A 133,005-nucleotide genomic window follows, 5' to 3' on the forward strand; every position below is an offset into this window, starting at 1 on the left:
ACCTAGCTTTAGGTAATAGTTGGAAAGCTCCTGGTCCCTGAACAGCCAGCAGATGCCCCTCGAAAGCATGGTCTGCTGGGAAGATTGAATGATGTAAAGCATACTGTCTCCAGTGTTGCTTGATTTATATCAGTTTATTTTTATTCAAACGAAACTAAACTAACAGCTGCTGTGTACTTTTGTTTATGTGCTATACGTCAAATGTTATTGTCCCTAAGGTACTTATGTGAAAAGATTTAGCAGTCATTTTCTTAAATACCGATGCCTACCCAAATTTGGATTTTTCCGCCACTGAACAAAATGACAAGCACACGATTGCTATACTTGGAGCAATCTTTCACAGCTGCTTTAGTTTTTCAGTGATCCTATTAAACTGACGGCATATTGCCTGTGGGGTCTACAGTGTTATAATACTGCTCTAAGAGACATTGATTTGTATGCTAGGATCAAACAGAATAGGGATGCATTGGGGAGAAGAATTTCATAGGTCATATTGTTTTTACCTGAGTAAAATTGAATTTAGACATTGTGACCTTTGCAGAACACCTGGTTATTTTAATTGCTGATATGTGGGCGAACGTTGACATTGGGGCTTTGAAAGTATGAAATCTTCAGTCTCCTCTGTTTTGAAAACGCATCCTGAGTCATGTTTTTTCTTAAACTGAACAGAGTAGCTGTGCATTAAATATGCCAGCACATCTGCTTGAGCAAGTGGACCGAAATGGTGTGAATTGTTAATGCCTTGCTGCTTTGGTTCACGGCTTGTGATTGATCATTTGTAACTATATCTACTCCTTGTTCCATGAAATCAAGTATGGAGTAATGGGTTCATCAGACTTTGGGGTTAAATTGAGAGTGAAGAGGTACTGTGTGTGGAAATAAGAGTTGCCATGTTCAGGGCTGGCCTTGTAACAGAATGGAATCTACAGGCGATATTCAAAACCACTTCACTCATCATACGCTGATTCTGAATAGGGCCCATTTGCAGGAGCCATTTGGTAGTTTTCCGGTACTCTTTATGCCTCTTTCTACTTCCACCACTATGCACGTCATTTTTCCATACATCCCAGTAGTACATTGGTAGAACAGGTCTGCATACACAACTCATTTATTTAAATAACTTGGTTTATACAAGTAGAAATAAGCTGGGGTTCTACTGTGTCTTGCCTTTCTCCTCAACAAAAATAATAGTGTGTGTATCTTTGAAAATACAAGTGTTTTGTGAACTCACTTCCTTGACCATCTTAAATATTTGATACTTAGTAATAATATAAAATAACTTAATTGAATTGATATATGTACAACTTTATGGTTAGTTAAACAAATACTGAGAATTAACTATATTTTATGTGCTTATGGCCAATACCTATACATAGTAATTGAATATATACAGGCTGCTTTTTCAAACTTTAAAGTACTATACAAAAATGTAAGGTCTTATCTTAGAATTAGTTTAGAAAAATACAATACATGGAACTTAATAAATAAAACCAACAAAAACTAGAAGTAAAGGCCATTAGAAATATCAGTATATAATTGTTTGCTGTAATAACTGATACCTTTTTTACATTATTATTTTTTATTTTTATTACTATTGAGAAAAGCTTAACCCAAATGGTGTTAACTGAGGCACCACTTAACTTTTGACCCAGTAGGAAAAGATGTAACAGAAAACTTAGTAAAACTTAGGAACAAAATCAAATATACAAAGCACTTACATATATAAGTAACATCAAAAGCAAGCTAATTTTAAAATGTTTCTTCTTTTTTTTTAAGGTTTTATTTTTAAGTAATCCCTACACCCAAAGTGGGGCTCAAACTTACAACCCCAAGGTCAAGAGTCTCATGCTCCACCAACTGAGGCAGCCAGGCACCCCAAAATATTTCAAAATTCTACTGTTACATTGTAAACTAACAACTAATACAAATCTAAAAAAAAAGTAGCTGGATTATTTTTCCTTTTTCTTTCTTACTTTTTCTTTTTTTCTTAAGTCTAAAAGCAGGAGTAAATACTTGGCATACACATACTTAATTCAGACTGCCCTAGGAATCAGATAATGTGGGTAAAGCTATTTTGGTCTCCTTTGATGCAAATGCTAAATTCATATATTACATTTAAATATTTTACTTAGAATATATATGTAATAAAAATTTATATATATATGAAAATTTTATATTTTTAAATGTGATAAGCTAAAAAGTCTTAGTAGTTTCAGCAATTATAATGGAGAGTTCCTTTTTGACATTAATTTTCCCCGTTTATTTCACAAAAGTAGAATCCTCTATAATTAGCATTTTTACATATTTTGTCTACTATTCCATCTCTTCTGAAAACTCCTATGGGGAAGAAAGCCAATCTATACTGAGTCATATTCTTTTACATGGAGAGCTTTGTTAAAAAATTGTTTTATAACAGTAACAATTAAGCTATTTGTTTTCATTGGTAATTATACTTACATTTTTAATAATGAACCTCTAGGATCACTGACACGTCATTAAAGTCAGGGTAAGATTTTCGGTTCAAAGACTGAGAAATACTGAAGCAAGTTTAGTCCAACAAAACCTGGAAATGATGATCATATCTTCAATAGAAAAGACAGTCTATGTTTTAAAGACTTCAAAAGGGAATTTCTGACAGATTTTAAGGTGTCTCTGAGCTGATTAGACTGCTTTGTGAATGTTCATATCACATAATTCTGCATTCACATATTTAATAAAAGATGACAGTGATCCAATTATAATGGGAGTTCTCCCATTGCCACCAAAACAACCCTTTTTTAAAAAAATCAAGCCGTTAAAAATTCTTTAAAAAAATTTTTTTTTATTATGTTAGTCACCATACAGTACATCCCTGGTTTTTGATGTAAAGTTCGATGCTTCATTAGTTGTGTATAACACCCAGTGCACCATACAATACGTGCCCTCCTTACTACCCATCACCAGCCTATCCCATTCCCCCACTCACCTCCCCTCCGAAGCTTAATATTTTCTATAGATCAATAGTAGAAATACAAATCAGTGATTACTTTCTGCTTTTGTTCAACCAACAAGAATGGCCCAAGTCTGATGCCTGGAGGTCACTGGGAGTCACTGAGGACCATGTATAAGGCACCTTGGAACCAAGGCAAAGTCACAGGGTACACAGTCCTAAGGGAAATCTGAAGACTTCTCTTGAGAGACATCTTTACTACACAAAAGGGCTCTTAACTAGCTACCTTTGTATATTCTAATGCATCTTAAAGAGATTTAAGGGTTGATTCATAACCACCAGCACTTGGCATCCCTCTGCAGCAAGAGGCCTGAAGTTTTACATTTCATAAAATATGAGAAATAAAGGTAAATAGGACTAGGACCCAAGGATTGAAAAGAGACAATGTAGTTAATTTTAAAGAAATTAGGGGTGCCTCGGTGGCTCAGTCAGTTAAGCAGTTAAGCGTCTGCCTTTGGTTCAGGTCATGATCCTGGAGTGCTGGGATTGAGCCCCACGTGGGGCTCCCTACCCAGCAGGGAGTCTGCTCCTCCTTCTCCCTCTCCCCTGCTGTGCTCTCTCTCAATTAAATAAATAAAATCTTTTTAAAAAAATTTAAAGAAATTATTGCACCCATAGTTTGATCTTGATTCCCTGAAAAGTTCTAGAAGAGATTATAAGATGAATGGCTCGTGAATTCTTAGAAAAATAAACAGTAATCACTAGGACCCATATGGAGTAACTCATATATTAAATAAGCTCATATATTAAATAAATATTTAAGGAACAGAGAGGGAGATTCTTGGGGTAAACAGGGAGACTCTTGGGGAAATTCTTTACATGGGACTTGACATCTCTAACATCAGCATATAACTATTATTTCTTCCAATGGGAAATAGATCCCAATAGACTACAGTTCTACCATCTATTATCCTTAAGCAAGGACCTACTGCTAAATCTGTATGTCTCTTCCCAGATAAATAGGTATATCTGCAACAAAGCAAGAGAACATACAATGTCTGCAAACCTCCTGTTTAGGTCCTCTATTTAGAATTCATGATTGTTCTTCTTTGATGTTTCTATTTAAAAATGATAGAGAAGTGGGGCACCTGGGTGGCTCAGTCAGTTAAGTGTCTGTTTTCGGCTCAGGTCATGATCCCAGGGTCTTGGCATCAAGCCCCATGTCGGGCACGGTGCTCAGTGCGGAGTCTGCTTCTCCCTCTGCCCCTGCCTCCCCCCACTCATACTCTCTCTCTCTTTCTCTCTCAATCACTCTCTCTCAAATAAAAATAAAAAATCTTTAAAAGAAATGATACAGAAGTACATCACTTAGCATCCAAAACAAGGCAAGAGAAAGTTAAGAGTGGATGCTGCCTTGGATCCCAATTTCTTTCCTGGAGAAAGTAATAAAAGGAATCAGAATGAACACACACACACACACACACACACACACACACAAACACACAGTCGATCCTGTACGGGGCTTGACTGAAGGCTGCAGGCTATATGTATACTCTTCTAAGTCACCTACTCTTAGCTAAGAAAGCGATAGCACTTACAAACCCCAAATTATCTGGACCATTGCAGAATTCCACATTTAGCAGAACAGAAGCAGTAGTGATAGCAATAAAAGAGTAGTCCTAGGCATTTTTAGGGCATAAAGAAAGAGAGGGAAGCATTTGACTAGACAACTTCTCAGTGTCCTGAATTTTCCACTCACATCAAAGTCATCTAAGGGGGCACCTGGGTGGCTCAGTCGATTGAGCATCTGACTCTTGATTTCAGCTCAGGTTGTGATCTCAGGGTCATGAAATTGAGCCCCGTGTGGGGTTCCACACTTGGTGTGGAGTCTGCTTGGGATTCTCTCTCTTCCCTCCCTCTGTCCCTCCCCCTGCTCATGCATGCTCCCTCTCTCTCTAAAATAAATAAATAAACAAACAAACAAACAAATAAATAAATAAATCTTTTTTTTTAAAAAGGCATCTATGTACAATGCTTCCAGACAAGGGCAGCATCCCAAATTTTATACTATTTTATGATTTAGCCCTGAGTTAAACATGGGAATACAAACAAGACTACAAAATCTCTGTCCTCATGGAGCTTAGAGTCTAGAGGACAGACAGATATTAAATAAATAATTCCCCATGCAGTTTTATGAATCACAATTGAGACAATTAGTATATACAGGGTGGTGTTAGTATAACAGACAAGGGAGGAAAGTAACACAGGAGCAAGGCAATGTCAGGAAAGCATTTCAGAAGCAGAAATATTTAAAATAAAACCTTGAGATGAGTAGGCAGTAGCTTGCAAGGAGGATAGCGTGAGAGAGAATCCAAGTAGAGAAAACATTATATGGTAAAGTACTGGGGCATGAAGAGGAATAAAGTGTTTGAGGAACAGAAATGAAAAAATAAGGTGACGTGAATGCAGAGATGAAGGAGCCAGTAGTACTAAGTGAAGATGGAGAAATTGGGTAGAGACCAAATCATAAAGGTGCTTCAGGCCATGAGTTCAGTATGAGAAGTTATGATAAGTTAAATTGCTTTTTTTTTTTTTTTTTTTACAGATTTTAAGTACTCTCTACACCCAACATGGGGGTTGAACTTACAACTCCGAGATCAAGAGTCACATGCTCTACTGACTGAGCCAGACAGGCACCCCCTAAAATCATTTTTAAAAATAGTGTTACTAGAGTGATACAATTAGAAGACTTGTGTCTAAGTTAGAGATAGGTAAGCTTATAGATTCATAACTACGTGAGCAGCCATATCCATGGAAGATTACTATAAATCTGAGGCAGGAACTCTATTAACACGCTAGAGATCTCTGTCCCTAATCATGGCGTAGTCAACATTTTTTAAAAACATTTTTATCAATAACTTAGTGTTAAAATTGGTATTCAGACCATATTTGTAAGGGAAAACAAAGATGGAAGAAACTGTTAATCCCTAGGTGACAGATTAAATATCCAAAAGATCTTGCAAGGCTAAAACTACTTAATAAAAACCTGGTAAGTAAAAATTTCGTAGGAATCAATGTATTATGTTCTGTTCACATACCTATAAAATCAGTAGTACAAGTACAGGATAAAGAAGATGTGGCTTAAAAGCAAATTGTGAGCAAAACCTTGGAGGCTTTAGTTGTCTTTAAATTCAATTTAGATCAATTATCTGATGTATCTAATAGAAATAGTAATGCAATTGTAAATTATATAATTATCTGGAAAAAAAAATCAGGGGACATGAGACAGCTTTACTTGTCACTGATTGACCTGGGAAAATATATTCTAATAAATTATGAACATTTATGTTCTAAATGTCAGAAACCCAAATTATGGCTTCACCTACAGAAAGGTGGTAGATTTATTGTAAAAAGAACACTTCATCTTCCTCAGTTAAGATAGAAAAACAACTGAAAGTATTACACATCTAAGAAACAGATTTGTTAAAGGAATGGAGGAAAAAGTAAACTGGTTTTAGTAGGCTCCACACCATGGGGCTTAAACTCATGACCCTGAGATCAAGAGTTACATAATCTACCATTTGAGCCAGTCAGGTGCCCCTAAAGTGGTTTTAAAATATGCTTCAATCTTATGATCAGAATAAAGCAGTGTATGCATGAAAATAAATAAAAGAAGACAGTTTTATTTTGCTGGAGGAAGCAAGAGATCTCCTAGACTAAAAGTAACTATCTGATATACACATACATTTTTATTTTATTTATTTATTTGTTTGAGAGAGGAAGAGACAGAGAGTGCAAGAGGGGGTTGGGGCAGAAGGAATCTCAAGCAGAATCTCAAGCCGACTCCACACTGAGTAGAGCCCTACCCTGGGGCTCAAACCCATGACCTTGAGATCATGACCCCAGCCTAAATCATGAGTTGGGTTGCTTAACCAACTGAGTCACTCAGGTGCCCCAGAACATACATTGTGAACAGATATGAAAAAGAGGAACTGAAATCCTGAAGGCAGATATGAGGGTATCCAAGTCTAACTACTCTTAAAGAGGTTATTATAAAAGGGGGAAATATTGTAATTATTATAAAATCACAAACAGTAACTGGAGGCCAGTGAAACCTACCACAGAAATAAAGATCTCGGAGACTAAACTCAGAGCTATCCCCAAAGGAGGAAGAATCAGCAAATACTGTGAAGAGGTAAAATTTATATTACAGATAAATTAATAGTAAGAGCAATTCAAGAATCTCTTTTGAGGATGAGACAATTATCCAAAGAGGGCTCATGAAATCTGAATAAACTGGAGAGGGGAATACTAGGAAGATTAATATCAAATACTCAAAAAAAGTATTCAGTGAACCTCCCAAATTTCTGGGTCTAAGATTAAGAAAAGGCAAAGGGAAGACAAATTATATTACAGAAGATCCAGGTACAGCAATAATAGATCAAGAAGTCAGATCTAAATTAGATGTTAGACTGTGGGAAAATACATCCTGGGTAGGATTATTTAACTCAAGGAGGTGAAAATGGGTAGGACTGGTTCGAACAAAGGATATTGACAAACTTGGAACTTATTGACTTCATATCTCTCACTATGTGAGACCCTGCAAGAAAAAGATCTACAGGAATATGTTAGAAAAACACAAGGATGAACCAAATAGCAAAGGGAAAGTAAAAGAAAAGAAAGACGTGCACAGCAGTGAGCAATGCAGCCCGAGCCTGTTAGAGAAGGGAACCTTTCTGAAAGGAATGAGCACAATAGAGACAAATCCTAAATACCGTAGAAAGAGGGAAGAGTAGGAGCATTCAAAAACTGAGGAAAGACCCTGTCTACAGGAGGACATGATATTGTGCTGGTCCTCACTGAACATTAAGACCATGAGGCTCAGAAACATAAACAGCCACTTCAACTCTAATGGGAACCAATGTGAAGATGAGGGGGAAGCTGTGTTCACAAAGTAGGTTCTTTAGCGTAAATGATTCCAGAGCCAGAGGCCATGACAGCAGCTACTGTGACCCAGGACTGAAATTATTGCTCCCAAGGCAAGAAGGATGCTTTACCACTAGAGAGGGCCTACCCTCAGTTCAGTATGGGGTTCAGAAACATGGGACTCAGAGGGAAAAGAATATTTAGATGTTTGGGATACTTTACAAAGGCAAATAACAGCATCTCAAACAAGTCCTGGGGCTGCCATCAATGTAAATTCCCCAAAGCTGCAAGAATGCAAGAGCATTCTCTTTGAGAATGATAATAACAGCAATGATGATACAATATTATAATATGCTGGGGCACCTGCCTGGCTCAGTTGGTGGAGCATATGACTCTTGATCTCAGGATTGTGAGTCTGAGTCCCACAGTGAGTGCAGAGATTACTTAAAAGTAAAATCTTTTAAAAAAATGTTACATAATGCTTACCAAGGCTTAATTATTCTAAGGACAACAAGCTATTAAGGTAATTAATTTCATCCCTATTTTATAAAGGAAGAAACTAACCCCTTAGAGAAACTAATTAACCTGTCTCAGGTCATACAATAGATGGTGTAACTAGAATTTGAACTCTGGTTCCAAAATCAGAGCACTTAACCAATACTTTATGCATCCTCTTTTTAGAGAAGAGACAATGTTACTGATCAATTTTTTCCTCAAGATATAAATCATAATACTATAATTAATGCCCTGATGGGAGACTGCTTCCCAACGTGTTATGTCATATGTCACACACCCTGCCCAACAGCATGAATCAACCGGTATCGTGGAAAAACTGAAATGAAGAATGTTTTCTCTTGCCTTCCTTCACTTAGTTTCTGTGACGGTCTTTGGCAACAGTCACATGGGTCTGGATCATGCCAAACATAGCGTCCTAGGAACATCATTTTGCTTGGAATGGCCACATTGGCAATTGGGGATTGGCTTCTGTTCTGAATGTACCGGATATAGAGCTGATGTTGTGATCATCTTTCAGTTTAACTGGAATTAGGGCACATGAGAAAGTTGGTGTAGATTCAATTCAACTTCTCAGTCCTAAGGGATAACACCCACTGTGGGAGCCCAGAAGGTAGCTGATGGAGGAATTCCAGTTCAAACTAGGCATCCTGAAGTCATCTGGCTGACACTGGGAAGAATAAAAATTAAGGGCTTTAATTTCTTCGAATTTTATCTTGAGGAGTTGGAACTTTTATTGGATTTTAACTCACAAAGGTAAGATTATTTGATTTTGGATTTTGGATTTTCATTTCTTTGGAATTTTATTCTCTGAATTTAATTTCTTCACAAAAATTTCATAATGGACAAGAGTTAACATTCAAGTTCAGGGTATGTTTTTGGAATTTTGTGAGTGAAATGCGTTGATCCTGTCATTTGTTCTCATTGCATTGTAGAGTCTCTGAAGAACGTGTCAGAAAATAAATAGCTACTTTGGACGGTGCCACTACGTATAATTTGGGGTGGGAAATGGAATAGGAAGTGAACATTCAGTGTTCAGTAGCATGGCCTTGGAGCCAATATAATTATATTCCAAGTCATTTCAGAGTCCTCTAGTGTAAATTTCATACTACCCACCAGGATCTAGAAGGGTCCACACAGGATTGGGGTTTGGTTACTGGAATAAGAGACTAAGGATCTCCTTCCTCATGAGAGAGAGTGACTCCTCTGGTTCACCATTAATGGAATAACTAAGCCAAAAAGCTAAGAGAACAAAAAGTTAGGAAATGTTAGGGGGAGTGAGGGTGTTATGAAACAAATCTACCAAAATCTGACACTATCTACATGTGTTCTGCCACTGTTATGTGCTTCTATTATACCGAACAGCTCAACAGGGAATGATGTCAGTACAGTATAGAAATTTGGTTGGTGAATATGTGCTTTTTCCTAGGCAAAGGAGGCCAACAGAGAAGGAGAAGAATTCTATCCTTTGGCAGGAAAGAAAAAAGACTTTAGCTTGGCTGCAGCCCTGGGGTTCCTTGTAGGACTCTGTGGAAGTTTTGCTTCCTCCTGTACCTTCGTTAAAGGAAGCCCCACTGGCTCAAACCTCCAGTTGATTTCCATCTGCATTGTCTCATCCTCTGTTGTTTGGTGCAGTTTTAATATCTTCTGCAGCAGCACTCTGAGATACCTAGCCAGGCTGTTGACAGTATCTCCTAAATTCATGATTATTATTGAAGTTAGTATTCTGATTTTAAAGGTGCATTGATTTTGAATGATCTTCCTCAACCCTATTATTTTCATAGCCTTGTGATTTTCATGGGAGCGATTTTGCAGAATGCATTTTTTTGTATTAGTTCTAGCAGAAATGCTGTACTAGCATGTTGACCACATATAGGAATATGACATTTTTACACAGTGGGTAGTTCTCTTCTAACCTAGAAGGAATAGACCTTTGTGGGAGCCGTAACTAAAGAACTTTTCATAACTTTGTAGGAGCCATAACTGAAAAACTTAACAATATAAATTTCTTTGTTAAAATCGTCTATGGTTCAGTTGTCCCTGGGTGGCTCAGTCGGTTAAGTGTCTGCCTTTGGCTCAGGTCATGATCCCAGGGTCCTGGGTTCGAGCTCCGTGTCAGGCTCCCTGCTCAGCGGGGAGTCTGCTTCTCCCTCTGCTTCTGTCTCTCCCCAGCTTGTGCTCTCTCTCTCAAATAAATAAATAACATTTTGAAAAAAAAACTTCTATGGTTTAGAAATCTAAAAACATACACAATTTTTAAATCCCATGGGTTTTTAAGGGTTTCACTAGACTTGATAAAGTAAAAGTTTAGTGTCATGCCAATTGGGCTCACTTCTCACAGGACAGGAAGAAAACCTTCAAAGCATATCTATTTCTAAAAAAAGAAGAAATTGTGTATCTTTTACTTATTAGTCCTTGGTACAATTACACTTCTAATCTGTCCTTATAAATAAAAATTAATTGCTATGATCTTAACATTAGACACGATTTTCTGATCTGACATAAAACAAGCAAACAACAAGAGTCATCAAATGAGAGTATTAGTGATTATTTAAATTAAAAGGTAACTTTCACATAACACTTGACCTTTTCCAATTTGAAGTTCAGAAGACCATCAAATATAAAAGTTTAGGGACTTCAATCATTTGATGCACAAATTATACTAACAAACAAAGAAAATAGAAATGCAAAAATTTAATGTTAAGTGACTAGGGTGCTACAGACTGGAAGTTCCTCCAACAGGATTAGCTTCTTTGAGTCTGTTAAGTCTAGTGAACTTGTTGTGCTTCCACATGTTAGTAGTTGCACAGGCTAATTTCAGAGGGCGTAAGCTTTTATAAGTATGCAAAAACACAGGGCAAGGCACGCATTAAAATGTGATAATAGCACACTTCTGGGACACGTGAAGCATGAGACACGAATCTGAATGCCTCTGGCATCCATGAAGCATCACACCTCAGAGTCAGAGCTTTTATGTTTTGATAGGTAATTCTGTTATACCACATTTGGGAGGGGAAAAAAATCAACATTCTAAATATAAATCTTTCCCTTTAACCAGAGTTCCTTATAGTTTCAATTCTAACGACTTATTCAAATACAATATTTAAATTCCCGGTGAGCTGGAAATAATTCAAAGCTAGATAGGGTCTTAAGAAAATGTGTTAGCTATTTATTTTATTAATGCACGTTTAAGAGTGATTATATAATATTGTTGATCATAAAGATCATTTTAGCCAGTGTGATTGGGGGGGGGACAGCAAGAAAAAAGAAATAAACTTCAATAATGATATCCTCTGTATCCTCTCCCCCCAAAAGACCATAAGAAAGTGTTCCCTGTGTTACATATGTCTTATAGGTAAATAACTAGCTAGATAATGGGTGTGTCTACAGAAGTTTTGAAATCTTCATATTAAAAACTCCTAATAAAATGAAAAATAATTATCATACCTAACACAAACACTAAAAATGACCAAGAAAAAATTGATTTCCTTTCTAAATACACAAACACACATATAATCCTTGGCAGAAAAAAAATTTAAGAGTTATAACAATAAGTATCAAAATAGAATAGTAGTCACTCAATAGTATTAAGATGATAAAGCCAGTAAAGGTTTGTTTTTATATAGTACAAGCAAAGATATTAGAAACAAATGTAAGTGCTCAGTGTAGCCATATCCTTAAAAAACGTAAAGCTTTCTGGATCTAGCCTTGCAGTTTAAGTATGCCACTTAATATTTTGCCCTCTTCAGGCATATGGAGTTAAGGCTTAAATGAAGTGATAGGATATAACAGTAGTACATTTAGTAGTGCTAACAGTAACACTACTAAAGTAATAGAAATTACTACTAAAGCAATAAAAAGTAAATTTTAAAAAGTAAAAATTAAATAATAGCAATTGCTACTAATAGTAATTTAATAGCAGTACAAATATGGAATTCATGGTATTTTTGCTTTTAGAGACTAGCAAATCAGTACTTTTAGAAATACAGATGGAGGGGTGCCTGGGTGGCTCAGTCGTTAAGCCTCTGCCTTCGGCTCAGGGCGTGGTCCCGGTGTTCTGGGATCGAGCCCCACATCAGGCCTCTCCGCTGGGAGCCTGCTTCTTCCTCTCCCACTCCTCCTGCTTGTGTTCCCTCTCTCACTGGCTGTCTCTCTCTGTCAAATAAATAAATAAAATCTTTAAAAAAATTCAGTTTCAATTCTTACTTTCTCAGCAAAAGTAGATGGCAAATGACTAGCATGTCGTATTTTTTTTCAAAGTTCTCTAACCCCGTTAATTCTTAATGCCACAGAGCCAAGTAAACACTTTGAAATAAGAATTTTAGGTAAATTGGGGTGCCTGGGTGGCGCAGTCGTTAAGCGTCTGCCTTTGGCTCAGGACGTGATCCCGGCGTTCCCGGATTGAGCCCCACATCAGGCTCCTACGCTGGGAGCCTGATTCTTCCTCTCCCACTCCCCCTGCTTGTGTTCCCTCTCTCGCTGGCTCTCTCTCTCTGTCAAATAAATAAAATATTAAAAAAAAAAATACAGATGGAGGTCTCATATTTTGACAAAGACATACAATGAAATTATTTTAGAACACATTTCATAACTTTTGAAAACCTCTAGAAGTTAACCAAAACAATTAAAAAATTTCTATCTGAGAACACATCAGTATGATTTCTCAGTTTTCTCTTCTGAAAGCTGTATACCATAGAAAATACCTATTAATTACGAAAATTTATCAATTGCTTTTGTTTATTAAGTGACGGCTTACTCAAGTTAAAATACTGATTTTTTTTTTTAAATCTAAACTTGAGCTGTGCTGTAGGCTGAATGTTTATGTCCCCCCAAAATTCAAATGTTGAAACCTAATGTGATGGTATTTGGAGGTAACTGGGTCATAAGGGTGGAGCCCTCGTGAATGGAATTAGTGTCCTTACACAAGAGACCCCAGAGAGCACCCTTGCCCTTTCTACCAATAAGGACACAGTCAGAAGATAGCAGTCTATGAATCAGTTAAGGGGCTCTCAACAGACAATGAATCTGCCAGGGCCTTGATCTTGAACTTGGACTTCACAACTATAAGAAATAAGTGTTTGTTGTTCAAGCCACCCAGCCTATGGTATTTTTGTGATAGAAGACCAAATGGACCAGGGTGCCTGGGTGGCTCAGTCGTTAAGCGTCTGCCTTCAGCTCAGGGTGTGATCCCGGCATTTTGGGATCAAGCCCTGCATCAGGCTCCCCCGCTGGGAGCCTGCTTCTTCCTCTCCCACTCCCCCTGCTTGTGTCCCCTCTCTCTCTGGCTGTCTCTCTCTGTCAAATAAATAAATAAAATCTTAAAAAAAAAAAAAAAGAAGACCAAATGGACCAACACATGCTGAAATAAAGGTTTCTCAAAACTTAATCCCTTTCATAATTTCCTTTTGTGTACGAATGACATATTTAGACATGTTAAAACTACACTTTTATTATAGCTGTTTTCCTTTTAAATATACAAAGTAAAAACAAAATTATGTAATGCCTTTTGAAATGTTATCATAGAGTTAATAAAATCTTTGTCACTTACCTTTTGAAATATCTTTAATTGTTCTGCCATACAAATCATAAAGATATCTGGCTGGCGTATTTAGGTTCATTCTCATTGTGCAAGTATCTAAAACCTACCCAGGGGGGAAAGAAACCTATAAGTAATTTATTACAGTAAGCTCTGTCTAAATCAAATAAACATTTAAAGTCCTTTCTATATTACATGGCTATAAAAATTATACTGTAAAATAAAACTTGATTTAGAAAATGTTTCTAATATATGAAAAGAAAAAAAAGGAGTTGAAATCACTAGATCACAATTTTACTTTAAAAACACACAAACATGGGTGCCTGGCTGGCTCAGTCAGTGGAGCATGCAACTCTTGATCTCAGGGTCAGGAGGTCAAGCCCCACATTGGGTATAGAGCTTAGTTAAAAAAATAAATAAATAAAAATAAACTAAAAACACACAAACAACTATTAATAAAAAAAGAGAAAAGAGGGGCGCCTGGGTGGCTCAGTCATTAGGTGTCTGCCTTTGGCTCAGGTCATGATCCCAGGGTCCTGGGATCGAGCCCTGCATCCAGCTCCCTGCTCAGTGGGAAGCCTGCTTCTCCCTCTCACACTCCTCTTGCTTGTGTTCCCTCTCTCACGGTCTCTCCTTTCAAATAAATAAATAAAATCTTAAAAAAAAGAGAGAAAAGAGACACAATAAATATTAAAAAGTGGTTACACTGTATTTAATAATGCTAGAACTATGGGAAAATTTTGTTATTCTTGTTATTTTTTATATTTTTCATTAATTTACAATGGGAGCATGTTACTTTTAAATTTGGTCTTAATTAACAAAATAAATGGAAAGATATACCATATTAATGGAATGGAAGAATTAATATTGTTAAAATGCCCATTCTACCCAAAGCAATCTATAGAGTCAATGCAATCCTTATCAGAATACCAACAGTATTTTTCACAGAACTAGAACAAATAATTGTAAAATTTGTACGGAACCACAAAAGACCTGGAATAGCCAAAGCAGTCTTGAGAAGGAAGAACAAAGCTGGAGGTATCACACTCCCAGATTTCGAACTATATCACAAAGCTTTAATAACCAAAATAGTATGGTACTGGTGCAAAAACAGATGCATAGACTAATGGAACAGAGTTGAGAACCCAGAAATAATCCCACACTTATATGGTCAATTTATGACAAAGGAGGCAAGAATATACAATGGGGAAAAGACTGTCTCTTCAATAAATGTATTGGGGAAACTGGACAGCTACATGCAAAAGAATGAAACTGGACCACTTTCTTATACCATACACAAAAATAAACTCAAAATGGAGTAAAGACCTAAATATAAGACCTGAAGCCATAAAACTCCCAAAAGAAAACAGAGACATTAACCTCTTGGACATCATCCTTTGCAAAATTTTTCTAGATATGTCTCCTCAGATAAGGGAAACAAAGGAAAAACAAACAACTGGGACTACATCAAACTAAAAAGCTTTTGTACAGTGAAGGAACCATCAACAAAATGAAAAGGCAACCTATCAAATGAGAAAAGGTCTTTGCAAAGGATATTTCCAATAACAGGCTAATATCCAAAATATATAAAGAATTCATACAAGGGAACACCCCCAAAAAACAAATAATCCAATTAAAATGGTCAGAGGACCCAAACAGATGTTTTTCCCAAGAAGATCTATAGATGCCCACAGACACATGAAAAGATGCTCAACATCACTAATCATCAGGGAAATGCAAATCAAAACCACAGGAGATATCACCTAATAGCAGTAAGAATGAATAGTATCGAAAAGACAAGACATAACAAGTGTTGGCAGGGATGTGGGGGAGAAAGGAACCTTTGCATGTTCATGGAAATGTAAGCTGGTGCAAATGTAAATTGGAAAACAGTATGGAGATTTCTCAAAAAACTAGAAATATAAGTACCATACAATCCAGTAATTCCACTTCTGAGTATCTACCCAAGGAAAATGAAAACATGAATTTGAAAAGATATATGCACCCCTATGTTTATTGCAACATTATTCACAAGCCAAGATACAGAAGCAACCCAAGTGTCCAATGATAGTTGAATGGATAAAGATGTGGTATGTATATATAATGAAATACTACTCAGCCATAAACAAAGAGTGAAATCTTGCCATTCCTTACAACATGGATGGACCTAATGCGTATTATGCTAAACAAAATAAGTCAGACAGACAAAGACAAATATCATATAATTTCACTTACATGTGGAATCTAGAATACAAAACAAATAACAAACAATAATAACAAAGAGAAACACATTTATGAATACAGAGAACAAACTAGGGGTTGCCCAAGGGGAGAGAGGTGGGCAGATGGGCGAAATAGGTGAAGGAGACTAAGGGGTACAAATTTCCAGTTATAAAATAAGTAAGTCACAGGAATGAAAAGTACAGCATAGGGAATATAGTTAATACTATTATAATAACACTGTATGGTGACAGATGGCAACTATGCTTATTGTGGTAAGCATTTTGTAATGTATATAATTGTCGAATCACTATATTGTACACCTGAAGCAAATATGTCAGCTATACTTTAATTAAAAATAAAAATAAATAAATTAGGTAGTAAGGTACTTTCTTTGGGTTTTAAATTCTTTCCAAGTGTCCTAAAATCAATTACAAATATAGTCTGATCACAGTTCACCTTGATAACTTATGTTGTTTGGGTACTAAAAAAGTGGAATTAATAAACCACATTTCAAGGTTTCCCATGAGCCTGAATCTCAAGAACTTCTTCTAATGGTTTCTAATATGGTAGAGTTTTCTCAGTATTTTACTTTATTTTATTTTTTTAAAGATTTATTGATTTATTTTAGAGAGATAGAGAGTGACGGGGGAGAAGCAGAGAGGGAGACAGGATCCTAAGCAGGCCCCACGCCCAGCATGGAGCCCAACATGGGGCTCCAACCCATGACCCTGAGATCACGACCTCAGCTGAAATTAAGAGTGAGATATTCAATCAACTGAGCCACCCAGGTGCCCCTGTTTTCTCAATATTTTAATATCTTGATCTGTCTTGATATAGCCCTTGAAACAATACAGACCTTTTCAACATCAGTGAAGACTTAAACATGCATCAGTTAGAGGGAAAGTTCTATTCACAGCATGAAAAAAGTTAAAGTAACAAAGGGTGCTGGAGAGTATCAAGTAACTTCATGCAAGTTTTATTAGATTTTTGAAAGTGACTCCCAAAACATGAATCACTATATCCATTTACAGGTATATAATACGGGCGCCTGGGTGGCTTAGTTGGTAGGACATGCGACTCTTAATCTTGGAATTGTGAGTTCAAGACCCACATTGCGTGTAGAGATTACTTAAAATCTTGAAGGGTGCTGGGGTGGCTCAGTCAGTTAAGCATCCAACTCTTGATCTTAGCCCAGGTCTTGATCTCAGAGTTGTGAGTTCAATCCCCATGTTGGGCTCCATGCTGGGCATGGAGACTTAAATAAAATAAAATAAAATAAAATAAATAAAAATCTTTTTAAAAAGTATATAACACATTCCAAATCCGAATTGAAAATACTTTGTCTTCCATTTTCACTATTAATGGCTATAATGTACTACTGCTTTTACATAACTTAGAACCGTTGAAGGATGATACGCATTACATGATTACATAGTACAAAAAACATCTTTCCATTGCTGTTACCACCCTGCCTCCAGTTCTGCCCAATTTTATCCTTAAAGATTTATTTACTTATTTTTAGAGAGAAAGAGAAAGAGAGAGAGCGTTCATGAGTGAGGGGAGGAGCAAAGAGAGAGAGAGAATCTCAAGCAGACCAGAGAGGGGGAAGGCCTACACGGGTATGGATCCCATGATCCTGAGATCATGACCTGAGCCAAAATCAAGAGTCTGATGCTTAACCGACTGAGCCACCCTCACGCCCCTATCCTTACTTTAAAATTGGAAGCTGTAATCCTAGTCCTAACCCAACCAACTCATTTTCTTTGTGACAACGAACATATTTAAAGGGCTTCATGAGTATATAAAGACAAAGTTGTACTTTTCTTTCAGTCTGGAGAACAACTTTCAAATATTGTGACTAATTTGTTTTATCTAGTTGCTGTATCAAGTGATGTGTGTTGCATTTAAAAGGCAAATATCTAATTGACTAATTTAATTTGACAAATTGGCCTTTACTGGATTACATCAGAGGTTCTCAGCCTTTATTCTACCCCTACACATGATCAATAATGTTTTCATGAGCCACGTAGTCCCACAGGCATTCACAGGATTCTGTGCGTTTCTTACATGCTAGCTGCAATCCAGTTTTGGGCAATTTCTCAGAAACTATGTATTGCTGCTCTCTTTCTCAAAATCAGGAAGACATATCTGTTTATGACTAAGAATGAAGTTACCAGAATAGTCTTGGACCCTCTAATTTATGAGGGAAATACTCACAGTACCAATGCTTTACCTAAATAACAACGTTCTTGCAATGTATTTCAGAAGTGACTATAAACTGTCATGTGGAGCAAATCCATTGACCTCCAATCTGCCTATTGTAGGGTATCAGTGCAGGAGTTCAATTCCTGACCAACGGCATGTGTTCTCACAAGTCAGACACAATACTCCCTTGGAATATCTAAGTTGGAATAGCCCCATGGCTGGGACTGGTCCTTGTCACCCAATAAAATAAGGCAATAATGCTGGTGACTCTAAATGTCACTCTTCCTGCCTTCCTTCCCACTCTTTTGGGTCAATTTCTTTAGTGATTACTACACATAAGTTCACGTAGGATTCCCATCCATGGGCTGAAATCTTTACTAAAAATGCTTATAAAGCAATATTCAAAATATAAGAGAGAAGTTATCAGAAAAAATTGGAGTTTTGTCTGTGACTTTAGACAGAAAGGGGAGTGGAATGTACTTGCTGACATTGGCATGGGATCCACCCTTGTGTTTTTAAAAATACTTTATTGACACTGTTTGTCTCTGAGTAGCAAAATTCTCCTATTGGTCACCTTATCCCATGTGACTTTGTCTCTAAGGATTATCGATTTACCACCACCACTCTCCTTGACAGAAATATTAACAGGAGACAATTCAGTACGCATTCTTCCTTAGCCAGTCATCTCTCAATGTTATTAAGAATCTACACTTCGTCCCATAGAGCCTTCTCCTTTGGGTCCCCAAATTCTTGATCTTTCCATTTTTTATGTTTAGTTCTCAATTTCTTAATATTACAACTTTATTATTTAAAAATTCAATGAAGCCCTTTGGAACAAATTATATTCTCTAGTTACTGGTGAAGGTTCAAATATCTAAATATCCTCCTTCAAAGTTATAATTTACCAATTAAATGAAGTAAAATGTGAGCTATTTAAAGACAGTCCCATTTATTTCAGCTAAAATTTCAATGATTTTAAAAATTATTTCAAATATTGCTGCCTTTGTGTTTAAAAAAATCAGTCAAGTAAAATTACACAGCTTTCTAACTCTAAGATCCCTCTTTTCATTGTGACAAAATATCAGTAAAAGTGTTTGTGCAAGCCAAATTTTAAGAATTAAATGAGTTTAAAAAACCGGCATTAGAAAATCAGATACTAGAAATTAATAATGCATTAGCAACACTGTCATTCTCTCATACTTTCAGGATGAAAGATCCTTGCAGTGTTTAAGCAATGCCAACCTTCAGGAATCATTTTCTCAGAGTAAATTATTACTGGTATGAATTAGTATTAATATAAATTCCTGTCAAAAACCCTGAAATGAAAACCTCTACTTGTAAACAAAAACCCTCTACTTGTAAGGTCATTCTTATAATTCACAATTGAAAATATTTAACAGTGTCATCTTGCTGTAATAGTAAGGTTAATTAAAATACCATTTTCACTCATCTGTAACTGCTAAGTTTGTTAAAATATTATTTTTACAAATTCACATTTTGTAAATTTCTTACAGCATGGGTTGTAGAGAACCCTTTTGATACTGAAATTTAAAACCATCATGCTGTAAAACCAGACTCTGTGACAATCAGCTGGAAAAAGATTTTCTACAAACTCTTTTTAGTTTAATCTGTTTATACTTCTGGGAGTGACCTCCACCCATGGGCATATCTGGTGCAAAGACTGCAGTTTCTGGAATGGCCAACATGGAGTTTGTGTGATTACACAGTCTAGAGCCTCTGGGTTTGGCTTACCACTACCTCAGTCCAGGTGAGAGAATTCAACATCACCCCTGGCCAAGTGAGCCAAATCAACAAGCTATTAGATCCAACAAAGCCCTTCTCCTCTAAGATATGTTTTTATGTTAACATCCAGACACATGGGACAGAGACGCGCCGGCCCTGGAAGTGAGGGCTGGGACGCCGGGTGTGGGGCGCACATCCCGGGACGCTGCAGGGTTGAGCAGCACCAACAGTAACAGAGTTAAAGTGGCCAGAACATCAGTGGAGAACGGGCCGCAATCCCTCAGTTCTGAGACAGAGGCTGAGATTCGGCCACTGCTGCTCTGACTGTCAGAAGAGGCAGAGCAAACTGCCAGGGAAAGCCGCCAGAGGACAAAAGCCTGGAAATACCAGCTCACAGTGTGCCCATCCCCATTCCCCTCGCAGGAGACACGGAGACTCTACCCAAACAGGGTTGCCTGAGTATCAGCGCGGCAGGCCCCTCCCCCAGAACACAGAAGGCAGGCTGAAAAATCAAGAAGCCCACATCCTGGGGCGCCTGGGTGGTGCAGTCATTAAGCGCCTGTCTTCGGCTCAGGGTGTGATCCCGGGGTTCCGGAAACGAGTCCCTCATTGGGCTCCTCCGCTGGGAGCCTGCTTCTCCCTCTCCCACTCCCCTGCTTGTGTTCCCTCTCTTGCTGGCTGTCTATCTATCACATAAATCAATAAAATCTTAAAAAAAAAAAAGAAGAAGAAGCCCACATCCCTAAGATCCCTATAAAACAAGGGCGCCCGGCCTAGGTCCCGGTCAATAATTTGGGCTCTGGACAACACCGCAACCTCTCCTCATCAGAATGACGAGAAGGAGAAGTCCCCCCACCAGCAAAGAAAAGACAGTGAGTCTGTGGCCTCAGCCACAGAACTAATGGATATGGATATAACCAAATTATCAGAAATGGAAATCAGAGTAACAATGGTCAAGATGATGTGTAGACTTGAAAAAAGTATTAATGAAAATGTTAATGAGAATATAGAATCTCTAAGGGCGGAAATGAGAGCGAATCTGGCAGAAATTAAAAATTCTATGAGCCAAATGCAGCAAAACTAGAGGCTCTGACGGCCAGGGTCACTGAGGCAGAAGAACATATTAGCGAATTGGAGGATGGGTTAGTAGAAGAAAAAGCTAAAATAGAATCTGGACTTAAAAAAATCCACGCCCACGAATGTAGGTTACGGGAGATTACTGATTCAATGAAACGTTCCAATGTCAGAATCATCAGCATCCCCGAGGGGGTGGAGAAAAACAGAGGTCTAGAAGAGATATTTGAACAAATTGTAGCTGAAAACTTCCCTAATCTAGCAAGGGAAACAAGCATTCATGTCCAGGAGGCAGAGAGGACCCCTCCCAAGCTCAACCATGACAAACCTACGCCACATCAAGTCATAGTGCATTTCACAAATATTAGATCCAAGGATACAGTATTGAAAGTGGCCAGGGCAAAGAAATTTCTCACATACCAAGGCAAAGTTATCAAAATTACATCAGACCTGTCTACACAGACCTGGAATGAGAGAAAGGGTTGGGGGGGCATTTTTAAAGCTCTTTCAGAAAAAAACATGCAGCTAAGGATCCTTTATCCAGCAAGGCTGTCATTCAGAATGGATGGAGAAATAAAGACCTTCCAGAATCGCCAGTCATTGGCCAATTTCGTAACAATGAAACCAGCCCTACAGGAGATATTACGGGGGGTTCTATAAAGGTAAAAAGGCTCCAAGAGTGATACAGAACAGAAGGTCACAATCTATAGAAACAAAGACTTTACTGGCAACATGGCATCATTAAAATCATATCTCTCAATAATCAGTCTCAATGTAAATGGCCTAAATGCTCCCATAAAAATGCCACAGAGTTGCAGATTAGATAAAAAGACATGACCCATTCATTTGCTGTCTACAAGAGACACATTTTGAACCTAAAGATACATTCAGACTGAAAGTAAAGGGATGGAATACCATCTTTCACACCAATGGACCTCAAAAGAAAGCTGGGGTAGCAATTCTCATATCAGACAGATTGGATTTTAAACTAAAGACTACAGTTAGAGATACAGAAGGGCACTATATTATTCTTAAAGGATGTATCCAACAAGTGGATATGACAATTATAAATATCTATGCCCCCAACAGGGGAGCAGCAAGATACACAAGCCAACTCTTAACCAGAATAAAGAGACATATAAATAAAAATACATTAATAGTAGGGGACCTCAACACTACACTATCAGCAATAGACAGAGCACCAGAGCAGAAAACCAACATAGAGGGGCGCCTGGGTGGCACAGCGGTTAAAGCGTCTGCCTTCGGCTCAGGGCGTGATCCCGGCGTTACGGGATCGAGCCCCACGTCAGGCTCCTCCACTATGAGCCTGCTTCTTCCTCTCCCACTCCCCCTGCTTGTGTTCCCTCTCTCGCTGGCTGTCTCTATCTCTGTCGAATAAAATAAATAAAATCTTTAAAAAAAAAAAAAAAAAGAAAACCAACATAGAAACAAGAGCTTTGAATGCCATACTCGACAAGTTGGACCTCATAGATATATATAGAACACTACACCCCAGAACCAAAGAATACTCATTCTATTCTAATGCCCATGGAACATTCTCAAGAATAGACCATGTTCTGGGTCACAAAACAGGTCTCAACTGATACCAAAAGATTGAAATTATTCCCTGCATATTCTCAGACCACAACACTCTGAAACTGGAATTCAATCACAAGGAAAAATTTGGAAGAAACTCAAGCACTTGGAGACTAAGAACCATCCTGCTCAGGAATGATTCGATAAACCAGGAAATCAAAAATCAATTTAAACAATTTATGAAGACCAATGAGAATGAAAACACAACGGTCCAAAGCCTATGGGATACTGCAAAGGCAGTCCTAAGGGGGAAATACATAGCCATCCAAGCCTCACTCAGAAGAAAAGAAAAATCTAAAATGCAGTTTTTATATTCTCACCTCAAGAAGCTGGAACAGCAACAGAGGGACAGACCTAATCCACTCACCAGGAAGCAGTTGACCAAGATTAGAGCAGAAATCAATCAAGCAGAAACCAGAAGTACAGTAGAGCAGATCAACAGGACTAGAAGCTGGTTCTTTGAGAGAATCAATAAAATTGACAGACCACTGGCAACACTTATCCAAAAGAAAAGAGAAAGGACCCAGATTATTAAAATTATGAATGAAAAAGGAGAGGTCACGATGAACACCATTGAAATTGGAAGGATTATTAGAAATTCTTATCAACAGCTATATGCCAATAAACTAAGCAATCTGGAAGAGATGGAATCCTTCCTGGAAACCTATAAACTACCAAGATTGAAACAGGAAGAAATTGATTTCTTAAACAGGCCAATTAATTATGAAGAAATTGAGTCAGTGATAAACAACCTTCCAAATAACAAAACTCCAGGCCCGGATGGTTTTCCTGGGGAATTCTACCAAACATTCAAAGAAGAAATAATACCTATTCTCCTAAAGCTATTTCAAAAAATAGAAACAGAAGGAAAGCTACCAAACTCATTCTATGAGGCCAATATTACCTTGATCCCCAAACCAGGCAAAGACCCCCTCAAAAAGGAGAATTACAGACCGATCTCCCTAATGAATATGGACGCCAAAATCCTCAACAAGATACTTGCTAATAGAATCCAACAGTACATTAAAAGGATTATCCATCACGATCAACTGGGATTCATACCTGGGATGCAAGCGTGGTTCAATATTTGCAAATCAATCAGCGTGATACATCATATCAACAAGAAAAGACTCAGGAACCATATGATCCTCTCAATCGATGCCGAAAAAGCATTTGACAAAATACAGCATCCTTTCCTGATTAAAACCCTTCAGAGTGTAGGAATAGAAGGTACATTTCTCAATCTCATAAAAGCCATCTATGAAAAGCCTACTGCAAATATTATTCTCAATGGAGAAAAGCTGGAAGCCTTTCCCTTAAGATCAGGAACACAACAAGGATGCCCACTCTCGCCACTATTATTCAACATAGTACTAGAAGTCCTTGCAACAGCAATCAGACAACAAAAAGGGATCAAAGGTATTCAAATCGGCAAAGAAGAAGTCAAAATGTCTCTCTTCGCAGATGACATGATACTCTCTATGGAAAACCCAAAAGAAGCCACTCCCAAACTATTAGAAGTTATAGAGCAATTCAGTAACGTGGCGGGATACAAAATCAATGCTCAGAAATCAGTTGCATTTCTGTACACGAATAACGAGACCGAAGAAAGAGAAATTAGGGAATCCATCCCATTTACAATAGCACCAAAAACCATACGTTACCTTGGAATTAACTTAACCAGAGACGTAAAGGACCTATATTCTAGAAACCATAAATCACTCTTGAAAGACATTGAGGAAAACACAAAAAGATGGAAAGATATTCCATGCTCATGGATTGGAAGAATTAACATAGTTAAAATGTCCATGCTACCCAGAGCAATCTACACTTTCAATGCTATCCCGATCAAAATACTGAGGACATTTTTCAAAGAACTGGAACAAATAGTCCTTAAATTTGTATGGAACCAGAAAAGGCCCCGAATCTCCAAGGAACTGTTGAAAAGGAAAAACAAAGCTGGGGCATCACAATGCCGGATTTCGAGCTGTACTACAAAGCTGTGATCACAAAGACAGCATGGTACTGGCACAAAAACAGACACATAGACCAATGCAACAGAATAGAGAGCCCAGAAATGGACCCTCAGCTCTTTGGGCAACTAATATTTGATAAAGCAGGAAAAAACATCCGGTGGGAAAAAGACAGTCTCTTCAATAAATGGTGCTGGGAAAATTGGACAGGTACATGCAAAAGAATGAAACTTGACCACTATCTCACACCATACACAAAGATAAACTCCAAATGGATGAAAGACCTCGATGTGAGACAGGAATCCATCAAAATTCTAGAGGAGAACATAGGCAGCAACCTATACGACATCGGCCAAAGCAACCTTTTTCATGATACAACCCCAAAGGCAAGAGAAACAAAAGATAAAATGAATTTATGGGACTTCATCAAGATTAAAAGTTTCTGCACAGCCAAGGAAACAGTCAGAAAAACTAAGAGGCAGCCCACGGAATGGGAGAATATATTTGCAAATGACACTACAGATAAAGGACTGGTATCCAAAATCTACAAAGAACTTCTCAAACTCAATACACGAGAAACAAATAAACAAATCAAAAAATGGGCAGAAGATATGAACAGACACTTTTCCAATGAAGACATACAAATGGCTAACAGACACATGAAAAAATGTTCAAAATCATTAGCCATCAAGGAAATTCAAATCAAAACCACACTGAGATACCACCTTACGCCAGTTAGAATGGCAAAAATAGACAAGGCAAGAGACAACAATTGTTGGAGAGGATGTGGAGAAAGGGGATCCCTTCTACATTGTTGGTGGGAATGCAAGTTGGTACAGCCACTCTGGAACACAGTGTGGAGGTCCCTTAAGAAGTTAAAAATTGAGCTACCCTATGATCCAGCCATTGCACTACTGGGTGTTTACCCCAAAGATACAGACGTAGTGAAGAGAAGGGCCATATGCACCCTAATGTTCATAGCAGCGATGTCCACAATAGCTAAATCATGGAAGGAGCCGAGATGCCCTTCAACAGATGACTGGATTAAGAAGTTGTGGTCCATATATACAATGGAATATTACTCAGCTATCAGAAAGAACGAGTTCTCAACATTTGCTACAACATGGACGGCACGGAGGAGATAATGTTAAGTGAAATAAGTCAAGCAGAGAAAGACAACTATCATATGATTTCTCTCATCTATGGAACATAAGAACTAGGATGATTGGTAGGGGAAGAAAGGGATAAAGAAAGGGGGGGTAATCAGAAGGGGGAATGAAACATGAGAGACTATGGACTATGAGAAACAAACTGAGGGCCTCAGAGGGGAGGGGGGTGGGGGAATGGGATAGGCTGGTGATGGGTAGTAAGGAGGGCACGAATTGCATGGTGCACTGGGTGTTATACACAATTAATGAATCATTGAGCCTTACATCGGAAACCGGGGATGTACTGTATGGTGACTAACATAATAAAATAAATAATCATTAAAAAAAAAAAAGAAATGCTATTCCCAGTGTTCTGTTCAGTCTAGACATTTACATTTAATTTTCAAATAATTTATCTTTTTTTTTAGAAACAAAGACAATATCCAATAATCCTTTAAGATATTATTACCTCAATTTTACAGGTAAGGTCATTGAAGCACAGACCAATCTATTCAAGGTCGTATAAAAGGGACGAGAATCTTGCAAGATCATCTGACTTCAAGTCTAGTGTTCTTGCCACTAAATAATAATGCATTTCTCAAGTCTTTCCTAATAGATGTCTGAAAGCTTCAAAAACTAATGGTCTAAAAGGTAAACCCCTGAAATAGTACCTGTGTAAAAGACATGATTTAGAGTTTACTACAAATGCCTGTTTCATTTGACAAATTATCTCCTTTTGTTTCCACGACATTATTTGTTCTTATGATACCACGATTTGATTTCCTTTATAACACCACTGTCAATAAATACCTTATTTACTTCTTTATATATTTATTGTCTTTGCTCCTTCTACCTCATTAAGCTCCATGAGATCTTGCTCTTGTTCATGCCATAATCTTAAGATTGGGACAATGCCTGGTACACTATAGGGACTCAATAAATATCATGATTAAATGAATGAATGGTCTTTCTTTAACTATTCTTCAGCCTCTTTAGATGGAGAACTACTTTTTTTTTTTTTTTTTTTTTTACCTCTCATGTACTCTCTCAGCTGTAGCCAGGGAGATATTCTCTCTGTCCACTTTTACCCATGTAGCAAACAACTCAAGGTGATAAAGACAGTTTTTATAACACTTCTGAGATAATACTCTATGCGAATTAAAATTTATCTGGTTTCTTTGCAGCTATGACAGAAAGACCTTAACCAAACTCCCCAAGGTCAGATGTAATTCCATAAATAGAAGTTTTGGGTTCAAGTGTTAATACAGTGCTTATATCCTAATAGTGCCTGGATCATATATTAAGTAATGCATCCAGGAAGGTTAAGGGTAGCAGTCCATCATCAAACATAGTACTTTTCAATAAAATAATTGATTAGTTATACTAAGGAAGGTTCTGCTACCAAATGAGTTGAAAAAATTGTTTATCTTCAATTTTGGATTTTGGAATTGCATGTAAGAGATTATGGAGTTGTAGCACTAACTTGGGAATTCTGAGTAGTAAATACAATACACTTAAAGCATAGAGCTCAGGCATGACATGCAGAAAGTATCCAAATTATCAGGACAGTTATAAGTTTGCAGGCCCCTTCACTAAACAAGTGTATCCTCTCTCTATATATGCAATTGAACGGTTCGTGAATATGTCAAGGATTTAGATGATTCTCAATGATTTTGTAATTTACAGTATAAAGAGGTGCTGTCACATGCATGCTCTTGATTTTCTTATTAGCTAAGGACAGTTTTTGGAGGATCCATCTCTTGCAACATTCTTTAAATCTACTCTTTATATACTAAAGATACTCTACATACTTATTTACAGGTTTTAAACATTTGTGATAGGGAAATAAATAAAATATACACCTAAGTTTTATCCTCACTTCTAAAAATAGGTAAAAGAATCAGGTGGTGGGACGCCTAAATGGCTCAGTCAGTTAAGCACCCAACTCTTCATTTTGGCTCAGGTCATGATCTCAGAGTTGTGAGACTGAGCCCTGCATTGCTCAGCATGGAGCCTGCTTGGGATTCTCTCTCCCTTTCCCTCTGCCCTTCCCTCCCCACTCCACCCCCCTGCAAAGAATCATGTGCTATTTCAGAAGAAAGTGAGTTTTTATCCTCTATCTAATATCATATTCTCGTTTTTGAATATATGCAGCTAAGTGGGAGATAAAATGGACTGACAAATAATCTTGCCTAATCCAAATACTATTCAAACAATACAATAACAAGGAATTTGGGAAAACCCACCCTAATTGCTATAGTAGTTGCTCAAATTAAGTAATGCTCACCCCATAGGTGATCATCACAAAGCCCAATATTAGCTTTAGTGGACTAAAGCAGTCCTCGATACAGCCAGAACTATAGCATTGTCTTGAGATCTAGCAGCAAGAACAGCAAGATGTGATTTGAGGTGGGTAGTGGGTTATTTCTTGAAACTTGTGCTTTTAACACAACCATTTAAAAATCAACAAATTCAGGAAACACATAATGGAACAAAATATAATGCATGAATCCAGGTTCATTAAACTAATGCATTTTTTTTTTAAAGCCACCAGAACGGAAGTGGCTTTTTTTTTTAAAATATTTTATTTATTTATTTGACAGCCAGCGAGAGAGGGAACACAAGCAGGGGGAGTGGGAGAGGAAGAAGCAGGCTCCTAGCGGAGGAGGATCGACCCATAACGCCGGGATCACGCCCTGAGCCGAAGGCAGACGCTTAACCGCTGTGCCACCCAGGTGCCCCTAAACTAATGCATTTTTTGAAAAACAAAATATGGCAGAACATTTCATTATTGACGCAGATAGGAGAAAAATTGTTATGCTACTATTTAGAATGTGTCTTGTGTGTCGTGGAATTGAAATATTGAAATAAAATATTGAAAAATCAATAATTAAAATGATGAGAATCCATCATTTCACTGACATTTACTTCTACATGAAAAGATGGCCTATTTTAAATGTGCTCACACATATTCTTGTCAATCACAAGCTGTCGCAGCAAATTATTTCTTTTGTAGATCACATGGCAGTTAGCGGAAAATCTCTAGGTTTAAATTTAGATCTTAGGTGTAGTATCAAGAAGACTTCATGGATTTTTTTTTTCTGTGACTACATCTTCGCAATACAGTATATTATTAGAGATGTAAAATCTTATTCATAGTACTCAGTTTCATTTCTGGTTAACAAAACTCAGGACTGAAATGAATCACTGTAAATGACAGCTCTAAAAGCCAAATAGAATAGAATATACAGAAAAGAATGAAAATATAAAACTAAAAAAAATTTTAGGGGCGCCTGGGTGGCACAGCGGTTAAGCATCTGCCTTCGGCTCAGGGCGTGATCCCGGCCTTATGGGATCAAGCCCTACATCAGGCTCCTCCGCTATGAGCCTGCTTCTTCCCCTCCCACTCCCCCTGCTGTGTTCCCTCTCTCGCTAGCTGTTTCTATCTCTGTCAAATAAATAAATAAAATATTAAAAAAAATTTTTTTAAACAATCAGAACTCCGTACAATGGAATTTGGACCTAATGAGTTAGGTCCAAACAGTTTTTTTCTCTCATCTTCTTTAAGACATTTAAGCAATTGCAGGGCACATCTTATGCTAGGTTGGCACTGCCTACAGCTTCTAGCAGTTATAAAGGAGCTAACCTCTTATAAACCCCATGAATCTGAGGTAAGAATTTTCACTGTGCCACCATTAAAGAAGATTCAGGAAATGGTGAATAAAACCTAAAGTGCATGCCCAAGGATCTGAAAACTTTTAAAATTCCTCTTCAAACAATTCATTAACTACATCTTTACAATTCTAGCAGAATCATTAATAGATTTCAGAATCTTCAAATGCCAGAATTATATGACCTAATCAGACAGTTGATCTTCATCAACAGTCTTTATAAAAAGATTCTATTTTTCCCATACATAATCTTCTGCTTAGGCATTTAACTTCAAAATGTAAGAATTATTCTAATACTGCATTTCAACAGGGAATGCTTCATGTCAGTCTTGACCTTGGCTTGACCTCTGTAAGAATGCTTTGTGTTTCGAGGTATGTGATGAATAGCTCTCTGGCTTTCTATTAAATCCAGTGGCACTGACTGTCAACAGTGGTCCTCAAAAGGCGTAGTAAAGTAGTTAAAAATCAGAAATGTTCCTTAGGTCCTTTTCTACCCTAGTAAATCTGGAAATAGTTCTGAGGCAATTTTCACTACCTACACTGCTTTTCCAAAGGATAAGAAAACAATGAAGTATGAAAATATAATTGCCAAAATACACATAGACTCATTTGGCCTTCCTGTAGCAGATATAGTGTAAATTTTCCTTTGGAAGACCCATTGGATTTACATTGTTGAAGAGGGTTCTCAGTTTTAAGGATTTATAATTCATTTACTCAGTTTAAGCTCCTTAAAGACCAGGACTTCTATCCCTGAGCCAGGACTGCATACATAGTAGATACTTAATAAAATACTTTTTAGTTTACATTTAGATCGAATTGAATTAAACTGAATTTAATATCAGAGATGAAAGAATAGACAAAAAAGAAGTCAGACTATAAGCCCCTTTTTTCATCTCTCTCTGAACTGGCCTAGTACCTGGCACATAGTAGGCTCTCAATGAACATTTGCTGAACGAATGAAAATCTTTATATTAAAGTAATGACCAATTACTTACTCTAATGTCTGTTGCTTAATTGCATATAAAATATTCATGTTCATGTAGAAAGATACAATAGCAACACCCAATTCTGCCAGCTGTTTTCCCCTTATTTACCTTTAGAATGCCTCCTTACTCTAAATTTATCTACCACCTTCGAAGCTATTCATACTTGTCTTTATTTTTATGGTACACTCATAGTAAATTGGCAAATTATTAATTACCTATAAAACACATGCAAGAAAGGTAATTTTAACCTGATCTGAAAAGGTACATGTGAATATGTGGGATATATATATATATATATATATATGAAATCTCCCCACACTTCTCTCAAAATATTTAATTCAAGTTAAAGACTATACTATGTATAGATAATATTTATTTACATTTATATTCTTAAGGATCTGGAAGAAGCCAAATATCAGTCTTCAGGCTTATAGGCTTAACTTAGACAAGTGGCTTTTTCCCCATTATACTTATCCTAGGTCTTTTGAATGGACATGTGATATGCTAGTCTGTGTCCAAGCTCACCTACAACTTCTTTTCTCAAAAGACAAGGCACATCTGCCACCTACTCTACTCCATGTCCCAGCAACAACTGTTGAGCAGCATAAAGATTGATTATCAGTCAAAAACCATTGCACAACACCAGATTTTGGTGGGTTAAGCTTGCTGATCCAGCAAGAGATGGTGTGAAATTTTCAGGAGTGTGTGCCAACATTTTGGTGCTACAAGAACAGCAGTGCATGTCACAGTGAAACACAGCCAAAGATATGCAGACAAAGCAGAGAAGTTTTTTGTTCTGGACTTGGCTTTAAAAAGGATAAAAGAGAAAACAAAAAGTAGGAGGAAATTAGTTTGTACATTTAAAAATCATCCACCAAGCCAGTCATGTGTGTAACACTTATTTTAGGCATACATGTCCAGAAAAATTTCTAGGAAGTTAACTATAAATAAGTTTTATACATCTCTTCTACAATACCATTATCATATGAAAGGCAATATTTCTTATTAATAAAAATAATCAAGGATTTTAAGGAAGCATTCATTACATATACATTTAAATATAAAATAGTCACAGAAACATTTACCCACAAAGATGCATGTGTTTATAGAAGATGATTTATACAAATGATTCAATGAATACAAGATAAAAGCAGCCATAGTTTAAACTTAAATAAAGATTTGAAAAATAGAGTCTATACTCTCGCATAGGTAATTTTTGGTGAGTATTGTAGCAACAAATTTCTTTACCTTGAACCAAATTACCTTGAACTTTCTACTGAATTCAGGAAATTATTTCCTGATGATCAAGAATTTTCAAAGAGATAGAAATCCTAGTATCATCTTATATAATGACATTAATAGAGGAAGAATTTTCATCACCTAATCTGTAATGAACTCCATAATTACTTCTCTTCCATGTATGCAATTACTGTCTAGACTTGTCCTTGGTTCACCAGCTTTGTAGCAGTTGCAGAAAAAAAATACTTCTAATAAGGAATTAAAAGTATAGGGGAATACAGCAGTTAGATACACTGAATTTTTATGCCAAAGTTCTTATGTCATTTAAATGTGATTACCATATATAGCACTTGATAACAGACTATGGTATGACATGCTTGTAAGAATAGTACTTTTATTTCATTCTTAAAATGCATTCTTTCCTACTGAAGAAAGAAAAATGTTTGTTTTATTTTAGAAAATCACATTTCTGAAATGTTATAAACAAAGGACTTTTAAAAGAAAGACCTTACCAGCAAATATGTCTAAAATACATATGTTTATATTTTGTGTATATATTATTATCTATACATATACATATAAATTACATATATATGTATATATATACACACACACACACATACACACATTTCAAGATTTAAAAAGTCAAGCTGCAGGGGCGCCTGAGTGGCACAGCAGTTAAGCGTCTGCCTTCGGCTCAGGGCGTGATCCCGGTGATCTGGGATCGAGCCCCACATCAGGCTCTTCCACTATGAGCCTGCTTCTTCCTCTCCCACTGCCCCTGCTTGTGTTCCCTCTCTCGCTGGCTGTCTCTATCTCTGTCGAATAAATAAATAAAATCTTTAAAAAAAAAAAAAAAGTCAAGCTGTAGCATTTACTTTATGAAAAATTTTGTTAGGAAAATCTCATGTATGTAAGAATTATATGCTCATTCTGACCACATTTTCATAGTTATGTTAATGCTTTCTGAAAAAAGACCAAGAGTGTAAATGAATAAATGCTACTTGAAACCTTGAACTATTTTCTGAGAGAATAAATCTAATGAATTATGTCTGTTGGGTGTCAAAGGAACTGAACAGTAAATTCAATAATCTCTGATTTAGTTTATTATATTTTCACCATTTAACCTCCCGTAGGCTCCCTAATGTCTATTCAGATCTATATTAAATTAAGCACCAATGCTAATGAAGGGCAATAAACGTGGCTGTCAGTGGTTTTTCTTTCATTAAGCACGTTATCCTCTTACTGAGCTGTAAATGCGTAAACATTAGTTTTGTTAAACCATGCAAAAAAGACAGGATGAAAATCATTCTTTAACTGCACCCCTTAAGCAATTTACTGTGGGTGGGCGTAGGGTATTTTTTTTTTCTTTTTTACCTTTAATTTTTTTGAATGGATCTAAAAAGGGCTCTCCTGTTGAAACATAAACGTCGGCTTCACAGGGTGTATCTTCAGGTTTGAGGGCTTCACTGCCGTCTGCCAAGAACACTCCTCGAGCGGCCATGTTCAGATTCGCTTTTCTGTGCACTCCTCCAGCAACTAGAAGAAAGCAAGCAAGAGGTAAGAGAAAGTGATTTAGGCCAAAGAAAGTAACACGTTGCCATGAAACAAAAGGTGCTAACAATGAAAACACACCCATTGAGTCACTGGCCAAGTTAAGTAACTCAAGTAACTCCACCAATATATTTTCTAGCCCTTGAAAATAAAAAATAAAAGGTAAAGCAGACTATTTAATGATTGTCCAATTTTAGTCCTTACGCTGTCAGTTTAACAACTCCACAAGATATAAAGCTAGTATCTGTTTAATTCAATAAACCATTTATATATTCATAAAAAAGAAAGGAATAAAATACCTGTGAGATCTACGTATATATAAACAATTTGCAGATTCATTACTAAAAAGAAAATTTTAACACAATAAATATCATCTTTTTCATTTCTTAAATTATAAAAGGGTAAGGGAAGAAATAAAGCACTGAAAACCTTTGAACACTATTTACCAAGGTGATGGTTGGTACTGTAACTTTGGCAAAGACTGTTCTAGATCCATTTTTGTAAGCTGTTACTGTAATCACTCTGGGATGAAGTTTGTGTCTTTGATACAATCTATGCCAATTCTGGGCTGGCTGAAATTTTAAAGAAGAGAACTCTGCAACTCTGAAGGAAAAAAAAACCCACAAAATTGGTGCATGTTAATTAGTAAAATCATTTAAATAAATATTATCTTAGACATTTTTTATAGATATAAGCCCTAAAGATTGTTCCCAAGCATTCCTCAAAAAAACTTTTTATAGGCTAAGATTGTCCATATCTACTTAATAAATATTTTTAAAAATTTAACATAGGATAAGTGTTATAACTGTTCATGTAAAACACCTATCTTAGAATAAATGATTTTTATCAATGAACTTATAAGACACCACAACACTCATTTAAAAAAATTATATGCATACAAGCTATGTTCTGTGAGAAAACAAAAAACAGAAGAGAGTCCTAACACCATGAAATAGTAAATGGCTAAGATCTTCCCTTAAGTTTTTATGTTTACAAAAGTTCTTTGATTTTTAAAAAAGATTTGAAATTCAAATAGCTTCTTACTCTAAGTTTCTTATTATAAAGTTAGTTGTAACTGCATTCATCTCAGATTTGTTTGCAGGTAGAAAGGGAAGATTTCTAAGTTTTGTCTTCATTCAAAATCAGTTTCGGGGGCGCCTGGGTGGTGCAGTCCTTAAGCGTCTGCCTTCTGCTCAGGGCGTGATCCCAGCGTTCTGGGATCGAGCCCCACATCAGGCCTCTCCGCTGGGAGCCTGCTTCTTCCTCTCCCACTCCTCCTGCTTGTGTTCCCTCTCTCGCTGGCTGTCTCTCTCTGTCAAATAAATAAATAAAATCTTAAAAAAAAAAATCAATTTCAATTCTTATTTTCTCAGCAAAAGTAGATGGCAAATGACTAGCATGTTGTATTTTTTTTTCAAAGTTCTCTAACTAACCCTGTTAATTCTTAATGCCACAGAAGCCAAGTAAACACTTTGAAATAAGAATTTTAGGTAAATTGGGGTGCCTGGGTGGTGCAGTCGTTAAGCGTCTGCCTTCGGCTCAGGGCGTGATCCCAGCGTTCCTGGATTGAGCCCCACATCAGGCTCCTCCGCTGGGAGCCTGCTTCTTCCTCTTCCACTCCCCCTCCTTGTGTTCTCTCTCTCGCTGGCTGTCTGTCTCTGTCAAATAAATAAAATCTTAAAAAAAAGAAAAGAATTTTAGGTTAATTAAAATCACAATATACTCACCTAATCAAACATAGGAAAATAATGGGAGTATCAGTTTCTTGGTTTGATTTTTGCTTTTGCCAACATTTTCTTCTATCCATAAATTCTTAGGTTAACAGTTTATGATAACAATCTTGATGTGAAAATATATACACAAAATGGTTTTATAAGTTCATTTCAATTTGATTTTATTACAAAATATTGATTACATATCAAAAGTATGCATTTCTATTTTAAATAAATGTCTGGTAAAAAGATATTTTGTAGTTCTAGCCTGATTCTCCTTCAAGCATTTTTTTCTGAGTTTCATATTATCCACATTGAAGTGCACCTCATGTTTTCCACAAGTGTAATTAGCAACATTCTACTCAGGTGCTTTCAAAGAAAAAAAATAAACAAAACAAAAACAGAAACAAAATCCTAGAGATGTGTTACATTTTAATGTCTGAAATAGTAAATTGAATCATTATAAATTTTGCTCAAAGGAAAAAGTTTCAGCAGCCGCTTAAAAGAACAGAGAATAGCTTTGATTACCTCAGTTGACCCACTGGAGCACTGACAGGTCTGTTTCTCTTGGATGCTGATATAAAACAAGAATTGTTTTTACTGTTTGATTTGTAGCTATATGGGTCTGATATTTCATCATGGCTATGATCTGATGCTGTTTGATGTGTGGCGCAATCTTGAAGTCCTGACCCTTCTGATACTGCCGCTGAATGCAAAAGTCTGTTGGGGCCAAACTGAGGCTGCAAATATTCTTCAGTAGTTTTAATAACTGTTTTTGCCTGGGATGACATAAACTCTCTGAAAGAAGCAATCCATGGAAGAATACAGTGAATTGATTTCTAATTACTTATTAACAACTACACCATAACTGGTTGTGTGCTATATGCTAGACAAAATACTACACACTTAGCCATTATTTTGTTTAATCCCTGGGAAGTGGGTACTATTTGTATCCCCATTTTACAGATTTAAGAAATTGTGGTTCAGAGAGGCCAATTATCGGTAAGCTGACGGCATGGGAAACTGAACCTAAGCCTGTACTAAAATTAAGCCCACATTCATAACCATTAAATTGAATTGCTTTACTCTAATAAAGAAGAAAGCCTGTGTAATGTTTGAAACAACCTAAGAAAAATTTTTAAATTCTTAGGTTCATTTATTAAAAACTAGCACTCTGCTCAGTATCAGTAAATATAAAAGTTAAAGAGATGTGGTTTTTACCCATAAGAAACCTTCAAACTCTCTCTTAATAAAGAGAGAATATATGTTAAGTAAGCCACTTAGAACTATGGGTACATATTAACTATAAATACAAAACAAATTCCTTGAAGGAAAGTTACATTGTCTGGAATAAAGTTGATAAAGGCTTCATAACAGACTGGGATTAGGGTGACCAACTCATCCTGGTTTGCTCAGGACTGCCCTGGCATTGGCACTGAAAGTCACACACCCCTGGAACTCCCTCAGTCCCTCAGTCTCAGACAAATTGGGATGGCTGATCACCCTACTTGGTAGTTAAGCTGGAGGAGTAGCATTCAGATGAACTATGATGTTTGAACAGAGGACCATATGACCTGTGACAATATGTAAATCTATGTAAATACCAAGTTAGGAAGCTGGAATATATAGAGAATTTGCTGCTATGGTAAAATGAAATGAAACAAGCTTTAACATATTTAAGAATATTGAGCTATGTGATGATTAGGCATAGAGGATAGTAAGCTTCCATGTATTATTTAGGTATTCCATGTATTTGTATTTTTATACAAACCAAATCTGTTTCTGTCCAATTTACTAGTTCCTCAATAGTTCTTAGACATAATGTAATATAACCCTACCCACCCATGCAATTATAAAACAGCATATGCTTAGCATGGAAAGCTTGGCACATACAGCCCCTCCCCCAATTTTTCTGCTCCACCAATGTCATGGTAGTCACAAATATTTCTTCCGGCCTGTCTTCTCTATGTTCACAAATGTGTAAAATGGGTGATTATATTTTCTGAAAGAATGGAAGGCAGTCATGTGTCACAGGGAAAATTGGTGTGGGTGTGTGGATGAGAGTTGACACAGTGGCTCAATAAAGCTAAATAAAACACTGGGATCCAGGGGCACCTGGGTGGCTCAGTCGTTAAGCGTCTGCCTTTGGCCCAGGGCGTGATCCCGGGGTCCTGGGATCGAGTCCCACATCAGGCTCCTCTGCTAGGAGCCTGCTTCTTCCTCTCCCACTCCCCCTGCTTGTGTTCCTTCTCTCGCTGGCTGCCTCTCTGTCAAATAAATAAATAAAATCTTTAAAAAAAAAAAAAAAACACTGGGATCCAAGCAGTTGTATTTGTTGTTATCACATGTTTCTATCCAAGTCTGTCCTGAATTGACCATAGCTCTAGGGAGAGGAGTGGTCTTTCCTTCACTCTGAGGATCTACCCACGTTCAGAACTTTGGCAAACAGCCTTCTGAATTGATCATTGGACTTTAGCTCTGGCAGAGGCGTGACCTCCCTTCAGACCACCTGAGCTACCTCAGATTTTGACAGCAATGGTGAGTGGTGGCATGTGGCAGCGGTCATCTTTCAGTGGCAGTGTTTCTGCAGCAACAGCAATGGAACTGCAAATGGTCACCAACCTCTTCAACTTACAGGAAACAGGTAGGAGGAAGGATATGCAGATCTCATAATAAACAGTTCCCAGTGCCCATAAAGAGTCACTTGGAAAGCAAATTCTCATGTAAAGAAAGAAAAGGAATTCTCTCGATAATGCAGATTGGGTGTCTTTTTTTAATTTTTATTTATTTTATTTTTATTTTATTTATTAATTTTTTTTTAAAAAAGATTTTATTTATTTATGTGACAGAGGGACAGCCAGCGAGAGAGGGAACACAGCAGGGGAGAGGGAGAGGAAGAAGCAGGCTCCAGGCCAAGGAGCCCGATGTGGGACTCAATCCCGGAACGCCAGGATCACGCCCTGAGCCGAAGGCAGACGCTTAACGACTGCGCTACCCAGGCGCCCCGGGTGTCTTTTTTTTAAAAAAAAGATTTTATTTATTTATTTATTTTAAAAAATTTTTAAACATTTTATTTATTTGAGAAAGAGAGGGAGAGAGAGAGAGGGAGCATGAGTGGGGGGAGGGGCAGAGAGAGAAGCAGACTCCCCTGCTGAGCAGGGAGCCAGACACGGGGCTGGATCCCAGGACCCTGGGATCATGACCTGAGCTGAAGGCAGAACACTTAACCGACTAAGCCACCCATTGCCCTGATTTTATTTTTTTTTAAGTACTCTCTATACCCAATGTGGGGCTTGAACTCATAGCCCTGAGATGAAGAGTCACATGCTCTTCTGACTGAGCCAGCGAGGTGCCCTGTGTCTTTGCTTTTTAATGAACACATTTTGTTTATTGTCAAATATTTTTTATAAATACACTAATGATTTTATATAATAATCCATTATCATACCACCAGAAAGTGAAAGTTTCAAAGTTTCAGCTGTATTGATGAGAGGGCAAAAGGCAAGCTGAGGGCAACACTGGAGATGACACCCCACAAAAACCACCCCCATAGGGTGGGATATGTATAACATCCCTCAGGCACTAGTGATGGCCTAAGAACAAAGGCAGGGAGAAACAAATTGTCAACCGATAAAGATCGCAGTCATGCAGGACAGGAAACTCCACTATTGTTTGTAACCGTCTTAATGTTTTACTTGCAAGAAAAACTATTGTAATAACAGCCAGACCTACAAGAAAAACACAGTCATTATTAATAACAGCCAGACCTGCAAGAACCTATAGACTCAATTTCCTGGAGCCCTACCGTCACCTTCACCTCCATAGGATAGAAAATCCTATACAGTCAGTCACTTACAATCACGGTGCAGCTCTTTCTGCTCTACGGGTCCTGTCCCAGTGCTCTAATAAAAACATCTCTTCACACCATAAAATCTTGGCACCAAGAATTCTTTCTTGACCATTTTGCTTGATGACGCTGCATCATGTGTCATACATTTAATTCAGTATCTTGCCTTTTTTTACTTAAATACTGTCTTATAACCATTTTGCAGGTTGCTATGTGATCTTTACAGATTTTACTAAAATGCAAAATTTTATCAAGTAATTTTACTTACATCTTGGCTTCTTCAATCTAGTCATGTAAAAGTTATTTACTGTTTTTGTCTGCTGGCATAGCTTCCCCGTCTTTTGGTAAGAGCACTGGCATCCCTTAGGGAAATTCACATCCTTTTCCCTCCCAACTCCACATGATTCTGGTAGGGTTAGGACAATAAATAATATGAGATTTAGCTGGTAAATGGTTAAAAGAATTAAACTAAATTATATGATTTTACCATATTTATTTATCGTCAGCTTTTCTCTAGTAATTTATATCAAAAAGGGGGAGAAAAGGTAGTTCTTCATGTGAAAAAGTCACGTTTGGCCCACCATCTGTAGTCTTCAGTTTTGATTTGTTTTATCAATGTTGATGACAGGTTTGCACTAGTTCTTACACACTATTAAACTCTTCTTTCTTATAACAGTTGATGTGTTGCCTAGTCTTTGGGCGTGAGAAGATAATCACTGAACCATTTGGCAAAGCTAACTTGTCCTACAAAGGGAATTAAACCCATACACATGGTTTGTTAAATTAATGCTGGAAATGAGGGTGTTAGGATCATTCAGCTCAAACACATTTGGGTTTCAGGTGACTGAGCTTGTTACTAGTATACACAGAAACTTAAAAAAGAAAATAAAACCATTCCAGCAGGGCACAAAGAGAATTAGAGACCATTCATTGCTCTTCAGAATATACTAGTGACTTAAAACAACTCCTGTAGAAGTGATTATTATAATAGCATTGTATGGGAACAGATGGTGGCTACACTTGAGGTGAGCATAACATAATGTATAAACTTATGCAATCACTATGTTGTACACCTGCAGCTAACATAACATTATGTGTTAACTATACTCAACTTAACAAAAAAAACAAGGACCCCTGTCTGGCTCAATGACTCTTGATCCCCAGATCATGAGTTCAAGCCCCATGTTGGGCATCAAGCTTACTTAAAAATTACAAAACAACAACAAAAACTACCACTCTAGTAGAGTGCCACATTTTTTGACTCCACAACCTCATCTATCCTTCTGTGCCTAACTGCTTCCTCTTCTTACATCGTTATTGCCTAACCTACCTCTGTTCCTCTCCTCACTCCTCATGGGTTCTGCTAATTCCTCTATGTATCTCCTCATTCCTGTACCACACTACTTTCTGGAGACTCTCTATGGCTCACATTCAGTGCTCCCAAAAGTTTAACTGCATCACTACCCAGTTTAGAACACCCTGTTGGATAGAATTCTTAAGCTAGGCAATCTTGTAAACCACTGGCAAGCCTCTGGATGGGAAAATACTCGTCAGTGGCCCAAAAACTAAAGACAGGAGAGCAGGATGATAAGATGCAGAGGGGTTCGAGTAACATGGACTCTCAGATCCATGCCAAAAGAGGAAAACATACTTGGCAGGGGACTTGCATGCCCTGTCTCCTATACCAAGACAAGCACAGACACTGTATCGTGTGATTGGAGAGGTGGGCAAAGGAAGTAGACCTACACTAGCAGCAGTGAACCAGTGGTGCTCTTTAGCTAAATAGAACTCTAAAATGTAGACTGTATTTAAGTCACCATAATTGTAGTCTCCTTATTTGTCTTCCTTTCTCTCATTCTCCTCACCTTTTTTCTTTGAAAGATCCTTTTGCCTCCTCTGCAAAAATTTCTTAGAAATCCCATGACATTCAGATTTATTAAAGTGAACTTCCTTCCACCTCTAGATTTATATACATCTTCACATAGCTATCTTCCCCCCAAGTTTTTGTCTTCTAACAATTGTACTCTATATTCACATAGTTATCTCCTTCACCAAGACAGTCTTTGTCTTTTAATTGAGAATTTCGCCTATAATCTCACAATTTGTTTTCTATTTTTCCTATGTATTCTATGTTCCTTTTCATTCCTTTCTTGTTTTCTCTCAGATTAAATAACATAATTTTTATTATTTCATTTTCCTTTCTGTTAGGTTGAATGCCCTACATTATTTAAGCTTACTTTTAATGGAAACACTAGATATTACAATATGAATCCTTGTCTTATTAAAGATTAATATAAAATACTAATTAATTACTTTCCAGACAACGCAAGAACCTTAGAACATATCATACCCTTTTATTGCTGCTTCCTTGGGCTGGTGGTCTATACTTCCTTATTCCATTTTTCATGGATGGGTGTATCTATCTTTCATGGGTCCTGATTGTATGCAGGGAACTCAGCTCCAAAGTTCTGCCTTGCATGGACTTGAGGCTTTGCACCCTTTCCTCCCTCTGCTTCTTATAAATAATAATAACATAAAATTTACATTATCATTTCTTTTAAAATATAGATTTTTGTTTCAACTGCTTTTTTAAATAAAATTTGATAAGCTGAATGGTGGTTTCCTTGGACTTTGTTTTTCTCAAATGATACTGAATCTAGTTTTATACAGGGTCACTTTTATTTATTGACTTATCTTTAGTCTCTATGGATTGGTGTAGGAATACCATGTGGTATTCCTACACCAATGTTTTAGGAAATGATCCTTTATCATAAAAAATAACCTTACTTTGTCCTCACTTACTATTGAGGCTATCTACCACATTCTGGAATCTGAGCTAATTTTATAACACAGATTTTCTTTTTAACATTTCTTTGTCAGTCTTATTAATCTTGTCCTGGAAGTCTATGTTGTGTCTCTACTATAAATCTTTCATTATACCTATAAACAATTCACATATATGCAAATTTCAAATTGTTCCTTCTTTGGTAAGATTTCTATGCTACCCTTGTGTTTTGTTGTTGTTGTTTTTTAAAGATTTTATTTATTGATTTAACACAGAGAGAGCACAAGCAGGGAGAGCTATAGGCAGAGGGAAAGGGCGAAGCAGGCTCCCTGCTCAGCAGGGAGCCCGATGCTGGGCTCTATCCTAGGACCCTGGGATCATGACCAGAGCTGAGGGTAGACGCTTAACTGACTGAGCCACCCAGGTGCCCCTCTATGCTACCCTTGTATATAGGAATGAATTTCCTTCCTGTGCATTCACATTTGCCCTGGTAGATTTGATAGCTGGAATCACTATACTTCATTGATTATGTCCTCCATTTAAAATGCTAAAATGCTAGACCTCAATTCCTGTCAAATATTCCAATTCATCTTTGTATTATTTACTCTTTTACCACTGGTAAAAAGCATTTTTTTCCCAGCCTAAAACCTAATTTCTACTATATTAGATTGGTACAAGAATATTAATCACACTACTTGAAAGATATAACTTCTTAAAAAATATCTATCTTTTATCTATCTATCATCTATCTATCTCAATTAGTTTCCTGTTGTTGGGCAAAAAATTACCACAAATTTAGTGGCTTACAACAATACCTATTTATTATTACATAGTTTCCCTGGATCAAGAGTCTGGGCAAAGCTTAGCAGGACTCTCTGCTCAGGATCTCACAAAACTGAAACCAAGGTGTCAGTGGGGCTACAATCTCATCTGATGCTCATAGTCTTTTTCCAAGGTTATTCAGGTTTTGCCAGAATTTTGTTCCTTATAGCTGTAGAATTCATAGTGATAATCATCTTCCTTGATGGTAATAGAAACTCACCTTTCTGACTTTTCTGTTTCTGATCTCTAAATTCTCATTTAAGAGCTGATCTGATTCAACTAGGATAATTTCCCATTTAACTCAAAGACAAGAAATTCTGTACTTTAACTACAACTGCAAAAAATCTCTTTTACCTTATTATGTAACCTCATCATAGGAGTGACATCCTATCACATTCACAATCCTACCCACACTCAAGGGGAGGGAATTACACCATCCATATACACCAGGAAGTGGGAATCTTGGAGGCCATGTTAAATTTCTGTTTACCACACTAGCTATATAATTATGCAGTTTTCATTATCCATTTTTTATACCAAATTTAGATTCTGATTTTCTATTTTCTGGAAAATTTAAATACAAGTACTTAAGATTGAATTTTGTCATCATTCAGTACTGAGGATATTTAAAGAGTATGCCACAGATTTTGATAACAAATCCTGAGAGGAACTAAAAAAATGCTTTGAGAAATGGCATTTGTATTAGAATAAATTACTTCCTAAAGAGTATTTTAAAGGAGGAAAGGAGGAAATATTCACTTGGATGTAAATGTTCTGGTATGTTTCCTTTAAACAACATCAGCAACATTACTTCTGAATTAGTTTATTTTCAGTTATTGGAAAACATTATTTCTTTTAGCAGTTGAATAATTCTTTAAAAATTAAGTCATAAAAAAGAACAAAAAATGTGATGAGATGTGTCTACATATATTAAACTATGTATATTTTTAAGGATTTTATGTGTGCTTAGATGAAGATGAAATAAAACATGGCAAATTTAACCTTAAAGTAGTATGGATAAAAACCATCGGTTAATTAAAAATTGCAACACTTTAGGTAAATGAATCTTTTTTTAAAAAAAGATTTTATTTACTTATTTGAGAGCTGAGGAAAGAGAGAGAGAGAGAGCGCATGCACACACACAAGGTCAGGGAGGGAGCAGGAAGGGGCAAATGGAGAGGGAGAAGCAGATGCCCTGTTGTGCAGGGGAACCCAACACGGGGCTCACTCCCAGAACCCCGAGACCATAACCTGAGTTGAAGGCAGACACTTAACCGACTGAGCCACCCAGGAGCCCTGGTAAATGAATCTTTTAAACAATTTCTTTACATGATATAATGGATATGGTTAAGTTACAGAACTACAAAGCTCAAAGGTGTATTAGTAGATTAAGCCTTTATCCTTTTCTCAAACACTACTATACCTCATCTACATGTCAGCTTTTTAGCATAATCAAAAAGATTGTCAAGGATAGATCTTATACATTGTGGAATTTATAGCCCCCTTGACATTCTAGGCTACTATTTAATTATTCTTTACTTTTTATAATTTTTGTTAAATCTGGTTTACAATTTCTACCTCACAAGTAACAACAAAGTAAAGATCTGAGGTCCAAAAGTCTAAGAAAATATGCTCAGAGAGGAGTATAGAAAATGATAGACCATGATAAGATTTAAGGGTATAACTCTAGTTTTGACAAGAGCAATTTTTCTTCCCATTTCTCTGCTTTAATTGCATTAGTGTGTCTTAGTGGCTTTTTATAGAAATTTGAGGAAAACTAATAAAATCATACTTGTCAATCTCCTATTCAAGGACTTCTACCAGTTGGTGCTGCTTATTGGTCCTCTGTAATATCCTTCAGCTATAATTACGCCACATTGCCTTCATTAGTTCTTCCCAGTCTTCTGTCAATGGGTTTCACTCAGCTGATCTCTACCGATTAGTGTACATCTTTCAATAAGCAGGTATTTAATCAATATTAATCTAAACTCAGTGCTTACATTTTCTATAACTCCTTCTATAATAACAATAATTGTATAGTGGAAGAGAGAAATGTTATACAAATAGTCAACGTATATAAATTTACAATTACTAACTGTGATTAGTACCATGAAGGAAAGTCCTGGTTACTATGAGGGAGAAATTCAGGGGTTAGGGGAATAGAGAAGGCCTCAACAAAGCTGCTCAAACTGACAAGACACATGAGAAGAGTTTAACCCTACTAAATCCTTGTCATTCCTTATTCTAAATTATCCCCCAGGTCCTGTATGAACTGGTATACTAGTTTGCATATTGAAATGTTTGCTTTGTGATTTGTTCTGTGATTTCACATGATTTCATATCCCACTCTGCGAGGGTAAGATCTCTGTTTTGTATCTTTTACATGTCTACTAGAACTCAACCAATGACTGATATGCAGGACTTATTCTTTGATAATTATGACATCATGCCAAAATGTGTCACAAAAATGCCACTTATAAACACAATTTTAGAAGTAAAATATAATAAAGCCAAGGCCAAGAGTTCTGTCAGGTAACATTATTTATTCAATAGTTATTCCAATGATTTTTCCTTAAAAGAATAGCTTCAGTTATAGTTAGCGATTCATCCTCTTTATATGCCCACAGTAGTTATCCCCTGATCAGCTCCAGGGGGCAAATCCTCAGTGTCTAACACCAACGATGGTAATTATATTTCCCTTGTCCCTTGCAGGTTAAGTAATCAGCTTGTGATCCAATTTTGGCCAATGAGACATAAGGGAAAGTCGTCTGGGGAAAGATTTTTTGCCCTAATAAAAAGAAATATAGGACTACCTGACTGGCTCAGTCAGTAGAGTATGTGACTCTTGATATGGAGGTTGTGAGTTTAAGCCCCATATCGGGTGTAGAGATTACTTTAAAAAAATCTTAAAAAAAAAAAAGAGAGGGAGAGATAAGTGATCAAATATCCATTTTCTTTAGTTGGACACTGTTGAGTGAACATGTAAAGAGACATCCTGCAAGTAGGAGGAGTCATACCCAAGGATCTAGCCAATATTCTGAGGATGACAGAGCCAAAGATCCAAAGAGCCAGTCTCCTTGAAAACACTGCTGAAGCACTGAATTTAACCCTAGAATTGCTCTGCATCTGAGGTTCTTGTTATGTAAGATAATGACTTCTTCCTCATTTTCCTCATTTTTAAAGTCACTTTCAGTTGAGTTTTCTGTTACTTTGTGTTAATAGTAGCCTAACATACAATCAGCTCTTGAATCACACTGGCTTTACTTCTTGTTTTATTAAAAATCTTTACTGATTTTATAATGGGCTACAGTATAAACTAAAATGATATATTTTTTTAAAGATTTTATTTATTTATTCGACAGAGATAGAGACAGCCAGTGAGAGAGGGAACACAAGCAGGGGGAGTGGGAGAGGAAGAAGCAGGCTCATAGCAGAGGAGCCTGATGTGGGGCTCGATCCCAGAACGCTGGGATCACGCCCTGAGCCGAAGGCAGACGCTTAACCGCTGTGCCACCCAGTCGCCCCTAAAATGATATTTTCTAAACATTTTACTTTTACTTAATCAAGAACATTTCACCAGAAACTTCAGCATAAGCATGAAAATGACATAAGAGTTTTTTATTTCCCTGCTCTTTGAAACACGGAGCATCCTTCGTGAATTTAGATTTCTATGGCAAAAATCTGCATGTGGCTAATAATTCTGTTCATAAGTAGGAAGTGTGGCTACTTTGCCAATAATGGCTTAATAACAAACACACAGGTCTAAGTCATCACATAGTTTAGATATGAATTCAATAGCAGGATAATGACAGTTGCCAAGGATTTGTACTTGCTGTTGCTTCATACCAGTGTTGGCTGTCAAAATGTCTCTTTTTCTTATACAGAAGCCATAGATTTTTTATGGATAGCAATTACTTACAATATATAATGAAGTACATCAAATCTAACGACCATTCTTTAGCCCCTCATTACTTGGTAGTCTCTTTGTTAAATGTAGTCAACCATTTTCATCTAAAATATTTATTTATACTGTATATTTGACAAGCATATCTTTCTTGCTCTATATTCTTATGGAATTTAAACCTTCATGAAGAGTTATGTTTTTTTTAATATTATCATTTGTAAAAATTATTTTTATCCTTGTACTGTATGGTGACTAACATAATATAATAAAAAATCATTAAAAAATTATTTTTATCCTATTACCATTTTAATGGTAATTAAACTCTCTAATTGGAATAAATACAAATAAGAAAATGTAAACATAAAGGAAAATGACCCTAAGTACATTCAATAATAAATCACCAGCTTAAAATACTGAAATGCAACTGATAAAAGAAATAACCCCACAGATGTTTGGTGAATGTAATCTGTTATAAAATCTCTGGAGTACATAAAGCACAAAAATTTCATTAAACTTCATCATAACCTTTTTCCAACTTGATGAAATGAATAACTAAAGATATAAATAACTTTCTACAATTACTAGATAAAATGTGATTTAAACAACATAGAAAGTAAATAATGGAAGTGATAATAAAAGTGACCAATTCCCCCCAGATTTTATTTCCAACAGCAGAAGAAATTATATTTCTAGCTTGGCCTAGAAATTTAGGTAAGGGTATCCCAATTGCAGAGCAATTTCCAGTTATTTTATAACGCTATGCCAAATTTTTATTTGCAACCTGAGGATTGCATAATAAACAATTTATTATGTTCAAACTACATATATACCCTATAAGAGATAGTCAATGTTTGTTAAATTAAACCTGTTTACTTTTACAGAAGGAAATTCTAGACAAGAAGAGCAATTTCTCTGGCTAAAGGACCCATCTGAGTATAGGGTCATCCCACCCGAAGGAAGAGAAGAATATTTTTGCTTATGCAAAAGTACGAAGGAATAAAAACAAGGTACTCTTAAATCTAAAACTGGAGGAGGTTATAGATACCATATACAACATTTCCAAAGGAAATGTAAATCTTCAAAAGGAAAAAATATAGTCTTTTGGCATTTTAAAAGGAAATAATATATTAATCTTTAGATCTGTAGAGATTTTATTTTTGAAAAAAATTTGAAAAAAGTTATGAACTACACCAAGTGTAATTTCTTGAGAATGAAGGTAGAGCATTGAAGGTTTCCTTGCTTCTTTCACTGCTGCTGTCTTCCCTCACTTCCTTCTGTTGCCTACTCCATGCTGGGAATGGACAGCTCATCTCTGGAATGATGAAATTGCTAAACTTAAACTGCCCCTGGAAAAGGAAATATGATCAAATTTTTCTATTTAAAAAATAATCAAAGATTCATTCCAATTAAAAATATCCAAGATCCAGGGCACCTGGCTGGCTCAGTCAGGACAGCATGAGACTCTTGATCTCGGGCTTGAGAGTTCAAGCCCCATGTTAGGCACAGAGATTACCTAAAAAAAAAAGAAGTTAAAAAAAATATCCAAGATAGGGGCGCCTGGGTGGTGCAGTCGTTAAGTGTCTGCCTTCGGCTCAGGGCGTGATCCCAGCGTTCTGGGATCGAGCCCCACATCGGGCTCCTCCGCTGGAAGCCTGCTTCTTCCTCTCCCACTCCCCCTGCTTGTGTTCCCTCTCTCGCTGGCTGTCTCTGTCAAATAAATAAATAAAATCTTTAAAAAAAATATCCAAGATAACTAAAATGACATAAAAAAGTGAATGAATGGGTTAGGTGCTATTAGTCTCCTTGAAAGCAAGATTTGTCTATGAAAAAGCAACCAGTATAATATATAACAAAAAATTGTTGGTAATTCACTTTTAAAAATGATTCACATTCTTATTTAATGTACTAAAAATAATTTCTCCTACAGGGAACTGAAAGAGTTGGCAACACACTCAGCTGCAAGCAGGATTAAAAAATACTATAACTTTCTATTATAAAAATCATGAAATTACATCCTTAGATGTAAATCATTAAAATCATTAAAATATTTTATGCGTGGGGTAGAAAGAGATACTAATTTTTTACAACATTCTCTTAATTTTAAAATGCAATTGCAATTTTGAAATCTTCTACTCAGCATTTGGAAATACCTTCTATAAATATAACAGAACTGTCCATAGATACCTGTTATCAATAAATAATTAATCCTGCCATCCATGTCTCAAAGGCTGGTGCCCTGGGAATACATCAGACTACAGCTAAGCAGGAAAATTTTCTTATTGTGCTGCTTTCCTGGAAGTAGCCATAGGAATTAGGCTAGATATTTCCAGTCATGTGACCTCCTAGCGGCAGGTCATAAAATGGGAGGATCAGACCTTCCTTGGCACAATATGTTGAACTTATTTACACTTCTGGTGATTAGTTTTCTTGCTGGGGGAAGGATCCTGGCACAGTAGTTTTCACTGTTACAAACAAATACAACAGAGTGACAAAGGAAAAACATTGAAAGAACACAAGAGAGGGGAGAAGAGTGGATAACGTGAACACAATATAGAATAAATTAATAGCATCGGGTAATAATATGAGAATAAAGTGACCAGTCACTGTATGGCTTTCAATGAATGGATTTAATACATGTGGGCATATTTTGTAAAAAGTACAGTGTGTTTAGTGAAAAGAAACATAATCTCTTGTGATATATGTAAAGGAACAACAAATTGACTATATTTTAATAATTATTTCTCATAAAAAGATCACAAAGACATTGGAAGAAAGGTGGCAAGGAAAACAAGAATGAGACAAGAGAAGTTTTAACCTCAATCTGGGAAAATGTCTTTACTCATAGAGAAAATTGCCTCTCTCTGATAATCATATTAATGCCAACAGATCTTAGATTACCATTAGCCTTTATGAACTTGACACCCTTCGGGTTGAAACTCATCATTTTCTTTTTCATGAAAGTAAAAGATCTCTGGGCATTGTCTTTGACTTTCCATTCGATTACCAAGAAAAAAACCTACTTTATTTTCTAGGTACATCATAATCAAAGTTGATGGTAACAGGTAATAGTGACAAAAAAGGAGTCAGGATTCAGACAACGAAATATGAGTAGCACATTGAAATAAACTATAAAAAAACAGGCAGTAGGAAGGTGTCACATGAAAAGAAAGACTGACATTAAGAAAAGGACAAATAAAGCCAGAGTTAAAATGAGTCAGAATCAAAGAAAGAAAATGAGAAGAAAACAGAAAGAAACTGTATAAATGAAAGTATAGTTAACTCTAACAAAAAAATAAAGAATCTAAAAATACACAAAAGATAGTTGGAATAAAAAGTGCATGTAGTACTGTTTTAAAAAGGAAAATTGGTAAAAATAAATTCTAAAGGGAATAAAAAACGTGTAAAGAGACACTATATTAGAAATGGCATTTGTAGAAAGGAATACTTAAAAATCCAATTTAGAAATTATTTCCCATTGTCTTATTGGAAAGAACCCTCTTAATGAATAACTTACATCTCTACCGTGTAACTATACTGGGTAATGATGTTCTAAAAAATTACCTAGGCATATAGCTAGTACACTGTGTAAATAAACTCAGATACTGCTAATATGGACTCAGAGGTCAGAGGAATAAAGCAAAACAAAAATTAGCTAAAAGTCTAGATTTCACTTTCACCTAAATTTACCAACACACACACAAAAACAGTTTAAAGATATAAATGTAACCTGGCATTTTTATAAGAGATTAACATAATTTGTAATTTATGAATATTTTCTTTTGCTCTTATAGTATATGTTTTCTATTTAATGTTAAGACTATGACTCTTGGTTTCAGCTCAGGTCATGATCTCAGGGTTGTGAGACTGAGCCCTGCATCAGGCTCTGTGCTGGGCATGGAGCCTACTTGGGATTCTTTCCCTCTCCCTGTGGTCCTCACCTACCACATCCACCCCTCCCGGTGTGCTCTCTAAAATAAATAAATAAATCTTTAAAACACACGCACACACACCTGGCAGATACTTTTTCATTTTTTCACTTTTCTTTTTTAAGATTTTATTTATTTGACAGAGAGAGAGAGAGAGCCAGTGAGAGAGGGAACACAAGCAGAGGGAGTGGGAGAGGAAGAAGCAGGCTCCCAGCGGAGGAGCCTGATATGGGGCTCGATCCCAGAACGCCGGGATCACGCCCCAAGACAAAGGCAGCCGCTTAACGACTGAGTCACCCAGGCGCCCCAACTTCTACATATTTTAAAGATAACTGAGTTCAAAATATCTGATTAGCCCAATACCCCCTTTCCCATATACTTATGAGAACATATCCAATTATCTTGAAAAAGGCAATTAAAATTACTATTAATAATCTTAATACTAGGACATGTTATAATTCATTTGATAATTATACTTCCCACAAAGATGCTGTCAACATAAACTGTGAAACTGCAGATCCATCCTGTTTGCAAGTATCAGAGACAATATGCTCACTATTCTGTTGTACTTAAATGTTGTATTGCAGTTTTTCTTAACAAGTAATACGTGACATGAAACATGTCTGCTTTTATACTTCATAACTTCCATTCTGATGTCTAACATTAAGAAATTATATTTATGTATCACACATGTCAGAAAATAATTTAAATAAACTAAGAAAAATAGTAACAACCATGCCTTTCATTTCACATGCAAAATATAAATCTTTTATTCATAGATATCAAAGAACCATCTGCAATCAGAAATGCAAACCATTTATATTTTCTGATTTATGTAGCTAACATTAACTATCTTATCTAAGTGTTCTTGTTTGTATTTTCAGAAATTTGTTATGAATCAAAATATTAAGTCATAAAATTAAGAAAAACCAAGAGACTACCTTTTAAGATTGACTCATGAGTTTTAAAAATTCATTATTTCTAGGGGCACCTGGGTGGCTCAGTCGGTTAAGCATCTACCTTTGGCTCAGGTCATGATCCCAGGGGCATGGGATGGAGCCCCGAATGGAGCCCCACGTTGCATCAGGCTTCCCGCTCTGCTGGGAGCCTACTTCTCCCTCTCCCTCTGCCATTCCCCCTGCTTGTGCTCTCTGGTTCTATCTCGCAGTCAAATAAATAAATAAAATCTTTTAAAAAAATTCATTATTTCTATTCTTTATTCTGATTTTTATAACAAGGAAAAAAATGTAATTATTTTGATTTTAAAAACATACACTGGAAAATGTACCATTTAAACCAGGCTGAAGTTTACATTATTTATTGCTATTTTTCTTCAAAAAAAATGCATTAGAATAAATATTTTTCTAAGCTTCAAAATAAATACAGTACATGGTTCTGGCATATTTATTTATTTATTTTTTTGAAAAGGTGCTCTGAATCTTAGACAACATAAATACTAGGCAGTGTGGTGGTTGCCATAGTAACAAATAAATAGGAGCATAAAAATTTTTCAAATGTATACACTTTTTTCATAAATATGCATATTTTATAGGCAAAAGATTATTCAACTCTTGCTTTACCTTCCCTTTTAGAGAGAGAAACATCTAATTCTTTAGAAATAGAAGATTATCATGCAGCAATAGAGCAGGCTCAAAAAAGTTTTAAAATGCAATATGGGAAATCTTAAGGTTTTTATGTCAATTTTCCAAAATGAAGACAGGAAAAAAAACTCCTTTCACCTTAGATTACTTTAATGGTCAGTTCTTTAGGTAAGAATAAAATTGCATAAACTTCTTTTCCTCCCAAGCATGAAATTCCCTTTTATTTTGCATAAATTTATTATTGCCATGCATTAAATGTTGCACTTGACCATGGAAAGCTGAAAGCTCTGTTGATCACAAAGAAGCCCAAGAAGTTTAATACTAACCCATGATCTACTACTTAAATAAATGTTCTGAAAATATTTATTCCAATGTGCTAAATTGGAGTTCAAAGAGTTCTTTCCTTTCTCTTCTCCCTTCATTAAAATACAATCTTCCTGTTTACAGATATCCTAGTAGTCACAAAAAAGATATGGATAAAGGGCTCTGAGTTTTATTTTTAGAGCTAAAAAGGACTTACCATACATTTTATAGGGTTGGAGAGGGGCTGTTTGATAAGCCATGATGTCAAGTTTGAAATCTATTGAAAGTTATTGAAAGTCACTGTTCTGTTACCAAAACAGAACAGGAAGATTGCTCAATTGTTCCTGGAACACAAATCCTTCAAATCCAATTACATTAATTTGGACTTCCAATTTGTTTCAATAACAACTATCATGTAACATTCTCCTAGAGTGAGAATTCAAAATTTTAAAAGATCACCATCTAGGCAGAGTCCCAAATAAGAGATGATAAAGCAGTGTTGTAGGGCTTACCTTGTGCTCACTCCTTGATGGAGAAGCCATGCACTGTAATGGCGAAGGACAACTGAACTAGCCTGTAAGAGGAACATCCTCATCAAGCAATAGATATAATCCCACTTACTCTTACTGAAGAGAAATCAAGTTTTTTCTTTGCAGAGATAGTAAATTAAAACTTTAAGAAGTCCAAAAAATGAATTAAGATATTAGTCAAATATTTATGACTATTGGAATAGAATAAGTTATACAGATGATGTGACTAGTGCAAAAGAAAAAAAAAATCATCTTGTCAGTCGTCTTTCCTCCCAATCTTTTCAACTATGTCCCTCTCCTTCTACTATCTTAAAACGGTGGGAAAATATCCCTGGAGACTGGAAAAGGGAAAACATATCCACCTTTAAAACAAGGGGAACGTGATTTGGCAATTAGCTTAGTTTAACCTGGAAACATGCGATAACAAATTAATCAATTAGTAACACCTAGAAGGGCATAAAATACTGGAAAACAAACAACATAATATCTCAAAGGCCAAATATGCCAAATGAACTTAGTATCTTTTTTTCCTGATAGAATGGACAGATCATACTATCAAGTAAGAAGTGAATACTGTTGTCTATTTCAGGGTTGTAAGCCTTTTTAGTCTATTCTCCAATTCAGGATAAGGAAAAATGGTTACGAAGAAATGAATGTAAAAACTGTCTTCATTGCTAAACCAATGGCTATTGACATACTTCCTCTCTCCTGAGGATCTGTTTCAGAACTCCTTATTGATGACTAGTCAAGAATCTTGACCTCTTTTATGTTTAGCTCCACCATATCAGATCCCTGAGATGTCTCAAAATTTAAAAGTTTATTTCCTTAGTTTTCTTTCCAATTTATTGACCCTCCTTTTCCCTAGGGATCTTAAATGGCTTATTGCTTCAACTAAGTGATGCTGCACTGGGACAAGATATAAATCCATTTTAGGTAGAAATTTTGAGAAGGAAAGAGGGAATGCTTTGTGAATAAAATTAAAAGGATTTTCTATGACTAGAGAAAGTGGTGAGTGATGGAATGGTATTTAAATAGAAGTGCTCATAAAAACATTCAAAACTTGAAAAGTGTGAAGAATAGCTGTTATTTGGTTAGAAAAAGGGAGAGAGATGAAGAAGATTAAGTGTGTGGAGTCAAGATATGAACCCAATTTTCAAGGAGAGAAGTCTCTGTGTCATATGACCAACCAACTAATTACACAAGTGGATCAGAAGCATAACTATGGTGGAAAGAGGCACCAATTGAAAAAGGAAGTAAAAAATCTGGTCTCTACTACAGAATCAGAATCATAGTCAACTGCTATGTTGAACTAAGCTGCCTATTGTACCAGGAGAATTGTTGTTCCTCATTATGTAATTGTTGTTCCTCATTATGTAATTATGTAATTATGTATGTTTTCTCAGCTTCTGTTACTATTTACATTTATATACCTTAGGAAGAAAAAAAATTTGGTCCCTGAATTGTTTATTTGGCCTTAACTATTTTTCTAACCTTAAATCCATGTAAACAATCAATCAGAGATGTTCCCAAGTTAGAGAGGAAAGAGTGTGCCTCGGACATCATCTGTGCAGGGTAATCAAGAAGGAAATGGGGTGGGGCGCTTGGTGTCTCAGTCGGTTGAGCGTTGGACTCTTGATTTTGGTTTGGGGCATGGTTTTGGGGTCTGGGACTGAGCCCCATCTCAAACTCAGCGGGGAGTGCTTGAAGATTTTTTCCCCTCTCCTTCTGCCCCTCCCTGCTCTCTAAAATAAATAAATTAAAAAAAAAAAAAAAGAAGTTAACGGGGGCAAGTAACCTTCCTCTCTTCCACTCTCCCAACACAAAGCAGTCACATCTCTCTCTTCCACTCTCACCTTATAATATTCCAGAATGTTTCTACGTTATGAAAAAGTTTTGCCAGATAAAACTGACTTCATTTTATTACTAACAAATACTGAGGACAGAGGGGATTACTTATATTTACTAAGCCAGGACTATAATCAATAATTTATTCTAACAGTTGAAGAAAAAATAAAGGAAGTAATCATGTAGATTCAGAAAACATGAAGGCAGTGCACTGGAATGGAAAGACCTCTGGAACTAACCCAAGAAATTCTAGAGTTGTGATCTTAGTTTTGGGCCAGACCTGGGGTAAATCCTTAACTTTCTCGGGTCCATTTTCTCTAAAAAACGACAAGGAAGAATGATAGCAGAGGGGAACTCTAAAGTTCTTCTATCTGTACAGTTTTAGCCATTTAGTAGAAGAGCTTTCAATATGGGAGCTAAGGCAGTGTGACAGAAAATGCAAAAGATGTGGACTCAGCTAACTTGAGTTTGAATCTTACCTCTGTCCCTCATCAGTCTTATTTCCTTATGTGTATGACAATAGCATCTGCCTTACATGTCTTATGGAATTTTATACAGATCAAGTGAGGAAATACATAATGTGTGAAAGTCCTTGTTAATAATAAACATTAGACCTCATTTTTGTATTTAGTTCGGCATCTTTTTTTTTTTTTTTAAAGATTTAATTTATGTGACAGAGAGATAGCCAGTGAGAGAGGGAACACAGCAGGGGAGTGGGAGAGGAAGAAGCAGGTTCCCAGAGGAAGAGCCCGATGTGGGACTCGATCCCAGAATGCCGGGATCACGCCCTGAGCCGAAGGTAGACGCTTAACGACTGCGCTACCCAGGCGCCCCTAGTTCTGCATCTTGCACTAAGAAAGAAATTTTAGAAAAGGCAGAATGTGTTCCAAAGGCTCCTTTTTATCAGAGAAGATGAAATATTTATAATTTACAATTTAGGAGTGTCTGTTTCCTCAGCTATTGATTTGCTGAGCGTCACAGTTGGACGGCCCAGGTTCCTAGGAACTCAGGTATCATAGGAAAAATATGTAAGATATCTAAACCAATTAGAACTGGAGACTTTGGTCCAAAGTCAAATAGCTATGTTCGTTGGTAGTATGTTAGAAGTAGAAAGAAAGGGGGAAAAAGTAGAAAGGAAAAGGAGAATTGGCTGTGCTGTAGAAATAATCAAACTGAAGTCTAGACTAACACTAAGATAAGGAATATGAGCAGAAAGCATTTGAGGGCATTGGGAATCAATATTCTGATTCTATAAAGTGTACTAGTTGGACCTGTCTTATAGATGAAGGAAGTCCCTGTAGAAAAAATAAACTGGGAGGTCGTCAGACAAAAAGAATAACACATTTGGAAAGCTTAGCCAGTAAAAAATATTATGAAATTGGGCTATGTAAGGATCTCAACCTTTTTTACTGATAATTTGCTTTTATCATTATGCTATCTGAATTTTCACTGAGTAAATATGTAATGAATTTCAGATGTCTCTCCTCAAATTTCCAGAACACAAAAAGTTCATTTGTGAAGGCTTGGCACTTTTAGTTGATATATATAAAATGGGAAAATACATATACATGCTTATATACACATTATATATACATACTATATAAATATATACAATCAAATATAAAATAAGGAGAATGAGTTATAAGATGCATGTAAAAACTCATTAATATTGATTTATAATCATATTATCATATAGATTATGACCTTCATAAATAAAGATGGCTCCAGGAAGGCATGGCTCTCTAAGAGATGTATGTCATGGAGCAAACCACAGCAAAAAGGTAAAAAAAAAAACCAAAACAGGACTGAAGCAAGACACAGTATTGTTAGTGCAATGAAATTCAACTCCATTCATTACGTATTGATAAACAACTAAAACCTATGATTAGAGATATATCAAAATATAAATTAATTTATGGTGGTAAAATTAATCCAAATATGTTTCTAATCATTTCAAATGGTGTAAGCATGCCAGTTCCCCTTGTACTAAAGATTATTAACTAGTTTCTGGACCAATCTTTGCTCCAAAGTCCAAGGCTGGGAACCAAGTAATAATAGCATGTTAGTCTTAACAACAGCTGAAGCAAGACGCTGGGGAAACAGCATTTACCATGGACTGGGGCCAAAGAATTTTTACGGGGGACCTAGAAAAATCTTCTTTTACATCTTGTTACACTTTCTTATCTTACTTCTTTTGCAGGATTACCTGACTTTAACCTAGGACTAACATAAGATCTATTTCTAAGTAGATCCTTCACTGTATTGATATATCTGAATATTGTATATATGCATATCAACAAATTCACTATCTCATTCTTTTAAAGGTTTTATTTTAAAGTAATCTCTACACCCAACATGGGGATCAAACTCACAACCCTGAGATCAAGAGTCACATGCTCCATCAACTGAGCCAGCTGGGCACCAACACCATCTCATTTTTTAAATTAGATTTTTTAAATGCTGAATTTAAATGATATGTGTACATTGTACTATGGAATAATATTTCCTTTTCTTGTATTGAAATAAGAAAAGTGATTTAGATTACACCAAATCAAAATAAAAACTAAAAATTAAGTTAATATTCATAGAGACTAACACTGCAGATCAGTTTTTATACTACAAAAACAAAAATCATATAGTCTTTCAAATTAATATATCTGTCTTTCTTTAATGCTCCTGCTTCACCTGCAGCACATCAGACAAGGTAATAATTTATGATAATCATATGAAAATATGCAATTCATATTCATCACCTCTCATTCCTCATCACTTTAGATGATCAGTAATGCAGAGTGAAAATGCTGTCAGATTTCTAATTGCTTTGTAATGCGCTTGAAACAGGGAAATCATTAAAGGCAAACAATCTGTCATTTGTCTGTTACTTTATCACACAAAAAAACTCATTAAAGAAATTACTAATGAACTACAAAAGACTGTACTCATGGTGCTTCTACAGTAGATTAACAAGTATTACTATGAATTGCTTAAAATATTTTAAAAATATAATATTTTGTGGAAATTCATCAGAAAACATCTATCTTCAGTATATATTTTAAGCCGTGTGGTTTCATTATTTTGGCATCTAATCCATCATTGCAGAAGTCTCTTTAGCATATAAGATATGTTTTTCATCAGTCTCTAATTAATTCAACTGAAAGGTTGCAAGAAGAAGCTGAAATGCTAACTGTGTTTATTACTAGTAAACTGACACAAGTAAAAAAATAGTACTATAGTAACCCTAGTGCTAAGTAAAGAATATATTTCAAAATTTGATTTTTACCCTCATATCTCCATGGATTTTGAACTGTTGAAGTTGCGATGTTTCATTCATCTTAATGCTATCATTATACAAAAATTATATTCAACTATTAAAATTGACCATAACATTATTAAACTCTACATAAAATTAACTAATTTGAAATTTTGAAGATATTAACCAATACTAAAATGTTTCATAATATTATATCACATAATTTTGGAGGGGAAAACAAATCATTTCTTTAAATGATCACATCAAATTTTATGTCTTTATCAGTGCTACCTTTCAATATGAGATACTTAGTATTAAAAAAATCTGTAGGGACACCTGGGTTGCTCAGTCAGTTAAACGTCTGCCTTTGGCTCAGGTCATGATCCCAGGGTCCTGGGATCCAGTCCTGCATCAGGCTCCTTGCTCAGCAAAGAGCCTTCTTCTCCCTCTGTCTGCTGATCCCCCTGCCTGTACTCTCTTTCTCTCTCTCTCTGACAAATAAATAAATAAAATCTTCTTAAAAAAGAATTAAAAAATCTATAATAATGACACTAATCTAGTTTTAAAAAGAAAGAGGTACATAAACAAAAAACCTAGTAATGTTTTGTTAGGCATACAGTCCAGTTGCATTTTATTTTTGAAAAAAATATGAGAGTGATCATGTTTTTCATTATGGTAATGATGAACTGAATCATGAATGTATTTCCTACAACAAAACATAAGAATCTTAGTATTAAAGTCAAACTTTAAAAAAATATGTAGATCTATTCATATCTATTGGAATATACACAAATTTAAAAACCTAAATGCAATGGCATGTTCAGATGGGTGCCATGGTTGAATACAAGAGTTAAATTCCAAGGTAACTTCAAAAGGTTCCATAACACTCTGGAAACATCTTCATTATACTCTCTAATTGACGTAAACAGACTTCATACCAACTGTTTAATACATTTTAACCCACAAATTAACACCCCTTGATCATTCAGATTAACCTTTCTTCTGTGAATCAATTACATGACTAAAATAAACTTAAAAAATTCAGTTTTAAAAAACTAAAATGGAGAAGAATGCTTTAAAAAAAGGATATAAATGCATATTACTACATGGTTGAAACAGATCATCACAAGGTTCAAATTTCAAGGTAATTGGAAAGCTCACAGAAAAGCCAGAGTGGTCATAAGAAAAAAGCTTTAGAAAGGGGTAAAGAAGTGAATGGGGGAAGGGATGCCAGGGTGGCTCAGTCAGTTAAGCATCTGCCTTTGGCTGAGGTCATGATCCCTGGATCCTGGGTGGCTCAGGTCATGATACCGGGATCCTGAGATTGAGCCCTGGGACAGGCTCTCTGCTAAGTGGGGAGTATGCTTCTCCCTCTGCCCGCCCCCACCTTGTGCGCGAGTGTGCGCACGCTCTCTCTCTCTCTCTCTCTAATAAGTACATAAAATAAAATTTTAAAAGCTTTTAAAAAAAGACGTGAATGGGGCAAATAAGTTTGGTATTTATTATGATTACTAAAGAGAAACAGAAAATGGATTGTAGATGGTATCTTTAATAGGTTCATGGAAAGATTAAAACATCAGACGTGAAGAAGGTAGTAAGACAGGAACAAAAATTCTAGGTAAGATAAAGACCTCTAAAAGGTATGAAACAAGGTTGAAAGAACACTGACACAACTGAAGTTAAAAAACAAGAAAAACACAGTAACAGGTGTGTTGTCAGCAAAAGTATTTACCTCTTTGTCTCTCCTGCTTAGTGCACTGCCTTGCTCAAATTCATGAATTTTCACTGATGATTACCACTGAAAAGACAAAAGAGAGAATAGATCAAATGAAGACAAAGAGTGAGGGGAAAAACGCAAAAATGAAAAACCATTTCAATTTTTTTTAAAAGATTTTATTTATTTATTTGAGAGAGAGAGGAGGAGCAGTGGGGGGGGGGGCAGAGGGATACTCCCCCACTGATGGATGCAGGGCTCCTTCCCAGGACTCCAGGATCCTGACCTGAGTCAAAGGCAGACAAACACTTAACTGACTGGGCCAACCTTTTCAAGGTGCCCCTAAAACACCATTTCTAAAAAACGAGGTAGGATTGTTCAATAGGGCTGATTCTCAATACCATCTAAAGCTTTATGACAATATGCCAAAGGGGGAAAAAAAAAAAAGAGGAGTTTCTCTAATTCTAACCGTTCATCTGTCCCTTCCATTAAAACTTAATACTTCAATATTTAAAGCTTAATACTTCCATGCATCTCTGGATTAGCCTCATTTTGAGTCAAGGATTTCAGTCATTCAGGTAATCTGCCTTATTCTATTCACGTAACTATAAATTAGTAAGTGTCACAGCACCTGCATTTCCTCTGGCATAGCACTTCCTACAGCTACTTCAGTTGCTTCTTTGTCTGTTTATACAGATAAACTCTAAGCTTTTACAAGGGCTACAACAAACTGTCTTATGTCTCTTATAACAAACTGTGGGACACATGGTAGACACTCAATAAGTGGTTTGTTGATTGAATGAATAAGTGAGTGACAGCTCTATCTGTACTCTGTGTGTATATGTGTGTTTATCTCATCAGTAGCTAATTCTTGATGGTTTTCCTATCTTCCCAGCAGATTTTAAGTTGCTGTAGGGGCAACCATCTAATTTCAGAACATAACCATAGTATTTTGTGGTACTTAAAAATAAATACAGTTTAGTTTACTAATATGAAAATCTTAAAAACTCAGAAATAAGTAAGATCGAGAAAACTGAAGAAGAGTTGGCAATGAAACCAGTAGAAAGAGCCAAGTAAATATAAATATAATGCTAGGATAAAAACAGCAGAACTACACTGTATATATTGCAAATATTATCCATCAATAAGAAGCACAATTTACTAATATGATCTCAAATTAAGAATTTATTAATGTGTGGTAGACATTAATTAATGGGCAGACAAGTACTGAAGTGATAAATTGAGTAAAAATTGATTTTTGCCATTACTACAACCAAGGGTCTTAAACCCCTGCTATATCTATACTCTATAACCATATTTACATCTACATCTATATTCACATTTAACTCAACTTGATCAATCACCTTGATTATTTTTTGGTCAATCATCTTGAAATTAAATATCTATCTTGTTTATGTTAAATGTTGATGACATGGGAATTAAGAGGTTTTTGCCCATGCTTCTAATTTATCCACAAACTATATAATTCAATAAACATTTGGGTTTGGGGGTCATTTTTCCAACTCAATAGTTTGTAGCATTCATTTGCTCTGTTCGGAAATTCCTAAAATATAGCTATGAATTCTTAATGTTCTAATAGTCAAAACTCAGCAACAAATATTTCACTACTAATAATAATAACAACAAAAGCTAATCTTTCCTGAATATTTACTACTTTAGGCATTATTATCTCGTTGAATTCTCACAACAAACCTAGAGGGAGATACTATTATTACTCCTTTTTTACAGAGAAAGAAACCAAGACATAGAGATTAGTTAACTTAAAATGTTCATATAACCAGTAAGAGACATAGTCTGGATTCAAACTTATGCAGTCTGACTTTAGACTTCATGCTCTTTTTTTTTTTTTTTTAAAGTAGGCTTCACACCCAGTGTGGAGCCTGAGGCAGGGCCCAAACTCACAACCCTGAGATCAAGACCTGAGCTGAGATCAAGACTCAGATGCTTAACTGACTAAGCCACCTACGTGCCCTTAGACTTCATGCTCTTAACCATTATGCTAACATAGTTTATATTTCTGCTATGTTAGTTTCACATAAAATGGATAAATTACCTTCTTAAAATAAGATAGTGAGAACTTCAGAGATGTGGCACAATAGCTGGTGCTTAGTTTTTTGAGAGGTGTCCCTGCCCTTACAAGAGCTTATAGAATTAGGGAATCAGAACATACATCCAAAATGTATAATAGTACCCTGTGGGATAGGACATACAGGACTGGCTATGAAAGTTGAGAGGAGGAACTAATTTTTAGGGATTGAGTCAGCATAAAAGGTTTGATGGAAGAGACGGGTCTGAAAAGAGGGATAAAATTAATAGGTGGAGCAAAGAGCAAAGATGGAATAAGAAAGGAGAACTGCCTGAACAAAACTATGGAAGAAATACCAAGAAAAGATCCCATTGTTTAAATGTTTCACATATGGAAGTAATAGGTGATGAGGCTGGAAAACCAAGGATCATATTTGGGAGGTAAGTGAATGCCAGGTTAAAGAGTTAGGATTTTATCCTCTATTTTATTTATTTACTTACTTTTTGAAGGAAGCTTTACACCCAATGTGGGGCTTGAACTCATGACCCTGAGATCAAGAGTCACATGCTTTACTGATTGAGCCAGCTAGGCACCCCAAGACATTATCCTTTAGACACAGCCTGTTCAATACAGCAGTCACTAGTTAGATGTGGCTATGGAGCACTTAAGATGTGGCAAGTCCAAACTGAGGTGAGCTGTACAGGTAAATTACACAGCAGTCTTTAAAGATTTAGTATGGGGGCGCCTGGGTGGCTCAGTCGTTAAGCGTCTGCCTTTGGCTCACGGTGTGATCCCAGAGTTCTGGGATCGAGCCCCACATCATGCTTCTCTGCTTGGAGCCTGTTTCTTCCTCTCCCACTCCCCCTGCTGTGTTCCCTCTCTCACTGGCTGTCTCTCTCTCTGTCGAATATGAATAAATAAAAAATCTTAAAAAAAAAAAGATTTAGTATGAAAAAAACAATGTAAAATGCCTCATTAATAATTTCTACATTAATTATATTTTGAAATGATCATACTCTGAATATATTGGATTAAATAAAATATATTATTAAAATTCACCAGTTTCTTTTTACTTTCCTAATATGGCTACTGGGAAATTTAAAAGCAAAAATGTGGTTTGTATTTGTGGCTTAATCATATTTCTATTGGACAATAATGCTCTAGAAAATGAAAAATGAAGACAAGTGAGCAGGAATTCATGTAAAAAGTATTTTAAGAAGTTTATTCTGGTGTAAATAAATTCAGATTGTAAGACAACTAATCTGGTTTTTCAATAAGCCAATGGCAGGAAAAGAAAAAACAAAACCAAGATAGTAGTAAAGTGGGATTGCTATAGCTTAAAAGATACTAAAGAGACAGAACAATCAAATGCAATGTGCAGCCTTTGTTTGGATCATGATTCAAGCAAGCCAACCATAAAAAGACATTTCTGAGACAACTAAGGAAATGTAAACAGAGACTAGATATTGTCAATGAATTATTGATCATTTCAGCAGAATAATGACATTATGGAGATGAAAGAAAAAGTTGCAAACTAAAGTATGCTTTATTGATGTGAGCTAAAGTATGTTGAGATGAAATGACTGAACACTTGGGAACTGCTGGGGGAAAAGGTGTACCTCTTACTATCTAAACCTAAATGCATACACACATACACACACACATACACACACACACACACACACACACACACACAAATATGAAAAAAAATGAATTGAGAAAATTGGGGTACTGTGATCAGACTTTTCAGAATTTGGCTAAAAAAAGGGAATAAAAGAGAAAACATAATCCCCTAAGGGATCATAAAAGTAATGTGCTTTTGCTGTAAAAACTGAAGATTTGAGCATAACTATCCATGAGGAAGAACTAAGCTGTGGAAAGGTGGGTATTTGAGGTCTAAAAAGTTCAAGGGGGTGTCATTCTGTATAGGAAGGTATTCAGAACAGCACTTAAGTCTGTCACTTAACACATTTCCTTAGGGCCACACAGAAGGTATGAAGGTATGTCGGAACCAGGACTAAAATCAGATCCTCTGACTTAGCTTAATGCTCTTTGTTAGTAATTTTAAACATGACAAAATCCTATGGAGAACCCAATTTATAATTTTTGCTTTAGATTTTCTTTCTCATGTCATTCAGTTATTCTTTATACCATCATTAAATAAGTGACCATATTAAAATATTTTATTTAATGTACTTAGGTTTATCTTGACTGCTTCTCAAACTGAGGTTTGGTAGAAGAAAGATAAAAAAGAAGGAAAGCAAATTTAAGTAGTAATAGCAACAGAACTATCTTAACATCTCCAAGTGAAATTTAAATCATGCTGCCAAAACACAAGATGCCATTTCACCTCTGGGAACAATGCAAGGAAGAGAGGTCAATGTGAGGCAAGTAGTACAGACAAGAGACAATAAAAGGGAACAACAGAAGGAAAGGGAGAGGCAAGAAGGAAAAAACTAACAAAAAACCTAACAGTGCCCATTTGCAGGGTCCAGCAACTGCCCCAAAGCAGAGTGGTTTATTCTTTTTCCGTAAGCTTGAAAGATAGCCTGGCTACCCTGCTAAGATGCACGCTTACTAAGAGTCCTGTTCTGCTGCTATACAATTAGCTATTTGGCCTTGACACTTGGTTTGCTTCATCTACCAAATGGGAATATTAACACCTACCTTACTAGCTTCACTGGGTTGAAGTGAAAGTGAAGCGAGATAGTAAGTATGAAAGGACTTTGAAAAGTTATCAGTTGCTAAGATCATCTACAAGAAATAATTAACTCGCACATCTTTTCCAGAAAAAAAAACTGTTAAAACTGAAAACAAAAATTCAATCGGTTAGGTTTTCTCTTAATTTTCGAATGAGAACATTCGAAGGGAAGTGTAGAGACAAGAGCGGGATTAGATCTCCTCATCCTTCACAAGCCCCAACCCCAGCACTCCCCCACCCTCCTCACCTGCCAGAGAACGGTCAGCAACCACGAAAGGGCTGGGAACAGCGCCGGGTGGGGTAAGCGAAGGAAGCTTTGGGGAAAGCGGAGGAAGCAAGCCCGGGGCGAAGGGGAGTGGTGGTGCTCGCTGAGGGAGAGGAGAGACGCCACAGTCTCGGAGTTGGGACTAGAGGGAGTTAGAATGAGGCGAAGAACACCTTTTTCCACAGCTCGGGCACTTACCGCTTAGAACTCCTTGGAAGCGAAGACTGGTTACCATAGCGACCGCATCCGGGAGGGCGGAGCGCTCCTTGCCAGCGGTGCCTCGGCCACAAGGGCCCGACTAGAAATGTGGTCGGGACAGGGCAATGACTTCCGGTGGAAGGAGAAATCGGTTCCGGGTTTTGGCCGAGTGCGGGAGAGGTGTAGGTGATAAAGACTGTATGAAGTTTGGTAAGTTTGTTATCGAGTAAAGCCAGGAGAGGGTAGCCGCCTGTGGCTGGGCGGTGCAGCCGAAATGAATACAGTGGATTCCCAAGTCTCAATTTTGAGCCCTGCCCCCCCCCCCCCCCCCCCCCGCGTCTCTTGAAGTTCACAGCTGTGGGAAGAGGTTGCTTTTTTTCTGGGACTCCTGGCGAGGTCTCTTCTGTAATCTAGAGGGCTGGAGTATCCTGTGAGCAGTTTCAGGAGCTCTTTCTTTGTAAGCGCCAGTAACCGAGGGACTCATGCTGTCTACCTGCCTGAGCTGACTGTTCCCCGCATTATTCTTTTAAGATAATCTGGAAGAAATGTGAACTGGAAACATTAAGAGGGAATGCTCTCAAATTCATTTGAATTCTTTTTTGTTTTGTTTTGCTTTCAACATTTTAAAAAAATTTTGTAAACATTTATTAAATTCCTCTATTGTGTTTAGTGAGTATTTAATATATGCGGCTTTTACCCGAGACTAGCAGAAATACCTTCTTAGAGGTCATCCACCGCTCGCGTTCATTTTCGAATTCTGTTTTCTTAAGGCTGTTGTAATTCATTAATTTAAGGTATAAGCGTATATCATGAAACGTGTAACAGATTTCCCATACTTGTCTGTATACTTGTACATGAAATTCTTAGGGTGTTTTAAATGAAAATACATGCTTCATCAGGTTTGCATTATAATCCTGATTACTCCGCTACATATTAAAGAATTTAGGAAAGTACTTGCTTATTTCTTCGATCCTGCAAATTGTAATGAATTGTCATCGATATTTTTATTCAGCTGATCTGAGAAGGTCCACTTCTTGTTCAATGGATGATGGCATTTGAGCAGATACCCAAAAAGGATTGGTACAGCATTCTGGGGGCAGACCCATCTGCAAGTGTGTCAGACCTAAAACAAAAGTATCAAAAACTCGTATTAATGGTAAGTCTTTTCTTGCGGATTTAAATCATGGGGGGGAAACAATTTTTTTATGTGACCATAAATTTAGGTTTCTTATAAGCTGAATGTATAATATGAAAGCAAGAATTAACGTGTTAATGTGGTTTAACTGAAAGTTTCAGTGATATTGTAAAAGAAAAAAATTTTTTTTAAATTTTGAGGTGGGAAAACATTCTGGTTTGGAGCAGGGGATCTTAGTCATGCTGACTGAGTTAGAATCTTGATTCTACCACTAACTGTGGGAACTTGGGACAAATTACTTTCCCCCGTATGTGCGTCAGAGAGAATTAAATGAAATAGTCAAGTAAAATGCTTAGAAGTATGTTACTTAATAAGCAGTGTTAGTATCCAGTAGCCACTACCTACATGTGTCTATTGAGCACTTGAAATGTGGATAGTCCAAAATGAAATTTATTATAAATGTAAAATACATTTGAAGACTTAGTACAAAAAGAGAATATAAAATAATCAAACTTTATGTTGATTACATATTGAGGTGATAATATTTTGGGTTTATTGGCTATTTTGCATATTTTGTGCATAACGTATTTGCATATATTTGCATATAGTATAATTATGTTATCAAAATGGAATTAATTTGCTTTTCATTTTTTTAACATAGCATATGTGGCTTGCATTTATAGTTTGTGTTATGTTTTTATTGAATGGTGCCAATTTAGGCCATTTATACACTTTTGCACCTGACTCCATTCTTTGGTGAAATGAGTTGTGGTATTTAGTATCTTTCTGAACTGTTACTTTAATTTTTTTCAACCTGCATTGTGATGTGTCTGAAGCCAATATCAGTAACTCTATAATGGTCTCCAGTTAACCCAGTTTACAAAAGGGGTAGAGGACCAATACTTATATAGCCTTAGTTGTTTCTGTAGTTTTTGTCAAATAGATCTGAGATTTTGCCAAAACTGTTAGTGTTTATTATGAGAGATGTACTGTCAGGAGTGTATTTATATCCCTTCTTTAGGTAATAAGTTGACTAAATGATATTAAGATTTCTTTTATCTCAGAATTTTTAGGATTTCTCTCAGTAAAGTCAAGTAGATTTGATTGAAAGTTTTTTCCTAATACTGATCATCCTTGTGCCTCATTTAAACTGAGAGATGAGGCTGGAGAAGTAGACTGGGTCTAGATCATGCAGGCCTTGTAGGCCATGTTGACCTTTAATTTGACAAGGAGAAGCCATTTACACTTAATATGGTAGCATCTGTCAAGCACCGAAGTGAATCAATCATTTTGCATACCCTTCTGTAACATATCAGAGAGTTCCATTTGCTCTAGATCTTCACCAACGTTTGATGCTATTTGTCTCTTTCATCTCTTGGGGGTTTCTCAATTTTGCCACCATTGACATTTTGGACAGGATAATTCTTTGTTATTTGGGGCTGTCCTGTGCCTTGTAGGATGTTTAGCAACATTCTGGGTACCTATAACAACTAAAAATGTTTTCTGGGGGTCAAAATTGCCAACTTCCCCATCCCATTGAGAACCACTGCACAATTCTATATTTATAGTGATCTCTCAAGTGGCTTTATTTTGTATTTCTCTGATTGATGGTTTTAAGCACTTTAAAATGTTATTATTAGTCATTTGTATAATTATATTTCTGAAGTATCTTTTTAAAAATTTAAGTACATTCTTGATCTTGTGTATACATTGTGTATATTTTCTCCTAGTCTATGGCTTGCCAGCTCATTTTCTTAGTGGTGTTTTTTGATAAGCAGAAGATTTTTGTTTTGGTGAAATACAATTTATTACATGTTTGTTTTTTGGTTAGTGCTTTCTGTGTCTTTAAGAAGGTCATGAAAATATCGTCTTTTTCTATAAGCTTATAGTTTGCTTTTACCTTTAGACCTGTTTTTTTTTTTGTGTGTGTGTATGGTGTGAGGGGGGAGGTCATGCTTTTTTTCCCCTCAATGTGGATATCCAGCTGTTCACTTATTGCAAAGATTTTCTTCTCTGCATTGTATTGTCAATGTCTTGGAAGTGGGGGTCTATTTCTAGATTCTATTTTGTTTGGTATATTTGTTCTTTTACTAATACCTCCATCTTGATTACTGTAGTCTGTTTCAAAGTCATGTGAAGTTAAGTTCTCTAATTTTATCCTTCTTTTCAAGTTTAATTATTTTAATTATTTTAATTTGCTTGCATGTCCATAGAAATTTAGAATCAGCTTCTGAATTTCCTTTTAAAGAAATCCTGCCTGAATTTTAATTGTGTCTGTATTGAATATATATTCATTTGGCAGAGTGGACATTTAACAATATTGTGTCTTCTAATCCATGAATATACTATGTCACTGCATTACATAAGTTATCTTTAATTTCTTTCAGAAATATTTTAGAACTTTCAGTGTAGTACTGCACATTGTATTTATTTCTAGTTTTTTTGTGGTTTTGGTTCTGTTGTAAATGGTATTCTTCAAAATTTTCTTTTCTTTTTTTTTTTTTTTAAGATTTTATTTGAGAGAGAAAGAGCTAGAGAGAGAGCATGAGCAGCGGGGAGAGGAAGAAGCAGGCTCTCCACGGAGCAGGGAGCCCGATGTGGGGCTCGATCCCAGGACCCTGGGATCATGACCTGAGCCGAAGGCAGACACTTAACCGACTGAGCCACCCAGGCACCCCTAAAATTTTATTTTCTACTTATTGAATGATGGCATATAGAACTATAGTTTATTTATTTTTATTTTATTTGTTTGAGAGGGAGTGCACGCACACGCACAAGGTGGGAAAGAGCAGAGGAGAGGAGAGAAAGAATCTCAAGCAGACTCCCTGCTGAGTGTGGAGCGTGTCCCACTGTGGGGCTTGATCCTAGGATCGTGAGATCATGACCTGAGCCAAAAAATCAAGTCAGCTGCTTAACCAACTGAGACACCCAGGTGCCCCAGAAGTATAGATTTTTTTTATATACTGATCTCACATCCCACAATCTTGCTAAATTTGCTTTTTAGTTGTCTCAAAGTTGTCTTTGTAGATTCCTTAGAATTTTCTACCAATGCAGTTATGCCACTTGCACGTAAAGAGAGCTTTAATTCTTTCTGTACTCCATATGCCTTATATTTATTTTTCTTGCCTTAATGCACTAGTTATGTACTTCTATTATAGTGTTCAGTTGAAGTGGTGAGAGGAAATATCCTTGTGTTGTTCCTGATTTTAGAGAGGTAACCTACGGTATTTTACCATTAAGTATATTATTAGCTATATGTTTTTTTAGATGCCACTTGTCAGGTTGGGGATATTCTTCCTATTCCTAGTCTGCTAAGAGTATCTGTCATGAATGAGTATTGAACCTCGTTGGTTTTTGTGTTTTTTTTTTTTCATTTATTGAAGTCTATATTATTAATTTTCCTCCTCTAATCTATACGTGCTAAGTTATATCGATGTTTCTTATGTTAAACCTATTTTGCATTCCTAAGATAAACAAATGTCATTTGTGCATGAAGTATTATGCTTTTTATATGTTGCAGGATTCCAGTTGCTGTTATTTTGATAAGGATTTTTATGTCTAGACTCATATATATTCGTGTAGTTTTCTTGTATGTCTGTTGTCTAAATTTAGTATCACGGTTATGCTGGCCCCATACAATAATGGGGGAGTGATTCCCATTTTCTCTCATTTCTGGAAGAGTTTGTGTAAGACTGCTATTTCTTTTTTTTAAAATTTAATTGAAGTTTAGTTGACATACAGTGTTATATACTAGTTTCAGATGTACAACATCATGATTAGAAAATTCTATACATTATACAGTTGCTTACCACTGTAAGTGTAGTTACCATCTGGCATCATATAATGTTACCATAGTATTATTAACTATACTCCCTACACTGTATTTCTCATTTCCTTGACTTACTTATTTTATAACTGGAAGTTTGTGCCTCTTAATCCCTTTCATCAATTGTGCCCATCACCCCTATTCCTCTTTCCTCTGGTAACAGTTTGTTTTGTGTATTTGAATCAGTTTCTGTTTTGTTCATTTTCTAGAACATATAAGTGAAATCATATGGTATTTGTCTCTGACTTATTTCACTTAGCATAATACCCTCTAGGTCCATCTATGTTGTTGAGAATTGCAATCTTTCATTCTTTTTTTATGATTGGTAATATTCCATTATTTATACACCATATTTTCTTTATCCATTTGTCCATTGATGGACACTTAGGTTGCTTCCATATTTTGGTTATTGTAAATAATGCTGCAGTAAACATAGGGGTGCATATATCTTTTCAAATTAGTGTTTTCATTTTTAGGGGGTAAATATTTTAAGAATTTATCCATTTCATTTAAGAAGTCAAAATTATTATAATGTTCATACTGTCTCCTTATTATCCTCCTATTATGAAGGATTTGTAGTTATATATTTATTTTCATTCTTTATATTGGTAATTTGTGTTTTCTATGTCTTTTCTCCTGATCAGTCTTGCTAGAGGTTTAGACATTTTTTAAATCTTGGCCAAGAACCATCTTCTGCTTTGTTGATTTTGTATTGTTTGTCCATTTCTCTTTACTTGATTTCTGCTTTTAATTTTATTATATCCTTTCTTCTACTTGCTTTTCTTTTTCTAGCTTATTAATGTAGAGAATTACATCATTGATTGTACACCTGTCTTCTTTTCTTACATAGGTTTTTAAAGCTATAAATTTCTCCTAAGCCTGAAGTACTCCTTTAGCTTCATTACATAAATTTTGATATGTTTATTTTTATTATCATTCAGCTAAAGATATTTTAAAATTTCTCCTGTAATAGTTTTCTTTGATCTGTGGATTACTAAGAGGTATATTGTTTAATTTCTAAAATTGGAAAATCCTCAAGTATCTTTTTATTATTGATGTCTAATTTAATTCTGTTGTGGTTAGAGTGTACTTGGTATGATTCCATGCCTTTTAAATTAACTAAAACTTTTTTTTATGGCCTACCTTATTGTCTATCTTGTGAATGTTCCCATGCACTTGAAAAATGGGTGTTCTGCCATTATTGAGAATGGTGTTCCATAAGTGTCTATTAGGTCAAGTTGATACTGTTGTTGAAATACTCTATATCCTTACTGATTTTTTGCCCATTTGTTTTATCAGTGTCTGAGAGAAGGACATTTACATCTCTAACCACGATGGTGGGTTTGTCTACTTTTCCATTAATTTTTGTTTCACTTATTTAAGATCTTCATTATTTTTAGGTGCCTGTGTATTTAAGATGTATCTCTTCATGAATTTGAACCTTCTGATATTATAAAATTCCCTTTTCTGTATTTCATAGTATTCTTTCTAAAGTCCTACTTATTTTTTTTAATGTTTTTTTATTATATTATGTTAGTCACCATACAGTACATCCCTGGTTTCTGATGTAAAGTTCGATGATTCATTAGTTGCGTATAACACCCAGTGCACCATGCAATACGTGCCCTCCCTACTACCCATCACCGGTCTATCCCATTCCCCCATCCCCCCGCCCCCCCCGAAGCCCTCAGTTTGTTTCTCAGAGTCCATAGTTAAAGTCCTACTTTGATATTAATATAGCCATACTAGCTTTCTTACACTTAGGGTTTGTATGATTTATCTTTTCCCATCCTTTGACTTTGTATCTTTTATGTTTTAAGTGTGTTTTGTTGATATAGAGAGTAGTTGGGGCCTTAAAAAAAATTCCAGCCTCTGTCAATCTCTGCCTTTTTACTAAGGGTGTTTAGTCCATTTAGGCAAAATGATTACCACTGTATAGTTCACATCCATCACCTCACATACCTTTAACTGTGGGTTAAGAACTTTTAAGATGGATGGACTCCCCTAGCAACTTTCAAGTATATCGTTGTTACTAAATTCACCATGCTGTGTACTAGATCCTCAGAACTTACTCATCTTATAACTGCAAGTGTGTATTCTCTGACCCAACATCTCATTTTCCCCACCCAATATTTCATTTATATTTGATGTAATTATTGATAGTGTTTGGGTTTAAATCTGTAATTTTCTCTTTTCCCCCTTTGGATTTGTCCTGTCTGCTTTTTGTTCCTCTGTTTTGCCTTTCTTACCATCTTTTGGGTAAATCAAGTATTTTGTATTATTCTGTGTTATTTCCTTTGTTGAATTTTTAGTTAATGCTTCTCTATGTGTTTTTAGTGATTTTTCTAGAGATTAAATGTAATAATTTTTAAGTTATCACAGTTTAACTTCAAAAAATATTATTACTCCACAGTGTGAGAACATTACAATAGCACACTTCATTTACTATCCTCCTTCCCCATTGTTCTTATTTTTAAAGACAAGATATGCTATAAACTCTGTAGTATAATGCTATTTTAAGTATTTCTATTCAGTATTCTTTTTTTTTTTAAAGATTTTATTTATTTATTTGATAGAGAGAGACAGCCAGCGAGAGAGGGAACACAAGCAGGGGGAGTGGGAGAGGAAGAAGCAGGCTCCTAGCAGAGGAGCCTGATGTGGGGCTCGATCCCAGAACGCTAGGATCACGCCCTGAGCCAAAGGCAGTCACTTAACAACTGTGCCACCCAGGCACCCCTCTATTCAGTATTCTTTTAAAGAGATTTATTGGTATGTATGTATCATATTTATTTTTTTCTGACATTTCTATGTGGTATTACTTTTTTTCCATCTATGGAATTTTTTGCCTTCATTTTGGAAAGATTTTTTTTTTCCCACTGGCTGGAGAACTAGACTGACAAGAGGTGGCTTTTTTTTTCTTTTTTTCTTTTAAAAGCTTGTTTTAAATTGTTTCTGATGAGAATTCAGGTATAATTCATTTCCTTGTTCCCTTCTTTTTAATGTATCTTTTTTTCCCTCTGGTTGTATTCAAGATTTTCTCTTTAACTTTGGGTTTTCATGGTTTCTCTGTCATGTGCCTAAAATGTGGGGGTTTTTTGTGTTTATCTTTCCTAGGGTTAACTGAGTTTCTTGGATTTGTGGTTGATACCTTTCTTTTGCTGCTTTTGGAATATTTTCAGCCATTATGTCTTCACATTTTTTTCCTGCTTTTATCAAGATTGCCTGTGATACCTGTAATGGTAAAAAACACAGTCCTATGTTTTTCCTTTACTCACACACAATTCTTCTGTCACCAGATGTGTGGATTTTGCACACATCAAGCAATTTCCTGCAACACCGGCAGGATTTCCCATTATTCTCTTCAATTCTGACATTACCTGGCAATAGCTCATATCCCACAAAGTTAAGGTCTTATGCCCACAAGACTGCCCTCACTCAAGATGCCAGTCACAAGTCCCAGGTTGTCACCTGTACTTCTGATTGACAGAACTTCTGACTGAACCCCTTATAAATTAGGGTTCCCAGACCCCTTCCTTGAGTTTGATAATTTGCTAGAATGGCTCACAGAATTCAGAGAAATAATTATGTTTACCAGTTTATTGTATAATAAAGGATATGATAAAGGGTGCAGACGAACAACTAGATGAAGAGGTACATAGTACAGGAGCTTCTGTCCTAGTAGAGTTGGGGTATGCTACCCTCCTGGCCTACAGATGTGTGTGTTCACCAACCCAGATGCTTTCTGAACCCTGTGCTATTGGAAATTTTATGTAGGCTTCATCAGGTTGGCATGATTGATTATTAACTCCGTTTCCACTCCTTTTTCCTTCTCTGGAGAATGGAGGGTGGGCCTGAAAGTTCCAAGCTTCAAATTATGGCTCATACTTTCTGGTGAGCAGCCCCCATCCAGGAGGCCACCAAGTCACCCTGTTAGAATAAAAGACACTCCAATAACCTAGGGGGATTCCAAAAGATTTAAGAATTCAATGCCAGAAACTGGAGGCAGAGACTTGTGTATATATTTTCTATTATTTCACAATATCCATGTTGCTAAAACCGATGGTCAATACTTAGTCTTTATTTTGATGTATTACTGAGATGACCATTTATCCTACTTTTCCCAGAGTAGTTGAGGTTTATGCTTGTTGTCCTGGCATAATTAATAACTCCCTTTTTCATTTTCTGAAGTGTCAGAGTTTAAATTGTAAATTTAAAGAGATTTTTTTGTAGTTGTATATGGTTGTGTCAGTTAGTACCACAATTAACATATGGAACATTTCCAAAATGCTAAAAAGTTTCTTTTTGCCTTTGATCCCCTGATGGCTGATGATTCTGGTGCACAGGTGAGTGTGGCACCACTGAACTGTGTTATAGTGTCTACAAATGTGAGGAACTGAAGTCCCAGAGAAGGAGGGTTAAAGTGAGAAAAGGGGGGAAAAAAAAGACACTTAAAAGGAAGAATGATTGGCCCATCTGTCTCCAGATAAGCTTTGCTGTACTGGCTCCTTGTAGAGGAGAAAACTTTCTAGACCAATCTCAGTTAAAAAACAACAACAACAACAACAACAACAACAACAACAACAACAACAATTTCTTCTCCTAACTTGGTTTCCTCCTAAGCCACATAGAGCTGAAGGCTTCTGAGCAAAGTTGATGTGGATAGCTGGGTAAATTGCTTTGGGATAGAGAGGTAGGGCTACTAGGTACTTTTGGTAAGCTGTGGAGGAAGCTTTGGAAAGGGGGAAAGACACTCTTCCTGGGCATTCCAAGGATGGGACCTCTTCCTCCAGTCAGACACCACTTTGTTAGGTGATAAATTTAAACTGTCAACCCTACTTATATAACAGCAGCTTTTGACACAGTTTATCACATATTCTTCTTCTTCTTTTTTTTTAGTTTGACAGAGAGAGACAGCCAGTGAGAGAGGGAACACAGGCAGGGGGAGTAGGAGAGGAAGAAGCAGGCTCCCAGCGGAGCAGCCTGATGTGGGGCTCGATCCCAGGACTCTGGGATCACGCCCTGAGCCGAAGGCAGACGCTTAACGACTGAGCCACCCAGGCGCCCCTATCACATACTCTTCTTTGATATATTTTCTTCACTTATCTTCTAGAACATGATATTTTCCTAATTCACCTCCTACTAATTCATCTCTGGAAAGTAGGAGGTACTCAAAATAATATTTGTTCAATGAGTGAACTGTATGAATGTAGTCTTCTTTATATTTTAATTTCTCCGTTGATTTTAATTTTGTATTTGTAATTTCTAGCAACTCTGCCTATTTACTGAGTTTCCTTTTGTGTGTGTGTGTGTGTGTGTGTGTGTGGCCTCCTGTTATTGTTTGAGGAATAAAATATCTTTCTAAGGTTAATAAAGTTCTCTTAAGTTTTCTTCTTCGACTCTGTTTTTTTTTTCTCTTCTTTTTGTTATAGAGGTCCTTTTCCCTATATTTGGTTATCGTTGGTCATCTGTTCATCTTTAAGAATGAAATGTTCTACTTTCCACTGCTTCATTATTAGTGTATAGGAACACAAGAGATTTCTGTACATTAATTTTGTATCCTGCGACTTTATTGAATTCATTTATCAGTTCTAGGAGTTTTTTGGTGGGGTCTTTAGGGTTTTCTATTTGTAGTATCATGTCATCTACAAACAGTGAGAGTATTACTACTTCTTTACCAATTTGGATGTGTTTTGTCTCTTTATGTTGTCTAATTGCTGTGGCTAGGACTTCCACTGCTATGTTGAATAAAAATGGTGAGAGTAGACATTCTTGTCTTGTTCCTGACCATAGGGGAAAAGCTCTCAGTTTTTCACCATTAAGTGTAATGTTGGCTGTGGGTTTTTCAATAAGGCCTTTCTTATGTTGAGTTATGTTCTCTCTAGACCTACTTTGCAGGTCTTTTATGATGAAAGAAATTGAATTGAATTCGATGCAAACAAATGGAAAGACAGTCCATGCTTATGGGTTGGTAGAACAAATATTGTTAAAATGTCCATACTACCCAAAGCATTCCACACATTTAATGCAATCCCTATAAAAATACCAACAGCATTTTTCTCAGAACTAGAGTAAACATTCCTAAAATTTGTATGGAACCACAAAGGTTCTCGAATAGCCAAAGCAAACTTTAAACAGCCTGATGTGGGGCTCGGTCCCAGAACGCTGTGATCACGCCCTGAGCCAAAGGCAGATGCTTAATGACTGCACCACCCAGGCGCCCCAACCACCAGTTTATTCTCTATAGTTAAGAGTCTGGTTTTTTGTTTGTCTGGTTTTTTTCTTTGTTTCTTTGTTTTGTTTCTTAAATTCCAGATGAGCGAAATCATATGATATTTATCTTTCTCTGACTGACTTATTTCACTTAGCATTATGCCCTCTAGATCCATCCATGTTGTTGCAAATGGCAAGATTTCATCCTTATTTATGGCTAAGTAATAGTCCAGTGTGTGTGTGTGTGTGTGTGTGTGTGTGTGTGTGTGTGTATCTGTGTATCTCACAACTTCTCTATCCATTTATCTACTGATGCACATTTGGATTGAAAAGAGAGGCAATTTTGTTAAACCTATATCATAACGAATGAAATTAATAGAAGAGGAATTTTAAGTCCCATTTATCTAGTTATAAAACAAATAAGTTGCATATCTGTGTATCTATGAATCTATGCATTTCTCTATCGATATCTAGGTCAGCTTGTGGACCATCTCATCTACTTAATGGAAACCCAGATTTCCCTATTTTGATTACGAACTTAAAAATCCACAGAATTCCCAGAGAGTTAAATATTGACAGAAACCTAGTTCTCCCTGTGTGTTACCTTTACGTTTCTTTTTGATGACCTTCTAACACTTTTCCTTTTTCCTTTTGTTTTCAGTGCCACCTTGCATTCTACCCCTCAACCTGATATATCCAAATCCAGAACATTCTCTGATCTATCTCCACACAGTAAACCTCTGGTTTTCTGCTGTGGTAGGAGAGAAGAGATACCTGGCTTTATGATGAGGAGAGCTGGAGGTCTGATTATATCTTCTAAAGTCTCAACCAGTCTTCCTGTTGTTAGTCCTGTTCCTCAGCCCCACTCTCAGAGGTACTTAAAGCCTTCAGTTCCTCAGTTTGTCTACCCTCTTTGGGAATAAGCTTGCCTCCTAATTGTCTCTTGCTTCAGGCTAAGGTTTCAGTTTTCTCAGGTACACTGAATTGGTTGGTGACCATATGTAGATCAGTTTTGTATCTTCGCAAATTTTGATATCTCTCATGTGCTTTTTCTCTTTTTTCCTCTTACATTTGTTCTTATGCATTTATGCTTTTGCCTTTGAGAAATTAGTACTCCTTTGCTGGTATTTTAGTGGAGTTCTGGGAGGAAATAAGGATAAATATATGTATGAATTTGTCATTTAGTGGGAGCCCTGGACTATTTTCATTTCCTTTTTGGGGCTAGATACCCTTCCTCTGCTTTGTGCCTTTGCATTTGCTGCTCTCTCTCCCTGATCCACTGTGCCTCTTCCTCTACCTCAGCCTATTAACTCTTAACTCATCGTTTCACAATTATTTTAGTTTTAACCCCTCCCGCCCCTGATCCCTGCATGTCCCCCTTACATGTGCGTTCCTTCCCTGAGTAGAAGTGCATTTACTATTATTTCTCTAGGACCGGAGAGGTATAGCTGGCAGGTAAGGAGAACAAGGACAGCTGGAGCATGATAAAAATGTTTGTGCCTGTGTTTTCTTTTAGAAGGCAGGAGAGACTTGAGCGTGTTTAAATTTTATGGGAAGTAGCCAAGAGAAGGCTTGGGACTGAAGTTATAGGAGACAACAATCACTGACAGAAAGCATTTGGGGATGGGATCTGAAGCATAGGTAGAAGGATTAGCTTTAGGTAAGAACAATGTGTCATTGTTTCAGGACAAAAGGATGGGAGGACGGATGCAAGAGCACGTTCCTTTGTCAGTCTGGTTGCAGGAAGTTGGTGAGCTCTTATTTGGTGGTTTCTTTTTTTCTCTGTGAAGAAGACAGAGTTACCTGTTTAGAGAAGGTGAGAAAGGAAGTGGAGCAGCAAATTAGAGAGGATTTTAACTGGCATTTTTCTGGGAAGGCTCCCTATAGGTAACTATGTACGCTGATAGCAGCAAAAGTCTCGCCAAACAACTAACTGTACAAAGGGCATCCAGAGCTATAAAGAAGCACCAAAACAGTCAGCCTCGCTTCTTGGCCTCCTTTGGCCTGGGTTATGGTGACTTTGGTCCCTGTATTACAGCTTAGCACAGTAACTTGTAATTATGGCCGTGGGTTAAATTATGTTTAGTATATTCTGTTCATGAAGACAAGGAAGTATGTAGTAATAAGATGTAATCGGTAGGATGTGTATTGTCCTTTATAGATTGTACTTCACAGTTTACAAATGCTTTCACATCTTATCTGGTTTTATCCTGTCAGCAGCCCCATACAGTAGGTAATATTATCCCTATGTTTGCAATCGAGGAAAACTGTGGCTTAGTTACAATTAAGTGGTTTGTCTGAGACACACAATTAGTAAGCGGTAAAATCTAGACTTGATCACATATTCTCTGCCTCTAGACTCTCTTCCATTATATCAGACGTCTCACAATTGCCATCCAAAAGGGTTTATGGTTGTTTAAAGACATCATTTCAGTGTTCTGGGTATCCATGGAACACCTCATTCATGTACAGGTAATGAAGTATTACAGAAGGTCAGGCATAATTACTGCTCTGTTTTAATTTTGAAGGGATCTAGATATGGAATGAAACTTATCTTCCTTATTCTTTTTGTATAAGTTTAGAGTTTCTAAAAGAGTTGAGAAAAAGAAAATTATACGGGGAAACCATACTATTTATCATGTTTATCGGATTTTTTTTTTTCAAAAACAGACTTCAAAGTTTGTATTCTTTCCAGTTTGAATTACCCTTTTTCCCCCTCAGTCTGTGTTTTTCAACAATGTCACAAAACAATTGGGAGAATAAAATTACATTTGACAAATACCATTCTGTATCTAATTTGTAAAGAGACACATTTATTACGTGTACTTTTCCAAGTTCAGAAGACTTCGAATTTAACACCTCCTACATAATTAGTTGTTGGGATAAAATATTGCTAAATCGTAGGCTGGTAAGTTTACAATGCATGTTGATTTAGTAAATACTGTTTCCTTTTTTCAGTTTTTGTAAATGTAGTGCTTATTCAAGGTCCCAATTCTGAAAAAATTCTTGCCAACTGAGATATTTTAGAATGCTTTAATATATATATATATATATACACAAATGTCTTTTGGGCTAATTCTGCACTTTACATTCATATGAATGTAAAGTGCAGAATTAGCCCAAAAGACATTTGTTTCACATACCGTTAAGTCTGTTGCCTAATAATTTACTATATAAAAATAAAGGTAATTGAAGCAGTATTTCCCAGCAGCATTTCATTAATAGGGACTTTACTAATTAATAAAAGTGCACTGCCCTTGTTATCTCCTTATGAACCATTTTTAAAAATATATTTTAGTTTTCTACTAATATAAATTGAATAATAATCCACTGCTTTGAAATGGTATAGGGCCAAGAATGATTAGTTATATTCCCATAGTTGTTGTGGTTATGCATGTGAAAATTGCTGTTTACTAAAGATAAAGCCTCCCCCACAAAGCTTTGTCAAATTGAAAATTGGGGTTTTTTCACATTGATGTTGATAATATTACAGGATACCTTTCAACTGGAAAAGAATTATTGTGTTGGAAAATTATATGCTGCTGTTACAATATGTTCCATAATCTTAAATAAAATCCATGTAATTTGAGGCAGGAGTGTGCAGGGGAGTCTCTTACTCTTAATATTGGAAGGGTATAAAATGCCACATAATACTTATGTGGGCATTCAGAGGTTCTCATTTGATTACAAGTGGTTATATATATAGATTAGCATTAAGCTAGTTATGTAATACATTTTAGGATCTTGAAAAAGAAGGTAGAAAGGATACCTGTGCTATAATCAGAGGAAAATTACCACAATTGAAAAGAAGAGAGCTAAGGACAATTCTTGAAACAGATCTTTTGACTACATTACAGAGCGAAGTGATCTTGATTATAGGAAAGGCATTAAGAGAAATTTTGGGAAAAATCTGGGGGTGTTGTAAGTAAAAATCAGAAGGGTATAACTTGTAATGAACAGTATAAATTTTGCTAATGTGGTTAACTGTTTAGCTGTCATCTGGATGTCGTATAAGGTTCAAGATATTTAACTTAGGTATTTTATGGAGACTCTATTGTAAACTATTCTTTTCCATTATAAAAATAGTAGGAATAAGACATTTTAAGTAAAGATTTAAGTAATAATTTTAGCTAATTCATAGCACTATGTATCAGGCACTCCTCTAATCACTTTATGTGCATTTACTCATTTAACTCTGTGATGTGAGATATCATTATTATCCCTAACATTTAGTTGAGAAGCTGATGCTCAGAAATGAAGTAACAACACTGGTTAGTGGCAAGATATTATGACATACTCCATATATACTTTGAAAGCTAGTTAAATAAAAAAGGAAAGAATTAACCTTTTCAGTGTATTTTAAAAAATCTTTCTACTGCTTACATGCCACAATAATAGATCAGATCTTTAGAGAAAAGGTAGCATTTATGTTATAGGTACAGAATAGTGAAGGGGTTAAAAATGTGGGCTCCTGGGTTTGAATTCCAAGTGTGCTACATATTAGTTCTGTGACTGAGCCAGTTCCATAATTGTGTGTTATTTCCTTGTCTGCAAAATAGATGTGAATCGTCATTTACTCATAACAAATATTTATTGAATACCTACTATATGCCAGCGCTACTCTTAGGCATTTAGAAACTATAGGGTAGTTATAAGGATTTAAATGAGTTATATACATAAAGCATCTAAAACAATGTTTGGCGTGTAGTCCATTTATATTCAAAGTTATTGCTGATAGATATGTATTTGTTATTAATATTTTGTGGTTGTTTCTGAAGATTTTCTCTGATCCTTTCTTGTCTTTCTCTGTTTCATGGTTTGCTGATTTTCATTAATGATATATTTGGATTTCTTTCACTTTATTTTTTGCATATCTATTAGTGGTTTTTGATATATTGGTACCAATAGGTTTGTATATAACCTCTTCTGCATACAGAAATCTATATTAAGTTGATGTTCATTTAATTTTGAGCCCATTCTTTTTTCTTCCCCTCCCCATGATTTAGGTATTTATTTTTATATTTTACATCCTTTTACTTTGTGAGTTCCTTGACTGATTTTTTTACAGAAATATTCATTTTTACTTCTTTTGGGTTTCCTACCTTTATCCTTCAGTCCAGTTGTCTGCAGAGGCTCTGTTTGCCTGTTGTGGGCAACGTTGGGTCCCAGGCCTGAAGATGGCATGTTTTAACTAGGTATGCTCTGGTATGTTTGTGAAACGAGACCTGTTGCCACCACTGCAGGAACTGAGGCTCCACAAAACTCCTACATTGGGAGATGTGGTGTTTGCAGGGGCTTGGTCTGGTCTTCTGGGGGAAAGGCCTGCCTACAATGAGACTGAGGCATGACTGGGAAGGGTAGTTTCACTGGAGCATGGTGCAGTGGGGTTTGGTGTAAGCAATTTAGGTAGTGAGTGTCAGAGCTGCACTAGTTCCCACAGGTGGCCCTGTGCTTACGCAGAGGGGCAGGGGAGAAAAATGGCACTAGCCAATTCCTTTGCTCCTGGAGGGGGTCTCTCCATGAACACTGTCTCTCTAGTACGTGCTCTCAGATGAGCAAATAACCTTCCCACTGTGTGCCTCAGATGCTCTTCAGATTCTTGTTTCTATGCTGTGTGTCCATGGATTGTTTGCCTGCCTTCTTTCCAAGAGCAGTTCAGTGCGCTTGGGGCTCTATCACAGCCAAGCCCGATGACCTTTATAACTCCAGGCTTTATGCCATACTGGTCGTCAGAAGACATGAAATTGGGGCCCTCTCACCTTCCAAGCCAATTGCTATGGGGTTTCACTTTCCCATTCACTCCCCTGTGTGCTAGTTTGTCTCTCATTCTTCTCTAATACCACTGCATCCCCACTACAGCAGCCATAACCTGTTTCTCTCCCAAACCCTGCATCCACACTTAGACCTTCTTCAGTGTGACCTCTTCACAACCTTTAGTTGTGGAGTTTGCTCTGCCAGTCTTCAGGTCAATCTCTGGGATATTTAGGATGATTTGATAGTTATCTAGTTATAGTCATGGGATGAGGCAAGCCTGTGGTCCTCCTACTCTGCCACCATCTTCCCTCACTGATATGTTTTCTTTTTTTTTTTTTTTAAGATTTTATTTATTTATTCGACAGAGATAGAGACAGCCAGCGAGAGAGGGAACACAAGCAGGGGGAGTGGGAGAGGAAGAAGCAGGCTCCCAGCAGAGGAGCCTGATGTGGGGCTCGATCCCATAATGCCGGGATCACGCCCTGAGCCGAAGGTAGACGCTTAACCGCTGTGCCACCCAGGCGCCCCATGTTTTCTGATATTAAAACATCTTTTCATTCTTGAGATATACTCCAGTGGATCATGATGTATAATTATTTTAAGATATTTTAACATTTTATTTAGCCAGTATTTCTTTTAGGATTCTTGGATCTACATGTAGTTAAAAAGGGGGCAATAATTTTTTTTAGGTATTGTTCTCATGTGGTTTCAAATAAAAATCACATAAAATGCATTGTTATTGTTATATTTTTATTTTAAAAACTTGTAAAAGTATAAGAACTATTCCTTAAAGGTTTGGTAGAAAAAAATATAAGCCTGAAGCTTTTCTGTTATTAAATTTCAGGCTATCATAATTTCTAGCTTTATCTTTGAGAAATTATTTTATAATGTCATAAACATAGCAAATTTAAGATTTTTGAGAAAAAATGAGACTTTAAAATTACTTCTTAATGGAAATCATAAAATATGTTTCCATCAAAATAGATAGAAGTCATTAAATTGTTTTGTGTGAGGTTTTTGTTGGATTGTAATAACAATTCACTTTGAAAACCAATCATGGCAAATAGTTTCAATCCATTAAATAACTTATAAACCTTACATAATTCAAACTACTTAATGTTAGTTTTCTTAAAAAGGCTATTTTCATGTGAACCTCAAACCCATAAAAACATAAATAGTACAGGTTTTGTCCCAGTCCAGGATGTTGAATAAAGTCTGCCTATGAAATAGTTATTTGTGTGGGCCCTGTGTGTGCAGTCCAACCATTAAAATCATTGGTTTGATCTCTTCAAACTTTAAAAACAAATAGGCTCTTTTAAAATCAAAGTTAGCATAAGCTTATCTGGTTCAAAAAAGTAGAGCTAAGAAGTTGCCAGTGTCAAGCAAAAGGGACCCGTCAGAGACAAGAAACCAAGTCAGCATAATGTCTGGCAATACTCTGATCAATTGGCAATGTTTTCACGAGAGCTCTACATCAAAAAGTTAAGTTTGCTTCCTACAGAGGGTGCATTAGTCAATTTAGCTATTTTTGTTTTCAAACTCTTTTATCTCTTTCTGAGTTCTTAATGACTTTCTTCATCTAAGTGGTGATAACAATTGTCTGGAGTTACTGCATTAAAGTTCATGTGCAGACGTGACATTAATTAGGTTATCGTTGTAGACTGAATTATTGAGAGTTCAGTGGCCTATGATACGCAGGCTTGCTAAGGGCAGCTTAAATTTCATTCACGAATATTAGGAGAGTTTATAACTTAAATTACTTAAATCTCTAATGAATTATTTTAAGTAAATTCTCATATTTGGTAAATGACTCCTAAAATTAGTCAATTTAATACCCTCTCATACTAAATTTGATAGTATCCTTGTGAGGCTTTTTAAACAAATGATTTGTTACTATTTTTCAAATGATTTGTTACTGTTTTTCAAAACGGAAACTTTAAGATCAATATTTCAGGAGAAATGCCAAAAAAAGAAAATCTTCCAGGAGCCATTTTGAATAGTTAGAAGTTAATTTTTTTGACAAAAAGATATGTTCTTGGTATTCTTTTGGCACAAATATCAACACATGTTAATTTTTAATTTTATTTCAAAGTAAACTAGGCTTTTTGTATTCATGGTAACATTAAAATTTAATTTAATTATATGTGCAACAATAGGTTTTCTTTGACGCCATGTAAAAGATATTGTTTTGGGTATACTTGATAGCATATGCCCCGGATTGGCAATTCTTGTGATCATATGTCATTTTCCTTAAAATTCGAGGACTTCTATGTTTCAAAATAGTTTGTTTCGTGTACAGCACTCATTATCTCATGTTCTTATTGAAAATAAATAGTATTTTGGAAAAAAATTTTCTTGTGTAAGATTTAAAGTTTTTATTTTAGTTCTTTGAGTAAAGAACTTGAATATTTTCACCTGTTACCTAAGATATCGATATGCTCTTTGGTCAAATAAAATGGAGACTCATCTGGTAGGACCTGAAGTTAATATACGGTTTGATTTTTGATTTGGGTTCAAAAAAAAGATTATTTGTCATGTACATCTGTTTTTCCTTCATCTATCTCAAAATTGATTCACATTTCTTTCACCTAAATTTAGTTACTGCCAGTCTCTGTTAAAATATTGAGTATAAACATTGATAGGGGCGTCTGGGTGGCTCGGTTGTTAGGCGTCTGCCTTCGGCTCAGGGCGTGATCCCAGAGTCCTGGGACCCACGTCGGGCTCTTCCACTGGGAGCCTGCTTCTTCCTCTACCACTCCCCCTGCCTGTGTTCTCTCTCTTGCTGGCTGTCTTTCTCTGTGTCAAATAAATAAATAAAATCTTTAAAAAAATTGATAAACTGTATAATATTTAAAAATAGGGTTCATAGAATTAGGAACTGAGGAAGAGAGGGCTTAATAAGGTGGCCTTCGACTCACAAGTGGAGGTGTGTGGTGGGGTGAGATTAGCTGGCAAGAGGTAGTTTCTGATCTCCATAGGTTATGGGGTGTCAGTACTGATCTACGAACTCTTTGCGAGAAGGCAATTCATCTTCGAATTTCTTTTGTAGTAAATACAATGTAGTGATTAGTAAGTGTTTCTTGGAAGATATTACATCTTCCTTAAATTTGGTCTTTTCTGGACAATTGATCTCCTTGTGCCTCAGTTTCTCTATGTGTTATAGATGGATAATACTTAGAATTTGCCCCATTCTTTAGAGAACAATGATCATTGGGATTAGTAAATAACTAAGTCCTCTTTGGAATTAAATTGCTATATAAATAATTTCTAAATAAATTGGACTATTCTGTAGTGACTTGGGAATTAAGCTAGGAGTATATAAGATCAGGAACGCTAGAATGAAATGAATGAAAATGGTGGTCTTTTTTTTTTTATTTTAATGTTTTTTTATTATATTATGTAGGTCACCATACAGTACACCCTGGTTTCTGATGTAAAGTTCGATGATTCATTAGTTGTGTATAACACCCAGTACACCATGCAATACGTGCCCTCCTTACTACCCATCACCAGTCTATCCCATTCCCCCATCCCCCTCCCCTCTGAAGCCCTCAGTTTGTTTCTCAGAGTCCATAGTCTCTCATGCTTCATTCCCCCTTATGACCACCCCCCCTTCTTTATCCCTTTCTTCCCCTACAGATCCTCCCAGTTCTTATGTTCCATAGATGAGAGAAATCATATGATAATTGTCTTTCTCTGCTTGACTTATTTCACTTAGCATTATCTCCTCCAGTGCCGTCCATGTTGCAGCAAATGTTGAGAACTCGTTCTTTCTGATAGCTGAGTAATATTCCATTGTATATATGGACCACAACTTCTTAATCCAGTCATCTGTTGAAGGACATCTCGGTTCCTTCCACGATTTAGCTATTGTGGACATCGCTGCTATGAACATTGGGGTGCGTATGGCCCTTCTCTTCACTACGTCTGTATCTTTGGGGTAAATACCCAGTAGTGCAATGGCTGGATCATAGAGTAGCTCAATTTTTAACTTTTTAAGGGACCTCCACACTGTTTTCCAGAGTGGCTGTACCAACTTGCATTCCCACCAACAATGTAGGAGGGATCCCCTTTCTCCGCATCCTCTTCAGCAATTGTTGTTTCTTGCCTTGTCAGTTTTTGCCATTCTAACTGGCGTAAGGTGGTATCTTAGTGTGGTTTTGATTTGAATTTCCCTGATGGCTAATGATTTTGAACATTTTTTCATGTGTCTGTTAGCCATTTGTATGTCTTCATTGGAAAAGTGTCTGTTCATATCTTCTGCCCATTTTTTGATTTGTTTATTTGTTTCTCGCATATTGAGTTTGAGAAGTTCTTTGTAGATCTTGGATACCAGTCTTTTATCTGTAGCATCATTTGCAAATATTTTCTCCCATTCCGTGTGCTGCCTCTTAGTTTTTTTTGACTGTTTCCTTGGCTGTGCAGAAGCTTTTTATCTTGATGAAGTCCCACAAGTTCATTTTATCTTTTGTTTCTCTTGCCTTTGGAGCTGTGTCATGAAAAAGGTTGCTTTGGCCGATGTCGTATAGGTTGCTGCCTATGTTCTCCTCTAGGATTTTGATGGATTCCTATCTCACATCGAGGTCTTTCATCCATTTGGAGTTTATCTTTGTGTATGGTGTGAGATAGTGGTCAAGTTTCATTCTTTTGCATGTAGCTGTCCAATTTCCCCAGCACTATTTATTGAAGAGACTGTCTTTTTTCCACCGGATGTTCTTTCCTGCTTTATCAAAGATTACGTGCCCAAAGAGCCGAGGGTGCATTTCTGGGTTCTCTATTCTGTTGCATTGGTCTATGTGTCTATTTTTGTACCAGTACCATGCTGTCTTTGTGATCACAGCTTTGTAGTACAGCTCGAAATCCAGCATTGTGATGCCCTGGCTTTGTTTTTCCTTTTCATCAGTTCCTTGGCGATTCGGGGCCTTTTCTGGTTCCATACAAATTTAAGGACTATTTGTTCCAGTTCTTTGAAAAATGTCCTCAGTATTTTGATCGGGATAGCATTGAAAGTGTAGATTGCTCTGGGTAGCATGGACATTTTAACTATGTTAATTCTTCTGATCCATGAGCATGGAATATTTTTCCATGTTTTTGTGTCTTCTTCAATGTCTTTCAAGAGTGATTTATAGTTTCTAGAATATAGATCCTTTACGTCTCTGGTTAAGTTAATTCCAAGGTAACGTATGGTTTTTGGTGCTATTGTAAATGGGATGGATTCCCTAATTTCTTCTTCAGTCTCATTATTCATGTATAGAAATGCAACTGATTTCTGAGCATTGATTTTGAATCCCGCCACATTACTGAATTGCTGTATAACTTCTAATAGTTTGGAAGTGGATTCTTTTGGGTTTTCCATATAGAGTATCATGTCATCTGCGAATAGAGACAGTTTGACTTCTTCTTTGCCTATTTGGATACCTTTTATCCCTTTTCGTTGTCTGATTGCTGTTGCAAGGACTTCTAGTACTATGTTGAATAATAGTGGCGAGAGTGGACATCCTTGTCGTGTTCCTGATATTAAGGGAAAGGCTTCCAGCTTTCCCACATTGAGAATGATAATTGCTGTAGGCTTTTCATAGATGGTTTTTATGAGATTGAGGAATGTACCCTCTATCCCTACACTCTGAAGGGTTTTAATCAGAAAAGGATGCTGTATTTTGTCAAATGCTTTTTCTGCATCTATTGAGAGAATCATATGATTTTTTAATTTTTCTTTCTGGATAAAATCTATGACACCGATCAATTTGTGAATGTTGAACCACCCTTGCATCCCAGGGATGAATCCCACTTGGTCATGATGGATAATCCTTTTAATGTACTGTCGGATTCTATTAGCCATGATCTTGTTGAGGATTTTGGCATCCATATTCATTACGGAAATCAGTCTGTAATTCTCCTTTTTGATGGGGTCTTTGCCTGGTTTGGGGATCAAGGTAATATTGGCCTCATAGAATGAGTTTGGTAGCTTTCCTTCTGTTTTTATTTTTTTTGAAATAGCTTTAGGAGAATAGGTATTATTTCTTCTTTGAATGTTTGGTAGAATTCCCCAGGAAAACCATCCAGGCCTGGAGTTTTGTTTTTTGGAAGGTTGTTTATCACTGACTCAATCTCTTCATAATTATGGCCTGTTTAAAAAATCATTTTCTTCCTGTTTCAGTCTTGGTAGTTTGTAGGTTTCCAGGAAGGCCTCCATCTCTTCCAGATTGCTTAATTTATTGGCATAAAGCTGTTGATAATAGTTTCTAAAAATCCTTCCAATTTCATTGGTGTTGGTTGTGACATCTCCTTTTTCATTCATAATTTTATTAATTTGGGTCCTTTCTCTATTCTTTTGGATAAGTCTGGCCAGTGGTCTGTCAATTTTATTGATTCTCTCAAAGAACCAGCTTCTAGTTCTGTTGATCTGCTCTACTGTACTCCTGGTTTCTAATTCATCGATTTCTGCTTAAACTTGGTCAACTGCTTCCTGGTGAGTGGATTAGGCCTGTCCCTCTGTTGCTGTTCCAGCTTCTTGAGGTGAGAATATAAAAACTGCATTTTAGATTTTTTTTTTTTAAGATTTTTTATTTATTTATTCAACAGAGATAGAGACAGCCAGCGAGAGAGGGAACACAAGCAGGGGGAGTGGGAGAGGAAGAAGCAGGCTCACAGCAGAGGAGCCTGATGTGGGGCTCGATCCCATAACGCTGGGATCACGCCCAGAGCCGAAGGCAGACGCTTAACTGCTGTGCCACCCAGGCGCCCCGCATTTTAGATTTTTCTATTCTTCTGAGTGAGGCTTGGATGGCTATGTATTTCCCCCTTAGGACTGCCTTTGCAGTATCCCATAGGTTTTGGATCATTGTGTTTTCATTCTCGTTGGTCTCCATAAATTGTTTAATTGATTTTTGATTTCCTGGTTTATCGAGTCATTCCTGAGCAGGATGGTTCTTAGTCTCCAAGTGTTTGAGTTTCTTCCAAATTTTTCCTTGTGGTTGAGTTCCAATTTCAAAGCGTTGTGGTCTGAGAATATGCAGGAAATAATTTCAGTCTTTTGGTATCGGTTGAGACCTGTTTTGTGACCCAGAACATGGTCTATTCTTGAGAATGTTCCATGGGCATTAGAATAGAAAGAGTATTCTTTGGTTCTGGGGTGTAGTGTTCTATATATATCTATGAGGTCCAACTCGTTGAGTATGGCATTCAAAGCCCTTGTTTCTTTGTCAATATTCTGCATGGGTGCTCTGTCTATTTCTGATAGTGGAGTGTTGAGGTCCCCTACTATTAACGTATTTTTATCTATATGTCTCTTTATTCTGGTTAAGAGTTGGCTTGTGTATCTTGCTGCTCCCCTGTTGGGGGCATAGATATTTATAATTGTCATATCCACTTGTTGGATACATCCTTTAAGAATAATATAGTGCCCTTCTGCGTCTCTAACTATAGTCTTTAGTTTAAAATCCAATCTGTCTGATATGAGAATTGCTACCCCAGCTTTCTTTTGAGGTCCATTGGCGTGAAAGATGGTATTCCATCCCTTTACTTTCAGTCTGAATGTATCTATAGGTTCAAAATGTGTCTCTTGTAGACAGCAAATGAATGGGTCATGTCTTTTTATCCAATCTGCAACCCTGTGGCATTTTTATGGGAGCATTTAGGCCATTTACATTGAGACTGATTATTGAGAGATATGATTTTAATGATGCCATGTTGCCAGTAAAGTCTTTGTTTCTATAGATTGTGACTTTTTGTTCTGTATCACTCTTGGGGCCTTTTTACTTTTATAGAACCCCCCTTAATATCTCCTGTAGGGCTGGTTTCATGATTACGAAATTGGTCAATGGTTGGCGATTCTGGAAGGTCTTTATTTCTCCATCCATTTGAATGTATATTGAATATTGAAACAACTGCCAATCAATATGGGTCGTTACCAGAAAATACATCATTTCTTGTAAATTCCACATCTGTTTAATTTCTTCTCTAGTAAAGCAATGTAACTTAATCCTAAAAGATCCTAATAGCTTATTTTTTCACAGAATTCTGTATATTTTCCAGAAGAAGAGTCATCCGGTCAAGAGGTATCCCTTTTTCTTTTCAATGTTGTAGGCTACTATGAAGAAATACAGAACTTTTTTCTCTTGAGAAAGGTTGAATAGAACAATATTTTACTGGCAGCAGAAAGAAGGAAAATATTAGTTTAAATCAGGTCAAGAGCACACAATTTCTACTGGTCAAAAGTAGTACAAAAATGCAATAAAATTTTAGGACAAAAATAATCAAAGCTTATATATCCTTTGAAATATGCAGGTCATTCTCATCAAAGAGGAAAAAATACATGTAGGAACTTGATAATTTTGAAAATGGTTACACATATATTATTTTATTTGATTTTCTCAAAACCTCAGATGGGTTGAGGTGGTCACCAGAATGAGAGGTCCAGAAATTATGATTTGTCCACATGCACACAATTGATCAGATTTAGAGATATACTCTATTCCACTTTTAGGAGGATAATGTATAAACTAGAAGGCAAATTTATTGTTTTATAATGGTAGATGTATTTTTCTAGGGACCATAGGTTTGGTCTTCTCCTTCCAGGACTCTCCATCCCTTATGTGAAAATAGGAATTGAGCAGTCAGTGGTATACTTAGTAAACATGAGGTAAAATCAAAGAAAGCACAGTTTTAAGGGTTATTCCACCCACAATTTTCTGTGCTTTTCTCATGATAAAGAAGGTCTCTGTAGTGAGCATAGTATTCTTATCTGTTTGACTCAAGGTCTTTCTTCTCTGGACAATGCTGCCATCTGGACACACCACTACATTTTGGCCTTTGGGTGTCAGTTCATTATACTTTAAGATCACACATTTGGGTGAACACATTCCTCTTTTGGACTTGTTACAAAACAAAAAAGTCAGGGGCGCCTGGGTGGCACAGCGGTTGAGCGTCTGCCTTCGGCTCAGGGCGTGATCCCGGCGTTGTGGGATCGAGCCCCATATCAGGCTCCTCCGCTGTGAGCCTGCTTCTTCCTCTCCCACTCCCCCTGATTGTGTTCCCTCTCTCTCTGGCTGTCTCTGTCAAATAAATAAATAAAATCTTTAAAAAAAAACAAAAACAAAACAAAAAAGTCATAGTCTCAGCACTTAGGAAGCTTATGGAGAACTTCGATAAGTCATTTGACTTATTATAAGATCATGTCATAAATATTATGATCAGGACCAGATAGAACCATGGCGTTTCCTGAGAAAGCTAATTAGATCTTTGTTTTCCCTTCGGACTGATGTTCTTTAAGTATCTGATCCACTTTTCTTTTGGAGAGAGACCACAGTTTCTCACAGACTCCCACACCACAAGCACAGTGCAGGGAAGGCTGGAAAGGGACCTCTGATGGCAGAGGATAACCTGTCCTATATTGTTCCCAACAGTTCAGCTCTGACTACAGACCTGTAATCCTTAACCAGCAGAACAAAAATATGGGAACTAACCAAACGCACCCTCTTTGGAAGGCAGTTTAGGAACCACTTATTGCTATTCAAGCATATTCTTGGGTCTTCTCAGACTTCGGATTCCTAGAAGCATATCAAAATAGTCTTTTTAACGACATACAGAATTGGTAAACACATTTTTTTCTCTGTAATGTTCCTAACGAAGGTTACGTCTTCCTGAAGGTTGGTGCCGTGGACGGTTGCCTGGCTGGCCCTTCCCTAATCTGCTTCAGGCCATGATCATATTCTAGACCTAAGGCTATTGGAAGAGGCCAGGCAGAGAAAGAGACATCAGAGTGAGCGATTAAAGGTGTTGCGGAGGAGATGATCACGTATGAGTCAAACTTTAAAAGTCAAGTGACTGTTACATAGATAAATTGTGGGCAGAGGGAGACGACATGGCATGGAGTACAGTATGTATAGTTCAGTTTGCCTGGAACAAAATGTCAACGTGGGGTTATAAAGATGAAGCTAGAAAATCAGGCAGGATCTATGGGTTTATAATTTTTGAAAGCTACGAGGTGTCACTGAGGGATTTTAAGTAGAGTACCATAATCAACATTTTGTTTTAGAAAGATCGTGCTGGCAAGGCTGGGGATGGAGGGATAGAAGGGATGGAGGGAATGGCCTCATGAGCCATTTAGGAGTCCAGAGCATGGACTGAGGAGGTGGAAGGAGTGAGCAGTTTCAAGAACTGGGAAGTCACTTTATAGGATTTGGTGATAGATTCAATGAGAGGCATGGAGAGAGATTCTGGTTCGTAAACTAGATGGATGGTTTTACCATTCACAAAGATCAAGAATATCGAAGGACGTGCAGTTTTTGTGACAAATGAGTGGGGAGGAGATGTTGATTTTTTTGCACGCCCAACTCACTGAACACTCACTTTGCCTTTTACTCTCCACCACAAATTATAATAAATAGTCTCCAAATCCTCTTCAAAGGAGAGAAAGGAAAATACCTCAATCACTAATGAGAGCATCTGGGGATTTTCCAAGTTTTACCTCCAAATAAATGCATTTCTACTTTTCCCCTAACTTCCAATCCTTTCTTGCACTTCTTTCCTCCTTATCTTGTTTACTAAAAATGACTTCATAAATCCGACCCACCTATTCGTCACCATTTTCATGCTGCAATTCAGGATTTACTTCGTTTCATTGTTCCCTGAGCCACCACCATGCTTGCTCTTTTGAGCATTAGTATTTATATGCCGTTTATAATAATTTCTAGAGTTAACTTGTTAAAATAACAAGATTTCTTTCTGATAAATACTTATCATTTTCACAACTTAATTATAACTCTCTTTAGAAGTCTAAATTCCTTGGTACCTGCCAAGGGTAACAGTATATTATTGTCTAAAGGATAAATTCTTAGTTAACTGACTTCTTGGTATATTTCATTCTGGTACCTGGCAATAAAATATACCCCACACTCAATTATTGGAATTGAATCTTGTTGGGCAGCCTTCTTTATATAATAGAACATTTTAACTTGCAGCCATTTTCCAAGGTACAGAATATTATAGGATATTTCAGATTCTCTCTGGGTGCCATTTTGTTCAATATCTACTCTTATTTATTTTCTTTATATGTATATAAGGTAAGGTATCATAGGAAGTGCTAGTTTCCCTTTGAAAGGAGCTGTCGTTTTGCTTTTTTGGTTATCAGGAAACATGACAGAAGTTTGATAACTGGCTGGAAGATTCCCATGAAACTTATGCTTTAAATAGACATGAAGCAGGGTTGTGTCCCCATTTCCCTATCTGCCTTATAGTGCTGACTGCAGCAAACGTCGTGATCTCCACTGACAATAATACATGAATTAGGCATTAGACATTTAACTCTTAGGGAACTTAGGTTTACAATTGAAAAGATACTCTTATGAAAGTGACAGTAAGCACCTTTCTCATCTATACAGGGCCCTGTTTCTTAATCTATAAAATTGATACATACCTGTTGTGGGTAGCTAATAAAATAATGCCTGTGAGGCGATTTTTGAAAGAATACATGATATTATTCTTACAGGTGCTATTACTATTTACGGTCTTAAATGTTGAAAGAACTTATCTTAGAAAAAGCGATTTCTTTAGTAGAAGCTTCCTTTTTGGAATGATTTTAACATGTTCCAGAAGAATCCTTATAATACTACCTTAGGTTGATTTCTGAAATGAATGCCGATTATTGACACTGGAATAGAATGAATGAATATGATTTCAAAGGCACAGTTTTGTTTCAAATTGTGTGTGTGTGTGTTTTTTAGTAGCTTTAAATAGTATCTATTTCTCAAATGTCGACTATGTGGAATGACCTGGGCCTACATTGCTTGGAATGAGAAAGATTCAATAGTTGTCAAAGGTAGTATGACTTATTTAAATAAGGATGTGTATACTGAGAATCACTGAGATCACTTTGGCAATTTGTTTGCATAGCAGATGTCTCTACAATGAATTCAAAATTTTCACTGCAATGAATTTTGATAGTCATTTTAGCAGAACATTGCTTTAAATTATTTACTCTGTTACTGTGAATTTTTAAATATACCTTGGTGAAATGAATTTAATGTTACATAACAATTCTACGTGCCAGAATCATAAAGCTTAAAAAATAATATGATGCCTTCTTGGAAAGCAAATTCATCAAGCTTTTCTCGAATACCCAAACATGGTCTTTTTAATAGGGACTGTTTGGCTCTTGCATGCTCACTCAAAATGGTCACCATGTTATGTACCGGACATTTTCTCACTCTCTAGCTATACGCAGTATTTAAGTTGGTGTCGAGATTTTTAACTGAATGGTAATGTTTCAGTTATACCTATGCGTGACAAACTCCAGCAAATACTCAGTAGCTTACAACAACCACCACTTACTGCTGTCCCTGTGGATTAGGACCTCAGGCAGCAGTGGAAATGGCTCATCCTTGTTTCATGTGGTATCAGCTGGGACAACATCGCTAGACTTGGAGGATCCCAAAAAGCTTCAGTCCCAAGTCTGGGCCCTGGTGCTGGATGTTAGCTGTGGTGTTTCCATTCTCTGTGTGTCCTCTCTCTTTCCATGGTCTCCCATCCTCCTAGGGGCTGGCTCCTCATGTGACTTCTCTTCCCAGTAGGATAGCCTTTACATAGTGGCTGCATTCCAAAAGCAGAAGCAGAAGCTAGCAGGCTACTTAAGATACGGGCTCCATAATCCCAGAACACCACTTCCACTACATTCTATTGGTCAAAGCAGGTCACAAGGCCAGTTTGATTCAGGAGAAATACACCCCCACTTCTCAATAGAAAGAGTAGACATGGCAAAGGGGTGTAGACTCAGAGAGGCACAGTTCATTGGCGACCATTTTAAACAATTTGCCATGGTTATATTAAACGTTCCTCTTAAAATTAAATTGAAGTTCCTCTTTTTAAGAGGAGTTCACTTAAATCAAGAAGACATAGCTTCTTGGTCATGATTTGGGAATTTTAATGCTAAGATAAAATGATATTGAAAATAATAATAATATTTGAAACTAATGGTAGTTCAAACTTTGATCTTTCTTCCTTAGACAAAGCTGTGATATTGTCTTCCTTGCTTTGGTGAGAATTTGTGTGCATAAGTTCAGAAAATATGCCATGCATGCCTTTTAAATAGTTTGCTTTCCAAACTCGACAAGATTGTGGGTATCTTCTCGTGTCAATAAGTATATGAATAGGATTTAAATGACTGAATAGAAATGTATATAGGGGCACCCGTATAACCTGGGTGGCTCAGTTGGTTAAGTTGATTCTTGATTTCAGCTCAGGTAATGGTCTGAGGGTCTTGAGATCAAGCCCTGCATCAGGCTTCAGGCTCAGCGGGGAGTCTGTTTGAGATTCTCTCTCTCCCTCTCCCTCTGCCCCTCTGCCCCTCTGCCTGCTGACATGCTCTTTCTCTCTCAAATAATTCTTTAAAAAAAAAATAAATTTATGCATGTGTACAATAATACATTAAATCTCTTCTCTGCTGACAAATATTTATAGTTTCTGCTGTTTTAAGCAAAACTTAAATGAGCATTTTAGGTGCTTTTTAATCATTTATTTATACCAAATTCCTAGAAGTGTAATTTTGAGTTAAGGTGTATAAACATTTAAAAATTTGATGCTGTTCTTCAGAAAAGAAGTTATTCCACTGTCTCATGATTTCCATGGTTTTGATGAGAAACTGCAGTAATTTGGATCATTGTTTCTCCCAATGTAATCTATCTTTTTCCTCTAGCTGTTTTCGGGGCTTTTCTCTGTATCTTTTATTTCTAGCAGATTATGGTGTGGCTAGCCACCACTTTCTTTGGATTCATCCTGTTTAGAGTTTGTTAAACTTCTTGAATCTGTAAACTTATGTCTTTCACCAAATAAGGGAAGCATTTGGCCATTATTTCTACAAATAATCTCCCTCTTCTCTGTCTAGGACTCTAGACATTTTCATGATGTCAGACAGGTTCCTGAAGCTCTATTACTATTTTTTCTGTTCTTTTCTGCAGTGTTTTTTCTCTCCGTTCTTCACCTTTGATCATTTTGATTGATCTATTATCAAGTTTACTGACATTTCCCTCTGCACCTCCATTATTTTTATGAGCTCATCCAGTGATTTTCTTATATCAGTTGCAGTGTTTTAAGTCTTCCATTTGGTTTTTTTCACTGTTTTCATTTCTCTGCTGATATTTCCCATTTTTTGAGGGAAGTCTGCAAGATAAGTGTCCTGTATTGTTCAAAAATTCTGAGACCATGAAAGATCTAAAAGACTGTAGAACTCTCCCAGATTAAAGGACACTAAACAAATGTGACCAAAAAATGCAACCTGTGATCCTGGAGTGGATGCTGGAGCAGACATTATTTTTTGTTTTGATACAAAGAACATAGTGGGTTGATTGACAAAAATGTCTGTAGATTAGATAAGAGTATTATATCAACATTAATTTTCTGAGTTTGATAATTGTGCTGTGGTAGTATAAGAAAAAGTCCTTGTTAATAGAAAATTCACACTGAAGTTGGAGAAGTAAGGAGGCATCATGGCTGCATTTCTCTCTGAAATGCTTCGGGAAAAAGAAAGAAGAAAAACGTGTTAAAATGGTTAAGGTTTGAAGAATCTGGATGAAAAGCATATAGAAATTCATGTGTTCTGAAAATTTTGTTAGTCTAAAATTAGTTCAGAATACAAAGTATAAAAAACTTAAAGGTCATGAAAATTAAGGAATGGTCTAAAAACTGTTCAAGATTGAAGGGTACAGAAGAATTAAAAATGCAATGCATGATCTGGACTTAATCGTAGATCTATAAATGACATTATTAGACACTCAGCAAAATTTGAGAGAAATGTTTGGATTACACGGTGGTGGCTATCAGTATTAAGTTCCTGGTTTTGAGGGTTGTGTTATTGTTATATATGAGAGTGTCATTGTTTTTCAGATATACATACTGAAATATTAAGGAGTAATAGGCCATCAATATAAAATTTGGAAATTTGAGAAGATAAAAATAGTCACTCATAATCCCACCACTTTATTTGTTTATTTAAGATTTTATTTATTCATGAGAGAGAGAGTACAAGAGCATGAGTGGGGGATGGGGACAGTGGGGAGGGCCAGAGGGAGAGGGAGAAACAGGTTCCCCACTGAGCAAGCAGCCCAGTTTGGGGCTCAATCCCAGGACCCTGGGATTATGACCTGAGCCAAAGGCAGACACTTAACTGACTGCACCACCCAGGCGTCCCTAGGTCTACCTTTAAAGACCGTCAGGTTTTGTTGTAGCAGGTGGGTAAATTGCTCACCAGTCGTTTTGAACTTGTAGAAGTTTGGTTTTAGGTTTTATTAGTGTAGGTCTATTTTAGTTTTTCTCTGAATTCCAAGGCAAGTCCCTTTAGACTGGGATTTGAACTTCACTTTGAAAGAGTGGCCCTTCTGGGTTTTCAGTGAAATGTTCTAAGTGTTTGTCAAATGCCTTTTAGTTTTCTGGTCTTTAATTCCCTTTGTCTTCTCTGCAGTCCACAGTGGCTAAAATCTCTGCTCTTTGCAGTGTCCAGCTGCTGTTTTTCCTCAGGCGTCCCCAGAGTCATGCCTTGAACACCCTCTGTTCCAGGTCAGCCAAGTACTTAAAGGTAGTTTATGCTCCGATTTGAGGGCTTATCTCTACCACAGGTTCCTCTTTTTCCTGGAATTAGCCTCCTCAATTTCCAACCACGAGTAGCTCCTAATTCCATCTCTGACTTCTTAGGCTAATAAAATGGCGACTTCTTGATTGAGCTGTGTCCCTTCATGCCTCACAGTCTGAAGGATGCTCTCAGGGAAAAGTTAAATAAATATGGGTTATATCTAGTACAGTTTCCTTATTTCAAGAATTTAATCCCTTTGAGTTTCTGCCTAAGTTATTCACTCTACATTGTCTTTAAATGGCTGTTTTATTTGTATGTTGTCTAGATTGATAATTCATACTCTTAGGTGAGTTGGTCTGATATAAGCCACTTGGCCATATCAGAAGCTTCCGGAATGAGCATGATGAGACTAGGACTTACAGGTTTCCTCCAGTGTATTTTCACTACATGACCCATCCTGCTCTGGAGCTTTTCTTTTCTTTCTTTCTTTCTTTCTTTTTTTTAAGTTTATTTTTTTAGTAATTTCTACACCCAGTGTGGGGCTCGAACCCATGACCCCAAAATCAAAAGTTGCACGCTGCTCCTCTGACTGAGCCAGCCAGGCACCCCTGGAACTTTTCTTTTGAGGGCCAGATTTTATTCCTTGCCACTTCATGGGAAAATAAGATGTGAATACAGTATTCACGTAATGATGTTTAAAATATAAGTTGTAGTAGAGAGGAAACTAATATGAGTCTCATTCAATAATCAAACAGCTTCAAATATTTCTAAACGATAGTATATGAGCATAAAAAGTATAAACATATCACTAAGAGAATTCTTATCAATAAACACAATTTTATAACTCAAACATTATTTCCAGAAATTGTTTAAATCAGTCTTTGTTTTGATTTAGCATTGATGAAACCCTCAGTCATTTTTTTCAGTCTTTTTTTTTTTTTTTTTTTTTTGTGAACAGCAAAAGGATTGGAAGAAAAAAGTTACAAGAGGATGTGGAGCAGTGCTCAGCAAATGTGATGGAAGGAGTTTTTATTAATTATTACAATTCAATCTGGCAAATGGAATATCTCCTAGGCAAACAATCAAAATGATACTATAAGCTAGGTCTTTGCAAAGCCAGAATGATCTACAGAAAGCTTAAGTACAGTGTATCGAGTCCAGAATTAATCTCTCTGATTAATGAATGAAAAAGAGGAATTCATGATCAGTAGTATCTATGAGCTTTTGATGAGAGCTGAGCTTCTGATGAGAGCATTATGTCAAACAGAACTATCACCTTCATTTTCTTGTGTGGGTGGTACGCTCTAGTTCCATAATTTTTTAAAAGATCTATTTATTTGAGAGAGAGAGAGAAAAAGAGAGATAGAGAGAGCACAGGCAGGAGGTGCAGGGGAATCTCAAGCCGACCCCACGCTGAATGTGGAGCCTGAGGTGGGAGCTCGATCTCATGACCCTGAGATCATAACTTGAGGCAAAACCGAGAGTCAGACGCTTAACCAACTGCGCCACCTAGGTGCCCCTCTAGGTCCATAATTTAAATGTTTTCTTGTGTCTTGCAATCTCTGTAATACATTAGAGGTGAAAAACTTCCCCTTTGCTTTATAGAGACAGTTCTGGGGCTCGGTCAGCTGCGGGCAAGTCCTGGCTCCAAAACCAGCTTTAAGATGCTGGGAAATGTATTATATCTACTTTCAAAAACATATGAATAAAAATACTTGCCTTACTGGGCTGTGAGGATGAAAAGAGATAGTTCATAGAAAGCACTACAATGCTTTACTTTCATCAGTCTTCCATAGGATGAACCTAAAGTAATTTGTTCCATAAAATACTGAAATCTCACTATAATTTTCCTTAAACAGATTGACTTTTTACCAAACTCTGCTCTGTTGTATTCTAGACCAAAGGTTTATTTATGGAAGTGCCCACAGGTCTTTGTTAAGTGGTTACTGTTTTTAAAAGTAAGTCCTACATGTCAGTTTCGATCTCTTAGAAATACACAATGCCTAAGTGGCGCTATTTTATTTAGATGGAAAAAATGAGAATTTGTCATTTGCAAGCTAATTTGAGGTTTGGGCCAAACCAGTAGACTCTCACTTTGCTTTTCACCAACTAAAATGAGTTTTTGGCAGCAAGATTCAAGGTAATTGACTCTGAAGCTGCTGGGACTTTAAGTATTGTCTAACCAAATTTCTATAGTTCAGAGAACAGAAAACCCCAACTTTCCCTCTCATGAATTTAACCCAGTGTAAACACAAACTTTCAAGGTTTGTGCAGGGATGCTAATTACTTTCTTCTTCAATTTTTCTATGATGAAGCTATTCTTGGATGACAGCAAGCAGGCTTAAACCTCAGGAGCATGTGAGGCCACTGGAAAATGCTTCATTGTCTTTCCATCTTTCTGGGTCACTCAGTATTTGATTATCCAGACTAATTGTAGGAAGGGAAAGCATGAATAATTAAATTGCACAGACTAGCTCGTACCTTATTTTGGCTGAAGACTGCACCCTTATTCTCCAGCTATTTTCCAGAAGAGCTAACACGTAAAGTAAAATGGTTTGTTTCCAGTCTTTGCTCTATTTCCTCCGTCCTTTCAGAGAAGTATTGACAAATGACAAAACGTCTCCCTCCTAAGTACCCCATTTCCTCTGCCTAAAGCAGTAGTATCAACAACGAGGAAACAAGCAGAGATCGAGGTAATAATTCCCCAAAAAGGTAGACTTCCCTATTCTAGAACTTTCTGGTTATAAAAAGAAAGACAGAACTCGAGGCTGAATTTGGCTCCTGCCTTTTCCTTTTCTTGATCATTTTCCAATGAACTTAAAAAGCTATTCTCCTCTTTCTTCCCATTACAGGGTTTGCTGGCACCTGAGAAGTAACAATGGAAATAAACATTTAACAGATGGTCCCAGCAGTTTCCCTGACACACACACACACACACAGTACGAAAGGGAAGCATACATAATGGAGTGGATTAGATCTTATTTTAATTCACGTTATTTCCCACAGAATAATTTCTGGTCACAATTTGTTTGTTTGTTTGTTTCTGCTTTTTATCTCTGTAGTCCCTTACATACAGTTTCTGGAGTCTTCCTCAAGGGCAAACCTTGTACCTCTCTTATCCCCTCCTCCACACCACGGACAACAGTGCATCATACTGTTAGCATAAATGGCTTCACCACAGCTCCCCTGCAGAAGTCCTTTGGGAAAAATTAGGAAGGTTTCCCACATCTGCACCTGGTTCTCATGAAACCAGAGGTCACAGGGTGGAGGTAAACTGAGGAATATTAGCAAGAGAGGAAGAAAGGAAAAAATTGAGGGAATATATTAAGGGCCTTTCATTGATAAGCGGGAGAACGAGAAAAACTGAGAGTACCCTTGTTAGCCTCAGGGTCATAGGGAAGCCCGAGAGGATATGAAATGACCACCACTGGGAATCTGACTTTTCCACGTGGCCTGGAGGTGACACGTGGGTTCAAGGCCAGAGTGTTCACAAACATAATCAGGCCACTTAGTCTTATGATAAAGAGCAAAGCCAAGTTCTGAATCCGAGCATTCCAAGGCATGAAGAGACGGGCAACAGGTCAGCAGGCTAAGGTCTGCATGAGGAGGAGCAAACAAGCAGAAGGAGAGCCAAGCCCAGGCCCCAGTCAGGGGCTTCACAGCAAGCAGGAGAGGCTGATAAGAAGCAGATCAGCAGCCAAACCCAATGAAATCCAGGGGTAAAGATCAAAGACGGCGGTTCTTCTGTTCTCCCCACTGTGTGTATAACTCATCATGGGGTGGGAGCAGGCCAGGGCTGGAGGACGTGCTGGGGACCTAGGAGAGGCAAGGGATTCTCGCAAAGCCACAGTTGGGCACTGGACTCCTTGTGGTCTTGCTGCCCCCGTGCCTTAGATAAGGGTAAAATTTCAAGGTTTTATCTTAAAGGCAGATACATATTGACTTGGAAACATCCAGTGTTACAGGAGAAAGGAAGGAAGTGGAAATGGGTGTAGGGAGGGAGGAGGAAAGGGAAGGCATTCAGCGCTTGCTTTCTAAGAGGCTGTCTATAGAGAAAGGAAGTCAAGAAGGCCGGCTTCCCGAGGTGATGGGTGTGTTAGCTGAACTTACCTTGGTGATCATTTTGCAGTATTTACGTACTAAATCACATCGTTATGTTGTACGCTTAAAACTTATACAATGTTAAGTGTAAGTTATATCTCAGTAAAGCTGGGGGGAAAAAAGAAGGCCTGCTTTGGAGTCACAATACCTCTATGGAAATCCTGTCTCTGCCACTTACTAGTGGAGTAACCAGGGCAAGTGTTGAATGTCTATGTCCCACCTATAAAGTGAGGATAACAGAGTCTCCTTCCTCATAAGGTTGTGGGGAGGATTCACTGTAAATTGCTTAGAAGAGTACCTTGCACAAAGTAGGTCTCAATATACTAATTTAGCCGTTGTTTTGCTCTTAGGTGTATTCTCAGCAGAGAGTTATTGACCATCTGCAATTGATCAGCCTTGCCAGGGGCTGGGAGGACGGTGGTAAATGAAAGACACATAATCCTTGTGGTCTTAGGAAGTAATAAGTGAACAGAATTTGGAAATCTAGGTACAGGTCTGTAAATAAAACATTACAGAAGGCAAAAAAAGTTGATTTGAGTGACACGAGATGACAGATCATTTTTTTGACTACTTAAGTTGTGGAAATAGGAAAGAGTCTGGGTATCTCGGAGAGAGCAGTCAGAGACTCGGTGTCATCATGAGAACCCTGTGGCAGTAATGACAAGGAGAGGGTGGTGATCAGAATGTGCAGGGCGCACAGGAAAACCCAGGGTTACATACTTGGGGTTTGTGGAAAATTCCTTGAAATGAGGTCAAGGTGTCAGAAAGAGCAACGGAATTTCGTCTCTGAAGCCAACCCGTTCTCTGAGAGCCGGACCAATTATTACAAATCCGTTCGACTGGAGACCTACCATGACAGTGAGGACTTGCTGAGCCAGGATCCCAAAGAGAAGGAGCCTCCAGAGAAGCAAAACCATTGGTGTCATAGCTCCCCTTCCTGGCTTCGCCGGTTGTGGAAGCCAGAGCCGAGAGGCTGGAAAGCTGAGCAAAGCTTTTGGTTTACCCGTGGGGTAAAGTTTAGGGCCGCAAGGGGGAGAATCTCTGGCAAATACCCCCAGTTTTCACTGGGACTCTGTGTAGGTTTAGCTATTCATGGGCCTTACTTCCTCCATAGAAATTTCAGAGTCTGTCGAGTTCCTTAAAAAGTCCTGTCGGAATCCGAATTCCATTAAATAGATTACTTTGGGGAAGAATTAATATCTTTATAATAATAAGTTGCCCTTCCTTAACCCATGGAATGTGTTTCCATTTACTCAGATCGTCTTTTATGTCCTGGAGTTTAACAAATTTCTCCTGAGAGATCTTATGTAGTATTGGAAAAATTAATCTCTAGATATTTATAGTTTTATTGTTATTGTGAATGGTAACTTGGACATAATGAGTTATATAGTTGGATAGGACTGACATAGAGAAATAGCATAGTTTATTGTCATTTGATCTTGCATCCAGCAGCCTTGCTAAACTTTCTTACTTGGATGATTTTTCCAGTGAGGAGATCATATCAGCTGTAAATGATGACTTTTTTTATCCTTTGTCTCTATTTCTCTTTCTTTCCTTTAATGTTGGCAAGGACCTCCCATACTACGTTAGGCAGGATCAATGATAACAGTACTCTTGTGATCTTCAAGGGAAGTGTCTATACTTTCTCCATTAAATAGAAAATGAGTCCTAAAATTTTTAGTAAATAATCTTTACCCACTGGCGCAGAATGCCTCATTCCCTGATGGTGCCAGGTGGAAGAGATATGTTACCATTATTATCCTCCTCGTTCCTTTCTCATCTTTACTAAAGTATGTTGAATTACTCATCATTTTCTTAATTGCTTAATATTTTCCTTGAGTAATATCTATACCGATATAATCAATATCCTTGAGTAATACAGAAACTATCAAAGTCATCATCGTGGGTAATTCCAATCACCAATTCTTTCTTTATGTGGAGGCTGAGTTTTAGTAGAAGTCTCAAAGTTGGATAGTAAGTAGCAAACACCTGAGCAGAGTTTTTAAAGTCCTTGGTGGTAATTGGTGAAGAGCACTGTTTCATGATCCAGCCTCAGACTTTGCTTTCGTGCTGTCCCCGTGAAAGGGCTGCTGGACCCGACTGGACTGTATAACTAAATCAGTAAACTCTATTTTTCTCTGACTCATTTTTTTCCCCTTACAAATCATCTTTCCTTTTTCGAAGAAATTATACCTACACTTAATCAGGGTCCTTTACATCATACCGTCACCCACATCTAGAACTGTAGAAGAATCAACATGAAATTTATAGTTAGGATTTTAAAAAGCATGTGAGATTAAAAACCTTAAATTCATAACTTTGTAAGATAGAGGTGATAATCAGCTGGTTTTGAAATTAGATCCGTTGGCAGTTCTATGAGTTTATTGCTGCACTGATGACACGCAAACTAGAGGGAGGGGAGGGGCTACTGAGGGCCACCTTTGTGTCCAGGTGCTCAAGGCTAAGCATTAGCTGGGCCATATAGGTTTGCAGCTCTCCTACCTTTACTTCTTTTCTCAGCAAGTAAGACAACACAGACATTTATTGCAGAATAAAGCTTATAAGTGGAGTTGAGTCAAGTGACTTAAGTTTCAAAAAGGTGAAAGGCATTTTATGATAAAATGGGGCTGCTTTATCAAAATTAAGGTAAGTGGCAAATTATGGTATAATTAAATCGTTTCTAATTCAACTCAAATTTCATACTTTTTTACTGATGATTTACGTTCCTATATGTGCCTTTTAGGTACAGACTTTGGAAACTGGACATTTTTTTTAAAAGATTTTATTTATTTATTTGGCAGAGAGAGAGAGCACAAGCCAGGGGGAGCAGCAAGCAGAGGGAGAAGCAGGCTTCCCACTGAGCAGGGGGCCCGATGTGGGACTCGATCCCAGGACCCTGGGATCATGACCTGAGCCGAAGGCAGCCACTTAACCGACTGAGCCACTCAGGTGCCCCAGAAACTAGACATTTTATTTATAAACTGAATTTATAAGCTTCTACACTACAACGTTATATAAGGGCTACATAAACAAAAGTATAAAACTGAATGTAGTTGCAAGTCTTGCCTGGAGTATGCATGATTGAAAGGTCTCATAGTTCTTCCCTCCCCTGAAATCCATCTCCTCTTGCTTCTGGTTTGCTAACAAAGAGCAAACATTTCAATAATTTGAGATAAAATTTGAAACGCAAATACTCCAGAGTAGGAGTTACGTATGTTCATATTCCCCTGAAGCTCTGTTGGGAAGCTTTTTTGGAAATTCAGGAGGGATCACTAAACTGTTGACGTGAACAAGGCAGAAGCAGGGGTCTCCAGGGGCTGAACACAAATCCAGCTCACCCTCTGCTTCAAACCTATCCTGTGATGCTCTGAAACGATGCTGTAACTCTCTGTAGTGACACCTAGTGGCTGGTGGCCACATATGCATCATACACATTCAGAAAACCACGCTCCGTTTGATTGTTTTAAATGGAAAAAGTTTATGCTCAGCTTCCAAATCACAGTTTAATCACCCCACGACAGAGCAGAAAGCCAGTTGTCCAGTAGCATTGATTTGAAAGCTACATTCCTTAGAATTCTTGGGTGGGATGTGCAAAAGGGAATAGACAGAAATAATCGAATCCTTGGCAAGTTCTATTACTATATAATATACATTTTTTTAAAAGATTTTACTTGTTAATTTAAGTGAGCGAGAGAGAGAACAAGCAGTGGGGAGGGGCAGACAGAGAGAGGGAAAGAAGCAGACTTCCTGCTGAGCAAGAAGCCCAACGTGGACTCCATCCCAGGAGCCAGAGATCATGACCTGATCCAAAGGCAGACGCTTAACCTTGACTGAACCACCCAGGCGCCCTATATACTATACGTTGTAGAGCCTAATGAGACAAGTGAGAAACTGTCCTGTTATTTGAACAATCTGATAAGAGAAAGGAAACTAATTTCACCAGCAACAAGCCTCCTCGTCTGGAAAGTCCAGAGGTGAGTATGCTGAAGGCTAGTTTGTAGGCTATTGTAGGGGGCCTCATTTCAGCCTTTCAAATTTTTCCTTCTTCATCTCTTCTTGCTCAAGAATTCAATACTCTGGGGCGCCTGGGTGGCTCAGTTGTTAGGCGTCTGCCTTCGGCTCGTGGCCTGATCCCGGGGTCCTGGGATTGAGCCCCTCATCGGGCTCCCTGCTCCTCTGGGAGCCTCCTTCTTCCTCTCCCGCTCCCCCTGCTTGTGTTCCCTCTCTCGCTGGCTGTCTCTCTCTCTCTGTCAAATGAATAAATAAAATCTTAAAAAAAAAAAAATTAAATACTCTTACGTGTTATGGGAAGATGATGTCTGGGGCTGACTGAACATTTCTAAACCCTCGGGAATACTCAGCTAGTGAACACATTTATACTGATCACGGGCTTAAAAGTACTGTGGAAAATAAAATGCGAGGGATCAAATTACCAATGAAGCACGAAGTTTCTGTCGTCTTCCGCTCTACCCTGGTAGATGCAGCAGCTCGCTCAATTAAACCAGGTGACTTAGGGTTCCTAGGACGATCAGGGTAATATTCAATATTCAAAGTATCATCTTGATTTTTTTTTTTTTACTGTGCCGTAATCCACTTAACCAATTTTCTCTTGTTGGACACCCAGTTTTAAATGTTTTGACTGCCGCAAATAGCTCTGCACTGAGCTCCCTTGCACGCACACCTTTGCATCCAGTACTGATATTTTGTTTTAAATATTATAATGAAATATTTAAGACACACAAAAGAGCACAAATCAGAAGTTAAAAATACTCACGTACCCAGCACGCAGCTTGAGAAATCTTTACCAATAGAATTGGAGCCCCTTTGCATTCTTCTCGACTCTGTCCCCTTTCCTATCCCAGTGGTGACCTCCTCACGTGGGTGTGTGTCATTCTTCCGTATTCCTTTATACCTTCCCTACCCGATGTGTATGTCCGAGGCACATATATATTAGCCACTAGTATTTATTTTCTCAGTATAGTTTGATACTATGTACAGGTTATCTGTACACAGTGTAAAGAAAAATTTACATAACAAATGTCATGGCAGCTTTCAAGCCCTCCATGAGGCGGGAAGGAGCCTCTCCCATTTTGTTCACGGCCTCATCCCCATCGCCCGGACCAGTGCTCGGCCCACATGGCTTGGCAAAACAAATGTCAAGGAACGCTTGCCGCGTGGCGCTACGTTTCAGTGTAAATAGAAGGAAATGCTAGCAAGTTCGGATGAAGAGGGCCTGTTTAGCCACTTTGCCTAGGGCAGCCCTGTGCAAGTTCCGTGGGGCTGGGAGTGACAAACAGCCTGTTACCAGCACCTGGTTGTCCCAGGTGAGTGGGCGTCGAATGCAGGCGACGCTTTGATCTGTGGGCCCTCTCTGCTTCCTGGAGGCGGGGTGCCCGGGAAGCCTGGGAGACCCACCTGTCGGTACAAGGAGAAGCCAAGGTACTAGAATGCTGCTGAGTTTAACCCGAAGTGATACAGGAGAGAAGCTGGCATGATTCAGAGTTTAAAAATGCGTTGTGCAAATAGACCGCGTGCCAGGCTCCCAGGGAATTTGGCTGCGCTGGAAGCGGCTCTGGATGAGGAATGCGGGGCTCCAGCCTCAGCACAAGCTCCAACAAGGAGCCAGAGTGCACCGCGGTCAGCAGTGGTCAGGGCTGCTCTAACTTCGCAGATAGATCGGCAGCAGAAACTCGCTTCTCAGCCCAAACAAGGAAGGTCTAGTGAGGGAAGCTAACACTTCAAAGTACTGAATGAAGAGGGGCACCGGGGGGCTCCGTCGGTGACGCGACTGCCTTCTGCTCAGGTCATGATCCCAGGGTCCTGGGATCGAGCCCCGCGTCGTCACATCATCGGGTGCCCTGCTTAGCGGGGAGCCTGATTCTCTCCCTACTTGTTCGCTCTCTTTTCCTCCCTGACAAATAAATAAGTAAATCTTTAAAAAAAAAAAAAACACAAAGTACTGAATGAAGAAACATGACCCCCTCCCTATGTATTCTTCACCTGGGCATACTCACCACACCAAGAAAGTGCCCTTTGCCCAAAAGCAATTTTCCCAGTTTTTGTGGTCTCACATCATAAAGCTTGACTGGCGCCTGGACTTGAACTGAATTCCGTTGGCAGAGTAAACAGCGTCCCAGCAGTGCGAAGGACATAATGTAATGATGACGTCCACCCCTCCTGTTTCTTTCGGTGAGCCCAGAAAGTCTCTCAGGACCCCTGGTGAGCTGGCTGCATGGAGGCAAAATCTTTGAGCTCTAGAAGGTGGGGATTGCCTGGGGAGCCACCTCCGGCCACCTGCCCTGTTCCCACGCTCCTCTGCCACCAAGCGCCAAGGGAAGCTGCAGGGTGTCCGAAAGGGCCCACAGGCCCTGAGCTCTGTAGTCAGGCGTTGTTTGCAGCTGCGAGGCTGCCAGCTGCCAGACGGAGCCAGGATCCAGGCGAGGGAAACCCACTTATCCGGGGGCCAGCACCGAGAGCCACTTCCGGGCTCCCCCTTTCTGCACGTCCCCGCACCCCTCAGCTTGCCTTTTGCAGGCCCGCTTTGCTTCCTCCGTACCTGAGCTCTGCGGAGGAGGATCGGGGCCGCAGACGGTCAGGGTAGAACCTTCCCAGGAGGAGTCAGCTCTCTGTTCCTCCTCTGTTCCTCCCTGTCAGGCTGAGGCTTGCTTCCTAGTTCCAGGCTCACAGAGGAAAGGGGAGAAGAGGAAAACGCTTGAATGATATGTGAGCTTTGGGAGAACTGTCTTCGGGATCGTAGGACCAGACGGGCTCGCTCTTGTCCCACGTCCTGGCTAGAGCTAAGATGAGTGTCACACAAAATGGTAAAATCAACAGCTTTCTCCTCAGGTTCTCCAACAACCCCTCTCTCCTCTCTCCTACCTGCAGGCTTCCCTTCACCCCACGGCCAGGTCCCAGTGACCTCTGACCGCCACTGCCTCTGCCCACACACTCTTCTCTCCCTTCCTTCCTTCCCGGCTCTGCACAGGAGACGGGTGGGATAAGACGTGGTTAAAGGACTTCACACCTCTGGGTTACAAACTAGCCCTTCACTGCGATGTTCCCCGGATCTACAGTAGCGTCTGGCACATGGCAGCCACTCGACAAATACCTGCTGAGTACAAGACTGAAAAAGTGGAATTCCAAGAGATCCATCCACTGTCTGGGGTATTTTCACAGAGGAAGAAGGTAACGGCCTTACTTGCAGCTTCCAAGTCACTTTTACACACTCAAAGGACAGGATCTGTGCATTTCCAACAGCTCCGTGGCCTAGTTGATGTTTTATTGTACGAAGAAACCTTACAAATGGTACCATTGAGGAAACTCTTTCCTGGCTTACAGGAGCCTAATCCTACATCCCTAAAAATTCTCTCATGCACATGGGCCTTTTTGCTCTTCACATGCCCACTGAGGTTCTTATGAAGGGACAGAAAAAGTAAGTAAGCCCCTTTCTTTTTTCTTCCTTCTTTTTTCTTTTCTTCCTTCCTTCCTTCCTTCCTTCCTTCCTTCCTTCCTTCCTTCCTTCCTTCTTTCTTTCTTTCTTTCTTTCTTTCTTTCTTTCTTTCTTTCTTTCTTTCTTTCTTTCTTTCTTTCTCATAGACTGTTCTGGAATGTTTGAGGAAAATCCTTGGGCTTTACACAGTCGCTCCCCATCTGGGGAGTCTCAGGTCAACTTCTTGGATTTTTTTCCTCCTATTTTTCCTCTTCGTGTGTCCCTCCTGAGTGTGTTGTCCTGTTCCCGGAGGCAGGAACCTGTCTGTGGGCAAGGTCGGAGAGTCTACGGCCCCTGTGGAGCCAGCTTTGTGGCAGCTGGTGACACAGCAGGCCTGACCTCATCTGTTATAATTGCTGAAACTTGCATCCGAAGGAACATGTTAGTAACAGCACTCCCCTCCATCAGGCCGCTCTCACGCCCAGGTAGAGAAGACAGGCTGTGACTCACATCATGGCAGGAGAGCCCCCCCTACCCCCTCACCCAGGCTCCAGGAAAATGATGTGAAAGGAGGAACCAAGAGAGGAAGCTCCCTCTTCCCCACATCCCTCCCAGTTCCCCCCACCATCTCCACTCTCCTCCCCACCCCAGTCAGCTCTCCCCACCTCCTGGCTGAAGCCAGCTCCCCTCCTCCCACCTCATCCCCTGCTCTAGCCACAAGGGACATGTGCTTCTCTATACTAACCTGCTTCTCACACCTCTGTGCTTCTGCATGGCATTCCCTCTGCCTCCAAGTCTCTTCCCTCACGTCTGTATTGGTTTGATCTCTCCCTGGGCTTCAAAGCCCAATTCAAATGTTTTCTGTCCTTTGCAACTTTCCCCTGATTCCCTTTAGGGATCATAGACTGTGCCTATGCCGCGTCAAAAAGAATTTATAAACGATCTACTCGGGGCTCAGCTTGATAATAAATGAAGTGGGGGAGTTGAAAGCGGTAGAAGATACAAGCTGTGCTCCCAGGGGCCAGAAAGCCTAGTCTGAAAGGCAGGGGGGCTGTCATGAGAACATATAAACCAAGATCCATCCATCTGCGGTTGCTTGGGAGAAGCACTGTGTGTTTTTAAATAAAGAAATTCCTGCTTCTAATTTCCCTGGATCTTTCTATATAAAGTTCCTCATGTTAGAAACAGCTTGACTGAAAATCGGTGCTTGCAGGGAAGAGTACCTGCTCTGGAATGTCGGGTGGAGGTGTTGATTCCCCGGGCGAGGTGGCATCCCATGGCAGAAACCTGGCTTTGGCAGTGCGGGAAGGATGAAACAGAGGCAGAGAATGGTTAGCGGTTCTTGGAGTAGGTCAGGCAGGAGGTCAGAGAGACCAGGAGGGTAGGCTGCCACAAGGATAATAAAAATAGAAGAAGTGGCCAACATCTCCGTTCCCAACCTCTTCTGAGGCTGCATATAAGCTCTTGAAGGGGGAGGGGAAGTCTGAAACAGTGCTAGGAAAAAGAGAGTGTCCGAAGGATTGGAATCCCAGATCAAGAAGGGATTTTCTATCGCGGAGGCTGCCATTGTGTTTGAAAGTATGATGTGCTCAGATTGTGTTTAGACTCCCCTAGGCGAGATTCAGTTTGTTGATGGTGAAATTGAGTGGATGAATGGCATTGTGTTTCATGGCATTGGGGATTATCTCAAGGCATCCCGAGAAGCCTAGAGCCCCTTATTTCCCAGAATTATTTAATCTGGTCTTGAGTTGTCCTACCAGCCCTGAATGAACAATGATGGCTTGTGTTTCTCAGTAAGAATTTGTATCTACAAATACTGTTAGTGCTCTTTTGGAAAAAGAGTCATAATGTTGGTTGCAGAAAGCAGAAGCTATAAGCTATCCATATAAAGATAGGTGTAAATACAATATCCCGAATTACCTATCAATTCACAACCCGAAAGTAATTATGAACATTTTATTGTCCCCTTTCAGCGTTGTCTTAATGTTTGTACGTGTGTGTTTTATTCTTCTGTAAGCACATTCTTTTACCTTCAAAGAATCATCTTTGAATGTTGACTCCCTCTTTGCCTGGGGTTGGGAAGGGATGAGGAAACCAACTCCACAGGAAAACTGTACTTCTATTCTAGAAGTAGTCCTCCAGACCTCAAATACCCCAACTGCTCAGCTCTGTCTTCTTAGTCCTGGAGGCAATTTGACGCCTAGGCCGGCTTCCTGCTTCCTGCTCTTCCTGCCCCTCCGTCCCAGCCCCCAGTCCCTAATCTGGGGGTTTAAGGGAGTGAGCAGGCTTAAGGGGTAGGTGCTACTGAATCAAGGTGTTAGAATCGATTATGTGTTGAGATGGAAAGTCTCTACAGAAAACCTTTGACCCACCTGTGAGGAGATGAATTCTCTGTGACTCCCGGAGATTCGCCTGCACTCTCCTTCTCTGGACTCGTAAGAGTGCCTCTTAATGGAAGCTCGTGGACTCAAGAGTTGGAAGGCCCACGTGTGTGGCATCATGTCCAATCTCCTATCTGGTATAGGAACCCCTCCCTAGCACTCCTGCCAGGGAGCCCCCAACCTCAGCCAAGCATCACTAGAATAAAGAAATCAGGGCTGTTTATGTCACTGTTGGGTGCCCCCAAAGCCAAACAATTCTATATTGATTTTCAGCTAAAATCTGATTTGAAATGAGGTGACATGATGGAAAAGTTATTTACTTTATTGTGATAGTTTTGCCCTCAGAGATCATTTACTTTAGGCTGTACTGAAAGATTCCAGTTTCTTAAGAAAGGGGAAGGGACCACGAACCTCCTGAAATTATACACAAAACCATGTGAATATGTGCATATGTGCTCCTTAATTTGGGAGGGGGGCTTGGGGCCAGAGGGTCTGTGGGATTCTGTAAGCCCAGGAGTCCCGCACAGTCCCTCGCCATCCCTGAGGCGCCATGTTGAGTTGAGGCTCTCACACTCCAAAGGAATACAGACCGGATCTCGTTCAGATCTTGCTCAGCGAGAGGCGCCCTGACATCCCTGCCTGCCGGCTTGTCGCAGAGGTGCTAGGGCTTTGTCTTTAGCCCAGAATAAGTCCCCCTTTCCCAAGCAGAGCCCAGCGAATGCACCGTGTGTCTGGAGGCTGGCCATGTGGAAACACGATGCCTTCGGGGGGCCTTCATGTGGCTACTGCTCTCATTTCTCAGATGTGGCCACCTGTCTGGGCCATGACTTCTCTACGTCAGTGCCACCCAACTCTGGAAAAGGCATGAGCGATAATGGTGGTGTTCACAGAGCCAGAGTGTGTCACAAGGCTCTGTAGACAAAGGGGTCCAGAGGTCCCCACATTCCTAACTCATCATCTGCACACCCATTCAGGGAAAGGAAAAGATGAGCCACATTGCTCCTGGCAGGTCTCCACTTGTTCTTGTGACAACCGCCTCACACACACACACACACGCACACACACACACAAAGGGACACTCTTCTCTCTTGTCTTTTGCGGTAAGCCCTATCTGGGGATTACAAGATGTCAGTGTTGATTTGTTTGAAAATAGTTTGATATAATCTACATGCTCCACCCGAAGTGCAGCAATTTTCCAAAGGTGGAGAGTTAACATTTGAAAGCCCCTAATGAGGGATCCATGCTTCAGAGGGGTTCCTTAGCACGTCAAATAGTATTACTGAAATCTCCACCACAAAGGCTGTGTCTGTGAGCACCTGGAATGTTGGAAGTAAAAGTTCCACTGGAGGAATGGGTGGTATTCAAGTCATGCAAATTGGTAACACCAGGTCTCAAATGAAATAAGAGAAACTAAAGCCGTCACAGGTAAATATGCTCCAGTTTTTCTTGTCCTCTGTAGGATCTTTCAAGAGTTTACCATCGCTGTGGAGTTAAATCCAAAATATTTAATTTAGCAATTCTGCTTCACTGGGCTGGAGCCTCCTTATGGCAGTCAGCAACCCTCACTTCCGCACAAGCTGGTTTGGCTTTAGCTACACAGTCCCACCTTCCTGACTCAGCAGGTCAGACTGTGACCCTTTTTAAGACCTGCTCACATGCCATTTTCTTGGCCAGAAACACTCTCCTAGACAGAGCTCTGCTACGTGCTGAAGACACTAACCTTTTCTAAACCTTCATTTTCTCATCTATGATATGAGGGAAAAAATCACTCTCTACTATATTACTAAGGATTAATGAGATTACATCTGTAGGGGGTTTAGCTCGGTGCCTGGCACAGGGAAAATGTGATCGTTCTTTTCATTATTAGTCACCTATATAACTCTCGCTTGATCACCAGAACTTATCTCAAGTGTCTTCTTTTCTGGAGGGTTTCTCTGGTCACTTTCCCACACCCAAACCAAGATAATACATCCCTACTCCAGGCTCTCACAAAGTCTAGCCAACCTCTATGGAAGTGTGTGCCACATTCCATAGTCAATTTTCTTTTTGTGTATTTATCTCCACCTAAAAACCATTATCGCCTTGAGGGCAGGAGCTATATCTTTTTTTTTTTTTTTTAAAGTCCCCAGTGCCAAGTATATAATAGACACTCAGTAAATGAACTACTTAGGGACGTGTGGCTCCCTAAAGAGACACTTGGGAGGAGGCTTTGAGAATTACCATCCAATGGTGGAATGGTAGTCACCCGGAAAAGGAGTAAAGGAAGTTGATTTGCAAATTAGGACAGAAATCAGTGCAATATATGGAAGCACTTCTGTGACTGTTCAAAAACTGGAATGAGCTGCCTCAGTGGTATTTCCTTCCCCAGAGTTATTTCATCAGAGGCCAGAAACAGTAGATGGTTGTACCCCTGGGATAAGAGAGCAGTCTATAAGACACCATCTCACATTTTTGGACATTCTGTGACAATTCCATATGAGAAATAGTTTTTTGAAACGCTCTGAAACAAATACTTGAGCTGTATTGCATATTGATTCTCTATCTTAACATATTTAACTCTTCTCCTAAGTATACTTTTTAGTTTTCAAATGATCTATATGTTTTCTTGATCAGTTCTATTACTTGCATATATACTTATATGTGGCTAATATCAAAGATAGGTTTATTGATAATACATTCTGTGAGACTTTTTGCTTGGCTGCTGCAAAATGGAGGTAGAGTTGTAAATTATTTGTGTCAAATTGTTGGGTTTTAAGTCCACTCACTGAAAACCCAAGATCGCTGAGGGGGCCATTTTGGCTTTAAAACCAGAATGACTTTAAACCAACAATGGTTTTAAAATTTAAAAGATCAGGTAAATCTTGAGTTGATTCAAACCTCTAACTTCACAGTGTCAGTGGATGCTGAAAAATTTTGAAAACCTCCAGAGAAAAGTCAAATTCAGAATAAATCCAAGGCCCAGGCTACTTTTTCCAATTTATGGCAGCCAATTAATCCTTGGATGGGGAATATTTCAAGTTATGACTTGTGTACAAACTTTATATAACAGGAAGTTCCCATGTTACCTCTGGGGTAAGTCCCTTTAATCACCCAGGAACACAGGAGGGGGCTTTCCATTAAGCAGATATTATGTGAATACATAAAAACAAATAGATCTAATCTGCTCATCAAGAATGATCTTGTCATTTTTATTAGTCAGTAGCCCTGGATTAAACATTTAGCAATTTCTTCTGAAGCTTCTTTGGAAAAGCAGAGAGACCAGGAAGGAACCTTAGGAAAGAGTCAGATCACTTCAAGTGTTTGTATCTTGTATCTTTTTCTTTCTTTATTACTTTTTGTATCTCTCTCGGCATCAGTTGGGCGAGCATCTAGGAGAGGTTGAAAGCTCTGCCTTAAGACTAAAGCATCTCTTTTCAACACCAAGCAGATTGAAGACCAAGATAAGCAACTAAATTGTGATACTTTCAGTAAAATCGGTTTGATTAAATTTGAGAATTGTCCAGTTTGGCTGCCTGTCTTGGTCAAATAAACATGACATTAGTTACATCTTGACTCCACCTGTGGCCATGTAGACAGGGTTTATTGATGCTCATCTCCGAGAAGTTTCCTTGGCTTTAACACAACATAGCCTAGCTATTGTTCTTCGTGACGAATGTGACAACTGGTCACACTTGTGGTCACACTGGGAAACAAAAATTCCTGGGAAAAGCCTACGAATAAATAAGAGGCCTCCTAGCCACTGACAAAAACAAGTCATGGCATTTCTGCAGGTTATCTCATTATTGAAAAATTGGTGTTGAGGACAGACTCACAAGAAACCCTGCTAAATTCCTTAAAAGATTTCATGTTGTATAAAATTGATAAGGTACCATTCTCAATCTCATTATATTGAGATTCCTTTTTTTTCTTATCTAATATGCCATGTCAAGCATAGAATGAGTAAAATGACATCACACATCTCAACAGCTGGATAGTGCAATTAATCTTATAAGGGTGCCTCGCTCACACCTATGTGTCATTATGATTTTTTTCATGGAATAATTTTAAGGAATGCTAAGAAAATATTAAACTCACAGTATTTTTAACAAGGGAAATAGCATGGACTTTTAAAAAATAAAACAAAGCAATAACACAACTGTAATGTATTATTCTTGCCTTTTTGTTATTGGATAGACGTAGAATTTTATTTCTTGTTTAGAAGACTCCTTTTTTATAAAGGAGGAGGAGGAGAATCCCAACAGTCAAAGCCTGGCTGAAAATTTCCCTATAATTCTATATAAGAAACAGTATTATGCCTTCAAATTTGTGACAAACTTTCCTGGAGGTTATGCTCAAGAAGCTAGAATTTTCTTAGATGAAGCCACCCTGAAAATTCTAAAATATTCTCTGCTTGCGAGAAAATCGTATATCTCAATTACTTGCCACTTCTCCTAAATACTGAAATCAAAATAGCCTTTAGCTTTAAGAAGATATTCTATAATACAACATTTTGGCAACAATACATCAGTGTACCTTTAAGCAGAGACATCTCCAAAATGAGTCAGCTCTGTTTGGGCGCTGTTCTATAGGGTATAAATTTAACGTTCTGCCCATTCAGGACACTAGAATAGTGATCATACATGCCATCTAGGCCCTGCCAACTTATTTACTGTTTCTCAAAATAATCTTAACTTGAATACTAAATAAGGAACCTCGCCCAGCAGCTGAGAAACACTTTATTCTGTGGTAGCTCTTTCTGTCCTAACAACCAACATCCACCAAGGTGGTAGTAGGACTCTCTTTATTTTTAATTTTTTCTTAAATATGTTTATCTATATTGATGCAGTGTCATAAAATAGAAAGGCAAAGCTCAGCAATTTCTTTCTGTGGAATAATTATCCCCTTAAAACTGGAAGCATTTGTCAAACTAAGGAAAGTACAAGCCAAAAAATCTCTCTGTAATTGTAGAAAACTGCAGTGGTCTCCTAAGTTACCTATGTGGTTATATGCTTTAAATTGTGTTGGGAAGGAGGAAGCTGGAATGGTGGGCGGTCTTTGCAAATGGCTGCTGACCTCCATTGATTCTGGGAACTGAGCCTGCCTAAGGAAGCCACTGTTCCATCTGAGACAATGCATATGAAGTTACCTAGAGTATGGCAATATTCAGTGCATTCTATGATATTTTTTGGCCCCATTTAGTCCTGCTGGGTAAAAAAGTGAAAGGAATATGGAGAAAAACCATGACAAGTGCAAGGCCACAAAATGGTGGTTGAGGGTGAGATTAAAAAGTGTGTGTGTGTGTGTGTAATCAGCTTTTAAGTAATCCTTTCTTATAGTGGTATTCACAGTGATTAAGAGCAAAGTAATTTTTTTTTCATTTCTATGAAAGAATTGGAGATATTTACTTTTAAAAAGACCAAGTTCTGAGGACATCTGGGTGGCTCAGTTGGTTAAATGTCTGCCTTTGGCTCAGGTCATGATCTCAGGGTCCTGGGATCGAGCCCCACATCAGACTCTCTGCTCAGCGGCAAGTCTGCTTCACCCTCTCCCTCTCTCTCTCTGTGATCTTTCTCGCTCTCTCTCAAATAAATAAAATCTTAAAAAAAAAAAAAAGATCAAGTTCTGAAGATGGTAACGAGGGTAGAGGAACGACCAGATGGATGTTTTTCACAGGAAATTGTCTGTCCAATGGCAGAGGACTTTGACTATCCTTCAGGGATATAGGGGTCTTAAGGGAAAAGTGAGAACCAATGAGTAAACATCAACATAATGGAGAATATTTTAACTCAAGATATGGAAAAACTTTCTCCCAAGTCAGGCTGCCTGACTGAACTCGATTGACCTGAATGGTTACTTTTCAAGGACACTGTGAAGAGGATTATGCTTCCAGTTGGGGGTGGCCTCCAAGATTTCTTCCAACCATGACGGAGGTTTCTGTTATTCTAAATCTAAATCATACTTGCTCTCTGCTGAATTCCTCTCTGAGCTCATTTGTTTCAGAAGCCAGGCCAGAGATCAATCACATGGCTGCTACAAGAGTGGTTTCCTAGAGGACTTCCTTTTTCTCCCGCGTGTCCTAAAGTACTCAGATGACTGATGTACTGCACACCAGATGGGACACGGCCAGATGCAAGGGAGACAAGATAGATTTTTGGCCTGATCGTGTCAATAACATTCATGACATTAACACATTCAAAAGGGAAAGCTAAAAATGAGAAAGGAATATGTGTAAAACTCAAAATCTTGTATCAATTCATTCACCACAAGAACACAGGCAAGTGGCCCGTGAGTACATAATGGTAAGAGGAACGGAAGTCACTCTAACAATCACTGGTATTCTTGGGGCGTCTATTATCTCATAGTTTTGTTTCATTCCGTCTTCATAGAAACTTCAGGAAAAGGGTACAATCACTAGCCTCATTTCTTAAGCACAGAGGTGTTAATTGCTACCCAAGTATGAACAGTCAGTACATGGCATAGCAGGGACTCAGACCCAGATCTATCTCCTTCCATTCCCACAGTCTTCGCCACTGTGTTCAGAGGAGACTGGAGCCTTCCAAATATTTTGGATGGCCGCTGCCCAGGCAGCCCTGAATCAGGCTCTCTGCAGAGCATCTTTGACTAAGAACTTGCAAAGACAACACCAGTCCTGGATCACACCATCTCATGATTTTTAGAACTTTAGAGACAGTGGCTATCACCTATGTATAAACAATACGGCCTAAGGAGGAGATGAAATTCAGAACGTGTGATTATTTGAATTGCGTCAGAGACAATTTGGGGGAGTAGACCAGTATTTCACATAGACAAAGATGTACTATTCATTTACATTTAGTAATACAATGTTCTTTTTTTTTTTTTTTTCCCTGAAAACAAAGTAAGAGACAATTTTGAGAGGCGTGGTCCAGGTTCAATATGAAGAATAAATTCCTGGAAGAGAAAATTATAAAGCTTAGGAATAGATTACCAAGGAAAGTTGTGACTTAAAAAAAAATTACTCACCTCTGCGGACTAGGTTGTATTTTTACTACAGGAATGACTATATAACGCTCAAAAACATTTAGTAGGGAAAAAAGTTAGCTAAATTGCTTACTAGCATGTGGTTTTAAAATGAACCCCACCCCCCCTTTTATTTGTTTTTGCTTTTGAGCTATTTGAAGAGAAAATTCGGACCTAGCTCACTTTTTCCAAATGTCTGTGCTTTGACATCAATGGCACTTTGCAAAGCAATGTGTATTCACATTTTAGGCTTTTTCACTTCTGTTGGCTAATTTCTGAGTTGGAAGACTAAGCAGAGGTCATTTGAGTTGAGTCTCCTGCTGTCTCTTGCTGCTTTTGGCTTAAGGATCCTGCTTCTCAGACTAAAAGGTACAGTTCTCTCCAGGCCACGTGCTAAGCCTGTGTGAGTTAGGACCAGCAAGGATAAATCAGTGTAAACCTTCGAGAAGCCATTAAATATGCGATGCTCCCTTGTTGATGAAATGATTCTTTCATTCCAGGATGGAGAAAATACTAAGTAGTCCTACTTCCCGACATGAAATTTGGATATTACCCAATCTCTTGGAAAAGCTGACAAATCTGCCCCCCAGGAGCTGGTGAAACTTGGTGAGAACCCAGAAAGCCAGATCTGCGGGCGACCTCCAGCTTGGGGCAATGGTTCCTGAGGCTTTTCCTGATGTTGAGACTTTGTTTCTTTTCCTTTAAAGCCGGATCGATGAAACAGCATATGAAAGCACTTTGTAACCTACAAAGTACCGGAGACGTGCTATGTTAGGTTTTAGTACAATTATTGGATTTCCCACTGGTGTGGCACCGTTTTACAATTCTGATCAAACTGGAAAATTGCCTTCCAAATTAATAATTATTAACTTGCAATTATAGAACCTTTACGATGTGCCAGGTACTGGGCTCAGCTTGTGAAAATACAAGATCTTATTTAATCTTCACCTCATAACCAAGGCAATAGTATTGCAATAATAAGTCTATGTTTATTTATTATTAATTTGTAAATGAGAAAACTGAGGTGTAGAGAAAGTGGGTAGCTGGCTCCGTGTTACGAAGCTTAGAAGAGCTGGTAGGCATCTGGCCCACGTTTGTCTGATCATTACCTGAGAATCCTACGGTGGCTTTAACTTGATCTTCTGCATTCCCCAAAAGGAAGGATTTTCATTCTGAGATGGGAATGGATTTTAGTGAACGTCCATCGTAGCTTCCGACCACATGCAGCCACTGCTCTGCGGGGCCAAGTTCTTGCTCTGTGCACCAGGTGGTGGCCTGATGCCGTTCTTCTAACGTGTTTGGGATAGTTGATGGCATGGGTGCCCCACCCAGATCCACTTTCCCAGCCACTGCACCCATCCTGGAGCTGCCAACAGCTCACAGCTGCTCCCATTCTGAAAAATCCCCCACTCACTCTGTCCCAGAGCACTTGGGATCCTTGTGTAGCCTACCGACCCACCCTCTCAGACCTTGGTGGATGACAGGTGGGCACAGGCCTGCCCCTTCCCCTCAAGGTGGGACTGAACTCAGGGGCAATTTGTACTCCCGGGCGTCCCAGTGGGCGCCATACTAAACTGGTCTCCCACTGAGACTGGATTCTTGCTTAGCTTTTCCCCTCCCAGACCTGCTCTTTTCCTTTACCCCCCTGCCCTGACAGCACAAGCCAATAAACTACCGGAAGAAGAATCCCCCTTTTAGGCTCCACTTTTAAGAAACCTGAGCGAAGACAGTTGGGAACTGTTGAGTTTTTCTATACTGTAGTCCTTTCCTCTTATTCAAAGAATTCCATGCCTTTAAAGCCTTCACTTCAACACATTTTCTCCCTGAGCTACTTATGTTAATTTTTTCATTTGTTTGTTGCGAAATCATCCTGGTTTCTTCCTTTTCTTGGGGGTGGGGAGTGGGTGGGAGGAGGCACGGATTATTCCAGAGTGCAGATGTGGTGTCATGAACACTTGTAGTCTAAGGGTTTCCAGGAAGAGGTTGTTCTTAACTGTTGACTATTGACTCTCTACTGACACAGAAAATGGTTTAATACCACCTATTTGGTCCCTGATCCTTGTCCTACACTAATAAGAACGGTGAGACCTCAGAGAACGTACCAGACAGTTCCTATTTGGTGTACTGTAATCTCTAAAACTCTAGTCACCTGGGGTTGCCAGGCATTTGAAGGGTAATTGTCTTTTTCCCTCTCACTGCGCCTGAAATGTCATCTTTTTTCTTCCCCCAGGGAAAGCACCTTCGCGTGGCTTTCTCTTCGCCTTGGCTGCCTGCTGGCTCCGCAGGTTCCAGAGAGTGTGATCATCAGCCGAGACGCTGTGTCCCCCTCAAGCAACAACACAGCACTTCTTTGAGCCAAAGAAATAAAAGGAATAAAAATGCACTTTCCAAAGGGACTGATCTTAGCAATTTGAAAGGAAAGTTTCCGAAAATCAGCAGAGTATCGGCTATGGAGGGAAAGTATCTGTTTGGGGAAACGGCCAGAAGAATTAGACCTTTCGTTTCTATCCGTTAATCATTTACAATTTTACGTCGAGGCAGATAAACAAGCTCCACCACGAAGAGACAAGAAAGCTGGCGAGCATCACAGGAACATTTACAAGTTCGAAGTCTAGAGATCAGTCTACGTAGCCAATGTGATCGATTTCAAGGGTTCCGTTTCCCCCACAGTGATGGCCTAGGCTTGAAGGTGATGTGGGGACAACAGCATGATTTCAGGATTCCTCTTGCGTGGCTCTCAGCTCTTGCTAAGCTGCCAGCCCTTCTGACACTTAACGATAGAGCTCTTTGTCTTCCACACATTTCTCCTTGGCTTTTCCTCCATCCTTACAATCTTTGATCACTTAATCTCTTAGTTTAAAAAAATCCTTTATTCATTCCCCAAGTTTTCATAACCGCCCTTTCCCTGTTCACCTTATTTCAGAGCCTACCAAGCTTTTCCTTGTTCCATAGAGCATTCCTCCAGGTGAGCTACAACAGAATGGTTAACGTAGCTGGTACAATTGTTACTTGGACTCCCATGGTTCAAGAACATGATCCTAGGAACTCGGCGGCATGTTTCCAAATACTGTTTCTCCCCAGGCCATTCTCCTTCCAGAACAAAGGTCTTAGGAAAAAAATTAGCTCATAGAAGGACTTCCTACATGTGGAAAAGACACCTCAAAGCTTTCTTTCAAAACATATGCATGAAATGCCCCCTCATCCAGGTAGTAATTTTCTGCTAATATCACTCCCCCAAGTAATGGTCCTTTTCCTCCATGCCAAATACATTCGCGGACGCCTGCAAATGACCAAGTGGATTCTATGAAGTACAGAAAACCATTGAAAATGGATTAAGTGGTAATTGAGCTATTCACAATCAGTGTGAATTGAGCTAAGCGGAAGAAAAATAAAACTTCAAATGGTAACTAATTTTTGTGTTGTCTCTGCCTGGCAAAGCCATCAAAGAGATCTCGAAGTCTGCACGTTAATTTGTCTCTGACTGAGAGAACCCGTTTTCAGTAGGCAGTGTCTTCAATAATGCTGTCACTCTTTTTTTTTTCCCCCAATTTTTGATCGTGTTAAACAGTGATTGACTGGACATGGTGCTGTCCTCCAACCAGGAAGAAAAGTGAAAAGAGTCCTTAGGATCCTATCACTACTGCTTCCTCAGTCTTTCCTGTCCCACTCTGTGTCCCCTTCTCCCCACCCCACGCCTGCCCTGCGATGTCTCCCAAGAGCCAGCCCTTGTTGTTGCTCAGTGGTTTAAATCTCCTTTTTCTTTTTTTTGACAATTACAAAAAGTAAGCTCTCAGTAATAATGGTATAAAAAATACGTTCTTTCCAATTATATAATTAATTACTTCATTTTAACAGGGTGGTTTCTTTTGAAAATACAAAAAAAAAAAAAGAGTGAAAATATAAGCCCATTTGTAACTCTTTCGGAGATACTGGCATTTGGCGCCTTTGCTTTTTTTTTTTTTTAATTACACTAGTTGAGATCATTTTATGTATCAGTTCTCCAATATGCTATTCTTTACCTAACACTCTTTTGAAATCCTTTCTCATGTCATTGAGATTATTATTTGTAAAGCATGATTTTGAAGGATTCATCATATTACGTCGTCTGGCTTCTGCATAATTTATTCTACTGTTCCTGCACTATGAGCATGTAGTCTCTTTCTGACTTTGCTGTGATTAATACAACAAATACTTGCCCCCACATATGTATCGTGTTTTAGCAGGGGATTCTTGAAGACCCCAGAAATGACTCTGTAACACCAAGCTGCAGTAACTGGGTACAGGATGGAGTTAGAATTCTGATGAGAAAAGGGGTTCTTGCTTTGTTTCTTGCTGAAAAGGTGAACTGCCTTTGGGTGTGGCCAAAGTCAGAGGCAGAGGAAGCAAATGCCCTTGACTCTGACTCGTGCTTGGGTTATCATTTAGGCCGCAGAGGCAGGGGAGGTGAAAGTTGAGCGGTTCTTAACTCGGAAACTGAGATCCTAGGCTTCGTAGCTTCTTCCCATACATCGTTCCAAAATGGAAGGCTGGCCCTTCTTTGTATGTTGATGCCAGTGTGCCCAGTGTCTGCTTCAGACACGCACCGGCCCGTCTCTGAGTGGTTGTTTGTTGAAGACACCTAAAGCCAAAGAGAGATGTGTCTGAGGTAGCAGTGGCCCCCTCTCCCCTCCCAGCTTCCCCGGTCCTGTCTGTATTTCAGCAGACTGCGGGTTTTGTGAGTTCATCACCACAGATATCCACCGCAGAAGGACCCTCACTCCCTCTAGTGGAGGACGCGGCGGGCACGCAGGCTAATTCGGCCCTGGACGTCCAGAAGCCAAGAATCGGTGTCCTTAAATGCCCTCCTGAAACAATGGACGCTGTGTTTCTCAAGGAGACTCTTCTTACTCCATAGAGGGTTTTGTCTTTAACAGGCCATCTGTGGCTACTGCTGCCGCAAGACAAGACATCAGGGGATGTTTTTCCTTCAGGGCAATATCCCAGCTCCTTTTTTTCTTTAGAAAGATTTTATTTATTTATTTGACAGAGAGAGAGAGCTGGCGAGAGAGGGAACACAAGCAGGGGGAGCAGGAGAGGAAGAAACAGGCTCCCAGAGGAGCAGGGAGCCCGATGCAGGGCTCGATCCCAGGACCCCGGGATCACGCCCTGAGCTGAAGGCAGACGCTTAACGACTGAGCCACCCAGGCGCCCCCCAGCTTCTTTTTTTCTTTACAAAGATTTTATTTATTTATTTGAGAGAGAAAGAGACAGCGACAGAGCCAGCGAGAAAGAGCAGGAGTGCAGAGAAGAGGGAGAAGCACGCTCCCCGCAGAGCAGGGACCCCAATGCCTTGCTCAATCCCAGGCTCAGGACCCGGGGATCATGACCTGAGCCGAAGACAGACGCTTAACCGACTGAGCCACCCAGGGGCCCCTCTTCTTTCCTTTTCATTAATTCAGTAATCTGAGTTGTGTTTCTTTGTCACCAGTGGTAATGACTTGTGATGGCCAGATTCACTTTCTGCTGTGTCATGGGCAAAAGGCGTTGCTAATATAAACAGAGCCTAGGAAAAGCAGCCGAGAACCTGAGACTACTTCTATAAAGTATTGCAAAAAAGGCACCCAATCGCTTTTGTTTTGCTTTCTGTGAGTGTAAAATTTTAGGAATGTTGAGAAAAAGAGAAGAGAATATTACAAGAGTGAAGGGCAAGACACATTTAGGGCTCTGTCCAAAATCTCTATGGGATTCTTTTTCGCAGCTGAGCCAATCACCTCAGAGAGCCTCATTGCTATTTCAAGACTGAATCGAGAAGTTTCCACACAAGAACTGTCTAAATCCTTTATTGATCTCTTCTTACGGTTATGAAGAAGTCCGGCTACAGCCAGTAAGGAGACCTCGTTCCTGCCTACCTACTTTCTACCTATCCACCCACCTTCTACTTACCTATCTGCTTACCTACCTACCTGCCCACTTCCCACCAATCTACCTACCTGCTCACCTACCTACCTACTTCCTACCCACCTACCGCCTCCCTACCTCATTCCTACCTACCTCCTACCTACTTACCCACTTACCTGCCTACCTGACTAAGGCAAACTGCTTGAAAGCTCTGGGTCTAGAATTTATTTGTACCATTAGAGGATTGAATTTGAGGAGCTATGAACAGCTCTTCCACTTACAAGTCAGCGTGGAAAAAAAAAAAGCACTTAGCCTGTCTGTAGAGAGCAACCTACGGGAAGATTCCTTTCCTCCTTGCTGTCCACCATCATCACTGTTTACTAACGATCTAAGGCAAGTTCCAGCAACAAAGCAGGAAGCACTTCCTTTTTCCCATTCCTGGCTCAGGCGTCCCCTCCATCGTCCCTTGCTCTTACGCCCAGGGCACCTGCACGGCCCAATCTGTCCTTGAAGGACAGGCAGCCTTCTAGTCCCTAAGGTGCATTTGCAATAGGTTCGGAGAAAATGTCCCCATTTCCCGGGAATCTCAAGCATGAGAATGCTGCACTCAAATTCTTTGCCTTTTATTTAAACTGAGATCAGAGTGAACACATAGCTGTGACCTGTGCAAATACAATAAGCACTTCAGCCCAGAAACAGTTTTACCTCTTTTATTAGGTTGGGCTTTCAGTTTGTGTTTGAAGAGGAGCTATTTATGGACTTGCAAACAAAGTGCTGGAGGAGAGGAATTTAAAGGATGTCCTTGAGCAAATTCAGGGGCTTTCATTTCAAGAGGCTACACTGCACGTTAACCCTTCATCTTCTGGCTCACGTTCCCTCCTCCAGCTGCGCCCCCAGAAGCCTAGGGGGGACTGGTGGTCCGGCCGGCTGAGGACACACGGCGTGGCCTTGGGAAAGCACTTCCTCCGTGTGCCCGCTCTTGCGCTGGACAATGAAAGAGAAGGCTGATGACGGGGAAAGGAAAAGAAGCTCGAGACATGAGAATGTTTTGTAGGTGAGGTAGGGCGCCTGGAGGTCGACACTCTTATTTTTACAGCCCGTTCCTGACCTGGTATTTTCAGACTGTAGTCCTGGCAGTTTTATTGACAGAATGCATGAACTTTTTTTTTTTTTTTTTAATGAATCAGCCTGCTACTTGCCTGGTGTGCCCAAGGAAAGTGTAGATTTTCTCATAGAATCAATCTTTTGGACAAAAGTGTGGTTAGCCAGGGCAGACTTATGTGAACGCCTGCGGAACCCTTTGGGGCAGGCAATGGACCATGTGCTGGAACCATGTCATTGCGTTTTGGGTTTTGCTCTTCTGCTGTTCACAGCGTAGTCATTTGATGACGCTTAATTTGGGGTTAGAGAAAGTAAAAAAGCAAAAACAAAAACAAACTGTCTGTTATTGGATCACTTAGTTACCTTCTTAGAAGTTCGATGAGGGAGGCAGATGAATCTGCTGGGTGAAGGGGGCAGTGCGGTGGTTCCCCAAATACTCGCCCACAATGTGATCGCAGATACTCCAGAAAGAGGTTTTGCGCTCACATGATTTAGTTAGCGTTTCTCAAAGCGAACAAAGCAATTCCTGTTCTCACTGGGACCTCGGTTGACCCTGCTGCTGTGTCATCCCATGACCGGCGATAGGAGGCACGAGAGCATCCTTGTGCCCCCTGGCACTTGGCCTTGGTCGGAGCAAAGTGGCTGGTCTGTTTTGAGGGAGTGTGCGTCTCTGGTCAAATGCCTGGACTGCGGTGTTGAAGAACGGCTGCATTCAGAGGGGCAGGTGCCCCATCGCACCTCCTCCCCCTGCGATCTCCCAGGCCACCTGGTACCCATTCTGCCGCTGCCAGGTAGGGCTGGATGAGGGGGCCCTGTCCGAGGCCCTGTGCTTAAAGCCTTGCTCTGGGTCTCTGCCAAGAGGCTCTCTCCAAAGGACAATAAAGCGACACCCACCCAGAGCCTCTCTACACCAGTGGTTCTCGGAATGCGGTTTCCAAACCAGTAGCATCACATCACCTACCTATTTGTTAGACCTGTAGATTCTTGGACCCAAATCAGAACTACTGAGTCGGAGACTCTCAGGGATGGGCCCACTGGTCAGTGTTTTAACTGCCCTCTTGGTGATTCTGATGCCTGCTCACTTTGGACCACTGCTCTTCTAAGCTGGGCGATGCTCTGGGGTGCCTGAGAGTCAGAGGTTCCCTGCTCAGAGGCTCTGGGCCCACCTTCGGGGTTTGCACGGGCCTCTTCCCTGGATCTGAGGGCAGATGGACCTCCTGTGGCCAAAAGCAGCTCTCGGACAAGCTGGGGGAACAAGAGCTTGCACGTGGTGGTCTGGGTTGTTCACAATCATACGTCAAGTATCGAAGTCACTGTGAGAGGACATTTTTCAAAGTATGAGGCTAAAACAATTTATTTAACAGTCTGTTAGTTTGAGTTATAACTTTTAAATATTTAGACATATGGTAGACAGGCCTCCAAGTTCACTCTTATCCTGGTCTCTGCAAGTGTTAGGGGTGGTCCTGCTGCTCAAAGTCTATGTATGGTCTTTTGTTTACCAGTTCATTCATGGACTCACGTGTTAATGTGGGTCTATCTCTTTACTGAGATTCCCTGTGTGATGTGACATTAGCATCGTACCTTTCTTTGCTTCTTGAATCGCAGTTTCCTTTCATTCTTTGAACAGATTGATAACAGCTACTTGGAAGTCTTTTTTCTGAGAATTCTACCATCTGTTTGCTTTCACAGGCTGTTTCTGTTGCCTGCCCAGTATACGGGTCATACGTTCCTGTTTCTTTGCATGTCTGGTAATTTCTCTTTGGGAACTGAACATATTGGAGCAACTCTTGCACTTCCCTCCCCTCCCCCCCAGGTGTTGTTAGCGGTCCGTGCTTGTTGAGCTGGTGTAGTGATGCGCCTGGATCATTTCCCTGAAGTTTCACTGCCCCTGCCCCCATCCCCACGGTATTAGGACTCTGGCGTCGCTCCTCAGGGAAGCTCAGTTTGGGGTACGCCTACAGTCCCCCCCCCCCCCATGGCAATAGGCTGTGTAGGGCGGCAGTCTTCTCTTTCCCTGACCACTCCCAGCTATTAGGATCCACTATGGCTGGTTGATTAATTGCTCTATTGTTTTCCACAATACCTTAGAGACAAAAATCACTCTACAGACACATCCAATCACACCCAGGTTCCCTTGAAGGACAAGTTCCTGAGGTCACTGTTTGATACATGTTCTGACCCCACGAGGAGTCCGCCCAGCCAGGCCCTTCCTCAGCGCTCTTTCTTCTGAAAACTAGCCAGCCTATAGTTTAACCTCTATCTTCACCAAGTCCCACAAACCTCCTCCCAATTCTCCCCCCTCTCTCACCATATCCGCTGTTACTGAGAGCGCCCTAGGCTTGACTCTCTCTACCTGTCTGTTGCAAATGAAATGGATTCCTTTGGGAAGATTAGAAGCTATCTATCTGTTTTATAGCTGTTTATAGCCCTCCCCATCAGAATTTCTGAGCCAGGGCTCTGGAGCTGGGAGTGGAGACCATGACACCCTTCTCTCTGAGTGACACCCCTACTTTAGGAGTCGAGCCCATGATGAAGGGGAGAGAGCCGTAGTCTGAAATCTTCTTACCTCTCCTAGCATGGAACCACTCACTGCCTTACAAGCCTGACCAGGAGTGGTAGAGGCCCCAGAATTGTTAGCAGTACTACACCCAAGGTAAAACCTACCTTCCACCAGTGGGGGTTCAAGGGAACCCCCACCTCCCTACTATACTCACTCACAATTTGGCCTCAGCACTGGGGAGTTGAGGCAGAATGCTGATGTCTGGCTCCTCCAAGGAAGAAAACCCTCTAACTGGGAGCTGGGAGAGAGGAAGCCCTGCGTCCTTGGCTCCACCAGTCCGGAGTGGTGTCTTTGCCTTGCCCAACTGGGGAGGGGGGAGAAGGGAGTGGCCCCAGCGCAAATACCACAGACTCCCTTTTTTAACTGAGTTATCATAGATTTTCTGGCATAGATGTTTCTTCATTTACTGTATGTCCTTGGCACTAGGGCTTTAAATGACTGTTAAAAAAAAAAAATAATTTTCACTGGGCACCTGGGTGGATCAGTTGGTTGGGCGTCTGCCTTCAGCTAGGGTTGTGATCCTGGGGCCCTGGGATCAAGTCCCCCCATCCGGCTCCCTACTCAGTGGAGAACCTGCTTCTCCCTCTCCCCTTACGCCTCCCCCCCACCCCTGTTCATGCTCTCTCTCTCTCTGTCAAATAAATAAAAAAACGTCTTTTTAAAAAATAAAATAAATAAAATAGGGGCGCCTGGGTGGCGCAGTTTTTAAGCGTCTGCTTTCGGCTCAGGGCATGATCCCAGCGTTCTGGGATCGGGCCCCACATCAGGCTCCTCCGCTATGAGCCTGCTTCTTCCTCTCCCACTCCCCCTGTTTGTGTTCCCTCTCTCTTTGGCTGTCTCTATCTCTGTCAAATAAATAATATCTTTAAAAAAATAAAATAAATAAAATAAAAAATAATTTTCACCAATTTCACTGGGAAACAAGTCTGCCGAGCTCCTCGTGCTGTCACGCTGGCAATCGATCTTCATGTGAATTTGGACATTCTATTGGCACCTACTTAGTATAGTACCTAAGTGCTGGGAACATAACAGCAAACAAAAGGGACATAGTCTTGTGGTTTGTGATCCAGCCAGGTGCTTGGCATCCAGAGGGAACTCAATAAATATTTGTCAAGTAAATGAATGACTACCAAACAAAAATGTCTTTCTTTCATGGATTCTGTTTGGTTTTTGTTTTGTTTTGTTTTTACCAGAGGCCTGAGACATTCCTGGGCCATCTTGCTCGCTGACTTTGGGGACATTTAGAGGCACTTGGAGTGTTAGGAGGGCCATGCCTGCCTCCAGTAGGTTTGTTCGATTACAACGTTTGCAAACTCTCCTTCCAATTCCAATTTTATGAAAGGAGTACAGGTGGCAGTTGCTATCATTATTCTGTTATTTTCTTTCCTCTGCCTTTGGGGAGCTTCACTGAATGTGAAAAGTGTGCCCTTACCACACGGTTGCAGGCTTGGTGACAACAAAGGCATACATATTCTTTGCATACCCATTCCTGGCCAGGAAGAACCGTATTTTGGGTTGTGCGATCTCAGAAGACCGGCCTGTACTCATTTCCCTGGAATTCTTTCTCTACTTTACTTTTTTTTTTTTTTTTTTGCATCTGATTATGTCCTTTCCAATGACCCACAATGTTACTTCTTCTTACTTCTTACGATTCTGTTAGGGAATCACTACAGAAGCGCTGGGGCTGAACTGCGTGTGATGAGAGGCAAAGTGAGGTGTCCAGTCCCAGAAGAGCCTTGCTGCCGCTGCTCTGACCCTAGCACTCCGTGAGCTGGGGGAGAGTCGGATAGCGGTCCAAGGGGGTTGTGTTAGCAGCGTGAGGCTGAGGACATAACGGGGAAGTAACTGGGAAGCTTTACCAGTATATACGCTCTTGCCCGTCAGAGTTAAGTAAATGTATGGTTGCTGGATGAGCAGCTAGTGGGACCGAAGGGAGACCTGGGATGCAGGCAGGTCAAGGAAGCTTTCTCCGGATCTGACTCCAGGACACAAAGGAGATGTCCCTAGAGGCTTACACATCACAGCTGAGATTTCAGCACATTCTAAAACAAGCGTGACCTGTCTCAGCTCCTTGTGTGTCTATCTCTGCTCTGACCCGAGGTGCGACTGGACCGGGTGCTAGTAAGTTATTTCAGTGCCCCTGAGAAGCGCTAGGTAAGCATCCCCAGAAGATGACATCCGCCGTGCACAAACTGGGACAATGAGTCCCTTCATGGGACTTGAGAAAGCCTGGCAAGGAGGGGCTGAACTGGCTGTCGGGCAAACTTTTCCCAGAATGACCAGGGTGATCTCATGTTCATGACTTTGTTTTTAGATAAAAGCAGTTCTTTGAATGTATAATAAAGTGAAATTTTACTTTTAGCCCTTTCTAGGAATATATATTTAAATTGAAAAGCCTATTTTGTCATTTGTACGTTCATTTACTTAATAAATTCATTCAACAAGTACTCATTAAATGCCAATTTGTGCAGACACTGCCCTAGGCACCAAGATAAAGATGAATAAGATAGGGTCTCTGACCTTAGAAATTCCAGTCTAATAAGGTTAATGGATCCACATGCACATAATTACAATTTGACAACATACAGAGAATGATGGAAGGGTCTTTGGGAATACAGAAGGGGCGGCCCTAATTCTGACTGGGTGGATGGACGAGTGTTCCAAGAAGGCTTCCTGGAGGAGTTGACACTTAATTGAGTCTTACAAGGTGAGCGGGAATCACCCACCGTATAGAGGGTTGGATAAGGACATTATGGGCGTAAGGTCACAGAGCTCATGTGAGAAACCTCACAGGGTGTTCAGAGAACTATAAGAGGTGGGTTGATGAGATCATTACGTGCAAAATGGAAGGACCAGAGACAGGTGGTACTATCCTGGAGAAGACAGCTCATTGAAGAACGTGAACCTTCCTTTCCAGACAAGAAAAGCCCCTGGAGCATTTTATGCAGTGAGGTGGATGATCTGATTGCTGGCTTTGGGAAGAACGGATTGGGGCATTGAGGCAATATTGGAAGGCAGGGAAACCAAGACTGTTGGTTAAAAAATGGACAGGAAAGTGGCGCCTGGGTGGCTTGGTCGTTAAGAGTCTGCCTTCGGCTCAGGGCGTGATCCCAGGGTCCTGGGATCGAGCCCCACAATGGGCTCCAGCCCCACAATGGGCTCCGTGCTCGGCAGGAAGCCTGCTTCTCCCTCTCCCAACTGCCCCTGCTTGTGTTCCCTCTCACACTGTGTCTTTCTCTGTCAAATAAATAAAATCTTAAAAAAAAAAAATGGACAGGAAAGGTTAGATGTGAGAAGTAGTTTGAAGTTACAGCCTGTAAGATTTAGAGATTGCCTGGATGTGAGCATGCAAGAGGGAGTAATTGACGGTCAAACCTAGGATTCCCCCGTGAGCCTCACCTTCAGAGTGCTGTGATAAGCTACGAGTTGTCCTTCCTACTGCCTCGAATAACATGGAGTGCAAATCATCACTGTGCCTAGAAATCGATCTTTTTATGTTTCCATGTCTTGAAGATTCTTCCCCCCTCAGAACTCCAAAATACAATGTTAAAATGACTAAGAAGCAAAAACCTTTAAAATCTGCTAATACGGCAGCTGAAAAAAATTATTCAAATTGTTGAACGGAGATTTTTTATAATTATGATTGCATTACATAAGAGTATAGTTTGGGGGCATTTTTCTTCCTCTGGGGACTTTTCACCCCCGCACCTTTTAAAAGATCTTTTTTTGTACTTTTTTTTGAGGGGAGTAGATCAAGATGGAAAAGCAAAGGTATGTTGCCCTTAGCAACTCGACTTCAACTATCATCGCACCAGGGAGCAAAAATAGCGACGTAATTAAAGGATGTGGCACTGGGGAGCACTGGCAGCCTGCAGGGGGAGGTCCTCTCACTTTGGCTCCAAGTATTAAGAGGGTCAGCATTTCCAGACTGGAATAGAAACTTGCCTCAGGTGTAGTGTGTTTAGTTAATTAATCCAGTAAATGTTCTTTAGGCACCTTCTCTGTACAATACAAACAAGGACAGTTTCTGTTCTCCTGAGAGCTCATATTCCAGCTGGAAGACAGAGAGAGATAGAGAAAGAAAAGGAGCAGGAGCAAGAAGGGATAGAGGGAAGAATTTCAGATAATGAGAAATGCTGTGAAGAAAGTCAAGTAAGAAGGACTACTGAGTGACTAGTGGGGGCAGAGGGGGTCGGAGTGGGGGGATGGCTTACATGGTAATGTCACCAATACGAAGTTGTTTTCTGAGTTCATGTCTTGGTTTGAGAACAACTATCAATTAAAATGAATGCATTTTACAAAGATTAAAATTCAGTAAAATAGGAATTAAAGTTTGCCCCCCCCACACAATTACACCTCATAGTTCTCACTGTTTCACTGTTTTAAAATTTAAATATTAAATTTCAAAAATCCCTCCGAGTGGTCACATGGAGTGACAGGATTGGAATTCAAATCTGTCTTTACAGTCGCTCTGCTGTCGCTGTCTCCTTAGAACCTACTCTTTAGGTGAAGGATGTGCGGTACCCCAGAGACTGGAGACGCGAACTCCGCCCAGAGCAAGCACGAAGGTTCTGGACTGGGGAAACTTACTCTCCAAAGGAACAGGCATGACTGAGTAGGCAGGTGCTGGGGGCCAATTATAGAATGGGAGTTCTCCTAATTAGACTCCATGTACAATACAATGCGTGTTAAAGGATATATAAAAATGTGATCATTGGACACGTACATACATTATTCATACTCAATAAACTGCAGCAATTGTTGAAAACTTAGATCAGCTAAAAAAATTTTTTTAGGGGATGGAGGGGGATACTATCAATGACATTGTTTAACATTTCTGGCAAATTCTCCACAGACCATGTGCTGCCTTGTCAGCTGTACCCAGGGCTTGAGGGCTCCCTGTTGTTCTTCTGCCCTTGATATACGCCTTTTCCCCAAACTCCTCTCCTCCCGAGGACCTGCTGCTTAAAATCTGCCTCCTTTCACTGTCTGAGTGATAGGCCTTCTGAATGCAAATACTTGGTGCCTACCTCTTCGCCCTAGTGCTGCTTTTCACTTTAATCTGAGTTTATCAGAGCCTGTCCCTGGAGCTCAGTCATTCATTCCTCTGTTCATGTATTCGACATGTTTCATCATCCTCCAGTATGGTCCCAGGACTGTGGCAGGTTATGTCCTCAGGGAATGCACAGTCTTGTGGGAGAGACAGCCACGTAAGCAGCAACTGACATTCAGTGTGATCGGCTGGGCGTTTGCTTGCCTGTTCGCAGAGAAGGCACAGCTCTGTGAGCGGGGGACGGAGGGGGTGCTAGGAAAAGAGAAACACCCCCA

General features: G+C 38.6%; 2 long non-coding RNA genes and 1 pseudogene across 9 annotated transcripts; 1 reads left to right on the forward strand and 2 right to left on the reverse strand.

Annotated features, from left to right (window-relative positions):
• Positions 1-10,895: 10,895 nt before the first annotated feature.
• Positions 10,896-34,844, reverse strand: LOC123802813 (doublecortin domain-containing protein 1-like; annotated as a pseudogene). Its single transcript, XR_015722412.1, has 5 exons — positions 34,361-34,844; positions 33,763-33,919; positions 33,140-33,301; positions 13,917-14,010; positions 10,896-12,523 (listed from the first exon to the last, which is right to left on the reverse strand). The product of XR_015722412.1 is annotated as a doublecortin domain-containing protein 1-like (transcript).
• A 33-nt stretch (positions 34,845-34,877) lies between these two features.
• LOC123802811 (uncharacterized) lies at positions 34,878-64,910 on the reverse strand. 4 transcript variants are annotated; one of them, XR_015722415.1, is made up of 3 exons: positions 64,767-64,909; positions 59,574-59,639; positions 34,878-34,992 (listed from the first exon to the last, which is right to left on the reverse strand). It is a non-coding gene; the product is annotated as an uncharacterized LOC123802811 (long non-coding RNA). The 4 variants fall into 4 exon arrangements; XR_015722414.1 differs by lacking the exon at positions 34,878-34,992 and adding an exon at positions 35,730-35,826; XR_015722416.1 differs by lacking the exon at positions 34,878-34,992 and adding an exon at positions 38,281-47,732.
• LOC123802812 (uncharacterized) lies at positions 64,867-121,550 on the forward strand. 4 transcript variants are annotated; one of them, XR_015722413.1, is made up of 6 exons: positions 64,867-64,976; positions 65,779-65,922; positions 76,599-76,811; positions 108,237-108,536; positions 118,640-118,745; positions 120,370-121,550. It is a non-coding gene; the product is annotated as an uncharacterized LOC123802812 (long non-coding RNA). The 4 variants fall into 4 exon arrangements; XR_006782665.2 differs by lacking the exon at positions 108,237-108,536 and having other exon boundaries at positions 64,868-64,976; XR_006782664.2 differs by lacking the exon at positions 76,599-76,811 and having other exon boundaries at positions 64,868-64,976.
• Positions 121,551-133,005: the final 11,455 nt, after the last annotated feature.

Source organism: Ursus americanus, chromosome 31 (genome assembly GCF_024610735.1).
Source record: "Ursus americanus isolate L20-20 chromosome 31, mUrsAme1.1.p, whole genome shotgun sequence".
Lineage (NCBI taxonomy): Eukaryota > Metazoa > Chordata > Mammalia > Carnivora > Ursidae > Ursus > Ursus americanus.